Source organism: Hibiscus syriacus, unplaced genomic scaffold (assembly GCF_006381635.1).
Source record: "Hibiscus syriacus cultivar Baekdansim isolate YM2019G1 unplaced genomic scaffold, ASM638163v2 tig00116968_pilon, whole genome shotgun sequence".
Lineage (NCBI taxonomy): Eukaryota > Viridiplantae > Streptophyta > Magnoliopsida > Malvales > Malvaceae > Hibiscus > Hibiscus syriacus.
Window position 1 is genome coordinate 1 of NW_024063492.1, and position 141,991 is coordinate 141,991.

The 141,991-nt window shown below is 34.9% G+C and overlaps 9 protein-coding genes and 1 non-coding gene across 18 annotated transcripts; 6 read left to right on the top strand and 4 right to left on the bottom strand.

The window, feature by feature from the left end:
- The first annotated feature begins 10,067 nt into the window (after nt 1-10,067).
- On the top strand, nt 10,068-12,128 carry LOC120191416. The gene is made up of 4 exons (XM_039194365.1): nt 10,068-10,120; nt 10,358-10,475; nt 10,583-10,655; nt 11,783-12,128. The coding sequence occupies exons 1-4, from the start codon at nt 10,096-10,098 to the stop codon at nt 12,026-12,028; spliced, it is 462 nt and encodes a 153-aa protein (XP_039050296.1). The 5' UTR covers nt 10,068-10,095; the 3' UTR covers nt 12,029-12,128.
- Nucleotides 12,129-16,036: 3,908 nt separating this feature from the next.
- LOC120191414 lies at nt 16,037-18,153 on the bottom strand. The gene has a single exon (XM_039194363.1). It carries the CDS (start codon nt 18,120-18,122, stop codon nt 16,086-16,088), a length of 2,037 nt encoding a protein of 678 aa, XP_039050294.1. The 5' UTR covers nt 18,123-18,153; the 3' UTR covers nt 16,037-16,085.
- Nucleotides 18,154-20,586: 2,433 nt separating this feature from the next.
- Nucleotides 20,587-23,583, top strand: LOC120191374 (cytochrome b5 domain-containing protein RLF-like). Of its 3 annotated transcripts, XM_039194334.1 has the most exons (7): nt 20,594-20,674; nt 21,121-21,149; nt 21,879-21,978; nt 22,127-22,502; nt 22,607-22,741; nt 22,977-23,027; nt 23,294-23,583. In XM_039194334.1, the coding sequence occupies exons 3-7, from the start codon at nt 21,937-21,939 to the stop codon at nt 23,380-23,382; spliced, it is 693 nt and encodes a 230-aa protein (XP_039050265.1). In that variant the 5' UTR covers nt 20,594-20,674; nt 21,121-21,149; nt 21,879-21,936; the 3' UTR covers nt 23,383-23,583. The 3 variants fall into 3 exon arrangements, with proteins under 3 accessions (XP_039050267.1, XP_039050268.1, XP_039050265.1); XM_039194336.1 differs by lacking the exon at nt 21,121-21,149 and having other exon boundaries at nt 20,587-20,674; nt 21,852-21,978; XM_039194337.1 differs by lacking the exon at nt 21,121-21,149 and having other exon boundaries at nt 20,593-20,674; nt 21,936-21,978.
- Nucleotides 23,584-25,792: 2,209 nt separating this feature from the next.
- Nucleotides 25,793-27,407, bottom strand: LOC120191389 (kinesin-like protein KIN-7O). The gene is made up of 4 exons (XM_039194347.1): nt 27,254-27,407; nt 27,046-27,165; nt 26,890-26,961; nt 25,793-26,023 (listed from the first exon to the last, which is right to left on the bottom strand). Exons 3-4 carry the CDS (start codon nt 26,956-26,958, stop codon nt 25,793-25,795), a joined length of 300 nt encoding a protein of 99 aa, XP_039050278.1. The 5' UTR covers nt 26,959-26,961; nt 27,046-27,165; nt 27,254-27,407.
- A 9,428-nt stretch (nt 27,408-36,835) lies between these two features.
- On the bottom strand, nt 36,836-48,137 carry LOC120191390 (kinesin-like protein KIN-7O). The gene is made up of 25 exons (XM_039194348.1): nt 48,077-48,137; nt 47,584-47,702; nt 46,552-46,665; nt 46,393-46,474; nt 46,079-46,146; nt 45,912-45,992; nt 45,624-45,769; nt 45,439-45,541; nt 43,314-43,394; nt 43,109-43,177; nt 42,967-43,026; nt 42,723-42,884; nt 41,358-41,414; nt 40,935-41,180; nt 40,797-40,862; nt 40,523-40,714; nt 40,299-40,403; nt 39,325-39,411; nt 38,990-39,136; nt 38,708-38,821; nt 38,501-38,587; nt 38,207-38,410; nt 37,950-38,126; nt 37,276-37,482; nt 36,836-37,146 (listed from the first exon to the last, which is right to left on the bottom strand). The coding sequence occupies exons 1-25, from the start codon at nt 48,135-48,137 to the stop codon at nt 37,048-37,050; spliced, it is 2,934 nt and encodes a 977-aa protein (XP_039050279.1). The 3' UTR covers nt 36,836-37,047.
- A 4,755-nt stretch (nt 48,138-52,892) lies between these two features.
- Nucleotides 52,893-66,478, top strand: LOC120191417 (nucleolar protein 10). Of its 2 annotated transcripts, none has more exons than XM_039194367.1 (16): nt 52,893-53,111; nt 53,278-53,372; nt 53,466-53,561; nt 53,953-54,053; nt 54,497-54,587; nt 62,151-62,209; nt 62,313-62,433; nt 62,650-62,718; nt 62,819-62,871; nt 62,966-63,074; nt 64,094-64,264; nt 64,377-64,535; nt 64,853-64,945; nt 65,308-65,502; nt 65,692-65,897; nt 66,002-66,478. In XM_039194367.1, exons 1-16 carry the CDS (start codon nt 52,979-52,981, stop codon nt 66,363-66,365), a joined length of 2,115 nt encoding a protein of 704 aa, XP_039050298.1. In that variant the 5' UTR covers nt 52,893-52,978; the 3' UTR covers nt 66,366-66,478. The 2 variants fall into 2 exon arrangements, with proteins under 2 accessions (XP_039050298.1, XP_039050297.1); XM_039194366.1 differs by having other exon boundaries at nt 52,894-53,111; nt 53,278-53,376; nt 53,470-53,561; nt 66,002-66,477.
- A 1,208-nt stretch (nt 66,479-67,686) lies between these two features.
- Nucleotides 67,687-72,915, top strand: LOC120191419. Its single transcript, XM_039194368.1, has 8 exons — nt 67,687-67,744; nt 68,399-68,482; nt 69,033-69,138; nt 69,498-69,680; nt 71,258-71,737; nt 72,036-72,119; nt 72,218-72,298; nt 72,551-72,915. Exons 2-7 carry the CDS (start codon nt 68,435-68,437, stop codon nt 72,280-72,282), a joined length of 966 nt encoding a protein of 321 aa, XP_039050299.1. The 5' UTR covers nt 67,687-67,744; nt 68,399-68,434; the 3' UTR covers nt 72,283-72,298; nt 72,551-72,915.
- A 2,435-nt stretch (nt 72,916-75,350) lies between these two features.
- LOC120191439 (eukaryotic translation initiation factor 2 subunit beta-like) lies at nt 75,351-94,817 on the top strand. 3 transcript variants are annotated; one of them, XM_039194389.1, is made up of 12 exons: nt 75,351-75,436; nt 75,575-75,615; nt 75,723-75,831; nt 76,019-76,068; nt 76,139-76,193; nt 76,288-76,379; nt 78,995-79,140; nt 79,412-79,492; nt 79,551-79,612; nt 79,723-79,808; nt 79,923-80,055; nt 94,806-94,817. In XM_039194389.1, exons 2-11 carry the CDS (start codon nt 75,580-75,582, stop codon nt 80,025-80,027), a joined length of 822 nt encoding a protein of 273 aa, XP_039050320.1. In that variant the 5' UTR covers nt 75,351-75,436; nt 75,575-75,579; the 3' UTR covers nt 80,028-80,055; nt 94,806-94,817. The 3 variants fall into 3 exon arrangements, with proteins under 3 accessions (XP_039050320.1, XP_039050323.1, XP_039050321.1); XM_039194392.1 differs by lacking the exon at nt 94,806-94,817 and having other exon boundaries at nt 79,946-80,033; XM_039194390.1 differs by lacking the exons at nt 79,923-80,055; nt 94,806-94,817 and adding an exon at nt 80,301-80,570 and having other exon boundaries at nt 75,352-75,436.
- On the top strand, nt 79,978-80,054 carry LOC120191443. The gene has a single exon (XR_005522695.1). It is a non-coding gene; the product is annotated as a small nucleolar RNA SNORD34 (small nucleolar RNA).
- On the bottom strand, nt 84,084-89,234 carry LOC120191437 (stomatal closure-related actin-binding protein 3-like). Of its 4 annotated transcripts, none has more exons than XM_039194388.1 (13): nt 89,076-89,234; nt 87,937-88,242; nt 87,622-87,750; nt 87,301-87,393; nt 86,998-87,141; nt 86,610-86,678; nt 86,252-86,335; nt 85,485-85,665; nt 85,238-85,354; nt 85,100-85,152; nt 84,722-84,856; nt 84,481-84,630; nt 84,084-84,359 (listed from the first exon to the last, which is right to left on the bottom strand). In XM_039194388.1, the coding sequence occupies exons 2-13, from the start codon at nt 88,219-88,221 to the stop codon at nt 84,321-84,323; spliced, it is 1,479 nt and encodes a 492-aa protein (XP_039050319.1). In that variant the 5' UTR covers nt 88,222-88,242; nt 89,076-89,234; the 3' UTR covers nt 84,084-84,320. The 4 variants fall into 4 exon arrangements, with proteins under 4 accessions (XP_039050319.1, XP_039050317.1, XP_039050316.1 ...); XM_039194386.1 differs by having other exon boundaries at nt 85,100-85,158; nt 87,937-88,236; nt 89,076-89,233; XM_039194385.1 differs by having other exon boundaries at nt 85,100-85,158; nt 89,076-89,233.
- Nucleotides 94,818-141,991: the final 47,174 nt, after the last annotated feature.

The window sequence follows — 141,991 nt, forward strand, 5'->3', positions numbered from 1 at the left end:
TTCCATATAGCTTACTTTATGCACATAGCAAAAAGAAGCCGACTTAAGGATAGGCTCTGAAGCTTGTATCCTTAAGCCCAAGTCAATAAGTCCATATAGCTTACCCTAAGCACACAGCAAAGGAAAGCCGACCTAATGAAACATCTTGGGGCCCTCAAGAGTCACATTAGGCCCAGTTAGCTTGATCAGAGCTATTCCATCGTAATTCAATTCCAAAATTCAATTGCACGGACACAAATTCCATAAATCCAAAAACTGGTAATCATATACCAGTTCAAAACAAAAATTAGATAGCCATATTCCATAAATTGTCACATTAAATTGGTGCATCAATAAAACAATAACCATGAATTCGGTGTACCACATATTAAAACCAATAAAACAGTTCATAATAAGTAGGAACACACTAGAGAATCCCAGTATTTCCAGAGGCCATTGTAGTTATCATTTTGGATAACATGAAACTTATGAAATTTGATCGAATTCCTGGAACAAGGTTCTATTGAGGAGAATCGATTACTAACCGATCTAGCCAGACATTTAATGTTGATACATTAGAATCCCACTATATTTTCGTGTGCTTTAGGAAAACGTTCAGGAACCTTTATACATAATAATTCTAAATTCAGATTTACTGCGAGTGATTCCATTACCCAAACAATCAGGGGTATTCATGAATATACTTTAAATTCATAGGATTTCAGCCCAATTGAACCCAATGGGATATTCATCTTTTCCATCTGCGTTACTTGTTTTTTTTTTTTTTTCAAACATGACCGAAGTGATTTTAGATGAAATATAGAATCGAAGATTCAAGTCATTTACAATCTACGACTATCGATCATATTATCAAACAACTCGAGTTACACAACTCTCAAACTGATGCATGTCAACAAGTCAATTCATTATCCTTCCAGTGTATTCACTCTTTAATACCATAGTGCAGATCCATAGATCATCCCCATAATCATCACTGAATAATCTTCCAACGGTCTTTATTTCATTTCCACGTTCAACAATATCAGAAATACTGACGTACTTGATCCATGGCTCATAACCCATAATGACAATTCATCATGTAAGTTCAACATGTTTCCAAACTCATCAAATCACCTATTTAATCCTTAGTCATTGATGTTACTTAGTTCGTTTGGTAAGCAAGTCTATCCCGATTACTTTAAAGTTTTCCAGAATAATTCAGACGTTTCTGAATTTCAAATACACGTTGTACTTCATTTCATTTCAACTTATTAATATAATAAGTCATTCTGGTATTCGTGGTTGATTTGACTAACGACTACCCACTTATTAGTACTGTATGCGCTCTAGAGTTGAGCTGCGCCAAGTACTTCCAGAATTATCATCGATCCAAATTTGAGAAGATGAACAAACATTCAAGTGATACTTATATCATTCAGGTAATGATAGTACTAACGTTGGTTAATCACTTAAGTTGCGTTCCACACACTTTACTGGTAGCACAACATCCATGTTTATTTGGATTTCTTAATTAATCCAAGACATTTACTTATTCTAGGTCATAAGGGTATTTTGGTCATTTTGGTGCTTAACATTTTTTTCTATTCATTCAAAGCTTGAGTATATCCATTCATTCCTGAGCTTGGTGACATTCTTGAGTCATTTCCATTCCAGGGTAATTTGGTCATTTTATAATTCTAGAATATTTCAATCATTTCCTTCCATCCGGTCTTATTATTTAATTCAATCTTATCATTTACTTCAGTCCTTTCGAACAATTCTGTCAGCAGAATACCTCCAATAAATTACTCTTCAAGTATTTACTCCTTATTCGAATATTTTCGGGTCAAGTGTCTTCTCAGATTTTACAAAAGGAATATTATAAATTTTTCTGTACAAAGACAGGATCTTAACAATTAAATTCGTACTTAATCGAGTTAAGTACAATCCTCAAAGTACTCTCTCATTCAGGGTCAATTCAGACTATTTTATCTCTCAAGGGCATTTTCGTAATTTCTTAACCAAATAATTTCAATATTAGCACTTAACGAAAATAATTATAATTTAGAGATCCTATGATCAATTGCTTTCCCCGAACATTCTTTGATTTTGAAATGATTCCTTCACAAACTCTCATAGGATTAAAACCGGTTATCCATAATTTCCAAATAAAACTAACATTTCTTATGCACATCAAGTTATATCGGATCAATATGTCTTTTCAGAGTTATTAACCAACTTCCAGGGGCAATTCTTCATTTTCCAATATAAGGTAATGTAAGTTACAAATCGAGTATTTCTTAATCATCCAATCACATTTAACCCTAATTAATTACAAATCAAGCTCTTCTTATCACATTTCATTTGTATTCAATTACAGAATTTCTCTACTTCAATTCATCGAGTGAGTAAATTATTCAACTCACAAAAGTGACCAACATTATCTTCATTTTACCAATATCAACATGTTCCATAAAGCATAAAGAGGTAGTAAAGTATTACCTCGATTTCCGTGCAATACTGATCGACCATAAAAAATTCGAACGCCTTTGATCTTCAATTCAACTTCCAATAATTCCTCATACATATCAACATAAATTATATCAGAAACGGAGCTTAATTGCGATAAACGGATCGAATCGGGTGATAAATTAGTCAAAAATAGCTTACCGGGGTTCGAATTCAAAACCGACTTCGATTCGGCAAAAGTATGACTTTTCGAAAATTTGGAATTTTCGGTCAAAATCAAGGCCCGGTCCGAATTTTGGAAAACGATTACGAAATCGGATTTGGAACGTCGAAAACTATCAAGATAGGTATACTCGGTCGAAGTCAAAGGTCGTTTAATGCCCGGTCAAAGCTGGTCAACGTTTTGGTTAACTGTAGTCAACGTCAGTCTGGTCAACAGTAAACGGCTCGATCCGGCTCGGCTCCGGCTCAGCTCAAACGGCTCGCTTAAACGGCTCGGCTCAGCTCAAGCGGCTCGGCTCAAACGGCTCCTCAGGCTTCCAGACGAAGCCCATTCTCAGGTGGTGGCGCGTGCGGCGCGTGAACAGTAACCCCGTGTCGGAAAATTCCCGAAAAAATTCCTAAAAATTATTTTAAGCGATTTTGAGGCACTTACAAAGATCGGTTCACAATTTTGAACGGCGGAGAGCTCGATTCCAAAACGTCGGAAACTTTGATCGCTTCACCTCCTCACGCGCGCCGTCGACGGAGACCAAGGATGACACCGACAGACTCGGAACGATGTAAGGAACGCGATGGTGCGGGAGGTGTCGTAAACGGATTACCCGATCATCGTGAATCGATGAAAAACCAACTAAAATCGAGTTATTACCGACGATACTTTCGACTGAAATTAATGACGAACGACAATGATTCACGACGAAAGGTTTGAGGGGTTTTGTTCCTCGGTTGACAACGAACACGATGGTGGTTTCGGTTCGTCGATCGGAGGTCGGACGGCGAGTAGATCGGAGTTGAAAAAGAGGTTGAGGGGAAGAGGAAAACTGGAATTTTCCAAAAAAATATGCGTCTGGGGGTTTATAATATCTCAAAAAGAAAAATGGGTAAACCATAAGTTTAGCCACTGAATTTTCTGCCCTTTATAACATGGTCTTCCAACTTTGAAATTTTGCAATTTAATCCTCATTTCTTCCAATATACCAATTAAATTTACCATATTATAATTTCTTAAAATTTAGCCCCTAAATTGGGGTGTTACAATTCTCCCCTCCTTAAAAGAATTTCGCCCTCGAAATTCATTAATGTCACATAATTGTAGAAATGAAACTTTTATCAACTCTTCCATATCTTCGAGTAGCTTTTTATAGAAATACGGATTCTCCACTAATCCTTAACCAGTTGAGTATACATTCTTATCAGAAATCTTCCTCATTTCAATAAAAGAATCTGAACGAAAATTTTCTCGAGTAATCAATCTCTTCAGAATTCTCCCTCAGTCCAAGTAAGTAATCAAAACAACTTTATCCTTGTGAAATCAATTCAGCCTTGGTTACGTGAATAGGCTCATAGAGCAGCAACATATCTCAATTTTATTTCTGGAGTCGAGTCAGAATTTCTCAGATGAATAACTCTCACATGGCTAAGGTACTTTACTGCGTTAAGACAGATGTACTGGTATTCCTTTTTGTACAAGTATAGCCTTAACGGATAGAAACTTCGGTTTATTCGTTACAGATAAGGACTCAGCCCTGGAGTTCCGGCTCAGAGAGGTATGATTGCAGTCTAGGGGCATGTACTGATCAGACATATTTTGACATTCGACCGGCCGATCTAACTTGAAAATTTTAACTCAAACCATAGCTCTGATACCACTAAATGTAACACCCCAACCGATGCGGTTAGCCCGATCCGATTCGGGAAGTCACATTAGGGTCACCGGAGCGACCCACCGTAAAAATAGCGGAAATTTTAAAACTTTTATCAGAACATGTAAACTTATAAAATCATTTATCACTATTTAAAAATAAAACAGATTTCCAAACTCGTATATAATCAAAATACAATTACATGCCCCCTAATCACAAGTACCATACTCTGCAACCACGCCGGAAGAACTCCCTTACTGAAGTCGATAGATGCACTGGTATAATTGTTTTAACCTGAAAATGTGAGTAATAGAGTGAGCTTTGGAAAGCTCAGTAATACAGAACTACCAGATGATGCTACATGACATGTAGATAAATGGAAAGCTATATAATTTCCTTATTGAATCATATGTATACCAGCTTGCAGAATAATTTGGGGTTCCCTTAGAAGTTCATAGAGTAGAAGCCATGAATCTCAGTTCATAAGAAACCTTTCAAAGTATGATATTTTCAGGAGATCGAATAGGATGTCTAGTGTGTTCCAACAGTATAATAAAATCATAATAGGTACAAATCTTAGTCCAGTAAATCTCACAATTTTGTAAAAGAGTTTAACTTTTGAAAATCATAGTTTAAACCCTTTTCTGGTACACCATCAGTAGTTCCCAAAATTATTTTCCATATAGCTTACTTTATGCACATAGCAAAAAGAAAGCCGACTTAAGGATAGGCTCTGAAGCTTGTATCCTTAAGCCCAAGTCAATAAGTCCATATAGCTTACCCTAAGCACACAGCAAAGGAAAGCCGACCTAATGAAACATCTTGGGGCCCTCAAGAGTCACATTAGGCCCAGTTAGCTTGATCAGAGCTATTCCATCGTAATTCAATTCCAAAATTCAATTGCACCGTGACACAAATTCCATAAATCCAAAAACATGGTAATCATATACCAGTTCAAAACAAAAATTAGATAGCAGCCATATTCCATAAATTGTCACATTAAATTGGTGCATCAATAAAACAATAACCAATGAATTCGGTGTACCACATATTAAAACCAATAAAACAGTTCAGTAATAAGTAGGGAACACACTAGAGAATCCCAGTATTTCCAGAGGCCATTGTAGTTATCATTTTGGATAACATGAAACTTATGAAATTTGATCGAATTCCTGGAACAAGGTTCTATTGAGGAGAATCGATTACTAACCGATCTAGCCAGACTTTAATGTTGATACATTAGAATCCCACTATATTTTCGTGTGCTTTAGGAAAACGTTCAGGAACCTTTATACATAAATTCTAAATTCAGATTTACTGCGAGTGATTCCATTACCCAAACAATCAGGGGTATTCATGAATATACTTTAAATTCATAGGATTTCAGCCCAATTGAACCAAATGGGATATTCAGAATCTTTTCCATCTGCGTTACTTGTTTTTTTTTTTCAAACATGACCGAAGTGATTTTAGATGAAATATAGAATCGAAGATTCAAGTCATTTACAATCTACGACTATCGATCATATTATCAAACAACTCGAGTTACACAACTCTCAACTGATGCATGTCAACAAGTCAATTCATTATCCTTCCAGTGTATTCACTCTTTAATACCATAGTGCAGATCCATAGATCATCCCCATAATCATCACTGAATAAATCTTCCAACGGTCTTTATTTCATTTCCACGTTTCAACAATATCAGGAATACTGACGTACTTGATCCATGGCTCATAACCCATAATGACAATTCATCATGTAAGTTCAACAGTGTTTCCAAACTCATCAAATCACCTATTTAATCCTTAGTCATTGATGTTACTTAGTTCGTTTGGTAAGCAAGTCTATCCCGATTACTTTAAAGTTTTCCAGAATAATTCAGACGTTTCTGAATTTCAAATACACGTTGTACTTCATTTCATTTCAACTTATTAATATAATAAAGTCATTCTGGTATTCGTGGTTGATTTGACTAACGACTACCCACTTATTAGTACTGTATGCGCTCTAGAGTTGAGCTGCGCCAAGTACTTCCAGAATTATCATCGATCCAAATTTGAGAAGATGAACAAACATTCAAGTGATACTTATATCATTCAGGTAATGATATAGTACTAACGTTGGTTAATCACTTAAGTTGCGTTCCACAACTTTACTGGTAGCACAACATCCATGTTTATTTGGATTTCTTAATTAATCCAAGACATTTACTTATTCTAGGTCATAAGGGTATTTTGGTCATTTTGGTGCTTAACATTTTTTTCTATTCATTTCAAAGCTTGAGTATATCCATTCATTCCTGAGCTTGGTGACATTCTTGAGTCATTTCCATTCCAGGGGTAATTTGGTCATTTTATAATTCTAGAATATTTCAATCATTTCCTTCCATCCGGTCTTATTATTTAATTCAATCTTATCATTTACTTCAGTCCTTTCGAACAATTCTGTCAGCAGAATACCTCCAATAAATTACTCTTCAAGTATTTACTCCTTATTCGAATATTTTCGGGTCAAGTGTCTTCTCAGATTTTACAAAAGGAATATTATAAATTTTTCTGTACAAAGACAGGATCTTAACAATTAAATTCGTACTTAATCGAGTTAAGTACAAATCCTCAAAGTACTCTCTCATTCAGGGTCAATTCAGACTATTTTATCTCTCAAGGGCATTTTCGTAATTTCTTAACCAAATAATTTCAATATTAGCACTTAACGAAAATAATTATAATTTAGAGATCCTATGATCAATTGCTTTCCCGAACATTCTTTGATTTTGAAATGATTCCTTCACAAACTCTCATAGGATAAACCGGTTATCCATAATTTCCAAATAAAACTAACATTTCTTATGCACATCAGTAGTTATATCGGATCAATATGTCTTTTCAGAGTATTAACCAACTTCCAGGGGCAATCTTATCATTTTCCAATATAAGGGTAATTTCGTAATTTTACCATATCGGAGTATTCTCATAATTTTTCATCCAAGTATCTTTAACATTTAACCCTTGATGATATAAAATATAGTTACAAATCCAGAGCTGATTTCTTTATCACCAATCACAACTTGTAATTTAATTCTAACAATTATCAATCTCTTATCTTAGTCATTCGATCCGTATTCAGTTACAGAATTTCTACCACATTCATATCGAGTGAGTAAATTATTCAACTCCACAAAAGTGACCAACATTATCTTATTCATGCATTTACCAATATCAACATGTTCCATAAAGCATAAAGAGGTAGTAAAGTATTACCTCGATTTCCGTGCAATACTGATCGACCATAAAATTCCATTCGAACGCCTTTGATCTTCAATTCAACTTCCAATAATTCCTCAGATACATATCAACATAAATTATATCAGAAACGGAGCTTAATTGCGATAAACGGATCGAATCGGGTGATAAATTAGTCAAAAATAGCTTACCGGGTTCGAATTTGGCAAAACCGACTTCGGATTCGGATTCAAGACGTCGAAAGCATAAAGTATGACTTTTCGAAAATTTGGAATTTTCGGTCAAAATCAAAGTCAACGGGTTTGACCGGCAATATCGAGGCCTTCGGGTCCGAATTTTGGAAAACGGATTACGAAATCGGATTTGGAACGTCGAAAACTATCAAGATAGGTATACTCGGTCGAAGTCAAAGGTCGTTTAATGCCCGGTCAAAGCTGGTCAACGTTTTGGTTAACTGTAGTCAACGTCAGTCACGGTGGTCAACAGTAAACGGCTCGATCTAGGCGGCTCGGCTTGGCTCAGCTCAAACGGCTCGGCTCAGCTCAAACGGCTCGGCTTAAACGGCTCGGCTCAGCTCAAGCGGCTCGGCTCAAACGGCTCCTCAGGCTTCCAGACGAAGCCCATTCTCAGGTGGTGGCGCGTGCGGCGCGTGAACAGTAACCCCGTGTCGGAAAATTCCCGAAAAAATTCCTAAAAATTATTTTAAGCGATTTTGAGGCACTTACAAAGATCGGTTCACAATTTTGAACGGCGGAGAGCTCGATTCCAAAACGTCGGAAACTTTGATCGCTTCACCTCCTCACGCGCCGCCGTCGACGGAGACCAAGGATGACACCGACAGACTCGGAACGATGTAAGGAACGCGATGGTGCGGGAGGTGTCGTAAACGGATTACCCGATCATCGTGAATCGATGAAAAACCAACTAAAATCGAGTTATTACCGACGATACTTTCGACTGAAATTAATGACGAACGACAATGATTCACGACGAAAGGTTTGAGGGGTTTTGTTCCTCGGTTGACAACGAACACGATGGTGGTTTCGGTTCGTCGATCGGAGGTCGGACGGCGAGTAGATCGGAGTTGAAAAGAGGTTGAGGGGAAGAGGAAAACTGGAATTTTCCAAAAAAATATGCGTCTGATGGGGTTTATAATATCTCAAAAAGAAAAATGGGTAAACCATAAGTTTAGCCACTGAATTTTCTGCCCTTTATAACATGGTCTTCCAACTTTGAAATTTTGCAATTTAATCCTCATTTTCTTCCAATATACCAATTAAATTTACCATATTATAATTTCTTAAAATTTAGCCCCTAAATTGGGGTGTTACAGGTCCACCAACTTTACGTTGTTGGTTTGTTAAGTACTTTAACTATTAAAGTTACAAAAGAATTCTCTGACTATAAGATTTTTTTGGTCAAGTCCCCGACTATTAAAAGTTACAAAATCTCATCGGACTATTCATATGTTTCAAAACGTTATTCTCCGTTAAAATTGATGTATGTTTGAGTTAAACGTTAACCTATTAACTGAGATATGATAAAATCATATTTGAATGGCGTCTATTGGTATTGTCGTTGTTTTCAAACACTGACTTGCCATCATAATGTTTCAAGCACTGGTTCAGAGACATAATGTAAACATAGATTCGATCCACATAGTACAACTAAAATGATTATGTGATAAAATTTTATTATATCCCAATCAAAAAGTTAATGTCCATCTCAGACGACTGTTATTTTTTTAACAGAAAATGATGAGTTTAAAACATATTAATAGTCATGTGATCATTTTGTAGCTTTTAATAGTCAAAGGACTCAACACTATAGTAGTGGGACCATTTTATAACTTTTAATACTTAAGGGACTCAACAAAGCAACTCCCTATAATTGGGGGACCACTTATGTACTTTACCCTTTAAATTACACCTGATAATTATTTGGTCGTTTAAATCACAATCTTTTTACTAGTTAACTCTAATTTTATTTGATTAAACCTTAAATCAAACTCATGAACACTTCCACAAAAAATACACAATCTTATTCGTATGGACGAAGCTATGCTTTATCATGGACCAGTACCGCCTCCCAATTTTTTTTATTATTAAAGAATATATACGGATATATACATACTTAGACCCCTTAATTTTAATTTATTTTGATTTGTTCTTCATTTTTTCGTTAATTACATTCTATCTTCCTTAACTTGATATCCTGGCTTCGTGTGTAACAACTCCTAATAATTTATGGAAAACTAACTAAAACCCACACAAGAAATGAAAAAATCCAAAGGGTTTAGAAAAGCATAACTTTTTTTTGGAAACTATTCTCCACCTAAATAGATTCTTTTCTCCGCATGCATGAAATCTTCAATCTTTCCAAGGGCATTGCTTCATGCCTAGGGTTTTCCAATGCAAGATACTCTCCCTATAGGGCAAGTTTCATTGCTTTTGGGGTTCACATAATTCCTTATAAAACCCTCTGTTTTAGCCTCAATTGCCATACAAAACACAATCTTGTAAAGAAAGAAGAACAATATGGGCCAAAGCACATCATCTTCTGGCAATTCTCTTTAATTTCCTTATGATATTATGAATATATATTTTGATTAGTCCCCGATGAATACAAATTAGCATCTGTTCGAAAACTCTTAATCATTTAATGATAAACACTCATATGTCCCTGCAAAAGATGTGTTCGAACCTATATGATATTTTATATATATATATATATATATATATATTACTTTCATTCTTGCAATTCATACCTATCTGATCATTTTCTTGTCAATGGATGCAGGGAGCACAAAGCGTAAGGATTTTGATTCTGTCATAGAAAAATGTTACAAAACTTATTTTAAAGAAGAGAAAGATTGGACCTTAGCTAAGTTTTATCGAGCAGTGTGCGAAACCGTCGAGTAAGTTTATGAGTTTGAATCCTCTTTAAACGTACAATATCTTTTGATTTATTTAGTTCGACGTTTATATATGTATATAACATTTTTTGCTATGGTGTTTTTGACAGAGAAATCAACAAAAAGCTTGGAAGCACTCAATTGAGTATACCAAAAACCACAACGCTCGAGCTTGCCTACGTGGTTAGTGTTTGAGTTCCTCCTCTTACTCTAATGCATGTGAATCAATTAAGTTTTAACACGGGAGACACCAGGACAGACGCATGATTTTGTATCAGGAGTACGGATCTTTAAGAATTATATTATAAATTTAAGTGGTGCAAAATTATATCATTAAAAGGAAATATAAAGAAATACTAGTTGTGAGCATTTGACCTAGTTTGAGTTAACGAGTTCCATTTTATAACTCAGACTTTATATGATTTTTTTTATTCTAGTCGAGTTCGTGAAATTCGAGTCAAGTCGAGTTGTTCGAGTTTCTATTTAAATTAATTGTAAATATTTAGAGTTAATTGCATCATATGTCCCCAAGCTATGATCCTCATCTTAAATTGGTCTATGAGCTTTTAAATACTCTAATTTCATCCCCAAACCATGGTATCCATGTTAAATTAATCCTTAAACTTTTGGACATTCCAATTTCATCCTTAAACTATGTCTCTCATTCTAAATTGGTCCCCAAACTTCTAAATATTTCAATTTCATCCCCAAATTTATCCAAATATATTAATTTTAACTGTAGTTTAACCTGAAGTTTTATTTTTTTCAAACATATTGGTACAGCATGGTCTAAATATTTTATTAACGGAGAATGTGATTAGTGTATACATATAGTTTGGGATGAAATTGAAATGTTGAAACAAGTTTTGGGACCAATTTAGAACAAAGGATATAGTTTGGGGATGAAAATAAAATGTTCAAAAGTTTAAGGATTATTTATAATGAAAGTCATAGTTTAGAGATGAAATTGAAATATTTAAAATTTGAAGAACCAACTTAAAAAGAGAATCATAGTTTAAAGGCATATGGTGCAATAACTCAAATATGTACAATGTTAAGGTACTAACTAATTTTAATTCAAACATGTTAATTATCCAAAAAAAAATTAATTCAAACAGCTCTTTATAACTAAATACAACATACATATATATTTTTTATCTCTTTCATATGATATAAATATATCATGTAGAGTTGTGAGACGCAACTCTGAACTCATTATTCGATTTGTTCAAGTCCTATTTTATATTTCAAACTTTATTTGAAACATTTTCAAACTGAATCGAGTTATTCGAATGTTGTGTGTGGTACAGAGATACAAGGATGCTGCGGAGGGAGAATTATCAAAGGATGAGTTTCAAGAGATACTGCAGGAAGTGCTTATTGAGAGTGGATTTTCAGGGATTGGAGCCAAAGACATTTTAATGTACCTATTTGGGGTGCCTATCACTGCCTTGATGCTCAAGCGGCAGGCAAACCTCAAAATCCACGACGATATCTTTATCCCCGCCGTCACCTCCGCCACCGTCTTCCTCCTTGCTAAACTCAATAAAATTTGAAACATTTGTATTTCATGAACACAGAAAAACCTCTCCTTTCTGTCTGGTTTATTTGGTCAATGCTTCACTTTAATGGGTAAACTACGCATTTAGTATATAACTATAAGTTTTGGTTCGTTTTCATTTGAACCTACTAATAATATCTCAATAGGAGTCAATTTATGTTAAAGTGATGTGACTGAACCTCAAATATCAACATGGTATAAGAACTAAAACCAAAATTAGACCAAAATAAAACCGGATAAATTACACGTTAAGTATTTAAACTATCAATTGTGGTCCGTTTTAATACCTAAACTTTCAATTTTTTCAAAACCATATATAACGTTTAGTTTTCATTTCACATAAGGTAATTCTTTAGTTAATCGTGAAATAGAAATAAGGAACGTACAACACATTTTTAATGATACAACCAGGACTTAAGGCAAAAGAGCCAGTGTGGGTGACAGACGCTCATTTACCATTAGGAAGGTACACAAACCGAGAATTCAAGCTACAAGGAACATGATCAATCAAATTATGAAAATCAGAACAGATGTGATCAGTGGCACCAGAGTCCAAAATCCAAGTAGAAGAATAATTGACAGACAAACAACAAGAAACAATACCTGTCATATTATTAGCAGCAGCATCCTGAGGGGAGCCTTTGTGTAGAAGTTTCAATATCTGCTGATACTGAGCCTGAGTGAAACTAGGAGTAGCAACAGATCCTTGTGAAGGCAAAGTAGGCTCACTGGCAGAACCTTGTGAGGAAGAATCAATGAAAGCTGCTGAAGAATCATTTCGTTTTGTAAATTTGAAATCATGAGGGAAACCAATGAGGCGATAACATTGATCTTTCTGATGCCCGTTAACTTTGTAGTGATCGCAAACGCCATTGAATCGTCGACAAGATCCAATGGAGGTATTAGAATAGAAAGATGTAGAATCTGCCAATGAAGAAGTCGTGGTGAGATGAATCCGGTGAGACTCTTCTTGCAATATCATCGAATAAGCTTGATTTACTGAGGGCAGAGGTTGAAGAAGTAAGAACTGCTTCGAATAGCGGAGCAAGTATCATTAAGACCCATCAAAAATTGAAACAACCTCTGTTGAAGAATATGCTGTAAATTGCGTTGTGATTCAGGACAAGTACATGTAGAGAAAGGAACTAAAGCGCTGTGTTCGTCCCATAAGAGCTTCAACTTAGTCAAATAAGAAGAAATAGAAAGATCGCCCTGAACAAACGTCTCAATTTCTCGTTGTAGAAAAAAATCCGAGATCCATCAATCTTATCATACCGTTCATGAAGATCTTGCCAAACCAGAGCAGCGCTGGAAGCAAAGACTATACCAGCAGATAACTCCCTACTAACCGTATTAAGAATCCAGGAGAGTACAATGGCGTTGCAACGATCCCATTGTGAGTGCAAAGATTCTTCAAAATCCTCACGTTTACAAGAACCATCAACAAAACCTAATTTGTTTTTTTACTAGAAGCGCAATCTTCAACGAGCGACTCCAAACGCTGAAATTCTCTATACCAGTGAGTTGATGAGAGACAAGAATGGAGACAAGATTCCTTTACCACGAATAAATACTTAAACCAAACCCCCGTCTCAAGCAATAAGAACAATTCCTTTACCACGAATATCAATCCCGTCTCAATAAAAAACAATAATTTTTTTACTACGAATACCACTCAAAGCGAACTTACATCAAACTTCAAATAAAGAACAAATGAACCTTTTCATGTAGACAAGATTCGTTGATGTTTCAATAAGAAATATCGTTTTAAATTAAATTAGTACTTATTTTATAAATATGAGATATATACAAGTTAATATATATTCAAAAATTCTCAATCATTTAACGATAAATATTCATATTTCTAGTGTATGCGAAGCTTAAACCAAAGACCTTAAAGGATAATGAGTCTCTTAACTATTGAAGTCGTTTGATTTATGCAATTTAAATACGTATTAGATGTCGAATAATCCTTTACTATTTCTCTTATAATATAAACTTCCTCTTTATTAAAACGAACTTTCACCTTGATGGCCATTTCATGTAGGCTTGATTTGTTAATGTATAGATAAGAAATATCATTTTTTTTAATAAATTTGATGATCACCAGATCAAAGGAGATTGGATGGGGATAATCGTCCTTTAAAAAATTTAAATTATTACGTATTTTAGGGTAAATTATACATTTAGTATCTAAATTATTAGGTTTGGTTTGTTTTATTACCTAAACTTTTAATTTTTTTTCAGAATTATACCCAACGTTTAGTTTTTATTTCGCTTTAGTACTTCGTCGTTAAAAACTTAACGAACGAGCTAGCGGCGCATATCTCCAGTCAACGAACCATCAATCCGAACGGTGGACCACGCGAGAATGATGATTCGAATAATATAGTCCAATTTCAGGCCCATCAAACGGTTGATGACGAAGATCGAAATATGAAGAAATCGAAGATTCCATCATCGATTTGAAAAGATCGAAGTGTATTCCGGTGAAACGGAGGCCGGAATCATGTTCAAAGGGGTTAAAAAAGTTGCGAGCTAGAAAGTTTAGCCTTCATCGATTGACGGATGATACATACGAGGGTTGTCGTCCGTTAAGTTTTTAATGGCAGAGTATTAAAATGAAATAAAAACAAAGCGTTATGTATGATTTTAAAAGTATTAAAATCTATTAGGTTGACATTGTTTATCCCTTTGTAGCTAAGATTCATCAAAAGAAAAGGTTTCCCTTCCTTTAAATGCTAAAATTGTTAAATATCATTTTTGGGGGGGGGGGGGGTGAACAGTCAAATGATAAGCGGAAATGTAAGTATAGTATCGTATGGATCAAATTGTATACTTATTTAAATAAATAATAATTTAGATTTAAGGTAGAGTATATTTAAAATATAGGGTAAAGTATACCGATGGTCCTTTAGTTATAGGGTATTGTTTTATTAAGTCTCCCAACTATTAAAAGTTTTAGAATAGTCTCCCGACTATAATATGCTACTTTGGTGAGTCAATCGACTATTAAAAGTTACAAAATGGTCACTCGACTAGTCATATATTTCAAACCCGTCGTTTTCTATGTTAACCTGCTGATTGTGATATAATAAAATATGATCCTAGAATCTCAAACGACTATTATATTCATATCTTAATCATCATGTTAATGTCTAGCTCAGACGACCGCCAATTTTTAACGAAAAGTGGCGAGCTTGGAACATATGAATAGTCGAGTGACTATTTTGTTACTTTTAATAGTTGAGTGAGTCAACAAAGCAACACTCTATAGTTGGAGAAACATTTTGTAACTTTTAATAATCGATAGACTTAATAAAGTAATACCCTATAATCAATGACCATTTGTGTACTTTACCCTAAAATATATTGACTAATGTTTGGATATGAATGGTGATGACAAGAGGTCGGGTGGGGTCGAATTTTTGGTCAGTTCTACCCGACCCAAAAACATGTATTCTCCATCCCAACCTGTCCTTGTCTGAAAATTATATATATTTCACCTGACCCAACTCGAATATATATATATATTCTGTTCGACCCGACCCGACTTGATATAAAATAAGAACTTAATTATTATTATTTTAAAGAAACTACATTATATCCTCGGGTCGGGTCAGGGTGAAGTTTTTTCACTCTCCACCTGACCTCAATCCCTTAAAAAATTCGAACCGACCTGACTGGAAGTCGATTTTTTTATAAAAATCAAGTTCAATCAAAACCCGTCCATTTCGGATTAAATTGTCACCCCTATATATGCAGAGTCCAAAGATCCCCTACTATTGATGTCTTTAGAACAACTAATCTAAAAGCATGCCACTAAAAAACAAAGAGCTTACAACGAGTTTGAAATTTATAACCAAAACAACTTTAGCCAAACGATCAGCCTCTGTATTGCATTCCCTAGGGACATGCTCAAACATTACAGCTTGCTAATACCATAAAAAATAATACAAAGACAAGGGAAAATACAAAACAAAACAAAGCAAAACCACTGTTTTCCCATACCAAGTTTGCTAATCAAGTGGTTTAATAAGCTGCTTCATACATCATTCATCATCAGTATCAACATAACCAAGAACCATTTTTATGCAGCTCCAATGAACAATATACTTGCATCTGTCGTCTCGACACTCGAGGGCTAGCTCTTGACACGGCTTCTGACAGATAACGCATCGAGGGTAGGAATAGATCTTCTTGACGAAAGTGAGTGGATGTGGATGATCCTTGTACGTGTACTTGCTTCCAGCCATGATAAATTGGTACTTTCCGATGACGCATTCGAAGTGCATGGCTTTGTCACAAGTTCCGCAATGATAGAACAATTTCTGTGGATCTCTTTCTTCTTCGCAGATGTCGCAGTAGTATCGTAGGGGATAGTCATCGGGATCTCGATAAGTAAGTGTCAAAGAATGTTGATCGCACTTGTGACGAGCGTCGCGTGGTAGCGTGACACATCTCCTATCCAAAGCAAATGTGCAATCCTTACATTGGAACATCCCTTCATTGTACCTTGAATCTTCACAACAACCATTGCACTTGCCTTCATACTTGTCATCAAAGAAGAGGAAATATGGCTTATCCGCTTGATATTCGAAACTGTGAGGTATTTTAGCACATCTGAGGCACATGCGATCGACGTCGTCATCCGATTTGTAAGAGAAACCATTGCACTCGTAACGACAGTGATTGCACCGAAAAACACCATCCGTGACAATGCTGAAGGGCTTTGCATAATGCCACGGTCGACACTTTCTCGGTAATTCGGCACATGCCTTGTCGAGAAAGAAATCACAATGTTCACAATAGTAAAATGATGATAGGATAGGTTGCACACACCCATTGCAAAATGTATTATCCTTGACCTCGTCCGAGAGTATCAAGCTGTGCTGATAATGACTAACGTGTTCTATCTCCGTAGCTATTACTTCGTCCCCGACATTGATTTCCTTGATCTTACGAACGATGCAACTCTTCAGTTCATACAACCAATCAGATGGCTCGACTTCGTCTGGATTTTCTACCTCAATCACACCATACAATGCCCACTTATCATAGACACACTTGACATGGATAACGAAATCGCAGCCTGACCTAGAACAATAGAAACTCCCGTGCTCGGTGTTTATTTTCTTGTAACAGATTCTGCAATCCAGAGTCCGAGAATTATTGTGATCGATACAGAGCGAAAAGTGGTGCGAAATGGGATGGGAATGGAGAGTAAGTCTAATGTGGCGTGACAATGAGATGCAGTCCTTATGAACTTGAATGTTGCAGGTAGAACAAATATAAGACACATGATTCCCCTGGTTGCCACATGCATCGCAATCGAACGGATCGTTCGGTTTTAACAACAAAGAGAACGGGTGATCATGATGAGATTTATCTTCTATAATGGACGGTGGCCAGGCACATCCGGCATGGATGTTGAATCCGCAAGGGATACAACGATAAAAGAATCCCTTCCGAGTGCTTCGGCACAGGCTGCAAACAGAGGCGTCGGCATCGAGATCGAGCACAAGTTGGTGTTTACGGTGGCAAGGGTGGTTGATTTTAGGGGCTAGTTCAAGACATTTTTCATGGACAAACATTCTACAATCGAAACAAGCATAGGAAGGATTCGTTATTGGGGCGAAACAGCCAACGCACTCGAAAGATCCGATGGGATTAATGGGAACCAAAGGATGTTGGTGGGCAACATGGCTGATCTCGACGAAGTCTCCAACATTAGTGTAGTGTGGAAGCAAAGCGCAATTCGAGTCGATATAAAATTCACAAGATGAACAACCATAAACAAATCCCTTAACCTTTTCGTTGCATAAGTCGCAATCGACTTCTCCTTTCCGATACTCCGACGTCGGAAGAAGGAGAAGGGGGTGGTCGCGGTGTGTGGGGTGACGAATCTCCTCCGGTGCCTCCGCGCATCTCTTGTGGAGGTAAAAGCCGCATTCCGCGCAACTATAGCTCGGACTCGACACCACTTCGGCACAGCCAGAGCAGTCGTAACTGGCGTCACTTGGATCGGTGGAGTCTCCGGTGAAGATTAAAGGGTGGTTGTGGTGGCTCATGTGGTGAAGCTCCGCCATGTTCCCTTTCCGATAAATTTTTTTCTGTCAATGCTTGGCTCCAACTATTCTTGTAATGCTACTTCCAGGCAGACTCAAAATATTTTAAAATTAGAGGGCTCACATGGAAATGGAATAATTTATATCATATTATAATATTAAAACTTCAAGTTGATCCTCACAACTTGAACATTGAATATTAAAATCTTCATCAGTTTGTTAGTGATATTAATTTTATTTTTTAAGTCCTAACTTTTAATTATTAGTATTTAATTTATTATTTAACTGAGACCAAAATGATATCTCTTATTAGTACAACATTAACTTATGGACTTACTTATAATATCTCTATTTAACTAAGATTTTAATCCTATAATATCATGTGTTCTCTCAATTCATAGTATGACAATGGCAACAAGAACACATAATAATAGTTAGGGCTGTAAACGAGTCGAGTCGAGTACCGTAATACTCGAGTTTGACTTGATTCGAAAACTCTAAAATGAAGTTGACTCGATTCGACTCAAAAACTCGAGAGTCTAAAATTTTCAAGCTCGACTCGAACTCAAAACCATGAACTGATGCTCGTAAAAGCTCGAAAAAACTCGAAATAAAAAAATCTTAAACTTAATTCGATTGAAACTTCAAACTCAAACTCGAACTTGAACATTAAATACATGAAAATGTTAATATTATTAATAATTTATTTTTTTCGAACTGCTCGCGAGCTTTTCGAGTCGAGTATCAAGTAGCTCATTTTGGCTCGTTATGAGCTCGAGTCGATTCCATTCAAATCGAGTATTTATCGAACTTTGACTGAATCAATCTCGAATAACTCATGATCTATCTCATCTAATTTATGTCTCTAATAATAATAAAACAAAGGTAATATCACACACATGATATAGGTGAACAATATAGTTTGTTTAAAAATATATATTTATAAAAATATTTAATGTATAATCATATATAAATAAACGATGAAGAACTTGTATATAAATTTATTAATTTTGTATTCAATCATTAAATGTTCGTTTGTTTAAAAAAAACAAAATCCAGAAAATGAATTCCGTAAAATGAATTATATTTCCTAAAAATATTTTTTGAAAATCATTTTACGATGTTTGGATGATGTTGTGTAATTTATTTTCCACTGGTTGATAATTTTTTTAAATTCTTTATTATAAACATCAATACAATGAATAATATTATTTATTAACAAAATAATAATATTATTTTTAAAATATTAGAATAATTTATTTAAATATTATTTATATCAATATTATTATTAAAATATTATATCTACAATTTTATAAATAAAAATATTACGAAAATTATATTCTATTAAAATAAAATTATTATAAATTATATTAATTATTTATTAAAATAATATTATTAAAATATTAAAAATTATAATATTAAAATATTAAAATAAGAATATTACATTATATTTTAAAGAGTATATATTAAATAATTTAATAATATTATTTTTACAAAATTAATAAATAATATTAATTTTATTAATAATTATCATATATCATTAAAATAAAAGTATAATATTATATATTATAATAATATGATTATAACAATAAAATATAATATCATATTATTAAAATTATCAATAAATATAATTCAATAATTAATAATTTTATTAAAATGATATTAAATTAGTATATTAACATTACATATAAAGTAATAATGTTTGAATATTTATGCTTTGAAGTGATAAGTTCGTTAAATGACTTACGAAACATCAGATGATAAGTCATTTTTCACCCACTAATTACCCACCATATTAATTTGGATCATTATGAATTTGGTATAATTTTAGATATTATTCTATAAATCTTAAGATTTTATAAGACATAACTTTTAATTTAATCAAATGTTATAATATAATTTTTTTTAGAATTGAAGATCATCACTTGTATAATCTGTGAAGTTGTCATACGAATATAGACAAATACAGGTGAATACGAGATATGTGGTGGATAACCAGTTGAGTAACAAGCGTGACATGAATTTGAGAATATAACATGGACGAGTGAAGATTTAAAAATTTTCTTAATAGATGATGGATAAATGGTGAATACAAAATATTAGATCAATATAAAATGAGGGAAGATATATATGTACTGCCTCGTGGTTTGCCATCCTATTGGTGATTGAGTCCATGGTCGTATAACGGGTTCGATGGTAAGGCTAGAGAAGATGCGGTGTTGGAAATGGACTGGTGGCGTTATGTAGGAGAGAAGGCAGTATTGGTGACAAAATCAATAAGATTTATAGCTTTGTGACCAAAATTGGAATAATCCTATTATTTAGTGACTAATGGGATAGTTTACCCTACATTTAGCCCTTTTAAAAATGATCTTTTCCTGTCCAATCCCAATTCCAGCCGCCGTCTACGCCGCCCCCATCCCCAGAATTGCTCCAATTTTCCATCTATTATTTCCTCGAAACCTCTTCTTCGTATTTTCGATTAGTTTATTTTCCCCTAAAAATCACGTATTTGATTAGTTTATTGTCGGATTTTCGTTACTGTTTCCTAGTCGCCGCAAAAACTCAATTGGGTACGTAAATTCTTCACCTTCTGTTTTCTATATGTTAAATCCGTATTTGAAGAACTTGAAATCTATCCCATTGGGTGGCTTGATTATTTTGTTGATTCTAATTATATAATCTTTGATCGCCTTCTCTCTTTCTTTTGCCTTTTAGATTTTCTTTTAATCTGATTTTAGAATATGAATTAATGAGATGAGATGACAGCATCTCAAAATGCAGTGTCTTTGAATGGATTAGTTTATAGTTGTAAATTAAGAATCGGAATCCAAGTTGCAGCGGCTGAGTTTCTTGAGCCAGTTTCCTTTACTTAGAAACTGGTTTTTGAATGTTTGGAAGAAAAGCTACGTGTATGACTATTCTTCTAATGAAATTTAAGCCTGAAATTTGGGTTTAGCGTAAAGTTTTGTTTTTGTATGCAATTTGTGTTTATTTCTCTCTGATTGTGTAATTGCAGATGGTGTTAAAGAGCTTCTGTAATTGTATCACTTTAGAGAAGCTAAAATTAGAGTGAAATGAGTTTATGAAATCGTCCACGTCATCACTTTCACGACACACAGTTGCCATGTCATTGTCCTGTTAAATCACTAACGACAGTGTTATAATTGGATGTAAAACATAACATTAGTGCTAAAATTAGAAGTTTGATGGTATAAATAAGTCATGGTTCAAAGTTGGATGATATTTGATATAGTTTGCCCTAAAATTAATACATCCCATATCAGCAGCCCCTGAAAGAAGTGGTCGTAAGGTAATCTGAGGCCTTTGCCCCCAACCAGTAACGCCAGCACACACAAGTTAAATGAAAAAATGAAAATGAACCTATGAAATAATCTATGAAAAGTATATCTTATGGGGATTTAGCCAAATATCAATTAATGAGATGTGATGACAGCATCTCAAAATCCAGCTTCTGTGGATCAGATAGTTTGTTGTTTAAATTAAGAATAGGAATCCAAGTTGCATTACAAAGAAACTGGTATTTGAATTTGGAAGCAAAGTTAAGTGTATGGCTATTGTTTTAATGAAATTTAAGCTTGAAATTTGGAGTTCCAAGTAAAGAGTATTGAATCGTTCACTCAACCTTGGTATTAGCGTAAAGTTTTTTTTTTTTTTGTAATTTGAGCTTATTTCCTTGATTGATGGCATTCTTTTATTGTCTCTCTGATTGTGTTTGTGTAATTGCAGATGGTGTAAAGAGCTGCTGTAATTTTATCAGAGAAGTTGTTGCCTGACTTGATTTTGTAAATTTTGAATCTTTTTTCTTCATATCATGGAGAAAAACAACAATGATAATGATTTTACCTTTTGTCAGGTAAGTTAAAGTTCTATAGTTTTCATGACCTTGCATTATATCTTTTCGCTGCGTGTATGAACTTAGTTTATCAAGAAGAAGTATTGCTCTTTGTAATGATGTTTTTATTTTATTGTAAGAATAGTTAAATTTATGGTTTTTGGTTTAGGTTGGGTCACTGACCGATCAAAATGGTGTGGAGGAGAATAATCTAGCAGCTGATGTTGGTAGTATTGCCATTAAAGACGAATCGTCAAACTGCAGTGACGATAATAAGGATGGTGGTTTTCCCTGGAAAGATAAACAGCCACATCAGGTTAATGTTGGTTCTTTGAGTTTCACTGTTACGGATGCTTCACATTTGAAATCATCGGGTGAATCATCAAGAGAAGTAGCATCCGGAGATTCGGGTACTCCAGCCAAGAATGAAGAAAAGCCAAAGAATTCTACTAGAAAGCCTGCACCTCGGACCAAGGTTCCTTTCGAGAAGGGTTATAGTCAAATGGACTGGTTTAAGCTTACTCGAACACATCCTGACCTTGCAGGTATGATGTGAAATCGCCTCTAGGACTCCCTCCCCCCAATGACCTCAAATGGTAACACTAACTGCATTTCTCTTCTATATTTCAATGTAAATCATGTGTTTCAGGATTGAAAGGGCAGTCAAATAAGAGGCTTATTTCAATGAGTGAAGTTAAGCAAAATCAAAAAGATGGTTCCATGTGGACTGTTCTGAAAGGACGTGTGTACAATATATTTCCATACATGAAGTTTCACCCTGGAGGTTTGTTCACGACTTTTCATTTTCCCCTTAACTTTGAATCCGTTACCTCATAGTTTCTAGCCAAGCATAGAATTTGACGACATTATTATTTATGGTGGAATCATTGAGCTTAGATGTAACCAGGCAATTTTTATTTTCCTATATTAGTTTTGTCTATGAATTTTGTAGTGTAATAATATATATATTTTGTCTAGAAAAGTCTATTAAACTATTTTGACCATATTATTTTTCTCAGGTGTTGATATGCTCATGAAGGCAGTGGGAAAAGATTCCACATCTTTATTCAGTATCCTTTAATAAAATCTATGTGTGGTTGAGGTCGAGGTAATGCTGATTTTAACATGTTCTTCAGTTGAAATAATGTTTGCATAACATTAGACTAAGATTAGATACCCTTAGTGGAGATGCTTGAAAGCCTAGCTTAAGATATAGGACAGTCTTATAATCGATGTCAGATATACGTCTATCTTTTTATAAAAATGGTGAAAGTACGTGCTGTTATTCTCCTCGTGTTGTAACTTTTAAAATTATACATCCTTAACCTGTGTCAAGACAAATACCATGCTTGGGTGAACTTTGAATTCTTGCTGGAAAAATGTTTGGTTGGTATTTTGGATGATAGTGAAGGCAAACAGACGTGATAAAACCCGCTTCTTCCAGACTCGGCCTCGTTGTTGGCTGTTGTTATTGTTCTTGGTGCAGGAAGAGGTATGCTTATTATCCGTAGTTGGATCATGTCATTCGATTCTATAGATCTGAATTCATATTAGACGGTAAATGGAATAAGTTGTACTACACATGCATTGCTGCAATGTGATATTTCTAGCATCATATTTAGCCTTTGATTGAATGGTCCATTGATACTAAATTTTTTGGTTGAAGAAAATAATATCGACTAGTGTTTTTATGATCAGTTGTATTTAATACAATGTTGTTTTTGGTTCTATTGATGCACTGATTCTCGATTTGATTTGCATGGCGGGTAGTGATAAATCTTCTCGACGAAAGCGAGAGGATGTGGATGATCTTCGTGTGTGTATGTACTTCCGGCCTTGATAAATTGGTACCCTCCAATAACACATTCGAGATTCATATAATTGTAAATCTTTTTCTTCTTCATATATATCACAATGATGTCGTAGCAGATAGTAATCAGAATCTTGATAAGCAAATGTCAAAAGAATGTTCATCGCATTTATGCCAAGCAACTGCATTTCATATGCAAAGCAAGTGCACAATCCTTCCATGTGTGTGCCAATTCGGTCCTAAAACTTGTACCACAAGCATTGCACTTGCCTTTACGTGTAAATATTAAGGACCAACCCAATAATTATACCTTTGTTTTTAACTGTCACGTCATCCATTCCCTTAAATATCAACAATTAAATTATTGTCAGAGAGAAAGTCATGGATTTCCGACGACCTAAAGGTAGATTCTTTCCCTCCCGATAGTGAGATCCCGAACGACACAAATAGTCGAAGAGACTACCATAGAGGCTAACCTTCTAAGGTAACCATTCTAAGCTCGGTTTCAACGCTTCTTTTTTTTTTTTTTATTGGTATTGATTATCTGTGTAAAACCGAGGAGGGGAAGCCAATGCTTACAACGTTTTTTCCTTCGAAAAGTGGGGACCTCCCTTTCTTGGTACCGTTCACTTGGGTTTTATATTAACCCTTTTTACAATTGATTTTTTTCCACTTGTTTGCTTATGGGTTGCTCATGTGGTGAATGCCATGCATGTTGCTGAAGTTGGCTTTTCGCTTACTTGCTCTTGCATTACCTATGAGGCCACGTGCCTGGCGGATGCCATTCATAGAATGATGATGGAATGGGTAGGAGCACTTATCAAGCAAGTCGATCATGAGTTGAACATTGCTCGACTCGTGCCTGTTAAAAAGTTTTGTTATTCGACTCGACTCGTTGTTCGTTAAAATTCTGCTTGACTCGTACTCGTTAAAAAAAACTTGTTGCTCGACTCGTGCTCGTTAAGCCCATTGCTCAACTAGTTCCTCGTTAAGTTCACTGTAATTTTTATCTTATTTTTTAACTATATGTAAAATCTACTAATACTATAAATTAATAGATTAACCATTTATTATGTTGTTATTATCTACTAGTAAATTAGTAATTTTTTAATGAAATAAATTTTTAAAATAACTAATAAAAAATTATTAAAAAATTAAAGAGCTATTCGTGAATTTTTCTAGTCGAGTTGGACTTTACTCAATTCAGCTCGTTAAGATCTCAAGTCGAGTCAACCCGATTCGAGCTTTTATCGAGTTTTGACCGTGTCGAGTTCGAACTGCTCAACTCATTAAGCACCCCTAGAAATGGGCTTAGAGACTTAGAGGACCAAATTGTAGAAATGATGATATTTTAAGGACCGTTGACGAAGAATGGTCAATTGGAGGCAAAGCGTGCCAGGACGAATTGAACTCGTGCCCCTTAAAAGTGGCATCCAGTTCTATAATTAAAATTTTATTTTTTTATTAATAAAATTAAAATTTTAAGCACAAACTAAGTGATCTCTATAGTAGAGTAATTATTATTATTTCTTGAAAATTCAAATTCAAATATATAAAATATTAAAGGTGTAAGCGTTCAATATCAAAAAATTAAAAATAATCTTTAAATAAATACTAAATTTTACATACCTCAAATTAACTCAAAAAAATAATAACCAGGTACCTCAAAACATTTTTCATCTATTTTATCACTTCAAATTGTACTATATACCATCCAATTCGTTTTTAAGAGTAAACTACACATTTAATCACTCAACTTTTATAGTGTTTCTATTTTGTTTACCTAGCTTTATAATTTTCCAATTTTATCACTCAACTTTTGAAATTCATTTTTAACACAAATTCTTAATAATTAGTTGAGTGATCAAAATAGAAACACATACGAAGTTAATGAAATAATCATAGTTTGCAAATAACTTTGATTTTGATTCAGTTCTCATAAATTACTCGTATTCATAATAATGCAATAGTATTTTACATTTAATAATTACAGATAGTAATAATCATACGGAAGTGATGATTGGATCATTGTCTAGCCCCTACAGCCGCAAGCTGCTTCTTCAGATTGAGCACCTCGATTGCCTTTGATGATAATCGTTCCTTCAAGTTCGCCGAAGCTTCCTCGAAGTTCCGATTCATGATGTCCGACTCATTGATGGCCTTTCTGTATCGATATCGGAAGCCATCTAACTGTGCTTGCGTTCCTCGGAGCCTCATTCTGAGTTTTGCTATGTCTTTGCCATTGTTGACATGATCCTATCATAAACGCAGAATGCATATGCGTAAATGCCAGTTCAATAGAAGCATGAAAGCAATTTTAAACAATACTCGATTCAGTTTACTTGATTGAAAGGATGAGAAGAGCAGTGGATGAATGAAATGTGATGATAGTTGGTGTTTAGAATCATCATTTCAATGTAAATATGAAATCAATGTTCCAACATACTTTAGCTAGCTAACATTCAGATATCAGAAGCATATTTGAGGAATGGGGATGGTTAAAATGCAGAATTGTAATGGAAACATGTCTAAACTTCATGAATTGTAAAATTGAATCCTCAAAAAATTTGAGAAAATCATTTTCTTAGCGGAAAGCTCCCATCCCAGATTCATTTTTACTGTTTCTCCATACTGATCTATTAAAATCGGCACGTGGATTCTTCTGGAACTAGTAGGCATAATGCCTAAATTAGCCTCCACATTTTAATTTTTGGTCAAAATAATCCTTGTTCGATGAAAATCATCAACTGATTAACGGTCAGTGTATATTGCTGACGTGATATTTTCACACGTGTTAAATTGCTAACATGTCACATAATCACTTTGGGTGACATGGCTCATACCACATCATCATCTTGAGTAACGTGGCATGTTACACAACAGTTTAGCACATTTGGAAATGTCACGTCCACAACATGCATTGACTGTCAGTCAATTAATGATTTTCATCCAGCAAGGGTCATTTTGACCAAAAATTAAAACTTTGAGAGTTAAAATGCTCTGGAAAAAAATTAGGGGCCAAAATGACCAGTTGGAAAAATGTTGAGGCTAATTTTGGCATTATGCCCTAGTAAACACACATTTCAAAACAAATTCAGTGTGCAATTTGGCTAGTTACTTACATTGTGCATTTTGACTTCCAGAAAGGATAATCTGCTACTCAGTTCCTCAACCTGAACTTTAGCCTCCATTAACTGCCAAAAGAATTTCACATGATATTAGATAATGCTCAACCTAGCTAGATGCCAACTAAAAAATGACCTTTTTTAGCAACCAACCGCATCGCTGGAGTCTTTTCTATCGTTTTCCACTCCAACCAGACGGCTTTGCAGCTCTTCGATTTGTGTCTTTAGTCTATTCCTTTCTGTTAACACGTCGTCAAGTTGATTTTTAAGATTCTGCGAAGTATAAAATAAACTTCTCAATCTCTAGAAAATAAATGTTAGTGATGATTTTCTTATGGTTGATCTTTTTTCAGTTGAAAACCTGGAGCTCGTCTGAGAGGTGAGTTTCGGGGACCGACTGTTCGATTTTGGCTGATAGATCATCTCGTTCTCTTTTGACAATACTAAGCTCCTCCTGCACATGTTGAAGCTCCAAAGAAAGCTTTTCCACATTTGAATTCAGTGTCCACAGATAAAATTAGTGTTAATATTCCTTAATGATACCATGTTGTGTTCTTGTTATAAGATAAAAGGAAAATTACCTGCTGGATTTGTTTGCTTTCGGCACAAGCATTCTCTATGTCACTTTTAAGCTGGACGATCTCCAAAGACTTCTGAATACTGCAATAGTAGAAAGTGGCTGTTTAATTAACTCCATTACCATAATCTCAAAGCTTGAACCACTCGATAACTCATAAATATAGCAACTAGGGTGATTATCGAGCAAGTCTATCACAAGTTGAGTAGTGTTCCACCTGTGCTCATTAAAAAAAATTGTTGCTTGACCCGTTTCTCATTTAGCTTGATAAAATTTTGCTCGACTCTTGCTCGTTAAAAAACTTGTTGCTCGACTCGTTAAGTTCACCAGAATTTTTACATTTTTTTAACTATATATAAAATCTAGTAAATTAATAATTTAGTATCTTTTGTTTATTGGAAAGATAATAAATTAATAGTAATTATTAATTAGTAATTTAGTATCTTTCTTATTAGCAAATTAGTAGTTATAAACTAGACTTTCTTTTTTTAATTGAATACTTTTTTAGGATAACTACTAAAATATAATGAAATGATCGCAAACTTATCAAGTCGAGTTGGACTTTGTTCGACTCAACTCGTTAAGGTCTCGAGTCGAGCTCGAATTTGAATCAATTTAACCCAAGTCGAGTTCGAACAAAAAGTTCTGGTCAAATTTAAAAGTGGAAATATTGAGGTTTTTCAGTGGCTTTTAAGTGGGAAAAAGATAGGATAAAGGGGTAAACCATTCTTTCATTACCCTTATTCCGAAAAAGACAAGCTCGAAAAGTATTGAGGACTTTAGACTGATCAGCCTTGTCAGAGGGCTTTATAAGATTTGTCGAAGTTGTTATCTAGGAGATTACGGCAATGTATGGATTGGGTTGTTGGCCCTTCCCAATTCGCCTTCATTTCAGGGAGGCATATTATGGATTGTTTGTTTATTGCGAATGAGGGGATTGATTGTTAGAGAAGAAAAGGTCTTGAAGGAACAACGTTCAAAGTTGATTTCAAGAAAGCGTATGACTTAATTGATTGGAATATATTGCTGAAAATCATGGATTGTATGTGGTTTGGGAAGAGATGGAGATCTTGGATGAAAATGTGCTTGTCTACGGCTTCAATTTCGGTTTTAGTGAATGGGTCTCCTTCGGATGAGTTTCGGATTGCGATGGGTCTTCGACAGGGCTGCTCTCTCTCTCCTCTTCTTTTTAATTTGGTCGATGAATTATTGAGCTTGATGTTGTCGAAGGTTGTGTCTTTAGGCTTGTTTAGAGGATTTGAGATTGAAGTATGGGTAATTCCTTTGAGCTCTCTCACCTCCAATTTGCAAACGATCTATTAATCTTTAGCAACGCTTTGATCGGAGAGTTGAAGAATGTGAGTAGGGTGCTTTTGATCTTTGAGATGATGTCTGGTTTGCAAATTAATTTATCCAAGAGCATGTGATACAGAATCAACATGAATGAAGGGGTCTTTAGTGAGTGGGTTGCTATAATAGGGTGCACAGTGGGTTCCTTCCCAACAGATTATTTGGGGTTACCTCTTAGAGCGAAGAAAAATTCAGCATCATTATAGGACTCGGTTATACAAAAGTTTTACAAGAAATTGGCTGGGTCGAAGGAAACTTCTTTGTTTATTGCTAGTCGAGTTGTGTTGATAAAATCTGTTCTTTGCTCCTTGCCAACATATTTCATTTCAATTTTCAGAATGCTAAGTTGTGTGTTGAAGAGGCTTAATTCAATTATGGCGAAATTTATTATGGGGATTCGGTTGCTAAAAGCAGAATTCATTGGGTTAACTGGTCTATCGTTTGCAAGCCTAAGGTTTTGGGAGGGCTTGGGGTTCCAAATTTAGAGCTTATTAACAGAGTGTTATTGGGAAAATGGACGTGGAAATTTGCTAATGAGAAAAACTCTAGTTCAAAAAGGGTTATTTGCTGCAACAACAAAATTGATCCTAATTTAATGGGGTTAGGAAATTCGGCATCTTACAAAGCATCTTCGATATGGAAGGGGTAGTTAAAATTGTTGTTTGAATGATGATTTTGGAGTTTGTTTGCAGAGTAATTTTAAAATGAAGGTAGGCAATGGGGATTCAATTTTGTTTTGGCATGACGTTTGGATTGATGGAGTTCCATTGTGTGTTTTCCAAGATAGTTCACTCTTTCAATTAACAAGGAGAGGAAGATTGATGATTTCAGGAAATCAAACTCCTCAGGCTGTTTTTGGGACATTCCAATGAGAATAAATCTTGCCGATTGGGAGATGCAGCAATGGAATGAACTTATTTCATTATTGTATAATTTTAATCCCTCGCCTTTGATTGATGACAACCTTGTGTGGTCAGGAGAAAGAGATGGTCGTTTTTCAATCAAATCTTATCTTTGAATCCTTCTTGACAATTCAAAGGACAATTTTTTGTGGTTAAGACGTGTGGTCTGGTGTGGCTCTTCCTCGGGTCGAATCTTTTGTCTGGCAGGTAGGGCACAAGAATGTAGCAGTCAAAGTGGATTTAATTAATCGTGGGGTGTAAGGGATTAAATATCCATCTTGTCCATTTTGCGGGATGGTCAAGAAATTGTTTTTCATTTGTTTGTTTCGTTTAAAATATCATGGGGTTTATGGGTGAGCTTTTTGCGGTTTTGGAAGGTTTCTTTTGCTATTCCTGAGTGTCCTACAACATTGATTTCCGATTGGTTTGGCCTTGTGTCTCGATCAACTATTTGGGGTTCATACCAGGAGTCATTTTGTGGTCAATTTGGAAGATGAGGAATTAGATAGTTTTTAACAAAGAGAAGCTAGATTTTGCCCTGTTATCCTTTCTCGCAGCATGGTTTACCTCAAAATTTCCAAACATGTTGATTTCTTTTGATAGTCTAGTGGGGGATCCTTCATTAACTGATCTTGTTTCGAATCTTGATAGGATCCCTTCAAATTTGTTGAGCTGGTCTCTGACTCCAATCGGTTTTGTAAAGTGAACGTGGATGGTGCTATAGATAGAATTGTTCATAAAGAGTAAACAACATAGTGAATAAGAAAATGAACTCTTTTTATTATATATTGTGAATGGTGAAAATACATCTTTTTATAGGAAAAGTTAGGAGTAAGTTTTCTATTAGAAGTAAACTACTAGTAGTTATCCTTATCTATCTAACTTTCTAAGAGCTAGTGTTATATTAAAATACTAACTTATCTATTGCATAACCTACACTCCCCCTCAAGTTGGGGACTAAATGTTGAATAGACCCAACTTGGATATAATCTCATCAAAGGTAATTCTTGGAAGTGCTTTGGTGAGAATATATGCTAACTGATTCTTCGTTGAAACATAATTGAGCTTCACCGTTCCACCATTCACCTTTTCGGAGATGAAATGTCTGTCAATCTCTACATGCTTCTTTCGGTCATGATGAACTGGATTCTTTGCAATACTTATTGCAGATTTACTGTCACTTTGAAGTTCAAACCATTTGTTGGCACATAACCCCAGCTCAATTAACATTCTTTGAAGCCAAATTCCTTTGCAAATTCCAAGTGTCATTGCTCTAAATTCTGCTTCTACACTACTTCGAGACACCACCGCCTGTTTTTTGCTTCTCCAAGTAACCAGATTTCCCCAAACAAATGAACAATAACCAGTTGTAGATCTTCTATTCGTTAATTCACCTGCCCAGCTTGAATCCGAAAAAATTCTTACTGTTCTATCATCACTCTTTCTAAAAATTAATCCATGTCCTGATGTCATTTTCAAGTATCTTAGAATTCTATTCACAACCTGTAAATGTTCTTCTCTTGGATCATTCATATATTGACTCACTATACTGACAGGGAACGCAATATCAGGTCTAGTAAGTGATAAATAAATTAGTTTACCTACTAGCCTTTGATACTGTTCTTTGTTCACAGGACTTCCCAATTCTTCTCTCTTTAGCTTCAGATTTGCTTCCATGGGTGTTTCAGCTGGCTTACATCCCTTCATTCCAGTTTCTGATAGTAGATCAAGGATATATTTCCTTTGGTTGATCACTATTCCTTCTTTTGACCTTGCAACCTCCATGCCTAAAAAATACCGTAAAGTTCCCAAGTCTTTGGTTTCGAACTCCTTCGCCAGTAGATTTTTCAATATTTCTATCTCTATACAATCATCACCTGTTAGAATGATATCATCCACATAGACAATCAAAATTGCCTTTTTGTTGTTTGAAGATGTTTTGACAAATAAAGTATGATCTGATTGACATTGCTTGTAACCATCCTGAATAATCACCTTTGTAAATATGTCAAACCAGGCTCTTGGAGATTGCTTAAATCCATACAAGGACTTTAGTAATCTACATGCTTTTTCTGTATTACTCTTCACACCCAGTGGAATTCGCATATATACTTCTTCCTCCAAGTTTCCGTTTAGAAATGCGTTTTTGATGTCTAACTGATGAAGCACTCGATTCTCATTAACTGCTAATGACAGTAACACTCTCACAGTGTTTAGTTTTGCTACCGGAGCAAACATTTCATGATAATCAAGTCCAAAAGATTGAGTGAATCCTTTCGCCACTAATCTCGCCTTATATCTTTCAATGCTACCATCAGCTTTGTATTTTACCGTGAATACCCATTTGCAGCCGACTGGTTTTTTATCTTTCGGAAGATCAACTATAATCCAAGTATTGTTGTTTTCCACTGCTTTTAATTCCTCTTCTACTGCCTTTTTCCACTTGGGATCTTTCAATGCTTCTTCCACCGTATCTGGAATAGTAATGCTATCTACATTTGCTGTAAAGTTCTTAAAACAAGGCGTTAGCTTTTCATATGCAACAAATCTCTCAATTGGATAATTTCTGCATTTTCTTACTCATTTCCTTTGAGCAATCGGCAAGTCATTATCATCAATTAAAACATTTAATTCAGTGGAAGAACTCTGATTACCTTCTTCATTCTTCAAAGATTTCTCGTTCGGTTCCGGTTCATGACAGTTTTCATGTTGTGTGAGAGACTCGGGATTAGGTTCAGGGATTGATTTAGAAACTAGTTTTTGTCGTCTTTTATAAATCTGCAACTCGGATTGAGGTATTTGAGACGAAGTGATATGTTGATCATGCCGAGGTAAATGTGTTTCGGTGGACTAGTTTGGCAAGGATACGTTTTTTGGGTTCGGTAGTGTTGTTTGGTCTGGCTGTAGCGATTTTGTAGGCTTATTCGACTAGTTTAACTGGTTTGACGGTGTTGGTTGATCAAAAAGAGCTGGCCGCAAATCAAGTGACAATTGTTGTGAGTCAATAAACTGATATTCATTATATGACTCCCCCTGAATAGCAGTTTTAAGGAAAAAAGGTGTTTTTTCAAAGAAAGTAACGTCCATAGTAATAAAGAATTTCTTTGTACGAGGATAATAACACCGAAAGCCCTTTTGAGTCGATGAATAACCTAGAAACACACACCGAAATGCTCGAGGATCTAATTTGGACCTGAAAGGAACATTGTTATGAACGAACACAATACAACCAAAAACTCTAAGGGGTAACAATGAAGTCATCGGTTTAAAATTGGGAAAAACTGAAGAAAAACATCTCTCGGACACTTCAATTATAACGGTTTACTAGGGAGACAGTTAATCAAATAAGTGGCAGTTAAAAGGGCTTCCCCCAAAAATAGTTAGGAACATTTGTGGAAAAAAGTAGAGATCGAGTAACCTAAAGAAGATGACTGTTTTTTCGCTCAGCAATCCCATTTTGTTGAAGAGAATTGACACACGAAGTAAAATGAATAATCCCGGTTTCCTGAAAGAAAGAACCCAAAACATTGGCAAAATACTCACTACCATTGTCAGAATGAAACATTTGGACTGAACACTGAAATTGGGTTTCAACCATCTTATGGAACCGTTTAAATATTTCACAAGCTTCATATTTGGTTTTCATGAGAAAGGTCCAGGTAGTACGAGTGTGATCATCAATAAATGAATAAACCACCGAAACCCATGTAAAGATGCGACCCAAGATGGTCCTCAAATATCACTATGGATCATGGTAAATGGTTTGGACGGTTTATATGGAGAAGGTAGATAAACACTCCTAGTTTGTTTAGTAAGTGGACAAATATCACAAGAAAAAAATTTTGGACTCTTATTGACAAACAAATGTGGAAACAATTTTGCAAGATAAAAGAAACTGGGATGTCCTAAACGAAAATGCAATAACATAACATCGGTTGAAGGTTCAAGTAAAGGAAATTGTTGTATAACATGGTAGGAAGTAGATGGGTGGAAAAATAAAGTTGCTGGAAGTAGGTAAAGACCCCCACAAAGCCTAGCACTGCCAATCACTTTCCCCGAGCTAGAATCCTGAAATTCACAAAAATCATAGTTAAATTTCGTGATACAGCATAAATCGGCAGACAACTTGCTAATGGAAATAAGATTGCAAGTAAGATTGGGAACATAAAGAACATGAGATAACAAAATGTCCTGATTTATTCGAATAGACCCATGATCGACAACACCGGATATAGAACCATCAACTGTTCGAATATGAGAGATAGACGAGTCGGCATGAAAAGTGTGAAAGAGCCGAAGATCACCTGTCATATGATCACTTGCACCATAATCCACAACCCAAGTAGGAGTGATGGATGTATTAGCCAAAGTAGCAGAAGGAATTCTACCTACAGGTACTGATTGGGAATGAGTGTTAACTGACTAAAAAACTGCTACAACTCTTCCATTTGTTTTTTAGTAAATGAACTTCCTTGTAAATCAGTATTCACAACACAGTTTTCTTGAGTATCACGTTGTTGATGTTGTTTTGAAGACTTCCCATCAGTAGGCTTGCCATGTAATTTCCAACAGGAATCCCGTAGATGGCCAACCTTCTAGTCACACCAAGGTCTCCCCTTCTTTGGCCGAGTAGTAGTTTGAGAGTGAGGGATATAATTGTCACCATTCAATCAGTGACAGGTGATAGAGGCTGAAGAAACATCAGAATGGGATGAATTAATGAGGATTTCCGAAGTGACCTCTGATGAAGAAGTGGTGGAATTCATGATCGACGATTAGATTTAGGGTAAAAAAAGAAAAAGAAAAAAAACGGCTAGATTTAGGTGAAGAATCGATCATCTAGCTGATACCATGTTGATAAAGAGTAAACAACATAGTGGAGAAGAAAAGGAACTCTTTTTATTATATGTTGTGAATGGTGAAAATACATCTTTTTATAGGAAAAGTTAGGAGTAAGTTTTCTATTAGAAGTACACTACTTAGTAGTTATCCTTATCTATCTAACTTTCTAAGAGTTAGTGTTATATTAAAATACTAACTTATCTATTGCATAACCTACAAGAATGTGGTTGAAATGTGGTATCGGTGGGTTGCTTAGAGATGAGAAAGGTGTGGTGTTGGGATCGTTCTCTAAGAGAGTTGGTTATGGCCCTCCAATTAAGAGAGGGTTGATGCTTTTCTTGGAGTCGGGAATGTCGGTGAATCGAAGACTTATTTTAGAATCCGATAGTGTTGTGGCTGAGGATTGGATCAAGAATCCTACTGCCACCACCTTTTTTTTCTTGTCCATAATTAAAGATATTGTTTCGATTGTGGTTGATAAAGGTGTTATTGTTAGGCATGTGTTGAGAACAGCGAATTGGGAAGTGGATGAATTTGCTAAGTTGGGGATAGGCTAATTGGTTAGGGTATTTTTGTTGCATTGAGTTTGTTGTATAAGGGGAATTTTGGTCATTTTGATAATTATGCTATGCTTACGTTTGGTTGATTGTTTTTAGGATATAATTTTTTGTGTTGGGCTGGTAATTGTTGTGTTTTTGTAGTTTAGTGTAGCTCATTGTTGAGGTGATAGTCAAGGTTGTTTGGTAGTATTGTATTCTTCTTGTACTTGAATTTATGCAATAAAATTTTGAGGCCCTCTTTTCTCCTTCCAATGTCCGTTGAGCACTCTTGTTGCTTGACGGTTATGAAGGGGGTTTTAATGAGGCCTTCTTTTTTATCAAAAAAAAAACTCACTAGCTATGCAACTATTAAGCCTCCTAATAGCAACAACATAACACGAAAATATTTGATGCAACCTTGAATACAATGATTTCAACCAGAGACTAAGCTGATTATGACTTTCTAAATCCCAAACAACTTCAACATAAAAATCATTTGAATAGAAATCAATGGAACTTTCCAAGTTGCACTTGCGATTAAAAGCGTATGATAAAGAAATCCAGGAGACAAACCTGCATTTTTTCTCCAATTCAGCACTTTCATCGGAGCATGTCAATCTTTCCCTGAGGACAGCGCATTCATTTCTGCACGACTCCAATTCTTCCATCACCTTGTATATATCAAAATTATAATCAGCTTAAGAAATATACATTCTGGATTTTAAAATCCAATACCACGATTTGTTGCAAAGAATACCCACAAAACAAATAGGAAATCAAGGCAGTTATTTGGGCTGAAGGGCACAAAAGTACCTTTAAAATAGGAGTAGAGAGCTAGTAATGGAGAAACTACTACAAAATAAACTATGGCATACTTAAGTATAAAATAAATTAGCAGTAAAAATATAGTTGGCTATATATGACTAATTGACTATAAGCCTTGTTTGGTGGGACAGAAAAATATTATGGAATTAGAACAAATTATCATATCGAGCAAATTAAGTCAGATATGTTGACAAGCTAAACCTAAACCTAATCATCATATCTAGCAAAAGGTGGTAAAAGAAACCTAGTCACATTCAATAAGAACAAAAAATGACACATCTGAGTCCTGTTTAATTGCCAACCAATACACAAGACACTTCGATGAAGCACCAATCGACAATGTCACTAATAAAACCCACCCCTGCAAAACTACACACAAAATACCATGAATGCAAGGGTTAATCAATCCCACACTTGCAATCAGAAGGCCATTCACAGTACATGTCAGTATATGAACGTGATGCAGGTCTAAATGCGGAAGGAAACAATTTTCACTGAGATGTATCTTCAACAGCAAAAGTACTAAGAATTAAACATTACCATAAAATGAAATTGGATCATCAAAGCAAGAGCACTTTATCAATAAGATAGTGAATGAAAGAGATTAAGACCTTTGGTGTCCACCTAACTAATTCTACACAACATAAGGAGATTCCAGTCATGAAGATGCGAAAAGATATCCAAACAGATATTGCAAATCACAAATTCCACGTGCATCATGTTAACTGGAATGCAAAGGGATGGCATGAAGAAAGATCAAATGATATAGGAAAATGGCACATTCTAAAATTAAATGATTGCACATCAATAAGAACTTGGTTACGAAAAAACAAAGTCCCTTTCAGTAATGCATCCAAAGCTCTAAAATCTTCTATGAACTTACCTCAGACAGTTTTTCTGATAAAGACTTTATCTCAGAATTGTATAACTTTTTTTTCTCTTCTATGGCTTCAATTGAAGCATTTTCTTTAGCACACTGTATTGCCCTTTCTTCCTCCATTTCCAATAATGAATTAGTGAGTTGCTGCAAGATCAAACGCACAGTCCAATGAACACAACTAGACTACCAAAGGCAAAATTAACAAGAAAATACTAAGTTTTCTTTGTAACCAACAGTATATTAGACTACCATTGCCAACTCCTCCTTTTCGGCAAGCAAACTCTTAATGGAGGTTTCCATTCCTTGCTGGTTAGAATTTGATTGTTCCAAACAAAGCTTCTGTGAAGTGAGAGAATGCCACATTTGATATTCGAAGAGTAATATCCAATTTTGCTACCATTTAACCTTAAAGAGAGAAAAAAATTGAGAAACCAAAAGGATATAATGAGGGAAGCACAGGAAGCTCACAAGGCCAGAGAATTCTTCTCGCAGAGAATTTAATTCTGAGCTTGATTTATCCAATTTTTTAGTTAGGGCCTCAAATTCTATGGTCAAATCTTCACTTCTGGATATAGCCTCTTCCCTGTCCCTGTGCGCAGCTGCTAATTCCTCTTCCAAGGAAGCTATAGTTGTCTCCATTTCAAAAGCAAGAACCTCCAGCTTTTTATAATCCTCCTAAGAGCATAAAATACATTTTAAGTATTCTTCACACTTAAATGTTTTAGCAACAAACTGCAACTGCAAGCTTTAGAAAGGTATACTTTCTTCATAGTTTTGGAAACTTATCATAATGACTATGAAACACAATCAAGCACATTAAATAATTAAGACACTTTTGTCATCATTCCAAATTATACTATAAAGTTATGACACTACGTGAAAAACCCTGCATGGTAGTGTCATGAAGAGATTGATATATTAAAAGATCACATAGAAGTACTTAAGGATTAGGAAAAAAAACAGAACTGCCAGGTTTCAATGAGTTCTTGTAAATTGGACTCGCCAGAAAAACAAGTTCATTATGAAAAAAATTTAAAGAGAAAAAGATTGTGTTTAATTTCCATTTAGAATTACCACATTTAATTACTTGGTTTTCGCAGTTAGACATTCATTACAGAATTATGAAAAATGCATCATGTCACCTGCATTGTCTGCTCAAGAGCTTTTGCCTTTATTGGATCAAACATCTTTGCATTCCTATCAAAATTAGAATCACGTTTTCTACCAGCTAGTGAATCGCGCTTGTTGATGTCGCGCTCAAGAAGAGTCTTTTGACCAAGCAATCGCTTGATCTCTCGTTCAGCAACTGCTTTCTCCCCCTAGAAATGTGAAAGCAGGTTAATATAAAATGTAAATTAGTTAAGTCAAACTTTAAAATTCAAAACAATTTGCATGGAACCTCAAGTTTTGTCTTCTCCTGGATGGTATTCTTAAGCTTTGATTCAATGTCTTTCAACTTCATTTTTGTTTTTTCAAGATCTTTTCTCAAACTCTGATTTTCTCTTGCCATGGAACCTGATGAAAAATATGATATTTCCTTGTCGAGACTCTGAATATGAGAAAGATACTCCAATTTTTCCATGTCATGCCTTTCAGAGAGTGCCTGAAACAAGATTGACCATGTCGGAGAACAGTATTTTCACTCATAGATGCTGCGTATATTGTAACAAGTTAAATGGCATAAAAATCTCACTGTTAAGGATGCTTCATGATTTTTAGCATTTTCACTTAATTCCTGCACTTGCTTCTGCAGATCGATAGATTGGTTGTGCAAGAGAAGCTGCAAACCAGGCATTAGCTCATATATTATCTTGGAATGCTAACAGCCACAATGATTTTATATAAGGTACTAGCCAATTCAGAGAAAACACAGTTTGCGAATGTGAAAGCAATGTCTCACCTTATCATTTTCGAGCTTCAAAGTCCTTTGCCTCAGAGAACTGTGTAATTCCTTGGTGTTAGCAAAAATTATTTTTTGTTGTGCAGAACTCTGACACATCATATCCTTGAAATCCTGGATATGATGCATAAAACTAAACAGTGAGATGGAAATAGGATGCGGGAACAAATAGTAGAAATATTGACTTCAACGGTTTTCTTTCAAATTTAGAATTATCATTCAAAAAACCACTAACAGTTGAAAGAAAGGGCGGTTCTCCTAAGATGTTGCAGGATTACTCACAACAAATTCCTTAATTATAGCAGAAAAACTCTGAAAAGCCTCGTCCACAAGGGATGAAAGCTTTTGAGCTACGTCTTTCGATTCTTGAGCTTCAGAAATCAGATCTTCTACTTCCTTTGAAAGCTCAATTGCAAAATCACAATCCCCCTACAAAATCAAAATCCACAGAGCTTCTGACATGAGAATATTTACACATGATATAGAAACTATAGATATCGGATGTTATTAAAAAGAGAGAAGGGAAAATGCATGAAAAAAAGAAGACACTCGTGCATATACTAAAGGTTGTGTAGAATCTTATATAAACATACATGAATGATTTCCAGAATACTTACATTCTTTCTTTCCCCAGATTCACTGTAAGCAAGTTTTTCACGAGCCACTCTAGCCTCCTCCCGTGCAGTAAGAAGCTCATCACAAAGCTATAAAAGATCGCACCAAACAAAAACTATATTGAAGCTAGATTTAAGAAAACAAAACCCGAACATAGCTTCATAAAAGTCAAAATGGTTAACATTTAAATGATAAAGGTGATACTAGCATAAACATTTGAAATACATGCACATAGACAAAATCATCAAAATCTAACAATCCATCCAATTAACTACAATCAATGAAAAACTACTTCTTGATACCCTTGATTTAATCACTGAGCAAAAGATGCTAAAGAAGTCTACAGGTAGACATATGTGAAGAACCTCTTTTATCTAAACAAGATGATAAAGATGATCTTTGTCATCATTGGAAGCTTCGTGAAGATACAAAAGTCATTAAACTTCAATGACTAGCCTTTGATCCTGAAAATACTCCAACTAGAAAATGAATTATAAATATGCACACATCGGCTCCATAGAAAAGTAGTCCACAAATTATACAGACAGTTTCCTAATGAAACACGTCAAATCAGTTAATCCTTCAAATCGTGAATACAATGACTAATAAGAGCGCTTTACAGCAGCATCTCATGTTGCTTTTAGAATCTGAAAGCAGCAACCATAAATTTTCACTAAATAACCTGCATCTATAAAAAAAGATGTACAAGGTTTAAAACTAAATTTCAATATTTTTCTTAATAGGTTTCATTATTACTATTACTCGTGAATTCAGGAGCTGCAAAACAGGGGGCTCAGGCAGCATAAATATACTTGAAGCTTCACTACCAATTTTCAACTAGCTCATGAAAAAGTTACAGATTTCCTTAAGACAAGTTCAGCAGATTACAAATCATAAAAATTAAAGATAATATCTTGTTCGCTACCCACAGGATAAGAAGCATGATATGGTCATGAATAATTGGTTAAATTATTACCTCATCAAACTTCTCCCTTGCACATATATTTTGCTCCGTGGCAATTTCGACAAGAGAATTCAGATTTTCTTGGCTTGAAGACTTTTCTGTTTCCAGTATCTTAATCTGAAAGGTATAAAATAGACAAACAAAAAATGAACCAACGATCTAGAAATTTTTGATGATTACAATGCAACACATTTTAAGGAAAGGGAGAAATAATTATGAAAAATAATAAAATAAACCTTCTCTTGGAGTTGTTTGATCACAAGGATAGCTTCAAATTCCCTCAAACCAATATTCTTGTCAGCATAATTTGTTTTGTTCGCATGAAATGAAGAAAGGTCATTAGACTCGCTATGTTTTATATTGTCAAGGGAATCAACCTCAACCATCTTTCTCATTAAGCAATCAATTTGTATATCACTCATTGTTCTCTGCATATAAAAAGGAATCAGAATATAGAATGACAGACTTTTTCAGCTAATTCTTTATGAATTAACAAGAATATTGAGCAACCTGAGTTTCAAATTTTAAAAGCAAATCCTCATATTCTGCTTGCAGTTCCTGTAGTTCACTGTCATCCTGAATGAATAATTTATATGAGGGTTCAAAGTTCAATTCAAGGATATTTACATAGAGGTGCAAAGTACAAACCACAAAGGAGCTTTTCTTTCTTGGTGGTACTTTTCTCCTGTTGGTCACGTGCAGTAAAGCGCACGGCTCAGGAAGAGTACAATCTTCCAGGAAAGTAGCCTTACAATCTTCATCTTGCTTGCATGTCCAGTCATCTTCAGTTCCATTTTCATTCACCAACTCCTCAAAAGCAAGAAGTGGCCCTATAGAACGCTTAGATTGAATCGGTTTAATTGCAGATGAGTTTGATTGAACACTTGGGTAGGCCTAAAGCACAAAAAAATAATGTTAGCATGCACCCAATGCAAAAAGATTGATTAAAGAACATTGAGAATAATTTTTCCAAATCTTATTACATCCAAGTGAGAAAATTAAAAATGCAGTATATTGCGATGCCCTAGTTAAGTATATTACCCAAATAGCAGCAAGAAACATAAAAGTTACCTCCTTAAGAGCCTCCCTAGCAAGATTCCCAGGGCACCATGTATCTCGCCTCTTTCCCTATAACACAAGCAAATGACTCGATCAAGAATTAAGATGACTAGGCAAGATAGGTATGCATGTATATGAGAGAAGACTAGCCATGGTATATACATTATACATCCAACAACTACCCAGCAATGCTAAGGTACTAAACATTGATTTGTGTAAGATATTTGGCAGTTTCAAACTTTATCTGCAAGCCTGTACTTTATGTACTCAAAGTAGCACTCCATTAGAATTGAGATAGTTAATACATAACCCCAAAATTCTCTAGGCAGTGCGGGGGATTTAAGTTTATATTTGGATTTTAATATTTTTACTTATAACTTCGAATATTAAATTCTTCTTTTGGACTTTAGATAAATCTAGAAACTGAAATTCAATCTTTTAAATAATCTTAAGATTAACTGAGAACTGTAATTTTAGTTAAATTTGTAATAATAACGTCAAAAATGAATTGGAATCTTTGATTAGGACCTTTGGACTTAAAAAATCCAGACTAACAACACATATATTGAATCGTCCAAGGCAAACCACTACATAGTTCTCATTTTAGAGGAACACACGCAATCTACTTGATTCATACTAAAAATATGTTATCCTACTGTTTAACTTATAATTGAATCAAGTATAATGTCATACAAGCTTAGTGAAGACATGTGAGCAAGGCATCAACAAAAATCTACATGTTTATCTGTTTATTGAACCATTAATGTAAATAAAGACAAAACAGAAAAAAAATAAAGCTTGGTTTCTAAATCAATTTAAAAAATGACACACTTAAATCAACTTAAGTACATTGGTGTTGACCTTATAATAAGAGGCGGTAGAAGGTATAATAGTATTAGCTTGTTACAGAAGATGGATAACAACCAATACAGGTCCTCAGAACCACCGTCGCCAATTTAAACTTCACTCAATTCAAAAGCCTAGTCAACCATTTTGAAATCTACAAACCAATTTAACAAAAACTTCAAAAGATGGTATTTCATTTCCATTAACTATTATTTGTGTATTTGATTCCCTTTTTAGAGTATCATACTTATCATACAAAACTAATGATTCTTCAATTCAGGTTTTCATTATAGATGGCCACTGGCGAAATCCTTCACATTCCTCATTTTACATGTTAGAACTAATCAGCTAATATAGTCGGAAAGGCCCTACTCCCTAGCATGATTGTTAGAGCTTATGATCACAGTATTAGGTAAACTAGAAAAAGTAGAGAACAACGAGCTTTTATCAAATGCAAATAACATGCAGAATGAAAGAAAGTGGGAGTTACTTATCTATAAAAGAAAAAAAGGTAGAGTTATTTAGACAAACCTTTTTAACCTGATCTCGACTCTCATCTCTACTTGAGTACAAGACCATTGAGCTCAAGTTTTTTATTTTCTTAGCTTGCTCTTGCAACACCCTTTCACGTTCTACTTGTGTTTTCTTTTCCTCCTCTAATTCCAAAGCTATCCGCTCTCTCTCAAGTTCAGACTGTCAAATGAGCTTAGCAACTTCCATAACATGCTCAAATATTCTTTGAAATATAAGTAGAACATCAGGTGAAAACTAATACCTGCAATAATGTGTTTCGCAAATTGAGAATCTCTTCTTCCAAATGTTCTGAACGAGAACCCTAGAACAAACAAAACATTTGAGTCACTATTCCAGAAAGAATTTTTTCATACATCAAGGAGAGCACGGATATAGTGGCAAACCTGCAATTTGGCTCGAAGCTCCTCTATCTCTTTCTTTTGACGCTTTAGCAGAGCAGCATCAGTCAAAATCTAACACAAAGAAAGTTTTTAAGCATACATACATGTTAGCCTTGAATTAGGAACTTGGCCTAACAACACTGAGTTCTAGGAAATACCATCAAAGCCAGCTACAAGAATACATGTGAAAAGGAAACTTAAAATAAACCTCATTCACACGAGCACAATTTGTAACACGCAATGCCCTGCTTGCAAACTGAAGACTGCTTTTAGTCTCGTCTGCATGAATCTGCCATTAAAAGAGATTGACTAAATGGTGGGATTGCAGGTAAACAAAACCCAATAATCATATTGTAAGTACCAAAAAAAGTTGAAACATCCAAATTCATAATAAATAGAACTGGTGATGAACAAGGTATCTCTTGCCCCGCCCCGGTGTTAGATATATATGCACAAATCTACCTACCCCAAATGTTATCTAAAACATTAACCCTCAAGCCTGACTCTGAAAAGACTCTCCAATTCCAACCTGACTCGTCCCAAAATTTTACATAATGTCCTATAAACTAATAAAACTAAACTAAATACACATTAAACAATCGTGTTATATTCAGAAATTGTAATTAAAATATATGAACAAATATTTATAAAATTAAAGCATATGCTACAAATTGTTATAAAATCAAGAAATTATAAAAATAAAAGGCAAAATGTTTTTTAATTTAAACCTGATTTTGAAAAGATGTATAAATAAAAACATCCCTAGAGAGTCAGTGCAATCCAAGACCAGATGTGTTGAACTATATTTTGATATAACAATTAAGGCAAAATGTTTTTTAATTTGAATTAAATTTATTCAAAGTTTTTAAAAATTAATTCAAAATCCTTAAAAGTGGATTCGAGCACAAAATAATTTTCTGGACAAGTAGTACCAATACTGTTCTTACAGTATCGATATCTCATGAACAGTACCGATACTATTCATATGGTATTGATACAAAGTAAGGAAAGTATCGATACTCACTAGGTAGTATTGATACTATCAGCATTACTCAAATTCCATAATGCAAAAATTATACCGATACTACTTTGTATAGTAGTATCGATACTATCAGGCCCTAACGACTAGTTGATTTAAATATAAACAAAGGTAGTACTGATACTCACTTTAAGAGTATCGATACCCTTTGTTTTGGGCAGTTTTATTTTGCAGAGATTTCATCCCAAATGGCTAGAAAACATCCCCAATGGCTAGAAACGGCTACAACTTCATTCCAACATATAAATAAAAGTTCAAGACACTTGAAGAATGGTTAGAACACCTATCCAAGCATTCAAACACAAGAGAAGAATTTTCAATTCTTATCTTTCTATTTTTTTGTAAATATTAGTGTTTTAGTGAGCTAAATTTGTAAATGTTGGGAAATTAAATCGAGTAACGAGTAATTTTCCTATAACCAGATTAGTGAAAATGCGAAATAAAAGCGAAAAAATAATACCCGAAATTGATAACGGAGTTCAGCCAATTTTGCTTACGTCTCCGGACTGCTGCAGATCTTTTACTAAAGGGAGAAAATTTACAAGTGTTTACAAAAAAACTTGAGAGAGAGCTAGAATAATTTAGGAATGATTTTGAAACTAAATGGGCTAAGGTATTTATAGTTGAAGCTTAGGGATTAATCTTGTAAATACCCTAAAAATTGCAATGACTAAAGTTGCAATTACCCCAAAAAATTAATAAATGCACCGAATTCGGTGCCAACCCACCTAATTCGGCGCCCCAAATTTAGACTTCTCCAGCCCCCCCAATTTGACTTTTCTAACAGTAAACACCTTACCTTTGAGAAGTTTATTTGTTTACTTCTTTTTATCTTTCTGTAAAAGGGGTCCATTGAAAAACTAGTGAGTGTAAAGGTTATCTCTTGATCCTTTAAAAATAAAGAACAAATTAGTGAATTTGTTAGAAAATCTTAAATGAAGAGGTAGTGGATGTAGATTTGGTTGATAAGTCAAACCACTATAAATCATTGTACAATTTGTCTATCTTTCTAATCTCCTTACTCCCTAAACACAAAAATAAATTCAACCCCTCTTTACAATTCTTTCGGTTGTCAATTCGAACTTCCGCAAATCTCAACAAGATGGATTCAGCATTTTTTGTCATTCCTAAGAATGGGTTGTTTTGTACGCATATATGAGGCTGATTGACTTTTCCACTTTGTCCGTCTTAGTCTTCGACTCTTCATAATGTATATAACGAAGAATGTACATAGCACTCATGAAACATACACGTAAAGATGATATCAACTACAAACTAATTTAAAGATTACTACCTGTGCAAGTGTTATATTGCATATTATAGCTGTATTTGCATTTCCTCCCAAAGCAGGTTGCAATATACGTGTAAGTTTGCTATCTCGATATGGAACATGACCCCTACAAGATGTTCTTAATGTCATCAATGTTTGAAAAATAATAGAACTTCAAATTAGTTTGAATAAATTTGAGAAGAGCATACCCTTGACTTTCAGCACCTTCACTCAATTTTTTAATAACAGTTCCCAATGTCATCAAACTTTTGTTGATATGGGAACCTTCCTTTAGTCGAACACCTTCTGCACCAGTTTTAGCAGCACGTTCTGATCCTGCAAGATCTACTAAATTCTACAAGCAAAATAGTAAAAAAAAGTTGAAAGAAAATCAGTATAAATAAGACTAAACAGAATATTCATTGAAAAGTATCAAATCATTTTATCAATCTATTTGACATAAAAGAAGAAATGTGTTTTTCATTTTAGTGACATACCAAAACTGATACTCGAACAGCATCACAAGAACTAACTGTATCTCCATCTCCATCTTCAGTTCTATCCCGGCTCTCAATGATCTGCATGGGTAGTCTTGTAAGTAGTAAGGCAAATGTGCGATTTATAATCATATTACAATTAAGATCAAGGAATACTAATAACTTACCATGCGGAAAATAGTATGTGATCGACTACTGTGTAAATTCATATTTGTCTCACCAATATGCCTGTGAGCTGAATTTTGGATCATAAAAAGGAGAAAATCAAATAAATAGAATGTAATGAAAGAAGAGGAATAGATATTTATAAGCTAACTCTTCTTTTTTTACTATTTCACAATTTTATCCTTTTTTATCTTAACGACTACATCATAATTTGACATTATTTATTTTATTTCAACACCAAAGACAATTCAACTAAAAAATTAAAAAATAAAATAAAAAAAGCATGTAAAGTTTATTGGAGTTTATAAAAAAATACATTCTCCAAACTCCATCAAGTCAAGTACTTGTTGAGGAGAGGCAACAATCTCTTCTCGTAAGCCAGCAACATATATTCCCCTCTACATTTATGAAAAGAATTATTCACTGCTAAGAAAACGGAAATTAAGTAGAAAATATTAACGGTGAATTTGAATACCTCTATGCTTTCATGAATCTGTAATTTTCGATGCTCGGGTGCTAACAAATCATTTATTTCTTCATTATATATTTCCATATAAGACATTCGAAGAAGAAACTCTCTATCCACATCCTGAAACAAAAGAAAAGAAAAGAAAACTAGCATACTAACATCATTTATATACTAACAGCTTGCTAGGATACAAGACTAACTTGGCAACATTTATGGATGCCTCAAAGACGTGAATGCCTTATGGATAATATGGACATGGAAACATTTTGAGCTTCAAAAAGTTTAATGGATGAACGAGATAATACATACAAAAAATTTAACTTCATACAACGTCTATAGAAGTACATAACCTAAAATGCAAACCTGATCTACTATTTCTAGATCCTGTAAGGAAACATAGTTTCAAAGTAATTATATTTTATTAAGGCCCAATTATGTAGTCAAACCATCAATACGGACAAAAAACAGCAAATATACAGTATCCACGAAATTTTCTTTTTGTTGCATCATGCCAGTATCTTACAGCCATAGATATTAAATGTTTGTTGAGACGAGGTTTTATTTATGCAACACCTCACAGATTTTTGAAGTCAACATATTTAGGAGTTCTGATAGAAAGAAAATCAATGTTAGAAAAGCTTTAAAAAAGATAAAGGCATATATTTCTCAGTCAAGCATGCATTGCGCACACTCTACCTCGAGAAATATTCACCAAGACACCTTTTATCTTAAGTACACTTCTGAACCCTGGTTTATGATATTCGTGAAAAGAACATCAATCATTGAATAGCTCAACAGACTCGTTAATCTCTAACTAAAATAATATAATCTATGATCATGATCATTAGAAAAGTGGCGCCAACTTGCCCCTCAAACCTATAAGTATCTCTTCTATGCCATGAATTTACTTGTTCTGTAATTATAGTCACACATATAATTCTAATTTCAATGCGCTCATTCAGAATTTTCCAAATAGCTTATTCAATTTCCAAAACATATAAATAACAGAAAATTTTGAAAGCTAGCACGCATGCCTACCTGTTGTATTATGTCAAATAAATCATGCACGGCAAGCGGAATGACCCCTGGTTCAGCAGCCGAACCCCTCATTGTATGGGTTTTTCCACTGTTAGTTTGTCCATATGCAAAAACTGTACCTGCAACACAAGTAGTTAAGTTAATAAACCATAAGATTCACTTATCATTTTTGAAATCAGATGAGCATGCACTGTTTAACAGGCATGCTGACTTCAAATGATTAGACTTATTAAATTACAGGATTAAGGCATGAGCAGCTTTTTTTTCTTTTACCCCTTTTACCTACAATTAGAAAAAAAATCTAACCAACTGAAAATCGGTGGCTCATGCTAAAATGCTCATAATTCTTGGAATGAGTACAGATAAGCATGCAACCTAGCCCACCTAAAGGCACAAGGCCTCAGAAAATTTTAAACCTATATGTGAGGCAAAACCGATTGGGCTAACAAAAAATGACAACCAAAGCAAAATGTTACCGAGTCCTAGAACCAACTGACAATAAGTGAGGGTAATACCACAGCAGCAAACTGTAAGTCTGTAACCTTAGCCAACATGGGATAACATTAACACCACAACTACAAGCAAATCTCTCATCACTAACAAATAAAGAGATCATAGATACCTCGAAGAAAATGCAATAGATACTTGAGCACCGGATTCAAGCTACTTTGTTTAATGCCAAGATTCCAACAAACTTTAGCAAAAAGAAAGCATTTCCGACCCAGAAAGTAATAAATCCTACTAATTGGCGTATACAATACCTCAAAATCCCACATCCATCCCCGGAATAGCCTACCAGCGTGTTCAAAAACCAAATTCAAAGAAAATTTGAAATAGCCTTTCTTTACACTGCTTGTGAGAGCCAATTTTTTAAGCAAAAACAATAGATGAAAAAAATTCCTAATTTTATTAAAACTCATAAAGAAATTCTTTTGATATTCGTGCTTTCATACTCTTGACATACGAAAAATGCAAATGACTAATCAAAACAATTGAACGGTACCATTGAATCCACGAACTGCTGCAGCTACAATCTCTTTGGTACGAGCTTCGTAAACCTCTCCAGTCTTACAATCCTCGCAAAATATCCGATCTAAATTTCGGGAAAATTTGTCAATAAACAATAAATATGAACTAGAAAAAGAATGCAACAAAGGATCATTAAGAAAGAATAACAACCGAATTCGAACTTGGTGGAGTAATTGGGGATGCAAATGGAATTCGAAGAGATTCTCCAAGGGCTTGTCTTTGCATCCTCTGAAGATATCGGTCTCGATCGTACGGCCACATGAATTCTCTCCATTTCCCGATCTCCACTGTTTTCAGTTCAGAGAGCGTCGACGAGAGATCGATGCTAAAGTGTTTTTTTGAAAATTGCGGAATTTACGACTTTGCTTTTATTTTCCCGCTTGTGCAAAATTTTGCCCGGGTGTTGAAATTACAAAAGTGGTCATGATCTTTATATTTTGGGTAAACCACAAATTTAGTATGTAAAAGTTTTAGTATTATTCCGTTTTGGTCACCTAACTATTTTTTGTTTAAAAATCATACTTAATGTTACGTTTTGATTTCATTTTGATCATTTGACATTAAAAGATCAAGAGAAAACTACTTTATATACTACTCAACTTTACTCGTTGACTCGTTTATACCAAAAAAACTTTTACTTTTACCATTTATATTACTAAACTTTAGTTTTACATTCAATTATGTCTCTCTGTCGTTAAGTCATTAACGGGACGATGACATGACTAACGGTTGTTGATGTGTCATGTCCCACCAAAATGACATCATTTTGATTTAATTTTAATAACTTAAAACGACCTTATTTTATACGCTAACTTTTATGGGTGTGTCGATTTTACCACTAAACTTTTAAACTGTTTACATTTTTGGCACTACATTTTCCGCCCATCGTTGGTATCCAATCATCGTCCATTATTGATCATTTTTTGCGATAAATTTTGTATCAAAATGTTCATATTTCACATCTTATTCTCCTCGTATGATTATTTTTCTACGAAACTGTAATACCCCAAACATCGAGTGGAAGATCAAAATGTAAGAAATGTAAAGTTTGGTAGTGTAATTTGAATAAGTGATAAGTTCAAGGATTAATGGTTAAATATTTTGTGTTAGGAGTTTATTGTAAAGAAGGAATAGAATAAGGGCAATATGGTCTTTTTCATTATATAGATTTTATATCAAGTTTATATTAAGATATTAAGTGGATAAGAGATAATAGAGTTATTTGGAACTAGTTATTTTCTCTTTTTATTCTTGGGCTCGTGACCTTTTGGTTTAAGGTAAGTTATAGTAAGTTGATGATTTCTTTAATTTATGGGTTTATATTTAACCTATAAGAGGTAGAGAAGATTAAGGAAGCTTGGAAATAAAGAGAAACTAAGTTAATAAGAAGTTATGAGAAAATGAATAATTTGGGTTTGGAAGTGAAAAATTATAAATTGGTTAATAAATGGATTTTAAAGGTAGAATTGACTTGTCAACATCCTAGTTAGGAGATATGAAGTGTTAGAAATAAATTACATCATGTTTGATAAAAAGCTATGATTTTTAGTTTTAAGAATATTATTGAGAAATTGGGATGTTATAAGAGGATTAGTGAAGATAAGTGATTAGTATGAGTATTAGTGAGTTTAAGGAATTAATTAGAGTTAAAAGTAAAGGATTTAGATGATTTTGGGGTTAAATTCGAAGTGGGAAAAATGAAATATGGGCAAGGGTATCGGTACTACAAGAATAGTACCGATACTTCAAAGCTAATTCGATTAAGAATCAGTATCAGTATTGATTGTTGGGGTACCGATGCTGTAAGGGGAGTATCGATACCAAGAGTAAGGTATCAGTACCATTTTGAAGCTGAAAATTCTAGTATGTAGAAATGATATCGGTACCAAAGAGGGGTATCGATACCAACCAAGGGAAGTATCGGTACTGTTAAGGGAGTATCGATACTACTAAGTATGAAATGAGAAAATTTATTGTTTCTTGCAGATTAAATTATTATGATTTAGGATAAGTAATTCAACTTCCGATATTTATTTTTCGATTGTTTGGTGTAGACGTTGAACAAAATCAACCTTTCGAACAACTCGATATTATAAGTTTCAAACATAAGAGTAAAGGACTTTAGTGAGGCAAATGTGAGTGCAATCAAATTGTTTATATTGGATTTGAGGACGGCTTGCGATAAGCCAACTTTAAAGTTTTCGATCGAAAACTATTTTAAATTCTTTTATGCAATATTTTATGATGTTTTATTCAATTACATGTTAATGTAAGTTTATGGTTAATTGTGTTGAATATGAACATGTGATATGTGAATGTGAAGTGCCTACGTGTAAATTATCTACGAGAATGCTCTATATGCAAATAAGATACACTTTAAATGGTGAAACTTAAAAATAATTATAAGTGAAAGCCAAAGTTTTATATGTGAGAATTAGGGGCATAGTTGAAATGCCAATAGTCGAGGGTTCTACGTGGTCCTTCGGGACAACCTGTGTGATCCTTCAGGATATTTCTACGTGGTCCTTAGGGACAAATTCTACGCAATCCTTCGGGGCAAATTCTACGTGGCATTTCGGTGCAAATTATATGAGTTGTGGTGACAACAATTGTGCACAACCTCATTGTACTCAGATATCCTGAATTCTCAGTGATATACATTGGGCTAAGAGAATAAAGTTGTAAATTGATTATAGTGATTTAATGAAAGTTTAGAAACTAAATTATATTCAAGTATGAAAGTTTTTATATATTAAATTGAGAAATGTTTTATGTTACTTATTGCGTCACTAAGTTAAAGACTTAGCGTGTGGATTGTTTCCCACGTAGGTTCAAAGAGACCATAAGAGTGAAGAGTAGGAGAAGACAACATAGGCAGTGAAGATCAAATCAGAATCATTTGAAATAGTAGGTTATTACGTTTTGTATAATTTGTTGGCATGTATCCCTGCTTTAAATGAAAATGTTATGATTAGTTTTTGTAATTGTAATTTTTATGGTATTTATGTAAATTATGAATTATACTTTTTCAGTTGAATTTAAATGTGTACTCTTTATCTTTAATAAAATGTTATACTGTTCAAAAGAAAATTTTCTTTTCAACTGTTGTTAAAAGTCAAAGTTTTGAAAAGTCAATGCGGCACTTAGAATCCATATTTGAGTTGGATACGGGTTGGGGTGTCATAGAAACTCACTCAAAATTAGCGAAAACAAACAAAAAAATTATATTTTAATATGTTTAGAGACTTTTATTAGATTTATGGGTTTTTGGGTGTTTGTTCGTAAATCTAATTGGTGAACAACATTGTTTTCGAGAAGACAAGCAACACACCTCAAAACTAGTCTCGTTAGACGACTAATAAAAGAGATTAAAGTATTAATACGTTAAACTTTAAATGAATTTTTGTTAATTTTGGGTGGATTTCGTTAAAATTTAAATGGATGTTTTGTTATCGATCTTGTTACAAATATGACCGGCGATGGGCGTTGATTGACTATTGACGATGGTCGAAAATGCAATGTTAAAAAATAATTTGTTTAAAAGTTAAGTGGCAAAATCAATACACCCCTAAAGTTTATTGTCTAAAACAACGTCGTTTTAGATATCAAAACAACTACACCAAAATGATGTTGTTTTGGTGTGATAGGTCATGTTAGCAATTGTTAGCCATGTCATCGTCTCGTTATTGACTTTAACGATGGAGTGATATAATTGAATGTAAAACTAAAGTTCAATGCTATAATTGGCAAAATAGGAAGTTTGGTGGCATAAACAAGTAAATGGAAAACAATTTAGTGGTATTTGCAATAGTTTTCACAAAATTTTACAGTGATACTGATGTATTATCATAAGGTAATGTCATGTAATCATTGAAGCTTTTTTTTAAATGTTTTGTTAGTAGTTTTGTTAATTTTTTTAACAACGAGTGACTAAAATGAAACTAAAACATATCATTAAGTATGATTTTGAAAAACAAATAGTTGAGTGATTAAAAGAAAATAAAAGTGATAGTTGGATACCAAACATGTAATTTACCCTCATATTTTTTCATATGGGCTTCATCTCTCTGTTTATGAAAACCCATAAAAGACCAAGAGATTATCTTTTTGCTATATTGGGTTTTCTTCTCCAAACCCAATTGGCAGAATTTACGAAAGCCCAAATAAATAGTTCACCTTTCTTAAAAACTGAACTCTATAAGTAAATGTAGTTCCAGTTTGTTCTTGCAGCAGCCGCAACAGCCGCAGAAAGGCTTGAAGTCCCTCCCGTTCGTTCCGTGATTTCCTTGTTCCGCTTGAAATTTGCTCTGTCTGTCTCTGTTTCTTCCCATAAAACAACAAAAAGGAGAAGTAGAGAAGGGCAAACATGGCGGCGCATGGCGGAAAGATGAAGTCCGTTTCCATTAACGGTGTGAAGATGTACACAATTTCTTCCCACCAGCGCTCCGTTGCTGCTTGGCTTGGTCCCAAAAAGCAACGCTCCCTCCGCAAAGACAAGAGTAAGCTTTTTATTTAAACTTTCTATTAAAACCCTAAACCCCATTTGTTCTTATTTACTCTTTTACTTTTATGTTACATGTTAGCATCTATCAATTCATTTTCATTATTTTTAGATGAAGAAATTATATTTTATGACATCTACCCCCTGCGTTTACTTAATGCTAGATTATACGGAGAGGTTAGAGTTGATTCAGGATTTGAGATTCGAAATCGCTACCTCGAAAATCAAGATAACACCTGATGGGGAGTACCTAATTGCCTCAGGTTCATTGCAGCTCAGCTTTCACACTTCTACGTCCTTTTTGCTCCTTTTTTTTTTTTAAATTCACTCATGATTGAGTCGTTGTCGTCATTCAGGTATATATCCTCCACAAGTGAAGGTATACGAGCTTAGGCAATTTTCAATGAAGTTTGAGAGGCACTTGGTTTCCGAAATAATTGATTTTCAGGTATTTTCCTCAGCTTTTTGAAAGGATATCACCTTTTTTTTTGCAGCAGTTTGATGTTTCTTTGAAACTATAGCAATCATCTTGTTTCTTTATTGAACAACAACAGTCACTTAAACCTTTTTGAAATAACTGTTTGTTTCTTAAAAGGTAGAGGAAGAAGAGTAGACATCTAATTACAACCTTTGTTGGTGCTTCATTTTAATGCAATACTACACTTCCTCCCCCCTCCCTCTTTCCTAGTTTATGAGTAGCATTAAGTGCTGAAACTCATATAATAAATACCAGAACACCAAATTTACATTATTATCCAAATATCAATATCTCCTTACCCTTGTTCACAATTTTCTCATGCTGTGTGGTACACTGATTTGGTATTTTTCTGTATGTATAGGTGTTGGCTGATGACTATTCAAAACTTGCATTCCTATGTGCTGATCGTTCTGTTAATCTACATGCAAAATACGGGAAGCACTACAGTCTGCGGATTCCAAGGTTTCATAGTGCTTTGCCTTTACTTTATGCTCTTTCCTTTTGATCTTTATTTTTGGCGAAAATGTCAGTGTTGTTTACTTATTTATTTGCTTTGATCAATGTCTTGGTTCCTGAATAAGAATTTGAATATATGCAATTCTTTGCAATTGCGATTCACATCCGTTCTATACTTGTGTCCTCATTTTCCTTACAGAAGAAGTTGTGGGTATTTGCATCTTTGTTTACCATACGCGTGGCCACTGACAAATTATTGGATATATTCAGAAGAGTGTCCCTTGATATGTCTGTTTATAGTTTTCATCCACTCATCCTCGAGAAGAATGTAGTCGTTGGTTTGAGATGTTTGTGTATTTGTTCAGACCTTTACCACATATGGTGTTGATTGACTAAGAAATTATACATGTTCTGAATGATGTTTGTCTTGTCCATCTGATGCTTGACAGGATGGGAAGGGATATGGCATATGATTGCTGGTCTTGTGACTTGCTTTGTGCTGCTTCATCACCAGATCTATACAGAATTAATTTAGAACAGGTAAATTACTAAGAATGTTTAGTGAGTGACAGGTTCTTTATGGTCTCTTTCTGCCTTCATGAACATTTGAGATTTCTCATCTTTGGAGTTGCGAAAGAACATATCTACGACTGTCTTTTTCAATTCTTGTCTGCAATTTTTTTTTAAAAGATGTTAGTAATTTGTTGAATTTTTGCAAGAAGAAACTATAGCTAGTTGACAACAGAACATTGCTTTATTGAATGTCAAATCAAATTTGCAATAAAAAAATCTAACAAAGTTGTTTTGTGTCCTTTAGAAGAACTTATGATCAATTTTTAGAAGTTTTTGAGTTTTTTCTTTATTTTTGTGGACTGGCAATGTTATCAACTACATATTTCTGTGTTCCTGGATAATTTATTTTGGGAGAAAAATTATTATTGTTTACTGATTCTTCTTCAATAACGGTGAAGAGATGGTTAACTTTCCCTTAGGTCATTTTGGTGGGAGATTTATCCAGTATATTTTTTTAGTAGCTTGAGAGAATCATTTTACTGTGATCTGTTTGCTGTATGCTTGGAAAGGAAGTTTGGCTGAGAGAACTTGATTTTGTTTGGGGATTAGTACTGTTGTCTTTGACGCTGCAACTTTTGGATAGAATACTACTATCCCTTTATGTGTTGTAGAGAACTTGGATCTACTCATGCCTCAAAATAATATGAGTGAGAGAGAGAAAGGGAGAGTGAGAGAGAGTGCCATAGGCGGCCAGTCCTCCGGTGAGGAATGGACGGCGTTTGTCAACTTTCTGAGTAAGAGGGTAACTTGGCGAACACTAAAGGAAATCTTTCAACAACATGGTAGTGTTATTAGGGTCTACATTCCGAGTAGCTCCACCAAGCAGAATTATAGGAACTACACGTTTGCTTTCGTTCAGTTTGAGAAGGAAGATGGGTTGATGAAAGCGATAGCAAATTTGAATGGTATTTGGATAGATGGTAAGAAAGTCTCAGTTGGTGTAGCTAAGTACCAGAAGCAGAGGTCCAGGCAAGAGGATAATAGAGATGTCAGAAGGGTAGAAGGTAAATGGAAAATAGGAACGACTTTGAGAAGAAGATCAAGGTCAGTGTCGATCAGCAAATTGAGGGATGAAAGAACATATAAGGATGTGCTGGTCTCTTATGACGAGCAAAGGGAAGTTCAGGGGAACAAAGAGTTTAAGGAGGGTCGTCCAGGAGAGAAAGAAGGACTGAGAAATGTATGGGAGATGCATATCCCATTAGATGAGTATGATTGGGTTAAAAGATCATTGACTGGAATTATAAAATCCCAGTTTGATCTGGAATTAGTGGAGAAGGGGCTGGCTAGTGATGGAATCATAGTCAGGGGAGCTAAATGGGGTTATACATGGAACTCTTGTATCTTAACTTTCGACTCAGTAGAAGAATTAGAAAAAGCAAGGACGAGCAGAGGGGAGGAATTGTTGTTCTGGTTTGATTGGCTTGATCCGCTTATGAGCGAAGAAGGTGTTCCGTTGGCTTTTTGCTCAGTTGAACTGGTTGGAATCCCTTTATTATGTTGGAACGAATCTTTCTTGGAAAAGTTACTTTCAAAGTGGGGGAAGTTGGTCTGTATTCACGAGTCGACAATCAAAAGGGAGGATATGGCGGTGGCAAGAGCTCTACTGAAGGTGGCCAGTCCGTTCGACATACAAGAATTTGTTAATATGGGTTCGTATGGGCGTTCTTTCAAGGTTAAAATTAACTTGGGATCGGTTAGTATTAAACAGGAAAGCTTTGCAGTTAAAAAATCTATGGTGGCCGGAGATGGTGTGTACAGTAACGACGCTCAACCTGAGAAGGAAGATGATAACCATTCAGTTGGAGTTGGTAAGCTGGACTTGATAGCTAAGGATTCTAGGGATACATATGTCAGAGGGTTGGTAGGGGAAAACTATACATCTATGGTAGGCGGCAAAGGTGAAGAGCATTTATTGTCACAGGAACTACAAAGTCAAAATAGTGGTGCTATGATGTCAGAATTACCAGATGGGATTTGAATTTAAAAGGGGATTATCGAGGGCTGGGTTTAAGAGATGATTTTATAGTTGAAAGTGTGGCAGCCCAATCTGTGGATTCGAGTGAGGACCACCCAATTTCTTTTATTGGGCCTGGGGTTAATCAAACCAATTTGGGGTTTGGTAAGGGGAATGAATCCCGGTTGGAAACTTTGGTGGAGCCGCAACAATCTGGTTCGGATAAATCAAATGTGCAAAAAAAGGCTAATGATCCTTCTTATCTATTCCCAAAGCCAATTCCTGGTGGGGTAGTCGTTAGGTTACAGCCAGTACATAGAGAAGATTCTAACAAATCCAATGAGGTTTTGATTAATGAAGGAACATTCCTGAACAAAGAAGCTAGTAGTGAGGAAGGTATAGAAGAGGTTAGGGAAGAAAAGTCGATGCACATGAATCAAGAGAGTGGTTGTTATAAGGAGTCTCATACTATTGGCCTTAGTAGCTGGAGTCCTTTCAATCACCTGCCTAGGAGTCTGCATTTGGGAGGGTGGAAGAGAGGGCCTGTCTCCAGAGTGTATAGAAGATCCAGAGGTAGAAAGGTGTGGTTTAATCCAAGCAGAGAAAATGGTTCAATGTTTCCACTGGAGGTGTCTGATCACAATAGGTCTAGAAATATTCCTACCTCGAGTATTTTACCTATTACCAATATATCGGGGAGAAGCCCGATTGAGACCCAGGATGATGATGGTTCTAGTTAGAAAGCAGATGCAGTTCGGTCACAGCTTCCTCGGGGAGATGGTGAGGGTGTTAAAGGGAATAAGCATGGATCAGAAGCAAGGACTGGTATTAGAAGAAAGAAAAGGATTCTGATTAGGGAAGCACTGGACGTGGCTAGTATCCCTACTGTGTATTCTCCAAATTTTTCCTTATGTTTAGAAGAAGCGCTGGCTACATGGGAAGTCAGTAAATTGCTTGGGATCTCATTCAAAGAGGGGAAGAAAGCCTTTTTGGATAAAATAATTAATATGGAGAAAGGTTTGGCTGATTGTGGGGAAGGGGTGGTTTCGGGGGAGTAGGGATCTCTCGGCTACTTTGCTTTGAGGTTTTGTTTCCATAGATATACATGGTAAAGATGAAGATTTTCTTGGAACATAAGGGGTATCCGAAAAAAGGAAAAATCTAGAGCAGTAGCTACTATGGTCAGGAATTATAAACCAGGCATTCTTCTCATTCAAGAAACAAAGCTGGAAAAATGTTCTCAGGCTATTAGGAGAAGGATAGGTGGAAGTATTCTTAATAGTTGGACTGTTGTTCCAGCTGTGGGGTCTGCAGGAGGTTTAATGGTGTTGTGGAATGATAAGGATTTTGAAGTTACAAATAGTCATTTAAGCAGCAGGTTCATAGCTGTCTTTGGAAGTTTTAAGAATTCATGTGATAAATGTGTGATTATTAATGTATATGGTCCAAGTATTGATGCTGAAAAGGAGGATTTTTTCAGGGAACTGCTGAATTTTGTCACTGCTCAAACAGTATCACTTTGCATTGGGGGTGATTTTAATGTGTATTTTGATCCGACAGAGAAGATAGGAATGTCACAGAATTGGTTTTCTATAGCTATTCTAAGAAATTTCCTGAATCATACTAATTTAATCGATCTACCTATGGTTGGGGGAAGGTTCACTTGGTGTAATAATAGAGAAGCCTCTACTTGGGTCAGATTGGATAGGTTCCTAATTTCTGGGGATTTTCTGATAAGTTTTCCTAATGTTCTGCAAAGCCTGTTACCGAGATCTTTATCTGATCATAATCCCGTTTGTTTGGAGGAAAAAACTGTTGATTGGGGCCCCAAACCATTCAGATTTTTTAACTATCTTCTAGAGGAAAAAGGGTTTGAGGATATAGTTAAATCATCCATGGATGTTTCGAGGGGGAGTAGAAGGAGTAGGGGCATTTTCAGCATTCTTCAAGAAACTAAAATAGCGATCAGAAGTTGGTCGGGCAGAAAGTTCAATGGAATTTCTGAGTCCATAGCAGATCTGGAATTGAAGATAAATAATCTTGAGTTTAAAGCTCAAGCTGGGGACCTCTGCCAACAGGACTGGGGGCATCTGCTGCAGTTCAGATCTGATCTATGGAGGTTGTATAGGATTGAAGAAAGCATCTGGTTTCAGAAATCAAGGGCGAAATGGATTAAAGATGGAGATAGAAACACTAGATTTTTTCATTTAACTGCTCTAAACAGGAGTAGGAGAAATGAAATTACTAGTTTGAAGATCAATGGTTCTGAAGTTGTAGATCCGCAATCTATTAAGTTGCATATTGCGGCCTTTTTTAAGGAATCCTATAGTTCTATGTCAACGCTGGGTGTGGAGGATTTATCCCTGGAGTTTGCTATGCTATCAGAGTTCCAATCTTTAAAACTTGAGGAGCAGTTCACGGAACAAGAAATATGGCAAGCGATAGCTTCTTCGGACAGTTCTAAAGCACCAGGACCGGATGGCTTTACCATGGGCTTCTTCAAGAAATGTTGGTCGGGTTTAAAGGAACATGTATTGAAGTTTTTCCAGGATTTTTTCAGAGGTAGAAATGGGAACACGGAGTTAATCACGCGTTTATTACACTCATTCCGAAGAAGACTAATCCGGAAAGTGTGGAGGATTTTAGACCAATCAGCCTTGTAGGTAGTTTATACAAGATTCTCTCAAAAGTATTATCTAAAAGGTTGAGTGGCTGTGTTGGCGACATAATAAGTCAATCCCAATTTGCATTATTCCGGGGAGACAGTTATTGGATTGCGCCTTCATTGCGAACGAAGGTATTGATTTCTGGAGAAAACAAGGACTGCAAGGGGTAGTTTTTAAAGTTGACTTCCGAAGAGCATACGACACTGTGGAATGGCCTATTTTGTTTAGAGCAATGAAAGAAATGGGATTTGGAACAGATGGTCATCGTGGATTACTCAATGTCTGTCTACAGCCTCTATTTCGATTCTTGTTAACGGGTCTCCTTCTGAGGAGTTTGCAATGGAAAAAGGTCTTAGACAAGGCTGCAGTCTTTCTCCACTTTTGTTCAACATTATAGGCGAGATGTTACATTTGATGCTTTCTAAAGCAATCGAGAGGGGTTTATTCCAGGGTATTATTATGGGGAATTCTGATAATTCTACCAGGCTGTCCCATCTACAATTCGCCGATGATTTAATAATTTTTTGTCAAGCCTCCATTAATCAGATCAAGAATGTAAAAAGGGTGCTGAGGATCTTTAGCATTATGACAGGTTTACACCTCAATTTAGCAAAGAGTAAGCTGTTCGGTATCAATTTGGAAGAGGGAGTGTTATCGGATTGGGCAGAACAAGTGGGCTGTTCGGTTGGTTTTCTACCTACAGAATACTTGGGACTTCCCTTGGGAGCAAGGAAAAACACAGAGGCTCTATGGGATCCGGTCTTTAAGAATTTTAGTTCCAAACTTGCGGGGTGGAAAGCGTCTTGTCTGTCTTTGGCTGGGAGGACAGTCCTGTTGAAGTCGGTGCTAACCTCTTTGCCGATTTCTTTCTATCTCTTTTCAAAATGCCGTGCAATATCGGAAAGAAGCTTAATTCTTTAATGGCTAACTTTCTTTGGGGTGAGAAGGGGGATAAGCGGAGGATTCACTGGGTAAATTGGAACACGGTTTGCAGGCCTTTGAACTGTGGTGGACTAGGTGTCCTTGATTTGAATCTTACTAACCGGGCTTTACTAGGCAAGTGGGTGTGGAAATTTGCCAATGACAAAAACTCTCTCTGGAAATCGGTGTTGTGTAGTAAGCAAAAGATGAGTTGGAACACTATGTCTATTGGAAAGGTTACTTCTCCGAAATCTTCATGGATCTTGAGAGGCATTGCTAATAATTTTTCTAAGAATGATTCGGTAGGGAACTTTCTTAGATTGAATTCGAAGCTGCAAGTGGGTAATGGGAAATCAATTTCTTTTTGGAATGATGTTTGGGCGGATGAGGTCCCTCTAAAAATACTTTTTCCTAGAATCTACGTGCTTTCCATTAATAAAGGGGGGGATTGTTGAGTTTGGCAGCTATGGACCGAGTGGTTGGGAGTGGAATGTCCAAACTAGAAGGAATCTGAGTGATTGGGAATTGGACCAGTGGTTAGCTTTGATGATAAAAATTAAGGATGTCAAACTGTCAGAGTTGGTGGAGGACTCTCTTTCTTGGTCTGCTAGTGGAGATGGACTGTTTTCGGTTAAATCATGCAGGGAAAACATTGGCTCGGAGGTAGGGAGTAATGATGTGTGGCTACAAGGAGTTTGGAAGGGTTTGGCTCCACCGAGAGTGGAAGCTTTTCTGTGGCAACTGGCACATCAGAAATTGGCAGTTAAGGCTGAGTTGGTTAAGAGAGGAGTTTCTTTAGGGGAGGATATACAGTGTCCTTTCTGCAAGATTCACGAGGAAACAGTTCAACACTTATTTATTTCCTGTTTTGTTGCTTGGAAGTTGTGGAATAAATAGCTAGCTTCTGGGATATTTGTTTGTTCTTCCTCAAGACCCTCCTGCTTTGTTTAGTTCCTGGTGTGATTTGAGGGGAAACTCGACGATATGGAAGTTTATTCCAGGTGTTATCTTCTGGTCAATCTGGAAAGCCAGGAATGCTATAGTGTTCGAAGGTTCTAACCTGGACAGCATGTCTTTGTTCTTTACAGTTAGATTCAGGTTATCAAAATGGTTTTTAGCAAAGTTTCCTATGGTTAATATTCAGGAGGATTTGCTGATTGGTAATCCATCTCTAGCAGATGGGTTTTCGTTAACTTTAGACAGAGTTGGTCATAACCTGCGTTGGTTTCCCCCCCTGTTGATTTTCTTAAGATGAACGTTGATGGTGCTGTTAGGCTTGGAGGCTCGGGTGGAGGCATAGGAGGTATATTGAGAGATTCGGAGTGTTGCACGCTTTTGACTTTTTCAGAGAAGGTGGACCAAGTTACTCCTCCGCTAGCTGAATTAAAGGCTATTAAAAGGGGTATTGAAATTTTTCTGGCTTCAGTTTGGGTTTCGGTTGGAAGATTGATTGTTGAGAGTGATTGCAAGTCGGTAGTGGAATGGATTAAATCACCGGCTTTGGCTCCTGTTTTTTTACTTGTCTTTGGTTAATCAGATTTTGACTCTTTCAAATGGCAAGGTTCATTCAGTGAGGTGGATTCCAAGAGCGAGAAATGGGGAGGCTGATAGCTTAGCTAAGAAAGGGATAGGTTGACTGTAAGGACCTGTTACTGGATTTTCTGGTCCAGCGATATGGGCTATTATAAAATTGTTGTTAAGTTTTATGGGATGTATTGTGATGTAGTGTTTAAATCTTATGTAAGATTATATTATCAATAAAGTTCTTAAGGCACTCTTTTCCTCCTTCCGCTGATTAAGGAGCTTATCACTAAGTTCCTTTAATCAAGAAGGGGGTTTTTAGCGAGGCCTTCCATTCTTATCAAAAAAAAAAAAAAGGCTTATGCATGCTTTAAGCTGTGATTTTGTAATATTGGGGTTTTTATTATTTTTTGGGCTAAAAATGTATAACTTATTTTGTTGATGGTGAATATCATTCCTCAACAGGGACGATTCCTATCCTCTCTTAACACACAGTCGCCTGCACTGAATGTGGTTTCTAGAAGGTTCTTGGGCATTTATTCCTATTTCACCCTCTTTTTCTTATGTTCTTGACAATTTGCTCGCAAGATTTTCTCATTCAAGGATGATTTGTTTCTATGGTTTCAGTAAGTTTCATGGATTAGTTGCTTGTGGTGGTGAGGATGGCGCTGTTCAATGTTTTGACATGAGAATGAAAGCTTCAATTGGCAGAATAAATGCTGTTGCTACCGCTGGTGATGCAGATGAGGTAACATTTGCTGCTTGATCTTGATCCTTGGTCCTTGATCTCTGATAATTTTTTCTATAACTTTATAGCAATAATTTGTAATTTATTGTTCCTGAATTTTTTGTCAGTTAGTTGGCTTTTTGATAACTCCCTCAATATCAATGCAGAAGTTTATTATGCAGTTTTTGATATTTTATTTCAATGTTTAGAACTCTTATTAGTTCTGCTTATATATAGGAAGTTACTGCAATATCGTTTGACGAGAGTGGGGGTTTTCTCATGGGTGTTGGAAGCAGTGGAGGAAAGGTATGATGCATAGTTGTGATGAATGATCTCATCATGCTTGCATTTCATTATATTTTTGTTTTATCACCTTAAAATATCTCATGAATTTGATCATGGTCAGGTGCTAATCTATGATTTGCGTTCTTCATCTCCTATCCGAGTCAAGGACCACATGTAAGTGAGGGTGCTTATTAACTTTGTTATTTGTGAGCTCAATTTTCCGTGATTCAGTTATTAATTTTTTTTAAACTACATTACTGTTATACAGGTATGGCTCCCCAATATTGGATATTAAGTGGCATAGTACTCTGAACTTTGACCGACCAAAATTAATTTCTACAGATACACATATTGTTAAAATATGGGATCCTGAGACGGTAATTATCCTCACTGTTATACTGTTCTGGCGATTTTGTTTTTCAAGGGTATCATATGTGAGTAAGATCCAACTTTAACGAATCATTTTCTAGACATACACATTTAAAATGTGTATATGTTGTCATGTGTGCTTGTGCTTTTTTAGCTTTCTATGAGATTTTTATCTTCCCTGTTATACCGTTCTTGCACTTAAGTATGGGGTTTAGAGAGTATGGTGTCATCATCGTTCTTCGGGAATTGTCCATCTCATCTAGGTATATGCACAAATAAGTGCCTTTATCATGTGTGTTGTATTTAAAAAAAATCAATTATCCATGTTTTGTAAGAAATGATGGCATTGTTCGCTTACTTCAACTTTAGATGTTCTGTATTATACTCAATTACGTTACTTTGACCTATGGAGATGTATTGTCATGTCATTGGCTTTTCCATTATCTTGGTAATCAAAATTGCTTTTCATTTATTGAGGAATGTCTTAGTTCACTAAGACTGTTATATGAATGCACTCGTACATGCACACGGGTGTGTAATACCTATACATATGAATTTGTTTTTCTTTTGGGGATATAAGAAGCATATGGATTCATTTTGCCTCACATCGGTGTGCAAAAGCATTTTCATGTACAACATAAATGTAATATGTGTTTTTGGTGTATGTAATATATACCCAGTGAAGCAGGGTATTGGGTAATGTCCGCTGTTTTTTTGTTTGTTTTTGTCTTTTGTTTGGAGTGTTAGTTATCCTTTCAGGGGAAAGGTGTCGGTTTATGAGAAAGGTTGTAATCTAGGGGGTTTTTACCTAGGTTGTACTCTATGTTTCTATTAATAAAATGTAGGCACTCTTTTCCTCCTTCCAATGCCCGTTAAGATACCATGTAGCTTAACGGTTATGAAGGGGTTTTTTAACGAGGCCTCTTTCTTATCAAAAAAATATATATACCCAGTGAAGTTACAAGTCCGTCTTTGCCTCAACGTCAAAACTCGTATCTAACTCTTGAATTATTTTTCTTTTGTAAAGGGAGAAGGAATGACCAGCATTGAGCCAACAGCTGGGGCAATCAATGATATCTGTGTGTTCAATGATAGTGGGCTGATGGTTCTGGCTTTGGATGGCAGCCAGATACCTGCTTATTTCATACCTGCTTTGGGACCTGTTCCCAAGTGGTGTTCTTCGTTAGAATCTCTAACGGTATGTTTTTTAAGCTGTATCTTAATTTCTCTTTGTTGTATTTTTTTGTTGGATGTACCATGTTGGGATCTGCAGACGTGGTACTGAGGTTTACTTTGCGTATATTTTACAGGAAGAGCTTGAGGAGGGTGGACAAACAAGCATATATGACAATTATAAATTTTTAACAAAGGAGGATCTTGAGAAATTGAATTTGACAAATCTAATTGGGACCAATCTTCTGCGAGCCTACATGCATGGGTTCTTTATTGACTATCGTTTGTACAAGAAGGTGAGATTGCTGTTCTTTTTCATTTTTCTTGTCGAGGATATCATGTGGCTTAAAAACTTAGGATAATTGTGTTGTGTCCCCCTGCTGGAAGTTTTTTTGGTTGGGTGTGTGAAACATGAAAATTGAGAAGTAAATAAAAGTTAAGATGCAGAAATCACAAATGAGTTCAGAGTTGCTGCTGGAACAAATTTGGAAAGAGAATTGTATAATTTTTCTGTTTTCTGATCAAATAGTTGTTTTCATGCTCAATGAGGTTATTTTGTACCACATCTTCACTGTTTTTCTGTTTAATCTTTACATTGTACATATATTTGCAGGCAAAAGCATTGGCTGATCCTTTTGCATATGAAACTTACATAGAGCAGCGAAAACAAGAGAAACTGGAGGCTGAGCGTCGCAACCGTATTACGGTCAGTAATTTCATTCCTGTAATAAGTTTTCTTTATTCAGGTACTTTGATATATGCAATAAAGCTTGGAAGGATAACATAAATCAGAAAAGAAGAGGGACGAGGAGGGGAAATGTTCACAGTGCTAGAACATGTGTTATTTGTAGGTGTTATAGTTGTCTAGTAGCAAATTTCACTGTAAACTTCAGTGGAGGCAAATACCAACCCTTGATCCCATTGTTTTTCACCTGACTTATTCCGTTATCTTTTAAATTCAATCTATCAAGATCTTCAGAGATTGAGCTTCCACTTTGATATGGCTGTTATAAATCATTCATTGTTAGAAAATCAAGATTTGGTTGATTAATATTATTTTTCCTGCAGATGAAGAGGAAATTACCCAAGGTTAAGGTTAATCAAGAGCTTGCAGAGCGGATCCTGGAGAATGAAGATGCTGAAATTGAAAAGAACGATACAGGTGATAACGAGATTAAGAAAACTTCGAAGAAGAAAAAGAAAGCTGCACTTAGCACCGAAATATTTAAAGACGATCGGTTTGCTCAAATGTTTGAAAATAAGGTATGTTAATCTGTTTCTTTTGCCATGCCTGCTTGTAGCTTTCAGTTTAATTTCCACCTTTTCCATAAAATTTATCTTATCACATCTGTGATTGTCATGGAACTTCGCTGTTTGACGTGCGCATGCTTACTTGTGGATCTTAATTTCCGGTTTGTCGTTTGACGTTTTTCCTTCCTGATTCTTATCTAGGACTACGAAATCGATGACCAATCACAAGAGTATCTTGCCTTGCATCCTATGGGTGCCAAGAAACAACCCTCACTGGTTGAGGAACATTTTGAACCCGTCATGGAGAGTGATGATCTTGTTTTGAGTGATTCTGATGTTTCAGAAGCATCCCAATCATCGGAAGATTTGAACGTAAATCATAAAAGAAAGAAATCACAAGGTCCAAGGTAAGGTGTTTCTTGTTTGTATGACGCATCCGATACAGCTTCATTTGCCAAGCCATAGCTTTCTGCATGCTAATCTTCCTTTTTTTTCCTTTAAAAATGTACAGAATGTATGAAGTTAAAGATACGCGTCATGCGGAAGCATTTGGGAATAAAGTTTCACTCGCAAAGGAAGATTCACTTCCGATAGGAGAGAGAGTGAAGGCGCTCCGAGATGACCAGTTTTCCGGTTTACCGAGCGATGTGAAGTTGGGTCCAGGAGGGTCACGAGAGATTTCCTTCCGTGCTAAAAGTTCAGCCAAATACATGGAGGACGATGAGGACAAAATGACACGGCACAAAAAGAGGGGAGTTCAATCATTAGGGTTGAAGCCAGATAGATCCTCGTTTGAAGGCCGGGGTCGAGGCGGTGGCAGAGGCCGAGGCCGAGGCAGAGGAGGTCGCGGGAGAGGAAGGAGAGGCAGAAGGTGAACATGTCTTGCGCTTACATTGTTCAATTTTGTGGTCTATCCATGCACACCAAGTATTGAAAGCAAAGCCCCATGCTGATATGATCTATAAGGCCAACGGCAGAGTTTGAAAGTTTTGTTTTCATTTTTTTCTTTCCATTATTGGTTTTAGTTTTTTTGCAGTTTTTTTTCTTTTTTGTGTTTTAAATTATAAAATCGAGTAATTTTATAATGAAAAATAATTTAAATTTTGGTGTGAATTTCTGAATTTCGACAAAGTATAGGATTGCCCAGATACGTATAAATTTAGATATAATATAAAAGGGTATACTACGCAAATGGTCATTAAGTTTTTGTTTTTCCATTGAAGTTTCAAAAGTAATAAATTAATCACTATGTTATCAATTTTTATATCAAATTGATTACTAATGTTATTGAATTGTGTGACTTTATATAAATAGCCGTTAATGTGGGTGATGCAATATTGACGTAGTACGTAATGGTATAATCATATTAGCCACTCTGAGTTGAAAATAATTTAAAGATGATAACTCACCATCCATGTCCTACTACTGTCTCAATCGATCAACACCTTATGTACTGCAAAGTATCACACCAAGATTATGCATGGGTTTTTCATCCTTCTTTATGAGGCAAAACGGAAGAAAAAATGGGCTAAACCATCATCATCACGGAAAAACCAGACCTCGACCAATGAAAATTAGGTAGATAAACTAGATAATCGAAGAATTCATTAAACCGTGAAAGATCTCCAAGTTCAATGATCGTAGCATCGGTAATTGCCTCGACAAGATCCGCACCACTATTGTTGCACCAAATGTTAAATCTTACCATTATTAAGATTCAAGTTCAATGATCAATTACAAACCAAGTGATCTTGGTGGTAAATATATTATTGTTATTCTTTGAGGCTCTGAATTTGAGTACAAAAAATGTCAGTAGTGTGAACGTTCAATGTTAAATGATTGATATTTTAATTTCTTTAAATTATCAAGTAAAACTTCCGTTACAAGGATTATGAGAGTTAACAATTCAGTGACCAAAATATTACTTTTTGAAAATCAATGACTAAAAGAAAATAAGACAAAACATAAGGGATCATCCGTGTTGTTACCCAGAAAGTCAATGACTATTTTGTAATATTTGAAAGTTTACTGACCAAAAAGATTATTTTGAGATGGTTTGTTGACCTATGTTGTATTTTATCCAATTTTATTTTAAATATAGTTAGTTGTATATAAAAACAAAATGTTCTGAACTGGATTCTTTTATTTATTGCAAAATAATAAATAAAAATAAAGCGTTACCTTTTGTGATCTTCATTTCCTTCTTCCGTTTCTCAGATTACCCAAATCTGTACGAATCTGCTCACAACTTCAGGTCAGTTGAAAAATATCTTTATTTTTTTATGATTTTACAAACTTGATTATCTTTGCATGCCTCCACGAATCAAAATGAAAAAAATTCCTCAATTTTTGTGTATTTCTCATGTGCTTTTCCCCTATTTTTTTTTTACGTTTTTAGTTGTATTTTCTTCCATTTTAAACGATAAAAGCGAAAAGGGTGAATAATTGTTGATTTTTTTTATAGTTCTGTTGTTTCATGTTGATCGCTGCTTTGAGCTTGTAGTGTTGGGTGAAATTAGATAGCTTCAAGATAATTTGATCTCTTTTTTTTTTATCGAATCTTGTGTTTGCATGATGAAATAATCAAGTTAATTTTTGAAAATTCTTTAATTATGCTGTTTCATGTTGATCAATGCTTTAAACTTGTAGCTTTAGATGACATTAGTAACTTAATTTTAAGGCAATTTCAACCCCCCCAGTTTTATGAAGTTGCTGTTAAATTAATGATGAAAATTTGAGCAAGAGAGAATAGTATAAGGATATTTAATTATTTATTCTTGAATATACGCCTTTTGTGTTTGGTGTCAAATTGTGTACATTTTCAGGTATTAGCGGCATACAAGGTCGCCTAACTCTGTTTTGGTAATCTTGGGAAGATAATTTATAATTACTGGTATATTTGTGTTAGGTCATATCTTGCTCCATTTGGAAATTTGAACAAAAGATGTCTACCGGACCAAATAGAAGGGTTTCGCGTCAAGACATACAGCTGGTAAGATGTTGACCTTGATCCTTACAGTTAGTGAGCGACCATGGTAATAAATTGTATGCTTATGCATTAATTTGGTCGTGTATAAATTTACATATTATCCTTTTTAGTTTAAGCTTAGATGTCTTGCCAAAGTTATCACTTTATGTCGAGCAGATGGAGTGAGTTTATTATGTGAATTTTTTGCTATATTGTAGATGCATTAGTTCTATTGGTAATTAACATTTTTTTTTTAAATTTTTAATGTTTCCTATAAATTGAAATTTTGAAGCTGTATAAAGGAATGAACTATTTGCTGGATATAATGGGAAGCATAAATATATGTTTGGTAAATTAATTTAGTGTATTTAATAACAAAATCCTTTTATACCATAAAGCGGAATGATTCAAAAGATAAAGGAGCAGATAAAGGAGAAATGGCATAAACTGCATAATATTTGTTCCTGTAGCAAGGTTAAGATGTATATCTAATGTGTTGGTATGTAGGCTCTGAGAGGTAATATGATGTCCACAATGGTTAAAGGTGTTTTTGCTCTTATATGTGTTATTTCAGGTGCAAAACCTTATAGAACGATGTCTTCAACTCTACATGACGCAGAAGGAAGTTGTGGAAACTCTGCTGGTTCAGGCCAAAATTGAGCGTGGTTTTACTGAACTTGGTAACTATCTGTTCAAATATTTTTATCATAACGTCCATGCTCTTTCCTGATTGTCTGTCCTTATGAAATACCCTATCTGATAGCGCTATATATTATAAATCACATACTAACAAATTTATAAGAAAAAATACACTAAGGAGATGCTCTGGCTTTGCCTTTGCAAAAATCTGTTTTAAGTGAAGCTTGTAGACCGGACTGTTGTACACATAGCTTTAACTTATAGTCGGGTAAGGATTGCTGTGTTGGTCAACAGGTATATTGTTTCTGATCATGACTTCATGAGGTTTTTACAATAGTTTATGGTCATTACATAACATTATCCTTCTTATTTCCTTTCACGAGTATTTCATGTTTTTCAGTTTGGCAAAAGCTTGAAGAAGAGAATAGGGAATTCTTCCAGGCTTATTATCTGAGACTGATGGTGAAGCAACAAATAATGGAATTCAACAAGCTGCTTGAGCAACAGGTGCGATTGATAGATCAGATTCATTCAACTGGAGTCTCCTCAATCTCTAATTCTAATGGACCTCAAATGCCGCTGAGTATGTTTGTTTTTTGCCCTGTTTGCTCCATTGGACGTGTTATATACATTTATTTTTAACTGCAAAAGCATGCTCCAAACTTGTTGAATAAACACTTAATATGGTTTTTATTCGGTTGAGATTTGTTTTGTTAAATAATCATTTTACATTTTTCTAGAGGCTAACATTGAGGATAGTTTTTTTATGCCCTTTTTATGTTAGTTTAATTGTGAAGACAACTGAAGAGAGATGACATGTTGCTGAGACCTTCAAAATAAATCCTGCTCAAGATCAAAATTTTGTAGTAGTGGTGAGCAAGGTCGAATCCACAGAGTGTAATGTTAGATAATTTTCCAGAAATAAACAAGAAAATAAAATTGGGGGAGTTTTAATTCAAAATGAAATTAAAAACTTAATATAAAAGAACACAATTGAGAATAAATAGGAATTCAATGATGAGTAGATGTCTAGCCAAGGTAAATCGCATAGATTAATTCATGATTCGGTCATCGATTCTGACATATAAATATCTAAATGTTTTTTTGATAGCTTGGTTATAGTTACTCGGGATGTCTAACCTAATCTCTTCATAGCGTCTCGGTAATCAAAGAGACGTTTGAATGATTACTTCTCTTATGGATTAGACAGTCCCACAACCCACACCGTGGATGATTTAAACTTAGGTCATATACGTTCATAACCCTTGCTAGAGTTGTTTCACTATGTGGATTGAAATCTTCCCACAATTACGGATGAGACGATTTTAATTAGCTATATAAAGATTCAATAAATTGTAGAGTGACCAGTTCATGCAATTCATAAACCAATAATTAATAAATAAAACAGAATATATAAGAATATTAAAAAAGAATATAGAAGACAGCGAACGGAAATCTCATGAATCAATAAATTAAAAACCTTGAAGAATCTTTGATTAGATCATGAAGCTTTAGAAGCTCATATAGAAAACAAACCCAAGATAGAAATTGAGTTTCGATGTAAGTAGGAAACTTGTCCAAATATCTTAAGTGCGCCGTGGGCGCACTTTATTCTCTTGAGTTTTTCTGCGATTCGCCTTTCTTGTTCTTTAATTGTCCAAAAGTCACCCAAATCCTCGGTTTTAGCTTCCAAATGTGTCCAACGCGTATAAAATCTAACAAAAGATAGACTTATAGATAATTTAGGTCACTAAAACATAGGATGAGAATTAATACGAAATAAGTGCGCTTCTTCTTTAACTCTTGAGTGTTGACAATATGCATTAAGAGCTGGAATTTGGATATAGGCAGGACTCTGTGATTACTTATGGACTTATTTCCGAATATCCACTTTGGATAAAAAAGCTGGAAAACTACATATCTTTGCACACATTGTTTTGGTCTATTAACTTCCCCAATCTTCTTGTCTTGCATTTTTTTCATTTATTTTTGTGCATGTTGCAATCTGCTGTTGATAGATTATGGGGGGTGGCGGTTGGTAATAGTTATTACTCTTACAAATTATTGTGTTTTCAATTTAATTGCTGACAATCTGCAAACCAAGCTTTTGTTTTCTCCAGTTTTCAATTTTTTTGCAATTGATTTAGCTTCCTCTTATAGTGCCCCAGAACTCATCCTGCTATGCCCCCGAGAACACAGGGCCAGCTCTGAAGCAGGAGGACATGCACCATCCCATGGGATCTAGTTTGCCTAATGTATTCACTAATGGTAGTTCGTCGTTACATGCCGGGATTCATGGTCCTATTGATCTGCCTATCCATGCCAGCAGGATTGATGCCCCACCGGGCATGCTTTCAACTCAGAATTCAAACATGAGTATAATGCAAAGAATGAATGGGAAAATGATAAAACCGGAAGCTGGTTATTCGACCAGTTCTCCATATATGTTTGGTGTTGAGAGCAATGTTCTGGAGGCACGTCCAACAATTGGGGATACGTCTTTCAGTACCGTAGAATCAAGCACTCAACCACTGAATGAACCACTTCTGGATGCCGACATTTCTTCATTTGGATTTTTAGGCCAGATTCCCCGCAATTTCAGTCTTTCAGATCTCACAGCTGATTTTTCTCAGAGTTCAGGTCTCTTGCTCTTCGAGAGTTTGTGTCAGCACATGCACGTTCCTCATACCACATATTTGTCTGCATGCAAGCTTGTATTTGTGCATCCATATCTTGGTTTCTAGTCTATTTTAAAATTTATTTCCTGTGCACTGGCATTTATTTGGCCTAGTTAGCGCTAGTTAATTTCATTTATTAAAATCATAACATTTTCAGAATAACCTCTTAATGATACCATATATATTTGTTTATTATCTGTGTGCTTCAAAAAGGAAATTTTTGGATACTTTATTTTAGACTAACCTCATTATAATTTCAGATATATTGGAGAGCTACTCCCGATCACCGTTTTTAGCAACTGTGAATGAAACTTTCCTGGATTCTCGTGAAAGAGAGCATCAAGGTGAACCTCATTTCTCCCGTCTCCCCTTTGAAAGATTTATATATCCAGTTTTGTTGGTTCTGATTTATGACAGCATGACATTTGCCTTTGGCTTGTAGGAGACAACAAGAGGTTGGATACCATATCAAAGGGACGGAGTTATGACGGTTTTGGAAACGAATAGCCCTACAGCATCAATGGTATTGCTTCACATATATTTACTTTATGTTCTCATTATCTGCATTTTTAGCCACTATTATAGGATGTACTTGCCCATTCTTTTGAGAATGTCAGTGTTTTGTGTTTTCTTAGATCCATTTTTTTTTATAGATTTTTCGGTTATGTATTGTTTACTTGATCTTTGATTCGAGCCATGAATATTTTCAGTTAAATATTTCTTCCAGTGGAAAATAATCACTTACAGTGCCATATCATGTAATGTTTTACTGCAGATACAACTGGCTCCCCTCCGTAATAAAATGGTTTTCGTGTATAGCATTTTAGAAATCAACAATTCGACTGCTTTGATTGATGGATAGGAAGAAGTTACCTGACATCATCGGTATTAGCATGGTTCGGAGAGGAGAAACAAGTTCAAAAATAAATTTAGACTAAACATAAAGTTTCTGTTTTGGTGCCAATGGACCGTCGAAGCGACTGCTTTTGCCGTTGGCACTCTAGTGTGTCATTGGCCTTGGGATGGTTTTATCGGACAGGTAATCAGTGATTTACATTTTGTTTAGTATATAACTTATGCCGTTTCATTTGGAATGAAGGATTGTGGAATAATATTAATGTTTATGTTCTTGAGGACCTTCCAAAATGGTCTTGTGTGGTGTTTAATGCAAGTTTGTGAACCAATGTTTATGTTCGAGATTTGGTTCGCTGGTATGGTCAAAATATGACGTTAGTCCCTGTACTTTGATCAAGTTTGAGAATCTTGAGATTCAGTCCCTATACTCGATAAAAAAACAAATCATCCTATCGGTTTAAAAGTTCTAATCCAGTCGTTGACACTGCTAATATCTTTTTGTTAAAATTTGCTTGCCACTAGGTATCTTGGGTTCATAATGATTTACTTTCGGAGTTTGTATGATTGCTTAAATACTAGCGGTGTCAACGATTGAAGTACGGTTTTTTAAATCGAAAAAATGGAAGAGAAATAGGATTTGATTTTTAACCTTTTGGATACAATGATTAAATCTCAAACTTCATTCAAGTACACAGATTGACAGTATATTTTGACTTGAATTTTATCATTCTGCCCATAAGTTGCACCTTCTTAATTCTCGAAGATTGAAAGTTGTACCATTACCATCATATGTTATTCAGTCTCTGATTCTGACTCGAAAAGGAGTCGGGTGTCGTGATTTGTTCGATTCGGTATAAATGTATTGAATTGCATTCATTTTTGCTTTCTATATACATGTAGAATCATACTGTATTTATGTTTAGATGTGTCTGATTTGAGTTATAAATACAAATATTTTAAGGAAAATGAAAACAAGTCCTAGTAACGGATAGAGACCAGTTCTAATGGCATAGTACGACTCTGCATCGAGGTTGATTACATCCTCGATTTCGACCGATATACTGACAAAATCTCCGGTTACACCCTGAGCCCCATAGATGCAATGAGGTCATTTATTCGTTTACATCCATTCTGTTCGATATAAGATCTCGAGCCTAACCGGCTGCATTCGGAATGCTTTTGCATGAGACATGATGCTTACGAGTTTTAACCCTAAATGGCATTAGATTAATTACAATCGTAATCAAGATTTGATTTCGATCATCGCCGGAGGATTCGACAAATTCAACATCTAAAAATTCTTTAGCAAATAATCTATCTCTGTGTTTTTTCAACTATCAACTTTTTCATGTTTCAATGAGCTTAACTGCTTAAACGTGTACGTTTTGGTAAAACATTGTGTTTTCGTTGCACTATAGGGATCATATCGTTTGATTGGAGGATTATATTTATTGATTTGAATTAAAATTAGGATAATTAAACGATTGATTTAAATTAAAATTAGGGTTATTAGATGATTATATTTATTGATTTAAATTAAAATTAAGATTAAATTGATATAATGTGTAGGTAATGAAGATTAATTGTGTAATGATATAATTATTTTTAAGTGCCACTTCGACTTATTGATAACAATATAGTTTGTTGGGTTGTCCAATTCATTTTTTTTTTGGATTTAATAATCAAAATAGAATCGATTCTATAATATGGTGCGTATTCAAGTAGTTTACCTAAATATTTATTGGTTAATTTGAATATTCTTAAAGTATTAAAATGATAATAAAATACAATTTAAGGAACGAAAATATTATTTAATTCAAATTGTAAACAGGGCAAAATAACTTAATTTAACAATAATCATAAGCACAATAATTTATTTTATTTTGCAAGTGCTTGATTATATTTTATAGTCATTAATTTTAATTTATTGTTTAGAAGAATATACCTCGACCTAACATCTACTCAAGGGGACCAATCCTTTCAGCGAAAAAATATACAAATTTATTGTATAGAAAATATAATTTATTTTAAGTGAATCATTTTTAAGTATTTTATTTTAGGGTTAAGCACATAAATAGTTCGTGACTATAATGTGTTGCTTTATTGAGTCCCCTAATTATTAAGAGATACAAAATGATCTCCTAACTATAGTATGTTGCTTTGTTGAGAGTATATCGACTATTAAAAGTTATAAAATGATCATCTGACTATTCATTATGTTCTAAACTCGACATTTTTTTGTTAAAAATATGATGACAATTTGAGCTAACTGTTAACCTACTAATTATGATATGATAGTCGTTTGAGATTCTGAGATCATATTATATCATATCACATTCAACAGGTTAACATCTAACTCAAATTGCCATCAAAATTTTAATAGAAAAGGACGAGTTTGGAACACATTGAATAGTCGGGTGACCATTTTATAACTTTTAATAGTCAGAGGACTCAACAAAGCAATGTCCTATAATTAAGGGACTATTTTGTAACTTTAATAGTCAAGATATTTAGTAAAACAATATCATATAGTCGAGAGATCATTTATATACTTTACCCATGTAAATTACTTTTCGGAAAATCAATTATAGTATATAAGATGATCTTAAGATTTAATTGAAAATTTTAAAACTTTAGTGATCATATTAAAGTCATCTCATAATTAAAGTACTTCTTATGAATTAACTTAAGCTTTTTTCCTAAGAACCAAGGCAGCATAATGTTATCTTCCAAACGCGAGCCGACCTCTTGCCCTTTGTTTCACTCTCTTCCCCAAATCAACGATTCATTCGTTCTCTGATTTTAGGTAAAGCAAAGCAAATGAATTCATCTCATGATTTAGGTTTTTTTAACTTTCGAAAAGAATAGTATTTTAAAGCTAATCTATTATATCCCTTTTTTTTCTAAACATTATTTTCTTTGGATTTTCCCTTTTCTTTTGCAGCAATCATGGCGGACGATGATGTGAAGGATGAGATCCCGGAAGTAAGTAATTTTTTCCTGTTATTAATTCGTAATGGTTCAATTTTAGATATTTTCGCATATACTGATTTATATTTATTTATTTATTTTAATGGACGTCTTTGCTTCAGCTTTCATCATTTGACCCTACTAAAAAGAAGAAAAAGAAGAAGGTTGTGATTCAAGACCCTGCTGATGATCCTGTCGATAAGTTAGCCGAGAAAACTGAATCCTTATCGGGTAATTTTCCCCAATTTTTCATACAAATAAAGTTTGTATGTAAAATAGATAGAAGTAAAAATATAATATAATAGATACAAGAGACAAAGGGTAAAAAGCAAATTGTGAAAGTATGAGCCAGTTGGAGTTATAGTAAATGTGCTATGTTTTGTTAGGTTGCTTATTGTTTATTTTTCTCTACTTATAGTTTCTGAAGGGCTTGACTTCAGCAACATGAAAAAGAAGAAGAAAAAACAAGTAAGTGGGGATATGTTATTTCCCCCCGGTTAACTAATATAATCTGATCGTGCCTACTGTGATATTGAAGGTAGAGGCCAACACATTCGAGGAGGAAAGTGGGGATGCTGGAGATGATTTGGATGGTAAGATTTTCTTTCATTAGATTGGTGTGATTGCAGGTCTTGTGTGAAATATGTAATGGGTTTTTTGCTCTGTGTCATTTTACTACTTAACTAGGTCATATCGATGGGGATGAAGAAGGTGAAGGTATTCCCTTGCGACAACGCTATCCCTGGGAAGAAAGTGACCGTGATTACTTGTATGAGGAGGTATAGTGTGTATAATATGTTGTTGATATTGTTTGCTTTAGCTTGTTAATTATTGATTTGATATTCATGGACGTGGTAATGTATATGTTCCTATGAACTGTACTCGCTGGAATGCTAAATTTCAAATGTGGTTTTGGAATTCACCATTCACAACTATCCATTTTGGAGGATGTTTTATGTTTCTGTAAGACTACTGATTGAATGTTTTTTTTTTTTTTTTTGATAGGAAAGGTAGGCCTCTTTAAAAACCCCCTTCATGATTAAAGGATCACACGGTGCTCCTTAATCAGCGGAAGGAGGAAAAGAGTGCCTCAATAATTCATTGATAACCACAAGTTACAAGACTTAAAACAACCATACAATCTATCATACAAATAAGCAACCCAAAACCTAATAGAAACCCAACTAAACAAAACAGAGATCTATCCAATACCAGCCTTAGCTAAACTATCAGCCTCAACATTGGCTGACCTAGCAACCCATCTAATACTACTATTCAGTCCACTAACCTTGCCAACAATAGCTGTCACAATGTCTAAGTAAACATAGGGACAACGGTCGATGTTCTTGACCCAATCCACTGCTAATTTACTGTCTGATTCAACAATTAACCTTTCCTTAAACCGCTGCTGAAACGAGTCAAAGAAAGATAACCCTTCATAATTGCCTTGAGTTCTACACAAACAGGAGGACCTGGACCAGCAGCCTCTTGAAAAGAGCCCACCACCGAACCATCATGAACTCTAAGAATGCCCCCAACACCACTCTTCCTCCAATCTGCAGTCACAGCTGCATCCCCATTCCTTCTGGAGGATTAGACCAGGACACAGTTTGATAATAGGAGAGCTTAATAAGGATCAGCAATCCCCAAGTGAAGGGTCACAAATAAGAGAGTCCTTAGGATAGATACAACCTTGTAGTAAGAAGAACCCAACAGCCAGTCTACACCTTGCCAAAAAGAATAAATCAATTTGATCTACCTTCCCCCCTCGAAAACAATTGCATTCCTACCCTTCCACATTGTCCAAAACTGCCACAAGAAGACCTCCACTCTAGGAGGCACCGATCCCCTCCAAACATACTTCTTCCAAAAGGGATCTGTTATACCAACAGGCCTGCATGACTTAACACTCGAATTAACAGTATAGACACCTTCCCCATTGCCATACCAGACCAACCCATCCGATAACTCCTGAGAAAGAGGGATATTGTGGATTAGAGTCATTAAATCAGAGTACTGAACCAATTCCCATTCACTCAAATTCCTTCTCAAATTAACATGCCAAGACCAAACTGAAGATCGAAATTCCCCAAACTCATAAAGCTTCCCATACTTATTTGTAGACAGCACATACAACCTCGGAAAAATCACTTTAAGAGGGGAATCATGTGCCCAACTATCCAACCAAAATCTAATGCTCCCTCCATCACCCACTCTGACTTTAAAGTTGCTACGAAACTTTACTCCAAACTGATCATTTTTGAAATGGTTGAGGACCACCGATTTCCAAATCCAAGAAGCATGTGTCGGAAGTTTCTCGTTAAACAGCAGTAAACTGGGATCCAAATTGTATTTACAGCAAATAACCCTCTTCCACACTGAGTCTTTATCGTTAGCAAACCTCCAAGACCATCTCCCTAAGAGAGCTCTATTCATAAGACTTATATTCATAGCACCAAGACCTCCAACACTTTTATCGGAGCAAACTTTTGTCCAATTGACCCAATGGATTTTCCTAGCCTCCACTCCTCCCCCCCCATAAGAATCTGGCCATGATGGAATTCAGCTTAACACTCACCGAAGAAGGCATCTTGAAGAGGGACATGAAATAGATAGGAAGGGAACCCAAAACTGCCTTCAGTAATACCAACCTCCCTGCCATTGATAGAGTCTTCGCCTTCCATCCGGCTAGCTTTGAATGAAACTTTTGAACTACCGGATCCCACAACATCATAGAGTTTCTCTTAGCACCAAGAGGCAGCCCCAAATATTCCGCAGGAAAATGTCCTACAGGACATCCAATAGCATTAGCCCACTGAAGAAGCTCTTCCTCATTAATATTAATCCCAAATAATCTGCTCTTAGACAGATTCAGTTCCAGACCAGTCATAATTTCGAACACCCGAAGGATCCTCTTAACATTAACAATCTGAGTCTTCGAAGCACTACAGAAAATGATTAGGTCATCTGCAAATTGCAGATGAGATAAGTTGACTGAGGCCTCATCTTTACCAACCACCAGACCACTGAAGAGGCCCGAAGATACTGCTTTACGAAGCAGCAGGTTAAGCAGTTCTCCAACAAAGTTAAACAACAGAGGGGACAGGGAACAACCCTGCCGAAGGCCTCTAGTCATAGGAAATTCATCAGTAGGAACCCCGTTAACTAAAACTGACACCGAAGCAGTTGACACACACATCCGGATCCAACTACACCATTTAGAACCAAACCCCATCTTCGCCATAACTTTAAATAAAATGTCCCAATCTACCGAATCATAAGCCTTTTTAAAGTCTACCTTAAATACACAACCCTTCAAGCCTCTCTTCCTCCATAAATCAATTCCTTATGGTGTATCATTGATATGACCTTCATTTGATGGGGATGAATGCAGCTTCTTGGTCATGTGTTCAACATTCTCAAGGAGAACAATCCTGAGCTTGCCGGAGATAGGCGTAGAACTGTTATGAGGCCTCCACAAGTTCTTCGTGAAGGAACCAAGAAGACTGTATTTGTGAATTTCATGGATCTATGCAAGACGTATGTTACTGTCCTTTTTTCCTGTATTTTGTACTCTCATTTATATATATATATATATATATATATATATATTCGTATGCAGTATTTGGTGCTGCTTGGGATGACTGAGGATGGGATATCTCCTTTAAAGGCCACTTTTAGATTTTGGATTTTTTGACATATATTCTATAAAACTATATTCCTCGGAGTTCTTTGACCAAGTATGTTGACTTTCGATGATGTCATTGCGCAATAGCCTTTCTAACAAATTCTTGCCTGTGAAATAATTTAGAATGCATCGACAACCAGACCATGTCATGGCCTTCTTGCTTGCTGAGTTGGGGACAAGTGGATCACTTGATGGGCAGCAAAGGTTGGTTGTGAAGGGAAGGTTTGCGCCCAAAAAGTGGATCACTTGATGGGCAGCAAAGGTTGGTTGTGAAGGGAAGGTTTGCGCCCAAAAATTTTGAAGGGATCCTAAGGCGTTACATCAGTAAGTGCCCTTTTTACGTCATTATAACTGATATTGAGATGATAAAAAATGTAAACTTGTAGCTGGGAATATTTTGATGGACTTTGGGAATTTTGCTTTCCTCTTTACAGATGAGTATGTTATATGCCTTGGATGCAAAAGTCCGGATACAATTCTCTCAAAGGAGAATCGTCTTTTCTTTCTCAGATGTGAAAAGGTATCAATGCTACTTTCTTCTCCAACCCCTTCCATCCTTCTTTACCTATCGTCTATTCATTCTCTATTGATTCGATGGTCATGATTATTGGTTAAGACTGACAAACGAACTTAGTCTGTATATAGCTTTGTTTTCAGTGCAGTAACTAGTAATAAATCTGCTTGGTTTTTGAGGCTTATGATGATTCAAATTGCCTACATTGTCAGATCTTCATTCTGAAGATATCAAAAGAAAGCTGAGGCCCAGAGTTTGTTTCTTAAGAATTCTTTTATGGGTTTTCACATCTTTTTCCGAAGGGAGCTTATAATGTTCGACAAGTGGCTACATTGCCTTATCGTTTCGTGAATGAGAAAACGATAGTTGTGAACCCCCTTGGAAGACTTTCTAATTTTATTTAGATTTTTTGATTTTTTCTAATAAAGTTTTGATTTTACCCTTTTTTTTCCTGCTCACGGCCGAGTGGACTAAAAAGTCTCGATCTTTCTTTTGTAGTGTGGGTCTGGACGATCAGTTGCTCCAATTAAAGCTGGTTTCGTTGCCCGTGTCGGCCGCAGAAATGCTGGCACTTAAGTTTCTTGATTCGGCCAAAAACGATATCTAGAGTCGAGGAATTAACATCAAATATCTACTCATATTGTTGATGAGATTTTGGATGGTACTCAAAGAATGAATGTGTTTTGTGAGTTGCTATTTCCTTATGTGATCACTTGCTTATGCTACAATCTATTCTCTGAAAATGACTATTACAAGTTGTATTCTCTCGTCCGATTCAATTATTTATTTTTGGTTGAATTCGATCCTCTTTATTTTTTAATGTATGCATTTAAAAACTACTTTATTCAATCCCCCCCCCCCCAACAAAGAGATTCAAATTTGTATCAATGATGCATGTAATAATAAATGGTCAGCGAAGTTTTTCATATTTTGGGTACCATGTTGATGTTGGTGTGAATGTAAGATGTAAACGCTTGTGACTAGCATTTCCAGTCCAGGCCATATCTTGCTATTCAGCTGAACCCGTGACATTTGGTTTAAGTATGCGACCTGTTTGCACCATTTCCGAATCTCCTCTGCAATATTTTGCACAGTCAAGATTTTCGTATTCGTTTCGGAATGTTCTCTAAATGAGCTTTTCAAACGCAAAAGCACCTTTTTTCTAACTTATCGGTCCAAGTCAATAATCATTTTTAAAACGTGAATTTTTTATTGAAAGTGAAATCTTCGAGATTGGTTTTGCGTTTCAAATGAAATTTTAAGCAAAAAGCACTTCAGTAAACATTCTTAAACCACCTCACTCATTCAAGGCCCTGGAAAAAATATCTCCAGACACAGAACCTTTGGAATCTGGCCTTTGGAGCCTAGTATCTCTGGAAAGCCTTGACCTTTCAATATGATATCTGATAAGTCCTATGTAAACTGTTAGAATCTATTCATAGTTGATCTTACCAATTGAATCTACTTATCAATTTATAAATAGTTATCATCATCTTACGTCTAGCACTAATACTAAAGGTAATAGTAAAACATCTTGATCAAGACCGAGTTGATCAAGACGGAGAGAAGAGAGGATTTTTATATCCGAGATCTTAACTTAAACCTTCCTTCTTCACAAAGAAAAGAATCTCAACATCAAATGTCCGCTAAGCTTTTCTACTTGACAGTGGAAAGTGCAGTGGATTCACCACTGACAAATGTCATTGTGTAGTGCATCTCCTCTGCTAACATAAAAAACTGAACCAAGAGATCTTTTAACAAGATCGGAAGCTAAGGTTTCTGGACCTGCATGAATCATATATACTGTGCCTATTTCTTTATCAGCAGCAGTATACCATATGTTATCTGCAAGTCCCAAACTTGTGATCAAGCTAATTGAGTGATCAAAACAAAATCAAAATTATAGTTGAGTGACTAAATATATAAGCCATCCTATATTTTTCATTGGACCTAGGTTCATGCCATGTAATTTTTATTTAAGCTGGGACTATTTTGATCCAAAACAAAACTTTAAGTGTTAAATTGTTGAATAAAAAGATAAACCCAAGTCTATTCACTTAAACTTAGGGATTTTCCAGCATTTATCAACTTGGTTACTTTCTGTTTCTAGGCTTCTATAAAACCCCACTTTTCTTTCTGCTTCTCAAAGTTGGGATTGGCATAAATTAAAGGCTAAAGCTCATCAATCATTTGATTTGGATATCCAGAGGAAGTGGTATGCTTTATATTTTGATTATTTTAAATTTTATCTCTGATTACCATATTTGTTATGTTAGACATATATTTTGTCTACTTCAATGACTAAGCTTGCACATATATTCCACTGTTTCAAGTTCGTATTTCGTTATTGAATATGTTCTTGTTCTTCTTTTTTTCTTTCTGCAGAGGGTGTTCTTTTACCGAGGATTTGTTTCCTTCTTGTTCTTTAGTTGGTTCAGCTTCATATAAATTTTTATTAATAGTTTTAGGCGTTCAAAGTTTAACATGTTTGACGAAGTATGTGTTTAATTCTTCTGTGGTTAAACACTTTGTGCATCTATAAAGTCAGTGACGTGGTAATATTTTTGTCATATTAATCTTACAAATATCTATATTATTTTATAGATAATTTTGTATATAATTAGAGATGAGCATGGGTCGGGTTTCAGGCCTATTTGTCTCAACCCAAAAAAATATACACTGTTTATCCGAAATCCAATCTGACCTGAGTTTAGAGTGACTTCACTTGACCCGAACTTGACCCATCTTTTGAGATAAACCCGGACTTGATCTGACCCGAAATAAATCTACTTATAAAAATATTAATTTTTTATTCGATGAAAATAGGTATCTAATTAAAAAATAATATATAGGGATATTATTATAATTATCCTAAATATATAATATATAGTGAACTGCCACTAAGCGTGCTCACAGGAAGTCGAAGTGTCACAGACCGATTCGTCCTCCCAATAGTATTTTCAAACCATGTTCGGACCAACATCAACTTTTTGATTCGAAAACATTAAAAATTGTGAACAAGGCCAATTGCCAAGCTCTTTTATCCAAAAAAAACAAAAGAGAACGTATCCCGAAGGGATTTAAGAGCTTTGTTCGATTCTCACTAATAAAATCGATTCATTACTAGATCTTGGCACGAGGAAATTAGCTAAGCATGATATTGATCATCATACTTGGCATGGATTTGTAAAATAAAATAACTTGTAAATGAAAGAAAGCGAAAAGAAAATGGAACTTTAATTAAAATAAAAATGTTGAAAAATAAACAAAGTAAAAACAAGAGATGTTTAAGCCCTTACCCATGAAGGGTATTTATAGGCTTCTTAAATCTAAAAATAACAAGATAATAAAAAGAAGATAAATCAAAATAATTCAAATGTTTTTAAGTTTTAAAATTGAAAACTAAAATCCTAGAAAATTTCCTCGGATAATACTGACTGAGTGGTTTTCAGAATCTTCATGTTGACTGGACCTTCTAGAAACTGCCATGTCAGACCTACGTCATGCCCATGCCTCCAGCCGTTACCAGAAAAACAACAAAAAGTTGCAGAACATGCCCTTTTGCTTCCAATTCCAGTAAACATGTTATCTGCATAGAAAATAAGCCAAATGCAACCAAATCAATAGTGAAAAGTTCATAAAACAAGAGAATTGGCAAGCAAAAAGTGTCGATTGCAAGCACTCGTCAGTTCTTCAACTTCTAACTTTGAATGGCCTAAATCAAGTAAACTTATATATAACATATAAGGCATATGGTTATTGTTAGCTTCAATAAGATAGCTTCTTTGGTAATGCTTTCTTCATCTTAGGTTCGAAGGTGCAGGAATACTTATAATTCTTATTTCGTTAATGTCTCACTTGGTTTACGAGCTTACATATTAATCACTTGATTTTTCCTCTTATGGCCCCATATTGAAACATCTGTTATGATCAATGTAACAGTGTGTGATAGCAGAAAACCAATAGATGCGAATGCTGCCCTTTCAGCTCGGAAGCTTCACCCTCCGTGTCTTCGTTGGGGGAGGCAACGTCTCCTCTGCCTTCCCTTTGTCTGTGGGTTTTTCCACATTTTTGTCGGAGTCGAGTTTCCATGTTTAATCGAGGAAGAAAATAAAAACTCGTGACACCATACTTGGTATGTGGCAGTGGCATGCTACAACATTACAAGGTGATCATTAAGTTGTTATCGAATTTTACGAGCATTTGGGGATGACATTGTTCGGAAAATGAAAGTGACAGTCACGAATCTCGAACATGATAAATCGGACATTAAGCAAATGAAGCACGAATCAAACGATCAAATCAATTGAAAAAGAAAAACAAAAACATGTTACAACTGGTGATTAGGCAAACCTAAAAAACACTGCCTCGTTAGTAGAAACCTAAAGGGTCAAACCCCAATTTTTCATATTCTTCTCCCTCATTACCAAACACACCATACAGACATTTCAAAAAAAAATTACTCACACAATTAAGTAAAACCCTGGCTTCTTATCAGTTAGATATATAAATATACATTTACTTGTGCATTTCATCATCTGCTCCTCCCAGCATCACCTGCATAATCACAACATATTCTTTCACATTTCAGTAACTTCTGTAAGAAAAATGGTGTATCAAGATAAATGCATGTAACTTGGTTTTCTGAGATTCTTCGATAAGATTGTTAGGCCCGTACCTTACAGTCGAGAGCGTGCTTCCGTGCAACCATGATAGCTGCATTTCTTTCTTTATCAGATTCAAATGTTAATACATATGAGAGCCCTTTCCTCGGTTGCCAAAACAATGATTTGGCCGGAGCATTTGCCTGACCTCTAGCTCCACATAACTTAATTAGGAAAAGCAGAAAGAATGTTAGAACCGGTAAAAAAGTGCTTACAAAATAATAAGTATTTGTAAGAGAAGAGTAAAATAATCACCAGCATTGACGTGGAATAATTTTCTCTGGACTTTGTGATCCATCCTCTACAGAGCTTGATCCTCATCTTTCCAATATTGAATGTGTGAGTCGAGCGTGAAGAATGACCTTGTCCATTGATCTGGGAAATGACTACCTAGAAAAGACATCGAATGAATAAACTTCGATTAGAATTGGATGAGACAAATATTCCTACCACGTCGACTGGTTCTAGAATAAAATTTATGATGAGCTAAACTACTTGAGGAAAAATGAGATTCAATGCATATCCATTTTCTTAACTTGTCTTATATCAATACATTCATACACTAGAAAAAGCATCGCATACAGATGATGATCATAATATCACCGAGGACAAACCAGAAGGAATCATACGCACATTAAATTCACTGTTGGATTTCCGCAAAAGCGTCTCTACGTAGCTTCCCAAACCTGCAGCTGTAGAAGTAACTTTATCAGCATTTCTTGCCTTCTTTTCCATTCATCAATACACTAACACATTCGGGTGTAAACTAACCAGAATCAATAGGATTGGCAGTTGTCACAGAGACTTTTTGGCCATTTGAGAGAATCTCGGCCTGCAAAACTCGACCAACATCAAGTGGTTCCGGGGCATACATAGTTTTGTTGGCACCTGATAACGCAGAAAATTGGATCAGTTATTAGAGTAGGATGAAATGTAAATGATACAGGTTAACAAGCAACAATGTGTTTTATAGTCGGTATGATATTGAAAATCCGATCAGGACAACTAGCAAGGATACCTGAAATTATTTCCCTTCCATTTCCATCAGATGATATCCGATACCACTGAATCAAGGATTTTGAAAGCAATGGGGCATTATCAGAACAAGGCTGGAGTTTTAAGCATGAACCAAGAGTTTCAGAACCATGAAAACCAAAAACACGGGATTTGTTCTCCTCGGCCATCTTATTAATTGCCAGCTGTAATTAACCAGCATAGATTAGAATATCAGAAATTATCATAGATCAAATCACATCATCCCACTCGCTAATATCTAAGGAACATGCTAGGAACAAAAATGATAGTCACAAAAGATGATTGCATGATGTTCAAGACTCGGAACAATATCTACCAACACCCAGCAACAACTTTGAACAGAGTGGCAAATGGAATTTACCTTCCAATATGGTAATATTACAAAAATATTCAACTTTCACCGAAACAAACAACTTCCAGTAAGAGTTTTGTGGGCTCTGTTGGCTGGATGCTCTTTGGAAAGTAAATACTAATCTTCGCCAAGGAAAAATACCAGACATGTCACAGCAACATTAGTTCTTTCTTCTTTTCCAAGTATTTGGGTTTCCTTTCCATTTTAAAAGAGTTTTGCAGTTAACTATATATGTGTGGGTGGGTGGGTGGGTGGGTGTCAATGTTATTTTAGCTTTAATTAGGTTTTGGATGATAAATATTTCAATACCATGACATCCATATTTTATTGCAAAAGTACCCACCAGCAGCCTGATGGAATATTGTAAAGATAAAAGAAGAAATGAAAACTCAACCGACCTCTTTCTGAAGCTTTGCTTGGAACAGAGATTTCTCTCGAATTTGAGCTCTGAGAGCACGAAGTTCATGCTCCATATCCATCACCTGAAAACATAAGGTATATTGCAATGATCCGAGGCTGCCATTATATCAAAACCTTATCCAAATACATCATACACATTGAATTTCCAATCAATCCAATGTCTATATCACATCGATCAAGAATACCAAAACAGTGTCATCTTCAATGTTATACAATGAGAAAAGAGGAGGCGAAGCATTTCATACTATGGTGTTCTTGATCGATGTGATGCTTGATTATCTCCATTTTCTACAACCTTTTTTCAAATGAAAAGACTTAAGAGACATGATAACGCACCTTCGTTGGCTGATGCATCAATTTAATTCTCCTACCCTCTTGAACTTCCTCTACTAGCTCCACAACCTCCTGCAAGAAATAACATCACAGATTAATAAAGTGCCTTGCTATTTCCAACATCAAAATATTCAATCATGATGCAAAAATACACATCTTTGACATGCATCTCTATTCCAATCACATCGTTGGCAACAGGATAAATAAGACCTATGTCGGTCGGAATTGGCAGTCTAATATAGCATCTGGCTAGATACATTACAAAGTACTAATTTACCACAACTTACAGTTGTTATGATGTACCTAGTTGGACAATTTACTTGGAAGCAAAAGTTCATCCCGGAAACTGGTGAATTAGGGAGGAAAACTAACGTAAAAAGCTCAATTTAACCTGTGTTTTTTGAGAATTTTCTGGATTCTTTTCTTGCTCATCAAGGGCCTCTCCAAATCGCTGCACTACGGTCCTAGCACTTTCAATTTCAGCACAAGCAAAAGATTTTTCTTGATTTACCAACTTTTTAGCATCTTCAGAAGCCTGGAGATATAAAGGAACGGATTCGATTCAGTAAAAATGAAAATCAGATGACCCTCTTTTATAACAGAAAGAAAAACCAAAACTGCAAGCTCCAGAAAAGGCTGATCTCCATTTGATACATCAAGAACACAATCCAAAACTCGACTTCCATGAACTGACCTGCTTGAGGAAATTGGCCAGTTTTTTCACTTCAAACTTCTCTTGAATCAGTTCTCCTTCTTTTTGGGTCAATTTAACTGCCAATGCCTCAACCTACATTTAGAGAAAACGTTTAACAATTGAAAACATTGACAATTTGGCATGAAAATGAAGAGTGCATCTTGTTTATATGAATGCATGATGTGGCACACTGGTACGTTAAACATTGACCTGGTTCGAATTTGTGAATAGACCACAGCTTCTTATGATAGATACGATGCATTAAGCTTCAAACAAAAACCTTTATCGAAAATATAGAAATGATGAGGCAAAGCAGCTAACCATAGAGATAGCTTTTTCTACATCTTCCTTGTTTCTTCCATCCATACAACATCTCAAAGACTCTAAGGCGTCTCTAAGTTTCTTCAATAGAACATGCCCCTCCAAAGAAGCAACCTTTCTAAGCTTGGCCTATATTACAAGAAAACAAGTGTTATTCACTATATCATCCATTGTCAATGAGACGAATACTGGTATTGTCGTAAGCAAAATGCATGGAAGTTAGAGTTGAAACAAAGAAACTACAGATCAAGTAGGATGGAGAAAAGAGAATAACTGATATGATATAGGGGCAACTGAAAAGAAGATGGTTCCCACCTCATCAGCCAATTTCGCAGCAGAAGCAAGGTTCTTGTCAAATTTACTAGCAATGTCACGAACTGAGAGTCGCTTGTGCTGCTCGGATAATTGTGTCGTTTCCCTTTCAACAACCTCCTTCAGCGACGGACCATTTTCATCCCCTCTTGGCTCCTCCAAAATCTGATTGTCGGGTCCTAATTTATACTTTGGAAAGTGATCGAAAGCAAAGCTCACATCAGCCGAAACAGCCACAATTGATTCTTTCAGCGTTGTTTCATCGATATCAGGACTTATCTTTGTCATCTTTATGTCTATTATCTGCTCCTTAGAGATAAACACAAAGAAAACAACCTTATCAAACCTCAAACTAAACACTAAAAGATCACTTTTGTTAATTATCGATATCGAGCAAACCAAGAACTCAGAAACATGTATATTTCAACTCAAAATTAATTGAATAACAAAAGCAAATCAACTCAACCAAATTGAAGGCTATATAAAAAGAAAATTACAATATTCATCGAATTCAAGGCACAACAGAAAACTGCCTAAATCTAAAGTATTCTTACAGATCCAGAGAAGCAGCTACCAAGTACCAAGGTTCAGTTAGACACTCCAGAATTTCAACTTACTTCCAAATTTGAGTCTGGAATTTCCAGCAGTTAGGAAGAAATATAAATTCAAAAGCTGTGTTCTGAGCTGGAAAGATAAATTATAACTTGTAAATTTCACAAAAAATAAAGCATAAATTCTATTGAAAAAAGGAAAATGATAACAGGACTGATATCATCTTTCTCTTTGCAATAATAAAAGAATACATATAATTTCCCTTTATGGACTGCAATTATCTTCTTCTTCTTTGATTTCTCTCCTACTTACAAAAGCAGCTAACCTAAACATATCAAATTTCCAACCAACATTCTTACTTGTTACCCACAAGTTATTGTTCTCCAAAAAGCCAAACATATGCATCATTATTTAAAAAATGAAAAGAAAGCATAAATCCAGCATTATCCCAGAAAGCAAAACAAAAATGAGAACTAGGGAAAGTGGTCAAAATCCCATGCCGGGAAGGGAATACTATGAACAAAGAAATAGAACAAAAATGCAGAGAAAACCCAAATTAGAAAAATCGGCTGAAAAGTGATATAACATACAGATTTTAGATTAGAATGTTGGTTAAAATGTGTGAAGAGCAGAGCATAGAAGGAGAAGTTGAAGCTTAAGAGATGAACATGTTGAAAGATTCTTTCAATTTGTAGCAGCTGGAAGAAACTGCAAATGGCTTGCTCAAAAACAAAGGGAAGAAGAAGAGCAATAACAACAACAACAAAGAAGTGAAGAATCTGAAGAAGAAAGTAAAGGGGTATACTTTTCCTTATTTTCCAAAAGGGAAGACTCAGAAAAAACAATAATTGAAGATACTATTTTTTATCCATATTATTATTATTATTATTATTATTATTATTATTAATATTATTATTATTATTATTATTAATATTATTATCATTATTAATATTATTATTAATATTAATATTATTATTATTATTATTATTATTATTATTATTATTATTATTTTATTATTAAATATATTAAAATATATATAAATTACAAACCAATTACAATTAAACCGGCCCAGTTACAAACCAACTGAAACCGGTCCGAATCCAACCAGAAACCCTAAATATTTGGGTTTCCAGTTAGGGTTTCCTAACCCTAATCATCCTCAGCCGCCTCATCACAACCGTTGGATCTGGCACGATCCAACGGTCCACATGGTTCCAGAAAGAAACCCTAGGGTTTGATACCCTAGGGCCACGCGGCGCCGCCCCAGCTTCCACGCGGCTGCCGACAGTCTTCTTGCCGCTCCGCCGCTGCCACGTCCCAGCCGAAGACTCCAGAAGCTAGAACACCAGCCGTCCACGCCAAGGCTACGGGGTGAGTCACCACTGGTAGTCCGGTGACTCACCGAAGCCCCCTCTTCGGACCGGTCCGAGACGAACACCGGTGGTGGCTATAAAAGCCACCACCCACCTGAAAAAAAAAGGAGAAAAAACACACAGAGAGACAAAAAGAAGAGACAGAAACAGAAAACGAAAAAAACAGAGAAATAGAAAAAATACTAACCAACGATCTCAGCCAAAAATCCCATAAACAGAAACAAAAAAAAGAAGGAAAAAGGAAGAAGAGAACTTACCGAGGAAGCCCCGACTACCAGATCTCACCGGAATCTTCGAAACAACGAAGGTACTTTTGTAGATTCGCTCCGATTGGGAGCCTTTTAGGAAGAAATAACACCGGAACCGTCCTTAGGACGGTCCGATCTATATATTAGTGTAAAAATCTTTTTTTCCGGCCACCGGATGCGGTGGCCGGCGGTGATGGTCACGGCGGCAGACGGTTGCCGTCCGGTGACCGGCTTCCCTCCGATGAGGGAAGCTAGAGAGAGGGCAGAGAGAAATTTGTTCTCTCTCAGATAGAGAGAGAACAGAAATGATAAAATGAAGCTGGCCCTTCGGGCCAGCCGGTTTTTGGACATATATAGTCCTTCCCGAACGACGTCGTTTCGGGAAGGACTATGCGCGTAATTACAAAATAGTTAAATCCCTTCCGCAGTCCTTCGTATTTGTAAATTTTACATTTTGGTCACTAAACTGAATTTATAATAATTTTAATTCAGTCTTTGAATTTTAATTTTATTCATTTTAGTCCTTTTTATTAAAATAATATATTTAGGATAAATGACAGATTTAATCCCTTAATTTTAATAAATATTTTTTTTATCCTTAGTTCATATTTTTAATTTATTCTATTATAAAATTCTAATTTTAAATAATTTCATTTTTGGTCACTAAATTATTAAATTAGAAAATAAAATATTTAAACCCTATAATTTCAATTAATTATTAATTAGGAATTAGATTTAGTTTTATTTTTATTTATTTTATATGTTTTCATTTTAATGCTTAAAATATATTGTTTTAGTGATATTTTATTTTATATTGTTAAATATTTTATATATTCATAAATATACATATATGAATAGTTTTTTTTTAAATATTTATTTTTAATATCGAAGGAAAGGACAGTCTTAATACAACTGGATGTCTTATTCTGATATTTTAAAATTAAAAAGTAAACAATATTATTTAAATCAATATTTATCAATATCAAAGAAAAGAGCTGTCTTAAGGCACCTAGAAGTTCTTTTCGGATATTTTTAAATAAATAAAATATTTTTTATATAATTTTGAAATAATAGGATTATAAATTAAATATATTTTTGAATTTTTTAAATTTTAATAAAAGAGACAATTTATAATTAAAAAGTACCAATTTTGGGCGTTGTAAGGGTGCTAATCCTTCCTTAAACGTAACCGACCACAGATCCCTTTTTATTATTAAAAAGAATGAATTTTTGGTTATAAAACGCAGATCAGTTCATCTTTTAAATATGGTTTTCTTAAAAACTCTTTTAAAAGATAATTTTTAGGTATTCGACCTACCTGATCCAAAAGGTCGATGGCGACTCACAAATTATTTTCAAAATTATTTATTAACGTTAATTTCTCCGCCAAATTTTAATATTTCGTGCCCGGACGAAAACCGGTTACGACAGCTTGGCGACTCTGCTGGGGACCTGGTCAAACTTTTAAAAAATCAATTATAAATTGTCTCTATTAATTAAAAATTAAAAATTCATATATTTAATTTTTAATTCTTTCTTTTCAAATTTTTTATGTATTTATTATTATAATATCTATACGTTTTATTTTATTTACAAGTACTTTATTTCATTAAAATTTTTCAAATGTTTGAACATTTCTCCTCACACACAACACTTGCATTGCATAACATAAAGCTCTATAATTGAGTTGTCCCTTTTAAGTGGGAGTGAAAGCGACGTCTTCGTGAGAATTTATTCTCCGTGTCAGACCTAGCAAGTAACTTCCGGGGTTCATATGCTCTATGTCTTCGTGAGAATTTATTCTCCGTGTCAGGCATAGAGAAATGTATCCCCTCGAATTGAACTCGATCCACTTTAGTCTGTAATGGACTAGGATTGAGGGTTAGCAACCTAAGGGGGCACTAACAAAGACAATTCGGGTACCTTTATTCCTAGATCTGAAACCTTGCATATAAAAAACCTTAGAAACTCTTCCGATCAAAAGTCATGCCGAAATTTTGTCCAAAATAGGTGTACACACAGGAGAAATGAATTATGTCTTTCCTGTTAATTTATTTTACATGTTTATTTAAATTATTTAAATTTAGAAAAGCATGTTTAAATTAAATAAATGTTATTATTGAATTTTTTATGTAAACTAATTTATTTTCTTTTTTGTGTGTTCTTTATTTTTCTGTTTGCATTGCATCATACAGGATAAAAGACATTGATCCTTGTGTTAATTGTCTCATTGGAAAGCCTTCATCTATGGATAAAAAGTGTTCAAGTCAAGTAATTCTAAACTCAGAAGTAAGACAGTGGGCTGAAGATTTACAAAGACAAGAAGGAGAGACAGTCTGCAGGATGATTATGTATCTGACTTGGTCAGTTATGCTTCAGTTTCACTAAAAAGAAATGATATGCAAGATTTGCGAAGCATTTGGGAAAGTTGGGATTCAAACAAAAAATTGCAGTTTTATCAGACTTACGGAGACATCTCATATTTGCTCTATGTTGAAGTTGATGATGAATTACTCAGAGCCCTAGTTCAATTCTGGAATCCAGGGTACAATTGCTTCACTTTCAATAAGGAGGACTTGGTCCCTACTATTGAAGAATATACAACTTTGTTACATCTTGAAGGTGCTTTGGAGAATCGAATATATTCAAAGTCAATTAAAACTCAACCCTTTCGAGTTAAATTAGCAAAGATTGCCGGGGTACGAGAAGAATGGGTAGCATCCCGTACAAAACAAAAAGGCGAAAGCGAAGGCATTGCTTGGACCAACATCAGAGAACTTATTCAGAGCCATCCAGATAATAAAGTACGATTCGATTTATTTGCTCTGGGTATATATGGTATGGTCATCTTCCCAAAAGTATTGGGATATATTGAAGCTGCAGTGGTAGACTTGTTTGAACAACTACCGAAGAAGATTAATCCTGTTTCTGCCATCCTAGCAGAGACCTTCAGATCATTAAATGCTTGCAGAAGGTTAGGAGGTGGACGATTCTCAGGGTGTACCCAGTTGTTATATGTTTGGATCCGTAGTCATTTCTGGAGAACAGAAAAGGTTTCATACCGACGCTTTAATACGGATTATTCACCATTAAAAGAATTTCTAGAGCAGGAATGGCCGAAAGAAATTACGAAAGATATGTGGATTAATGCCTTTCGAAATCTGCAAAGCAATGACGTTATTTGGCGAGCCCCATGGCAAATACAAAGGGAATTCATTTACAAATGTGGTGATTACAACTGGATAATGCTGCTCGGATTATGGGGAGGAATTGGATATGCACCACTTCTGGTTATAAGACAGTATGAAGGTCGTCAATTTGTACCTGTCACTGCTGGATTACAGTCATCTGAGTTCGCATTTCACAGCAAAAATTATAAAAGAAATATCATGGAAGCCGTTACAGCTTGGAAAACAACTTTTTTGTATTCGAGCTAAAGCAGCAAAGGAAATGCTAACTCCTGATTATGAAAAATGGAGATCTGTCAGAAAAAACGAAAATATTCCTCTACCAGATCAAAATGAGGATATTCCTATGGAAGATCGCATTAAGGTGGTTCCATCAGAGATTGAAATCTTGAGAGCTGAGTTTGAAGCAGAAAGAGATGGTTGGTCGAAAGAGTTAGAGCAAATGAGACAAGATAAAGTTATGTTGGGGGTTGACATTGACTTTCATTCGTCACAATGTGCAATGTTGAGAAAAAATAAAGAAAAAGGTGAGGATGAGTACAGAGCCTTACAGAAAGATTATCAGGAGTTATATAAATCCCGAAAAGTATCAGGACCCAGCCAATCAACGGTACAGATGACCAGAGAATTGAACATTGAGAAAAGACGAGTTGAAGATCTAAAAGGAAAGAATAGCCGTCTACTCAAAAGCCTGGAAAAAGGAAAGCAAAAAATGGAAGATTTCGAGGTTGACAGAAGAGAGCGAATTATAAAACACAAGGCTGAACACCGTGAAATCATGAATGAAATGCAAAGAGAAAGAGATCGAGCCAAAGATTTAGAAGAGATGAAGAATGACATCTTTGTTAAAATTGAAAGCGAGAAAAGTATCATGTTCAAGGGATTTGAATCTGAAATGAACCAGTTGATTGCTGAGCTTGAAGTCAGAGGCCAAAAGATGGAAGAATCCAATGTTGAAAAAGAAAAATGGGAGATAGAAAGAAAAAATTTCAACACCAGACTTGAGGTAGAGCAGGAGGTGGCTAGCAATTGGATGCAGAGATGCAGAAATAAAGATATTCAAATCCAGAAGCTTAATCAAAGAACGCAAGAAGCACGAACAAAACTGGAAGAGGATCTGGATCAGTCTAGAAACAAAAACTCAGAGTTTAATACTTACATTTTACAACTTGAAGAATCATTGTTTCAAGAAAAGGTTCGTCTAGGACCTAATGATCTCAAGGAAAGTAATGAGGAAAATGCTTCACTGCGAAGACGCATTAGAGATCTTGAAAAAATTCTGCACAATTGCCAAGTCAGAATCACTGAGTTAGAGCAAACTCTTGAAGGAACAACTGAACAATGGCAAAAGTCAACTGAGTTCTATGTCGAAAGAAGTGAAGAAAGAAGCAATATGGTGTTCGAGGCCATGGTACAAAATGAGCGAGGTTGCCAGATATGTTGGGGAACTAGCTGTTGAAGCCGAAATAATTGAGCATCAAGTTGATCCAGTTTCTAAGTGCGGAAAGAAGGTGTCATGGTTAATGAAAGAAATTATAGAGCTTAATAGGAAAGCTACGCCTTATCTGTAGTTATGAACTATTATAAAGAAACTTTTGTATGCCGATGAAAGTTGTTCTATGATAGTTAACTTTTTGGGATCAATGTTTTTACATACATGCATTTTGCATACATTCATCATTCATTTCACAATTTTCACTATGAATTATTATTTTTTAAGTTAAAATTCATTAATTAAAATTTGAAAAAATAATATTAAAAGATTTTTCAATCGCAGTTACTCTGGCCAAAAGAGAAATACTACATCACTACGGTACTAGACAAGCCACTAAGAGAATTATGGAGGATAAAATACAGCGTATTGAGGAACAGCATCATAAAGAACAAGAAGAAATGAGAATGAAGTTGGAAAAAATTGAAGCCAGCATTGCAAATTCACAAGACAGTATGATGAAGAAGATAGAGGACATGTTTAAAAGGCAGGCTATCAGTGGAAAAATGCAAGAAAATCCTGTATCTTTTGATCAAGATCCTATGTATCCTTTAGGTTTTCCACCAGAACCAATTTATCATTCTGGTGCTACCCCTATACAAATCAATGCTCGTACATCTGCATTACAAGAAGTCAAATCACATGAAGATCAACAAGTGGATCCTGCATCTTCAAGCAAAAATCCACTTATATCAGATGTGAAAATAGGGGATCTTAATACTGATCAGTTGATCCCAGATTTAAATGAGCTGAATGAGAAACAAAAAGTAAATGAAGAGCTGACCAGACAGATCAAGAGCTTAGAAGAACGAATGAAATCCGTGGAAATAACTGAATCATTCTATGGGTTTGATGCTAGTGAATTGAGTTTGGTTCCAGACCTAATCCTCCCTATCAAGTTCAAAACTCCCGAATTTGATAAATATAATGGTACTACATGCCCTTCATCCCACATCACTATGTTTTGTCGAAGAATGGCAGGATATGTAAAGGACGAGAAATTGTTAATTCACTGCTTTCAGGATAGTCTGACAGGACCGGCTTTAAAATGGTATACTCAATTGACCAAAGCCAACATTAGGTCTTGGAAAGATTTGGCTAAAGCATTTTTAGAGCAGTACCGCCATGTGACAGACATGGTCCCTGATAGATGGACTCTCCAGAATTTGGAGAAAAAGAATAATGAAACATTCAGACAGTATGCCCAGAGATGGCGTGACACTGCAGCCCAAGTTCAACCACCTTTATCAGAAAAAGAGGCCACAGTAATGTTTGTCCATACATTGAAGGCCCCTTATTTAAACCATTTAATGGGGAATGCAACAAGAAATTTTGCAGATTTGGTCATTTCTGGAGAATTAATTGAAAATGTCTTGAAAAGTGGCAAGATTGAATCAAATGATGGATCTAGTTCCAAAAGACCTACATACCGGAAAAAGGAGAATGAGGTCAACAATGCCAATTCTTACAGCAAAGATTCATCGAAAAGTGTTACAATAACCCAACCAAGGGTTAAGAAAGAGGAAACAAACACTAATCGAGCAGAGTCCAGAGGATCTCGAAAAGAAAACGAAAGGTTGTCTTTTACACCTTTACCAGTACCATATGCAGAGATCTATGATTCGCTGTTAAAAGCAGATGTTATAAGGCCCTATCCTTTGGTTCCCATGCAACCACCATTCCCTCCTTGGTATGATACAAAGGCACACTGTGTTTACCATGAAGGAATTACAGGACATTCTATTGAAAACTGTCTAGCATTCAAAAGGGTGGTTCAAAATTTGATTAACACTGGGAAGTTGGAATTCAATACACCATCCGCATCAAGTCATCCATTGCCAAATCATGGAGATAAAAACGTGAATGCAATTCAGGAAGAGAACAGAAAGAAAGCAAAGACTGACATTTCTGAAATTAAATCTCCGTTTGTTTGGATTTTCCAACAGCTTTCTTTAGCCGGTATAATTCCACAACAATTCAGGCCAAAGCAGAATGAAGGCAAGAATTATTGTGAATATCATCAGGAGAAAGGGCATAAAATTCAACTATGTCCTGAGTTTAGAAACTTGGTGCAAAAATTGATGAACAATAGAGAAATAGAATTCTTTGAAGAAGAACCCGGGAAAAAAGAAGGTGATGTTTGCTTATCAGAGGATTCTAAACCAAATCAAAGAATAAATAATCCTGTGATCATTAATGTGAAATCATCTACGGTGATTCCTGCACCAATAAGGCCAAAAGTAGTTATTACCACTCCTCTACCATTTCCATACAAAGATACCCGCAGGGTACCTTGGAATTATACTACCAATGTTTCAATGGTAGGAGGATCTGATTCTCTAGATAAAACAGAAGAGAAAATACAGAATTTGAGTACTACATCGACGTCTGAAGCAGTGAGCGAGGTCGGTTTCTTTACAAGAAGTGGGAGATGTTACTCTCCCGAAACATCCAATGCTTCAGAACAAGTGAAAGCAAAAGGAAAAGCCATGGCAATACCTCAGAAGGTATTTGAAGATGAATCCCTTCCAGCATTCAATGAACCTGTGACAGAAAAGCAAGCTCAAGAATTTTTGAAATTCTTGAAACATAGTGAGTATAGTGTGGTTGAACAACTACACAAACAACAGGCGAGAATTTCTATTCTTGATCTTTTGGTGAATTCAGAAGCGCATAGGAATGCTTTGATGAAAATCCTCAATCAAACATTTATCCCCGAAGATATATCCCTCAATAAACTTGACAGGATTGTGGGACATATAGCCGCTGACAATTACATAACCTTCACAGATGATGAAATACCAGAAGGCGGAATGGGATCAGTAAGAGCTTTGAACATCAAGACACATTGTCATGGTCATGTGTTGCCAGGAGTATTGATTGACAACGGATCTGCTCTCAACTTAATGCCCCTAGTTACACTTCAAAGAATGCCTTTGGATCAATCACACATGAAGAGTTATCAGAATGTGGTACGAGCATTTGATGGTACTAAAAAAGAAGTGCTTGGGAAAATGGAAATACCTTTGTTAATCGGCCCAGTCGTGTACAATATTGATTTTGTGGTGATGGACATCCACCCCACATATAATTGTCTCTTAGGGAGGCCATGGATTCACTCAGCAGGAGCCGTTCCTTCTTCATTACATCAGAAATTGAAATTTGTTGTTGATGGACAACTAATATGCGTCAATGCTGAAGAAGAAATCATTGCGTCTGTAACAAGCGATGTTCCATATATCGACACCAATGATGAGGCTCTTGAATGCTCTTTTCGAGCTCTTGAATTTGTAAATACAACCTTTGTTGCAGAAGGAAGGAAAATTCCATATCCCAGATTGTCTGATTGCACCAAGATGACAGTACAACAAACTTTAGGCATCGGAGCTAAAACTGGGAGAGGTCTAGGAAAGAATCTTCAAGGGATTTCAGTTCCTGTCAGTATAAAGATGAAAAAATACCGTTTTGGGCTAGGGTTTAAACCCAATTTTCAGCAAAGGAACAAAGAGATGAAAAGAAGATGTGAAGACAGAAAGGCAAAATTGAAAGGAGGAGAAATCCTTTGGAAACACATGTCTTTCCCACAGTTGAAGACAACATTCAGATCAGGGGGAACAATTAATGTGGAACAGCAGCTTGTTGAAGCCTTTAAAAAAGAAAAGTTGACGAAAGATCAAAACATAGTTGAAGAAGCTATGAATGGATTATTTATCAACATGATCACGAAGGACAACAAAAATGGCAAATACTTGGATAGGATTCGACCATGCCTTCCTGGAGAAACACTCACCAATTGGACCACTGAAGATCTTCCTATAGTTTTTAATATTAATGCAGAGTAATATTCAGAACTAATCTTTATGTTTAGCTCAAAATTATGAAAACTTTTTGTTATCTTGTAAAAGAAATTATGTTAAATATAAGGAACTTTCTTTAAAATTTTCAGATGGCAATCATTCTTTACATTTTATTACATTTTTACAATTCATAAATTTACTATATTCTTTCGGAAATGTTCCGACTTAAATTTGCAGGTGTCACCGTGTTAATAGCATGTTTATTCCTAGATTTAATCCAGTGATAAATTTAGAGCAGCCTATATGTCTGGAAGAAATCAATGGTTGTGAAGATGAACTGGAATGTGATATTCCTACTGAACTATTAAGATTGGTAGAAAAAGAAGACAAACAAATTCTACCCCACAAGGAAAGGGTTGAGACTGTGAATTTGGGAACAGATAAAGACAGAAAAGAGGTGAAAATTGGTACCACTCTGACAATCCAGATAAAACAAGAATTGATAAATCTCCTTCAAGAGTTTAAAGATATCTTTGCATGGTCCTATCAAGATATGCCTGGTTTGAGCACAGATATAGTGATACACAAGCTTCCAATCAATCCAGAATATAAACCAGTCCAACAAAAGCTCAGAAGAATGAGGCCAGAAATGTTGTTGCAAATCAAAGAAGAAGTGATGAAACAAATCAATGCAGGTTTCCTACAGGCATCTAAATACCCAGAATGGGTAGCCAACATTGTTCCCGTACCAAAGAAAAATGGAAAAGTTCGAATGTGCGTGGATTACAGAGATCTCAACATAGCTAGTCCGAAAGATAGTTTTCCATTACCCCACATAGACACATTGGTGGACAATACTGCAGGGCATGCATGGTTTTCATTTATGGATGGCTTTTCAGGATATAATCAGATAAAAATGAATCCTGAAGACATGGAAAAGACAACATTTATAACCATGTGGGGCACATTCTGTTATAAAGTGATGCCATTTGGATTGAAAAATGCAGGGGCAACATATCAAAGAGCTATGGTAACTTTGTTTCATGACATGATGCACAAAGAGATTGAAGTATATGTAGATGACATGATTGCCAAATCCAGAACGGAAAAAGAACATATTCAAAATCTGAGGAAGCTTTTCCAGAGATTGAGGAAGTATCAATTAAAGCTTAACCCTGCTAAATGCACTTTTGGGGTAACTTATGGGAAACTTTTGGGATTTGTAGTCAGCAAAAAAGGAATTGAGATTGATCCAGATAAAGTAAAAGCAATTCAAGATCTTCCACCACCCAACACAAAAAAAGAAGTTCGAGGCTTTTGGGGAGATTAAATTATATATCTCGGTTCATTTCTCAATTGACTGACAAATGTGATCCAGTGTTCAAATTACTTCGAAAGAATAATCCTGAAGTCTGGAATGAAGAATGTCAGGAAACTTTGGATATTATTAAGAAATATTTATCCAATGCCCCTATTTTAGTATCACCAATACCTGATAGACCATTAATTCTCTACTTGACGGTCTTTGAAAATTCGATGGGATGTGTACTAGGACAGCATGATGAATCAGGAAGGAAAGAAAAAGCTATTTATTATCTGAGCAAGAAATTTACTGATTGTGAAGTTCGATATCCACCAATACAAAAATTATGTTGTGCTTTGGTGTGGACTACTCGAAGACTCAGACAATATATGTTATACCATACTACTTGGTTGATATCCAAACTTGATCCTTTAAAGTTCTTAATGGAATCACCAGCTTTGACAGGCAGAATGGCTAGATGGCAGATGTTATTATCTGAGTTTGATATTGTATATGTCAACCAAAAAGCGATAAAAGGAAGTGTCATAGCTGATTTTTTGGCCAGTCGTGTATCAAATGATTATCAGCCTTTGAACTTTAATTTTCCCGATGAAGATCTGTTATACATATCCATGAATGAAGAAGTCAAAACAAATGATGCATTTGCAACTTGGAAGCTTTACTTTGACGGAGCATCTAATGCTTTGGGACGAGGAATCGGGGCAGTGTTAATTTCTCCTGAAAATGTTTATTATCCCTTTACAAGTAGACTGGAGTTCTTTTGCACCAATAACATGGCGGAATATGAAGCTTGTGTCATGGGATTGAAAGCAGCTATAGAAAGAAAAATCAAATGTCTCAAGATATATGGAGATTCATCGTTAGTGGTGTATCAATTGCGAGGAGAGTGGGAAACAAAAGATCCCAAATTATTGGAATACCGAAATTTTACACTCGAATTAGTGAAAGAATTTGAGAAAGTTACATTCAATTATCTCCCTCGGGAAGAAAATCAAATGGCAGATGCTTTGGCTACATTAGCTGCTATGTTTCAGGCAACTAAGAAAGTTGATATGATGCCAATCAAAATGCAAGTATATGAAATTCCTGCACATTGTTATAGTGTGGAAGAAGAGGTAGATGGTAAACCATGGTATCATGATATCCTGCAATATATCAAAAATCAAAGTTATCCACCAAATGCATCGGAAATTGATAAAAGAACCTTGAGAAGAATGGCTGCTGGATATTTTCTTGATGGAGAGATTATGTATAGAAGAAGCAATGATCAAATGCTGTTGAGATGTTTAAATACCAGTGAAGCTCGAAACTTCATTGAAGAAGTACACAGTGGAATATGTGGAACACATGCAAATGGTCTTTCTATGGCCAGAAAAATAATGAGATATGGATACTATTGGGCTACTATGTACACAGATTGCATTGATTATGCAAGGAAATGTCATAAATGCCAGATATATGCAGACAAGATTCATGTACCCCCATCTCCTTTACATGTAATGACAGCACCCTGGCCATTTTCTATGTGGGGAATAGATGTCATTGGGGCAATCACACCAAAAGCATCGAATGGACATTGCTTCATCCTTGTGGCAATTGATTATTTTACCAAATGGGTTGAAGCTGCTTCATACACCAATATTAAGAGGTCCACAGTCTGCAAATTCATAAAGAAATAGATAATTTGCCGATATGGCCTACCAGAGAGGATCATTACAGATAATGCTCTGAACCTGAACAACAAAATGATGACCGAACTTTGTGCACAGTTCAAGATCAAACATGCAAACTCAGTGGCATATCGTCCAAAGATGAATGGGGCAGTTGAAGCAGCAAATAAGAACATCAAGAAAATCATTACAAAGACTACTGAAACTTACAAAGATTGGCACGAGAAGTTACCTTTTGCTCTATATGCATACCGAACTACTGTTCGAACATCTACTGGGGCAACGCCTTTTTCTTTAGTCTACGGGATGGAAGCAGTCTTACCAATTGAAGTTGAGATTCCATCGCTCCGAATATTGAGAGAAACAAAATTGGATGAATCTGAATGGATCCAAGCTAGATTTGATCAATTGAACCTTATTGAAGAGAAAAGATTGAAAGCTATTTGCCATGGACAGATGTATCAAAAACGGATGATGAAGTCTCATAATAAGAAAGTACATCCAAGAGAATTCCAAGAGGGTGATCTAGTATTAAAAAAGATCTTGCCTATACATAAGGATTTCCGTGGGAAATGGATGCCTAATTGGGAAGGGCCATACGTTGTGAAAAAGGCTTTTTCCGGAGGAGCGTTGATCTTGGCAGAAATGGATGGAAAAATTCTGAAAAATCCAATAAACTCGGATTCTGTCAAGAAATATTATGCTTAAAAAAAAAAAAAAAAAAAAAAAAAAAGAGGGTCAAGGTGAAAACCCGCAAAGGGCATCTTGTAACCAAAGGAAGGATTTGAGTTGAAAACCTGAAAAGGCGGCTCAAACGCAGTTTGATATTAGGCATCTGGCAATTGAATCCTCTTAAGATTTTGACAGTTTGGGAGAAACTTCACATCTACAAGCATTTTGACAACGTTTGAAATCTTCCAGACAAAAGTTTACATCACTACTCTAAATTGTGTCAACTTGATTAATTTAGAAATACTTACGCTTGTAATTTGTTGAGACATTTGAATTTTTATTCTTATGCTTGCCATAACTTTGAATACAATTATATCTATTTCAAGTTCAATTTATTTGAGATTCAATTATTTTTGGAAATTCAATTTATTCTTTTCTATCGAATTAACATAATTTTGAAATAATTTAAAGATTTCTGAATCACTTTATGTTAATATTTTTAAATACATGGAATACAAAGTAAGCAACTCATCACTAGCTTAAAGCCATGAACATCAAGATTGTTACAAGTGGTGCTACCGACAACGAGGTCGAATCCGCTAATTCTACTCATCAATTGCTCCAACCGATCACCATTCAGTTCTTGCACATCTGTTTTCAAAGATATACTAAAACAGTAGAAGATGATCTTTGCAGTACTGATTCCAGCAAAAAGAAACAAGACATTGATATCACTAGGAAACATGTTTCTATACAGATCCTTGTATATGGTTTTTAAGGAAACCTAGAAGCATTTCCACCTCATCAGGTTCAAGTGGAGTAATTTTATTCCTTCCAACCCATACTAGATTCCATTTTCAGCACTCATCAAGAACATACTTTTGAACACTCGAAGGTGACTCATTGTCATAAGCTTCAAGAGCCTTACAGATCCTTTCTGTCAATTTGGCACTTCATATACATGTTTATAAACAGTTCAACTTTGTTCTTGGATTCCATGAAGGCCATCACTTCTTTGTCAATGGAAAAGCATCAGCACATGGAGGAAGCAGAATAAGAGAAAATCTGTTCTCAATTGGCAGAATTATGAATATAGCCCTTTTCAGTATAATAGCATGGAAATGCTTCGAATCTACAAAATTTTGGCTCTACATCAAATGAGCATGGTGATATCCTATTCCAAACATTAACTGGAACAAATGAATATGCTCAAGCATCTTCTGGAAGTGTTCTTTGAGTTATCTGATCTGGTTGGACAGAACATAGCATCTTCTGGAAGTGTTCTTTGAGTTATCTGATCTGGTTGGACAGAACATAGCATCTTCTGGAAGTGTTCTTTGAGTTATCTGATCTGGTTGGACAGAACATAACATCTTCTGGAAGTGTTCTTTGAGTTATCTGATCTGGTTGGACAGAACATAGCATCTTCTGGAAGTGTTCTTTGAGTTATCTGATCTAATTGGATAGAATCAAGCATTGAATTTGGAAGATGAATTTGCCAATAGCATCTTCTGGAAGCGTTCTTTGAGTTATTTGATCCGAAGAAGTGCATCAGCAGCCTTAGTCATTTGAGCAGCACATATAAAATTTATCAATTTTACAATTGATGAATCTGGACCACATTTCTACATGGATATTGAAGCTTCAGCATCTGAGAATCCCATTTTTGTCAAGTATAACAGTTTATTCTCCTCATCAGAATCAGAATTCAAGATTTCTCTGTATTAGAAGAACTATCGATATCTGTGAAATCATCTTGAAAGGTCATTTCATAATCAGATGAGTTGTTATCAGAATCAACATATTGCCAGAATGCAAGCTTTTCAAGAGTTTATACTATTGAGTTTTATTCTCAAGAGGTTTTATGACATTATATCTACATCTACATTTATCAAAAATGATAGATTCTTTGATTTGAAGAAGACAGATATATTGGGTTTTTACAATTGAAGAAATATTCAATTCACTCATCTGAAATCAAATAACTTAACATTCATGCATCACATTTTAGGTATTTACAAAAATAGGTGCATTTTCATTCATTTTCATCTATGTTGAATTTTTAACAGGAATTTCAAAGATTTTAGCAAAGATTTGAATTCATCAAATTGATGGATCATCATTTCCAGAGGAAGAGTTCATAATGAGAAGAACTCGTCATCTGAAGAAGGAAGAAGAAGTTCATAATGAGAAGAATTTGTTCAACCTTTTGTTTAAATTCATCACTTGATGGATCATTCTTTTCCAGAGAAGGTTCATAATGAGAAGAACTCATCTGAAGAAGGAAGAAGAAGTTCATAATGAGAAGAACTTGTTCAACCTTTTGCTTGAATTCATCAAATTGATGGATCATCATTTCCAGAGGAAGAGTTCATCATGAGAAGAACTCGTCATCTGAAGAAGGAAGAAGAAGTTCATAATGAGAAGAATTTGTTCAACCTTTTGTTTAAATTCATCATTTGATGGATCATTCTTTTCCAGAGAAGGTTCATAATGAGAAGAACTCATCTGAAGAAGGAAGAAGAAGTTCATAATGAGAAGAACTTCTTCAACCTTTTGCTTGAATTCATCAAATTGATGGATCATCATTTTCAGAGGAAGAGTTCATAATGAGAAGAACTCGTCATCTGAAGAAGGAAGAAGAAGTTCATAATGAGAAGAACTTGTTCAACCTTTTGTTTAAATTCATCAAACTGATGGATCATCATTTCCAGAGGTAAAGTTCATAATGAGAAGAACTCATCTGAAGAAGGAAGAAGAAGTTCATAATGAGAAGAATTTGTTCAACCTTTTGCTTGAATTCATCATTTGATGGATCAACATTACCAGGTAAAGTTCATAATGAGAAGAACTCATCTGAAGAAGGAAGAAAAAGTTCATAATGAGAAGAACTCATCAAGAGCTTATTCAACCTTTTGAATGACTCTATCACAAAAAGGAGGTCATCATCATCCCCAGCAGAAAGTTCATAATAAGAAGAACTTATTTGGAGAAAAAGAAGAATTTATTCAATATCTCCATAATGATTAAAGTAAAGTCAAATGGATAAAAAATTTTATTATCTTTTCATCTTTGCCCTATTCTTGTTAACACAAGAATGAGCAAAGAGGGGCAGCTGAAGATACTATTTTTTATCCATATTATTATTATTATTATTATTATTATTATTAATATTATTATTATTATTATTATTAATATTATTATCATTATTAATATTATTATTAATATTATTATTATTATTATTATTTTTATTATTATTATTATTATTATTTTTTATTAAATATATTAAATATATATAAATTACAAACCAATTACAATTAAACCGGCCCAGTTACAAACCAACTGAAACCGGTCTGAATCCAACCAGAAACCCTAAATATTTGGGTTTCCAGTTAGGGTTTCCTAACCCTAATCATCCTCAGCCGCCTCATCACAACCGTTGGATCTGGCACGATCCAACGGTCCACATGGTTCCAGAAAGAAACCCTAGGGTTTGATACCCTAGGGCCACGCGGCGCCGCCCCAGCTTCCACGCGGCTGCCGACAGTCTTCTTGCCGCTCCGCCGCTGCCACGTCCCAGCCGAAGACTCCAGAAGCTAGAACACCAGCCGTCCACGCCAAGGCTACGGGGTGAGTCACCACTGGTAGTCCGGTGACTCACCGAAGCCCCCTCTTCGGACCGGTCCGAGACGAACACCGGTGGTGGCTATAAAAGCCACCACCCACCTGAAAAAAAAAAGGAGAAAAAACACACAGAGAGACAAAAAGAAGAGACAGAAACAGAAAACGAAAAAAACAGAGAAATAGAAAAAATACTAACCAACGATCTCAGCCAAAAATCCCATAAACAGAAACAAAAAAAAGAAGGAAAAAGGAAGAAGAGAACTTACCGAGGAAGCCCCGACTACCAGATCTCACCGGAATCTTCGAAACAACGAAGGTACTTTTGTAGATTCGCTCCGATTGGGAGCCTTTTAGGAAGAAATAACACCGGAACCGTCCTTAGGACGGTCCGATCTATATATTAGTGTAAAAATCTTTTTTTCCGGCCACCGGATGCGGTGGCCGGCGGTGATGGTCACGGCGGCAGACGGTTGCCGTCCGGTGACCGGCTTCCCTCCGATGAGGGAAGCTAGAGAGAGGGCAGAGAGAAATTTGTTCTCTCTCAGATAGAGAGAGAACAGAAATGATAAAATGAAGCTGGCCCTTCGGGCCAGCCGGTTTTTGGACATATAGTCCTTCCCGAACGACGTCGTTTCGGGAAGGACTATGCGCGTAATTACAAAATAGTTAAATCCCTTCCGCAGTCCTTCGTATTTGTAAATTTTACATTTTGGTCACTAAACTGAATTTATAATAATTTTAATTCAGTCTTTGAATTTTAATTTTATTCATTTTAGTCCTTTTTATTAAAATAATATATTTAGGATAAATGACAGATTTAATCCCTTAATTTTAATAAATATTTTTTTTTATCCTTAGTTCATATTTTTAATTTATTCTATTATAAAATTCTAATTTTAAATAATTTCATTTTTGGTCACTAAATTATTAAATTAGAAAATAAAATATTTAAACCCTATAATTTCAATTAATTATTAATTAGGAATTAGATTTAGTTTTATTTTTATTTATTTTATATGTTTTCATTTTAATGCTTAAAATATATTGTTTTAGTGATATTTTTATTTTATTATATTGTTAAATATTTTTATTATATATTCATAAATATACATATAATGAATAGTTTTTTTTTAAAATATTTATTTTTAATATCGAAGGAAAGGACAGTCTTAATACAACTGGATGTCTTATTCTGATATTTTAAAATTAAAAAGTAAACAATATTATTTAAATCAATATTTATCAATATCAAAGAAAAGAGCTGTCTTAAGGCACCTAGAAGTTCTTTTCGGATATTTTTAAATAAATAAATATTTTTTATATAATTTTGAAATAATAGGATTATAAATTAAATATATTTTTGAATTTTTTAAATTTTAATAAAAGAGACAATTTATAATTAAAAAGTACCAATTTTGGGCGTTGTAAGGGTGCTAATCCTTCTTTAAACGTAACCGACCACGGATCCCTTTTTATTATTAAAAAGAATGAATTTTTGGTTATAAAACGCAGATCAATTCATCTTTTAAATATGGTTTTCTTAAAAACTCTTTTAAAAGATAATTTTTAGGTATTCGACCTACCTGATCCAAAAGGTCGATGGCGACTCACAAATTATTTTCAAAATTATTTATTAACGTTAATTTCTCCGCCAAATTTTAATATTTCGTGCCCGGACGAAAACCGGTTACGACAATAATAATAAAGAAAAGAAAGGGAAAAAGAGATGGCACCCAACTGTAAATGAGTATGGATATTGAAAACTCATTGTTTCTGTGGAATATTACCATTTAAGCTCGATTCGGATAATTACATGATTTAAATATTTTATATTGAGGCAGAGTTTGATCAAATTAAACATTAAGATTCTTAAACTTTTCTCCAGTCGAATAAGTTATATATATATATATATATGCTAGGGATGATCACGGGTCAAGTTGGATTTTTTTTACGGTTAGAATCTGATTTAAGTATTATATTATTTTATTTGTCATTCGATATGATATGAGTTTAAAAAAATTTTACTCGATCCAAAATCCGACCTGATTTTTTAAATAAAATATTAAAATATAGGGTAAATTACATATTTAGTACTTACACTATTATTTTTAGCTCGTTTTAATATCTAAACTTTTATTTTTTTCAAATTTATACTTAAATATTAGTTTTTGTTTCATTTTAGTACCCCCACCGTTAAAAACTTCATGTGTTTAGTCCCTAAACTATCAATTTTTACAATTTAGTTCGTAAACTTTTATTTTTTCAAACATTAACGTTAATTTTTGAATAGGATACTAAATGAAACAAAAACTAAACCTTAAGTATACTTTTAAAAAAATTAAAAGTTTAGGTACTAAAATATAATAAAACTAATAGTTTAGATATTAAATATGCAATTTACCCTAAAATATATACCTCTAAAAAAATTGTTTAAAAGTAAGGATGAGTTGAAAGGGATGGACGACTAATGTTTAAGGTTTGGGTGTATTTATTTTTATATTTTTGGTCACATAATATTTTATGTAAAGTTCATCAGATACATAAAAATCAAGGGTAAAGTACACAAATGGTCCCCCAATTATATGTATTATTTTATTAAGTCCTTCAACTGCTAAAAGTTATAAAATGATTCTCTAACTATAGAATGTTGTTTTATTAAGTTCATCGACTATTAAAATTTATAAAATTATCATTTAACTATAGAACATTGTTTTATGAAGTCTCAACTATTAAAAGTTAAAAAATTATTTTACATAATGAATAGTTGAGTGACCATTTTGTAACTTTTATTAGTCGAGTTAATTAATAAAACAATACTCTATAATCGAAAAACCATTTGTGCACTTTGCCCAAAAATCAGTCAATAATTAATTAGTTAGGTGGTGTTGTTGTCACATTATTAAGAACCTAATTACTTTATGTTTCAAACAAATTTATTTCATTTGTTTCTCCTCTCTTTCGTTACAAGTAACTAAAATGAAACTATCATACTATCAAATCATAGTACTAAAGCCAACTAACATTTTAATTCTTGGTGGTTACCGGTAACCAACCGTTTGTTCTTTGCCATAATTCTTTGGGTTTAGCACAATCAGTCCTTCAAATTTTCTAAAAAGAAAATTAATTCAGTTTTTAAAGTTTTTATATTCAATTAAGTTTTTTGATTGAAAATTGAATTAATTAAATTTTTGGATTGAAAAATTAAATCAATATTTTTTATCAATCTTAATCGTTAATTATTAAATTTAGTAACTAAGTATGAACTTGTATTTTAGTGAGCACATTTGATCAATTGATCAAACTGCTCATCTTTGTTACCTCATATTTTCTTAGGTCATGGATTCTTACGCCTACCGAGCATTCCCTTTTCATTCCCCTAAAGTCCATTTTCTCGTCTTCTCTAGTAAGAATATGATTAGATTTAGAGTTTGTCAAAAAATAAGAACTTGTATTTATAAAAATAATGTTCATAATGGAAATCCTCATGTATATTATGAATGAAATAGTTAGATTAGAAAAATCATCCTTATAATAAATAGAAAATTATATAAAAATATGGGAAATACACAAATGGTTCATAACTATAGGATGTTATTTTGTTGAGTGCTCTAACTATTGAAAGTTACAAAATATTCCCCCTACTATAAGGCACACTGCTTTATTGAGTCCCTTGAAAAATAGTCACCCGACTATTCATATGCTCCAAACTCGTCATTTTTTGTTAAAAAATTAACAATCGTATGAGCCAGACGTTATAATCGATAGACTATTTATACACTTTATCCAGGAATAAAATAAAAAATCATTTCATTATTACTATTATTATGGGTAAATTACGCGTTTAGTACCTAAACTATCAGTTTTGGTCTGTTTTAGTACATAATTTTCAATTTTTCAAATCATACATAAAGTTTAGTTTTTGTTTCAATTTAGTACCCGTTGTTAAAAACTTTTGTTTTTGTTTCATTTTAGTACCCTCTTTTAAAATTTAATGTTAAATTTTGGGGGAAATGAAAGTTTAGGAACTAAAATAGACCAAAACGTATAGTTTAGGTATTACAATCATTAAATTTTTAATGACAGGTACTAAAATAAAATGAAAATTAAACGTTAGATGTGATTTTGAAAAAATTTAGGTATTAAAACAGGTTAATATCGATAGTTTAGGTACAAAATAAGTAGTTTACCTTATTATCATTAAAAATAGGAAGCCCAAGAGGTTAAAGTAAGATTAAATTATCCGGTAGAAATAAGGGGGTCATATTAAAGTCGATCGATAGAAAAACTTTTAGTTAAGCTTTGGTAGGGTCTGTTTGGCAGGACAGAATATACTTTAATTCAACATACCTAATTGTTCCCTTAAGTTAATCATTATTAAACAGCGGTAAAGCATAATTATCGCCAACCAAACATGGTCCACTCTTCATGAGTTCTTTCCTAATCCTATGCCCCCGAACCTTTCCCCACCAAGTTCCATTCCTTTGGCCCTCTCCCTTTCCCTCTCATGTTTTGGAGTTTCCTTAACTAAATTAATCAACTTTAAATTTGACACAATACTATTAGATTGATTTTAATATGGGATGGTTTCAACGACTCGATTCAAAAAAATTAATTTATAGATGATAAATCTATTAATTGAGGGTTTGAGGGTCACATTTATTTCTGTAGTAGAACAAATTTATTATTTTCGTTCATATCGTATTTTTACTACTAATTTAGCCCTTAAAGTTGTTTAATTATATTATTTTATATTATATTTCTATTTTAAAACCTTAAATTATAAACACTGAGTTACGATTTAGGATTTATGGTTTAGAAGTTATGATGCTATCATTTAGAGTTTTAAGTTAGAAATAGGGTATTGTAGATGCTCGATTTATCCGGGCCTAAGTCGGAGCAGACCCGAAGCAAAGTAGTTGGAGTCCCAATTCAATGACCAAGCCCAGTCCACGTGAAATCCTAAAAAACTAAAAAAAATGGTTATTGGGAGTTAAAAAGCAAAGTGGAGGTGAGGGTCGGTTTTTTTGAGGCATTAACCACTCATCATAGCAAAAGGGGGAGATGGTCAGTTGGAGAACGGGGGGAACCACTCATCAACTTGTGAAAGGAAAAAAGATTTCACACCAGGGAGAGGGAGTCAACCAGAACGAGAGAAAAGGCAGAGACCATTTTCTGGAAAAAATCAGAAAAGCACAAGAACAAATGCCCAGAAATTCATTCATTCATTTTTTTTTCTATAACAAAGCAAATATAAAAAGAGTGTGTAAGTATTATTCCTGGCCGGAGCTGTTCAAAGAGTACGCAATATAACAGGGGTACCTTACCTTTTTCGAAAGCAATACAAAGCAAACTCAAAATTCAATTCCTGTAAGATTTTATTTCTATGATTATTTTCATTTGCAAATTTTTTATATATTTGTTTTAATAGCTTTCCATATAAATTCAAAACTCAAAACAAAGGAAATAGAGTGAGTCTAGTTTACTGTCGAAGTAGAGAAGTAGACAATCGTTGAGGTCCCTTCGTTGGAGTTGTAACGTCGCTGGAGTCGAGAGAATCCCAGATTCAAACTTAGATTTAGAGCATTTAAGGTTTAGTTTCATTCTTAGGCTACGGATCTGAAATTTGGAAGAAAATGGGTGTTAAACGAAAATCAAATGTTAGCTTAGTTCGAGTTAGGATTAGGGTCTTACCTGGTAGAGTTCTATAGCGGTTGGATTGAGAGGCCAAATGACCAGCCATGGGGCCTGTGGAGAGCGGCGCTGTGCGTGGCCGAGAAATAGATGGGCAGTGTGCGAAGAAGGAGAGAAGAGAGGGGAGCTATGCAACACATGTTCTGCGTGAAGTTAAATTAGTTTAGGTTTTAGCTTATTTAGGTTTTAGTTATTTAGGTTTATATTATTTCTTTGGGTAAATTAGTTTTTAGTCACTGAAGATGAAGATTAAATTATGATCTAGTCCCCCATTTAAGTGTCTTATTGTAAATTAGTCACCTGAGGGTTAATTTTTGAATTTGGCCTGTTGTGTTTGTCCTAATTTAGTTATTTTCCGGTTTTTAGTTTTAGTTATAATTTTGTTAGATTATTCGGGTGTAGATCCCTCATTTATACGCATGTTTCATTTAGATCCCTACTTAGTTTTAATTTGTATGTAGAATTTTACATTTATTTAAATATAGTCCTAATTCTAATATGTATATATCATTTTTTTGAAAATTCATAGTCTGGCATGTTATGATTTTGTTTTTATATTTAGGTCACATTTGTATACATAATACGTTAATATGCATGATTTATGATTTTTAATTAAAATATGTATTACGTATTTATAATTTTTTGTATACTACATTGTATGTTTTTTTTTGTTTAATTAATTTTAGCTTGATATTTTTTTCACAATTTGCATGATAGCCTTATTTGCATGACTCGACCTATTACATAATCGGACTAAGGGTAATACCCTTTTAATTTAAAGTTGTTGAAGTGGGCCGTCATAACTGATTTGAGGTCCGCTTTTAATGATTTTAAAGTAAAAATGTATCCCGAAAGTGAAACAAAAAAATTGATTCGTCACCTAAAATTTGGGAACGAGAGAAAAAGAAATGTTCATTTATTTAAATATATCGAGAAAAGGTTGTTATATCTTTAAGATCTGGTCTCGATATTTGTAAATAATCGAACATCCTTTATCTTTCTAAAATGACTTGGTAATTTTAATTTAATTTGTTTGAGTGTTTTTGAATGTTTTAAATTTACATTTTTACTTTATGGGATCAAGAATCAAAATAAACTCGAATTTGTAAAGTTCATTGCAAAGATGTTAATTAATCGACTAGGTACCGATTTAGGGCGTTGTGGGGGTGCTAATCCTTCCCCACACGTAACCGACTCCCGAACTCGGATTTTGGTAACGCAGACCTCAATTTGTTGTTTTAATTAAAGTTAATTTTTATTTAAAATGACATCATTTTTGGGTGCCTAATCACACCCTAATCAAAGATTGGTGGCGACTCTTTGAATTGTATTTTTTCGATCATAAAAGAAATTTGAATTTTTTTTCGAAACGAAAGGTTTTTTAAATCGCATTTGTTTTTAAATTAAAAATCAATTGAAAAATATAAATTAAAAATTAATGTGGTTTTTTAAAATCTCACCTTTTCACCTTTAAGAAAAAATCGTTTCGGCAGCTTGGCGACTCCGCTGGGGACCTTTTTTTAGAGAGTCAAGCCGATAGTCGATTAATTAATTGTCTTTGCAATTGAAAATTACAAATTCGTTTTAATTTGATTTTTGATCCCTTGTTTGGTTTTTAATAAGTTTTGTTTGTATTTTGATTTCTTTAATTTAATTTGATTGACAATTAAATAGTTGTACTAATCTATTTGCTAATGGTTTCAGATTAATTGTGTGAATTTAGGAAATTTTGAGTGTTTTTATTGTGTTTTTCGCTTTTCCTCACACACTGCACAGCTGCATTGTCATAACATGAGCTAAAACCCCGCTCCGTCCTATTTAAGTAGGAGTGAGAGACTATGCCCTCGTGTGGTTTTCACCTCCGCATGGGATAGTGGATCGCTCCTGGAGCTCACGCCTTATGGTCCTCGTGATGGTATTCACCTCCGCATGGACATAAGGAGGTGTGTTCCCTCGAAATTGAACTCGATCCCCTAAAGCCTGTGATGGGCCAGGATTGAGGGTTCGGCAGCCCAAAGGGGCACCGGCAAGGACAATTCGAGAACCTATTGCTTTAGAACCTAACCCGGCATATAGTGAATATAGAGCCCGAACTTAGGTTGAGCCAAACCCGAGCCTTAAGAATCCCGTGAGGAGGGTACACAAGGAAAAGCTTTGTTGAGTCATTTATTTTCGTTTTTTCGAATAAATGCATGCGAACTAGATATCATGCGGTTAGGTGTATTTTTTGAACAAGCATGCAAATTAGATATCATGCGGTTAGGATTTCTTTTTGTGGATAACAAAGCATGGGGGTAGATATCATGTTGGGTAGGATCTGATAAAGCATGATTGGGTAGCCAGCATGTGGGTAGGATTTTTGAACAAATTATTATCCTGAATTAATTGTTTCATGTTTACTAATCGATCTTTTGTTGTTTTTGCCTTGTTTCTTTTCTGTTTTGCATTGCATTGTCCATTACATGGTGTTGATTTGGGGTCGATGTCTATATAGAAGGCCAGTAATATGGAACGAACGGTTCAGAAAGAGGTTGAGGACAATGCAGATGTTCTGAGGTGGTCGGAACAGTCCCAATTGACCAATGGGGACAGCGTGATGCCTGGATATGTGTCAGAGTTATTTGGTTACACTCACATCAACGTGCGTCAGAATGATCTAAGTGAGCTAAAGGAGATATGGGGAAGATGGATAGTAGCCGATAAGGAGATGTTTTATCAGTTGTACGGCGATATTCCTTATCTTCTGGATGTTTCTATTGACCGAAATCTGTTTAGAGCATTGGCACAGTTCTGGAACCCGGCTTATAGCTGTTTCACATTTGGTAGAGTAGATCTGACACCAACAATAGAGGAGTATCAAGCATTGGTCCGTTGTCCGAGGTCCCAGATAGATAGAATATATACCAAGTTGCCAGTCACTCCTTCATTTAAGAAAAAATTACTATTGATGACCGGAATGAGTGAAGATTGGGTAGTCAGAAACATTAAGAAGAAAGGAGACAGTGAGTGCATCTCTTGGGCTGCTCTGAAAGAAGTAATTGCTCATCATCCTGATAAAAGAAAGAAGCTTGACTTGTTTGCTTTAGGGATTTATGGGCTTGTTATTTTTCCAAAAGTGCTAGGATATGTAGACGTATCAGTTGTTGACCTGTTTGAAAGATTAGACAAGCACGTGGATCCTGTTCCAGCTATTCTAGCTGAGACGTTTCGGTCTTTGAGTTCTTGTAGGCGCGAGGGAGAATGACGCTTTATAGGATGTGCGCCTTTGCTGCTAGTGTGGATTCTGAGTCATTTCAAACATGTTGAAAGAGCACCAGGACGAGTATTTCTAGACGGTTTCTCACCTTTGAAGGATTTTCTTTCTAAAGAGTGGCCTGGGGGTTTCACTGAAGAAAAATGGATGGTCATCTTCAAGGATATCAGAGATGGAGATATTTTGTGGCGAGCTTCGTGGAATACTTCTTCGGATATACTTTACCGATGTGGAGAGCGAGATTGGGTTCCTTTGCCAGGTATATGGGGTTCTGTTGGGTATGCACCGCTACTAGTTTCCAGACAGTATGGGTCAAGGCAGTTTATTCCAGCCACATGGGACTTGGTAGGGTCGGATTTTGCATTCAAAGGAGATCAGTATAAGGGTAAAGTTAAAGGGGTTGCTGAGGCCTGGAAGCAAACTCGTCGCGTGAAATTGTTTACATATGATCTCGAGTTGTCTCAAGAGTACGAGCAGTGGAGAAGCGGTCGAGTAAATGACAATATCCCGATGGTGAATCCTGAAAATATTCAGCCGGTGGAGGAACAGTTGAGAGTGGTGCCATCTCCATTAGAGTTAGCCAAGCGCGATTTTGAAGCAGAACGGAGACAATGGAGAATGACTTTGCAGAAGCTAGAAGATGAAGTGTATCAAAAGGGATTGGAGATTGACATTCAGAAGAGTAGAGCAGATCGAATTGAAAAAGTAGAGAAACAACTTCGGCAAGACTTTGACGATCTTCGGTCAACTTATCAGCGAATGGTAAAAGCTCAGGCAGGTTCTAGCTCGAGTAAGTCTGTCGAATTGAGGCAAGAGGTGGCGAGCCTCAAAAGTATCCGGAGAGAGTCAAGAAGAGCTCAAGCAAAGCATGCACCAAGTGAAAATTTTATCGAAAGAAAAGGATTCTTTAGAGCAGCGGTTACAAAAGAGTCAAGCCCAGAATGAGAAGTTGAAGGAGAAAATTTCAAGTTTAGAGACTGCATTACGACGATACCGAAACAGGGAAGGTAGCTCGAGCCAAGGGGAGGTTGAAAGTTTGAAGAGACAAGTGAGCGAGCTTGAAGCCATGGTTCAAGAGTTTCAGAGGCAAGCAAGTGAGCTATCGATAGTTCCCTATGAGGGGGATATACAGTGGCGTTTTCGATGGGAGCGAGCTCAGGCGAGAGTCAAGCAAAGAGAGGACTTTATTGCTTGTTACCTAGAACACGCGCAGGGAATAGCTCAATATTTGGTCATTCTATCTGAGGAAGCCGCTGATGTGACTGAAGAACTGGATCCTGAGGCTGAAGAAAACCAGAAGATTGTAGAGTTACTAGCACACATACAAGAAATAGGAGAGATGGTGCAGATTTATTTGTGATATGTTTCAACTTTGTAATTGAACGTCGTTCTAATATAAAGAGTTGTTCTAAGGAGTCGTTCCAGGATCAATTCCCTGTATTTTGCATATGCATTTTTTAATGCATTTAATTTTTGCACCGCATTTTATTCATTCATAATCATATATCTCATATTCAATAATAAATATCAGTGATAACAAAATGACTCTGTGACAGAGTAATACTGGAAAATCCCAAGCATATCTACAGAACCAGGAAGAAAGTTATGGAAGAAAAACTTGCCTAAATTGAGAAGGCTCAGTCGGAGTTACAAGATAATATCAAGAAAATGCAAGAAGATATGATGAATGCCCAAAAGGAGATGTTTTCCAAGTTTGCGAGTATGTTGGAAGGAAGAAATCCAGAACATGGGAAAAGCCCTATGCCAGAAGGTGTAACTGAAGACCCACTTCATCATCCAGGGTTAACCCCAGAACAATCTCAGAACGTTCAAGTGACCCCTGTTCATGTTGGGAAGGTACACATTAATCCAGTCGGTGCTTCTGTTAACGTACAGCCTGGATCTAGTTCGTATCAGGAAGAACATCAATATCATCAAGTTCCGGACCTTGATGAAGAAGCCAAGAAGGACCAAAACAATCTGTTGGAAGAGAAATGGAAACAGTTAGAAAGAGAGGTCAGAGCCATGAAGGAAGATACCAGTGTCTATGGATTTGACGCAAAGGAGTTAAGTCTAGTTCCCGATCTGGTCTTGCCTCTAAAGTTTAAAGTTCCTGACTTTGAGAAGTTTGATGGTACTAGGTGTCCCTCTGCGCATATCACGATGTTTTGTAGGAAGATGACCGGATACATAGGGGACGATCAATTGTTGATACACTGCTTTCAGGAAAGCTTAACTGGCTCGGCAATCCGATGGTATAACCAGCTGAGTAGAGCTAATATTAAATCGTGGAAAGACTTGGCTAAGTCCTTTCTTGAGCAATACAAACATGTGAAGGATGTTAGGCCCAACAGGATGATGTTGCAAGGAATGGAAAAGAGTCTAACGAGAGTTTTAGACAATATGCTCAAGATGGAGAGATGTAGCAGTGCAAGTCCACCCGCCATTGGAAGAGGAAGAAACAATATGCTTTTTGTCAACACCTTAAAGGCTCCTTTTTTCTCGTATCTTATCGGTAATCCTTATCGAAGTTTTGCTGATGTATTACGGCGGGAGAAATGATTGAAATGGTTGTTAAGAGTGGGAAGCTCGAGGAGAGAGTCTAGTAAGAGGCCACCAACGAGGAAAAAAGAAAACGAAGTCAGTAATGTGAGGCAGTACGATTCTATAACATCACTGTTTCCCGTCCTCAAGGAGCAGGGTCATCGACACAAAATGACAATAGACAAGGGGCAAGGGACCAGAGGAGAGAGAGGCCTCAATTTGACCCCATCCCGATGACTTATAAGGAATTATTTCAGATTTTGTATGATCGGCATGTGGTTTCGCCGTATCACGTGACACCAATGCAACCTCCTTTTCCCAAATGGTATGATGCTAGTGCTCAGTGTGAGTACCATGCAGGGAACCCTGGGCATTCCATTGAGAATTGTACTGCTTTTAAGAAGGTTGTCCAAGCTTTGAGAACGAGGAATGTCATCAACTTTGGTGACAGTGAGCAGCCAAATATAGCTCAGAATCCGTTGCCAAGCCATGCAGGGGCAGGAGTTAATGCGATTATTGAAGAGAAAGGAAAGAGAATTGTAAGGAATGTTGGTGAGGTGGTATCACCCATGAGTTGGGTGTGGTGCCAGATGGTCAAGGTAGGATTGTTGAAGCCCAGTTTGATGGGTGAACAGTTTAACAGTGGAGAGGTGTGTCAGTATCATAACAGTGAAGGACACAGTATTCAACATGTCCTGACTTCCTATCTTTGGTACAAGACATGATGACAGTAAAGAAATTGAGTTCTTTAGAGAGATTGCTGAAAAAGAGGAAGCGGAAGTTTGCGCTTCAGAAGGATCGTCTAAAGGAGTATACAATGCCAGTTGTCCCCTAATTATTACTCCCAAAAATCGAGTTGCTGAGAAGATAGCCCCGAAAGTGGTTATTACACCTCCATCTCCATTCCCATATCGGGATAATAAACAAGTGCCTTGGAGATATGATTGCCAGATGGGAGATGTAACAAAAGAGAATGAGGAAATAGATGAGTGGGACGCTTTACTAGAAGTGGTAGGTGTTATTCTTAATCCACCTAAAGAGTCTGAGAAGAAGGTTGTAGTTGATAAGGGGAAAAAAGTTGATGTGCAGATAGAAGAGGATAAGCATGTTATCAATGAACCAGTAACCGAGAGTGAAGCGGTAGAATTTTTGAAGTTTCTGAAACACAGTGAATACAGTGTTGTGGAACAGTTACACAAGTTGCCTGCCCGTATTTCTGTTTTATCATTACTTTTGAGTTCAGAGGCCCATAGGAATGCTCTGTTAAAGGTTTTGAACCAGACTTTTGTTCCGAAAGAGTTGCCCATTGAAAAGTTGGATCGTTTAGTTCCAATGTACAAGCTGATAATTTTTTATCTTTTTCTGAAGATGAAATCCCTTCTGGGATGATGGGTAGTCAGAAGTCTTTGCACATTACAGTTAAATGTAAAGGGCATGTGTTGTCCCGGGTCTTAGTTGATAATGGTTCAGCTTTGAATGTGATGCCTTTAGTGACTCTAAAGAAGCTTCCATTAGATAGTACACTTATGAGAACCTGTCAAAGTGTGGTTCGAGCTTTCGATGGGACTAAAAGAGAAGTGTTAAGCAAGATTGATGTTCCTCTGAATATTGGTCCAGCAACTTATGAAGTGGAATTTCTCGTAATGGACATTATGCCTACGTACAATTGTTTGTTGGGAAGGCCTTGGATTCATCAGGCCGGTGCAGTTCCATCCACATTGCACCAGAGACTGAAATTTGTGATTGATGGAAGGTTGGTATGTATTCATGCTGAAGAGGACATTATTGCTTCTGTTTCTACTACTGCTCCGTACATTGAAGTGGATGAGCAAGCGATCGAGTGTTCTTTCAGATCGTTGGAGTTTGTCAATGCTACGTTTTGTGGCCGAAGGCAAGAAGATACCAAAGCCTCGATTGTCAAACTGTACCAAGATGAGGCTCAAATTGACTCTTGAAAGAGGAGCGAAAGTTGGAAAGGGGTTAGGTCGACAGTTGCAAGGACCGGTGAATCCAATATGCCCTGTTACTAAAAGAGATCGATTTGGTTTGGGGTATCAGCCAACGCCGATGGATAAGCTGAGGAGAATTAAAAAGGGTCAGGAAATGAGAAAGGCCAGATTGGCTGGTGAAGACCTTAGCTGGGAACCCATGATCTTCCCGCCGTTGAGTAGCATTTTCATATCTGGGGGACATATGTTTCAAGGGAATTCAAGGAATACTGAGGTGATGGTTGAGAATGCCTTGGGAGATTTAGGCATTAATGTTATAACTGATGATGAATCCGAGGAAATGAGAGCTATGGGCATTTATCCTGCACCACCGGGCTTCGTGTTGAACAATTGGACCGCAAAAGAACTGCCTGTAGTTTACAAATCTGTTACAAAGTAATGCACTGGAACTTTCTCCCTGTTGTTCATACCATGGGGCAATAGGTGATTTTATGTAAAGGGTTAAGCTGTTTGTTTTTTCTTGCTTTCAATAAAGGATGCATTCTGTTAATTCCAAATGGCAAACATTCTCCCATGCATTTCATTCATTCATTCTTTGTTGTATATATGTATGTATTTATTTCTTTCTATTTATTTATATGGGAAAAGATTCTCCCATATTTATATGTAATATATCTTCTCTTTCATTATTTTTTCAGGAGCTCAGATATCAATAATATGAATGCCAATGACTCTGACCCGGAGATTGATTTTGAGAAGTCTATATGTCAAGGGGAAATCGAAGATTGTGATGATGATGAGGGATGTGAATTACTTTCTGAATTGCTGAAAATGGTGGAGAATGAAGATAAGCAGATTCTACCTCATAAAGAGTCTACTGAAAGTTTGAATTTGGGGACAGATGAGGATAAGAGAGAAATAAAGATTGGTACCACTCTGTCAGTTGGAGGTCGACATGATTTGATAGAATTGCTTCAATAATACAAGGATGTGTTTGCTTGGTCATACGAAGATATGTCGGGTTTAGATACAGAGTTGGGTTGTTCACAAACTGCCAATAAAGCCTGAATGTAAACCGGTACAACAAAAACTGAGAAGAATGAGACCCGAGATGCTGCTCAAATTAAAGAAGAAGTGAAGAAACAATTTGATGCCGGTTTTCTTAAAGTGTCCAAATATCCTGAATGGGTGGCTAATATTGTCCCAGTACCGAAGAAGGATGGGAAAGTTCGAATGTGTGTTGACTACAAGGATCTCAACCGAGCTATTCCAAAGGATAATTTTCCTTTGCCACATATAGACACTCTAGTGGATAATACTGCTGGAAATTCTTTGTTCTCTTTTATGGATGGTTTCTCTGGCTACAATCAATTAAGATGAACCCTGAGGATATGGAAAAACGACATTCGTTACCATGTGGGGAACGTTTTGCTATAAAGTAATGCCGTTTGGACTGAAGAATGCAGGGGCAACATATCAAAGGGCCATGGTGACGTTATTTCACGACATGATGCATAAAGAGATAGAAGTTTATGTCGATGATATGATAGTCAAAGCCAAGACAGAGGGAGAACATATTGTGAATTTGAGAAAGCTTTTTAAAAGACTAAGAAGATGCCAACTAAAACTCAACCCAAATAAGTGTACTTTTGGGGTGACATCTGGAAAGTTGTTGGGATTCGTAGTAAGCCGAAAAGGAATTGAAATAGACCCAGATAAAGTAAAAGCTATTCAAGACTTGCCAGCCCCACGAACACAAAAAGAAGTCAGAGGACTTTTGGGGAGATTGAATTATATAGCTCGGTTTATTTCACAGCTGACTGAAAAGTGTGATCCCATATTCCGCCTTCTTCGCAAGAATAACTCAGGGGAATGGAGTGAGGATTGTCAAAGAGCTTTTGAAGTAGTGAAAAGATATTTGTCGAGCACTCCAATTTTAGCGCCACCCATCTCAGGCAAACCCTTGATTCTGTATTTGTCAGTTTATGAAAAATCAATGGGGGTGTGTGCTGGGGCAACGTGACCAAACTGAAAGTTGTGTTGCGCTTTAGTATGGGCTACCCGAAGGCTTAGGCAATATGTTGTATCATACTACTGGCTTATATCCAAGCTTGATCCCTTGAAATATCTAATGGGTGTGCCTGCATTATCTGGAAGATGAGCTCGTTGGCAGATCTTATTGTCCGAATTTGACATCCAGTATGTAAACCAGACGGCAATTAAAGGAAGTGCTATAGCGGAATTCATTGCAAGCAGGGCTTCGGAAGAATATGAGTCGTTGAGCTTTGATTTCCCAGATGAAGATTTAATGGCTATTTCGGTAGAAGAAACAGTTGCATCCACTAGCAAATATTGGAAATTGAACTTCGATGGTGCTTCAAATGCCTTGGGACATGGAATCGGGGCAATTTTGGTATCACCAGAGGGAGAGCATTATCCTTTCACCAGTCGGCTTAATTTTGATTGTACAAACAATATGGCCGAGTATGAAGCTTGTGTTCTGGGTCTTAGAGCTGCTGTTGATCGCAAAGTAAAAATGCTCAAGGTGTATGGAGATTCAGCTTTGGTAATATACCAGCTCAGAGGAGAATGGGAGACAAAAGATCCCAAGCTTGTAGAATACCGTAAGTTAGTTATGGAACTTGTTGAAGAATTTGAAGAAGTAACTTTCAATTACCTCCCCAGAGAAGAGAATCAAATGACAGATGCCTTAGCCACACTGGCAGCAGCGTTTAAGATGAACGAGCATTCAAATATGATGCCCATTGAAATAAAGGCTTATGAGTATCCAGCCCATTGTTTTAATATTGAAGAAGAAGAAGATGGAAACCCTTGGTATTATGATATCTTGCAATATATAAGGTATCAGAGTTATCCAGAACAAGCCACTGAGAATGATAAGAGAACCATTAGAAGAATGGCATCAAGGTATGTGCTTGATGGTGAGACTCTATACAAGAAAAGTCTGGATCAGGTCTTGTTAAGATGTGTGGACGCGAAAGAGGCCAAATTTATTCTTGAAGAAGTGAATGAGGGAATATGTGGTACCCATGCTAATGGGCATGTTATGGCTAGGCAGATTATGAGATTTGGGTATTATTGGTCAACTATGGAAACAGACTGTATCAATTATGCCCGAAAATGTCACAAATGTCAGATTTATGGAGATAGGATACATACTCCTCCTCATCCGTTGCATGTAATGACAACTCCGTGGCCATTCTCAATGTGGGGCATGGATGTTATTGGACAAATTTCGCCCAAAGCTTCAAATGGTCATCGCTTTATTCTGGTAGCCATAGATTATTTCACCAAGTGGGTAGAAGCAGCTTCTTACGCAAATGTTACCCAGTCTACAATATGTAAATTCTTGAAGAAGGAGATCATTTGTAGATATGGTTTGCCCGAGAGGATTATCTCCGATAATGCGTTGAATTTAAATAATAAGATGATGGACTCGGTCTGTAAACAGTTCAAAATAAAGCATCATAATTCCACCACTTATCGCCCAAAGATGAATGGGGCAGTAGAGGCGGCCAATAAGAACATCAAAAGGCTCATAGAGAAAATGACTGAGACCTATAAGGACTGGCATGAGAAGTTGCCCTTTGCTCAGTTTGCTTATCGAACTTCAGTACGGACTTCAACTGGAGCAACTCCGTTTTCTCTGGTATATGGGATGGAGGCTGTCTTACCTATTAAGGTGGAAATTCCCTCACTTCGGATTTTGTCAGAGGTAAAGCTTGATGAGGCAGAATGGGTCCAAGCTAGGTATGACCAATTGAATTTGATTGAAGAAAAGAGATTGAAAGCTATTTGTCATGGTCAGATGTACCAGAAACGTATGATACGGGCACATGGTAAGAAAGTTCGCCTTCGAGAATTCCATGAGGGAGATTTGGTGCTTAAAAGGATTTTGCCTATTCAGAAGGATTTCAGAGGAAAATGGATGCCCAATTGGGAAGGACCTTATGTTGTCAAGAAGGCCTTTTCAGGGGGAGCTCTAGTCCTAACTGAAATGGACGGATCAAAATTACCATATCCAGTGAATTCCGACGCTGTTAAGAGATATTTCGCTTGAAGAAGAAATAAAAGGAAAAAAAAACAAAAAAACGAAAAATGAAAAAAAAAATAATAAAATGAGAAAAAGAAAAAGAAGAAAAGAAGAAAAGAAAAAATGAGAAAAAATAAAAATGAAAAAAAAGAAAAAATAAAAGAGAAAAATGAAAAAAAAGAAATAAAAGGGGTTCAAGACGAAAACCCGAAAAGGGCGTCTTGGAACCAAATGAGGTCTCAAGTTGAAAACCCGCAAAGGGCGACTTGAGTTGAATTTGAAATTCAGAATTCGTGCATGGTGGAAGGTTCTGAATCAATTTTGGAAGTGGAAAGAGCTCCTGATATGGATAGTAACAATGACAGTTGGTGATCAGGGATGAGATTAAAGATTAATGAGTCTCGATTGAAATAACCTCGAGACATTCTAACGGCGTGCCAGTTCAAAAGCATTGCATTATTGATATTTGAAGACGCCTACTCTTTTGTTCTTTTACTGTTTCCAGTTTAAAAGTTTGCCATTTTGTTGCCTAAAATTCTCTGTATTTATAAAATAAAGAGATGTCTTTCTTGATTTTCCTTTGCAACATCTTATTTTGAAAGGTTAAAACATATGGCTTAACTTGAAGTACATGAGATCATTTTGTATTATTGTGCAAAAGATTTTGGAAATGCAGGTATTCTGAAGTTGACAATGGTTAAACATGTAAGCTTGTGTGGCCATGGGAAACTAAAATCCTCAAATTCAAAGAAAACTCAGCCATTAAAAGATGACCCAAGGAGGTTATCATTGGTCGAGAAGTTGGTCATGGATACTGGAGGGTTTTAAGAAAGAAATGAGCCAAGGTCATGTTAAGGTGAGAGATATGGAATTGAGATTGTTAACTGGGGTGAACTGGTCAAATGTTCTATACCAAATATGAAACCGAGTTCCATCGAGATCAAAAAGAGATAGAGTTCCTTCAAAGAAGAAAACACATTGAATTGCATAATTGCATACATTTTAGGCATGAGTAGGATCATGGCATTCATAATCGCATGATGGCTTAAATATCTACAGGTTTCCCAGGGATAGTTCAAGATTTAAGATATGAAAGCATCGAGATGAAGATAACTGGTCTTGAGATTTTGACAAGAATGACGTTTATACGAAAATTGAGTCAAAGCAGATTTAAATATCCAATGGTTCCAGACAAGTTTTCACGATGGAGATGGATTTTCAAAAAATTTCTCAACTTCTAAATTTTTTAGTATAATATTTTTCAAATATACATTCATGATGAATAATGTTTGATTTTCAGGTTTGACCTTTGAAGCAAATCATCTATAAGCCTTCACGAAAGAGTAATGAAGCAAATTAGTTCGTTGAAGATTGAGTCCTATACTCTCTGAATGAATAGGGAGCGGACAAGTTCGTTGAAGATTGAGTCCTATACTCTCTGAATGAATAGAGAGCGGACAAGTTCATTGAAGATTGAGTCCTATACTCTCTGAATGAATAGGGAGCGGACAAGTTCGTTGAAGATTGAGTCCTATACTCTCTGAATGAATAGGGAGCGGACAAGTTCGTTGAAGATTGAGTCCTATACTCTCTGAATGAATAGGGAGCGGACAAGTTCATTGAAGATTGAGTCCTATACTCTCTGAATGAATAGGGAGCGGACAAGTTCGTTGAAGATTGAGTCCTATACTCTCTGAATGAATAGGGAGCGGACAAGTTCATTGAAGATTGAGTCCTATACTCTCTGAATGAATAGGGAGCGGACAAGTTCGTTGAAGATTGAGTCCTATACTCCCTGAAAGAATAGGGAGCGGACCTGTTTATTGAAGATTTTTTGAGTTCTATACTCTCTGAAGGAATAGAGAGCGGACCCGTTTTATTAAAGATTGTTCAAGTCTTGTACTCTCTGAATGAATAGAGAGCAGTTTTTTATGAAGATGTTCGAGTCTTATACTTCCTGAAGGAATAGGGAGCAGGCTCGTCATTTGAAGATTTTTCAAGTATTTATCCTGACGTAACATTCTTAGGACCAGACAAATTCGGTCATCTTTTGATCTTTGCTCTATTCTCGTTACACGACAATGGGCAAAGAGGGGCAGCTGTAGATGCTCGATTTATCCGGGCCTAAGTCGGAGCAGACCCGAAGCAAAGTAGTTGGAGTCCCAATTCAATGACCAAGCCCAGTCCACGTGAAATCCTAAAAAACTAAAAAAAATGGTTATTGGGAGTTAAAAAGCAAAGTGGAGGTGAGGGTCGGTTTTTTTGAGGCATTAACCACTCATCATAGCAAAAGGGGGAGATGATCAGTTGGAGAACGGGGGGAACCACTCATCAACTTGTGAAAGGAAAAAAGATTTCACACCAGGGAGAGGGAGTCAACCAGAACGAGAGAAAAGGCAGAGACCATTTTCTGGAAAAAATCAGAAAAGCACAAGAACAAATGCCCATAAAATCATTCATTCATTTTTTTTCTATAACAAAGCAAATATAAAAAGAGTGTGTAAGTATTATTCCTGGCCGGAGCTGTTCAAAGAGTACGCAATATAACAGGGGTACCTTACCTTTTTCGAAAGCAATACAAAGCAAACTCAAAATTCAATTCCTGTAAGATTTTATTTCTATGATTATTTTCATTTGCAAATTTTTTATATATTTGTTTTAATAGCTTTCCATATAAATTCAAAACTCAAAACAAAGGAAATAGAGTGAGTCTAGTTTACTGTCGAAGTAGAGAAGTAGACAATCGTTGAGGTCCCTTCGTTGGAGTTGTAACGTCGCTGGAGTCGAGAGAATCCCGGATTCAAACTTAGATTTAGAGCATTTAAGGTTTAGTTTCATTCTTAGGCTACGGATCTGAAATTTGGAAGAAAATGGGTGTTAAACGAAAATCAAATGTTAGCTTAGTTCGAGTTAGGATTAGGGTCTTACCTGGTAGAGTTCTATAGCGGTTGGATTGAGAGGCCAAATGACCAGCCATGGGGCCTGTGGAGAGCGGCGCTGTGCGTGGCCGAGAAATAGATGTGCAGTGTGCGAAGAAGGAGAGAAGAGAGGGGAGCTATGCAACACATGTTCTGCGTGAAGTTAAATTAGTTTAGGTTTTAGCTTATTTAGGTTTTAGTTTATTTAGGTTTTATATTATTTCTTTTGGGTAAATTAGTTTTTAGTCACTGAAGATGAAGATTAAATTATGATCTAGTCCCCCATTTAAGTGTCTTATTGTAAATTAGTCACCTGAGGGTTAATTTTTGAATTTGGCCTGTTGTGTTTGTCCTAATTTAGTTATTTTCCGGTTTTTAGTTTTAGTTTTTTTTGAAATTCATAGTCCCTCATTTATACGCATGTTTCATACTTATATTTGTATGTATTTTACATTTATTTAGTCCTAATTCTAATATGTATATCGTTAATTCATGTCTGGCATGTTATGATTTTGTTTTTATATTTAGGTCACATTTGTATACATAATACGTTAATATGCATGATTTATGATTTTTAATTAAAATATGTATTACGTATTTATAATTTTTTGTATACTACATTGTATGTTTTTTTTTGTTTAATTAATTTTAGCTTGATATTTTTTTCACAATTTGCATGATAGCCTTATTTGCATGACTCGACCTATTACATAATCGGACTAAGGGTAATACCCTTTTAATTTAAAGTTGTTGAAGTGGGCCGTCATAACTGATTTGAGGTCCGCTTTTAATGATTTTAAAGTAAAAATGTATCCCGAAAGTGAAACAAAAAAATTGATTCGTCACCTAAAATTTGGGAACGAGAGAAAAAGAAATGTTCATTTATTTAAATATATCGAGAAAAAGTTGTTATATCTTTAAGATCTGGTCTCGATATTTGTAAATAATCGAACATCCTTTATCTTTCTAAAATGACTTGGTAATTTTAATTTAATTTGTTTGAGTGTTTTTGAATGTTTTAAATTTACATTTTTACTTTATGTGATCAAGAATCAAAATAAACTCGAATTTGTAAAGTTCATTGCAAAGATGTTAATTAATCGACTAGGTACCGATTTAGGGCGTTGTGGGGGTGCTAATCCTTCCCCACAAGTAACCGACTCCCGAACTCGGATTTTGGTAACGCATACCTCAATTTGTTGTTTTAATTAAAGTTAATTTTTATTTAAAATGACATCATTTTTGGGTGCCCAATCACACCCTAATCAAAGATTGGTGGCGACTCTTTGAATTGTATTTTTTCGATCATAAAAGAAATTTGAATTTTTTCGAAACGAAAGGTTTTTTAAATCGCATTTGTTTTTAAATTAAAAATCAATTGAAAAATATAAATTAAAAATTAATGTGGTTTTTTAAAATCTCACCTTTTCACCTTTAAGAAAAAATCGTTTCGACAGGTATAAAATGATATAATTGAACAACTTTGACAGTTAAATTGATATGAAAATACGATATGAGAAAATATGATAAATTGAATATGGGTAAAAATTACCCTTTTATCATTAATTGAGTGGGTTTGATTAATTTCGACACGATTAGTTAGATTGAATAGGACTTGTACTAGGGTTGAAGTCACAATCTACTGCTATTGTAAATAGGTACACATGCTATCAATTGTTTCGTGTAAAATATGGAAAAGGTTGGGATAGCGAGTCGCATTGAAAACAATGGGCAAACGTCTAGCAAATTTAAGGATGTAGGTGGTAAATAAGATGAGATAGATTGTGAATTATTTAAGATTGTTTCGATTAAAGTTTGATAAATATAAAATTTGAATGGACTTAACTCGAGCTCTTAACTAACCGAAACAAGTTACTTGAAACTCAACTTGAGAAGCTCGAGAGAAACTTGAAAATACAATATATTAAAATTTTATTTAAAAAAATAAATTATTAATAATATTAATGTTTATGTGTTGGTTTTAAAAAAAAATATATATATAATATAAAGTTTTCATGTATTTAAGGTTCATGTGTCGAGTTTTGAACTTCAATTGAGTTAAGTTTTTTTTTTCATTTCGAGCTTTTTCGAGCTTCAATTCAATATTTTGAGTTCGAGTCAAACTTAAAAATTTAGATTATCGAGCTTTCAAGTTGAATCGAACTCCATTTCAAAAATTTTGAATCGAGTTGAACTCTACACTACTAGAACTCGACTTAGCTCATTCACAACCCTAGAAGGAGGTTATGACATTAGTAAGGGTCCCATGGACCATGGATATTAACTTGATGAAGGAGATCAGAGGCGATTGACATAAAAATAACGAAATTAGTTTAAGATAGATCGATAAATTTAATGATAATTTAAATTTAAGTAAGTTTAAATTTTAGTTAAATTAAACTTTTCTCTCTTTTCTTGAGTAATTTACGGTGATTATAATGTAGTATATGCTCATAATCTTTCTTAGTCATTAACAATGCACGCAAATCCCACATGCATAGATACTCGAATTGAAATCTTTAAATATAACAATACTCTTTTTAATAACTAAAATCGCTTAATCGGTTCTTTATTTTGGCTTTGAATGAAGAAAAACTGAAGTGTTTAAATATTTTCTTCATAAATATTGATAATTTATAAAAATAAAGGCAAAAGGGTAATTTTTGTCCTTGTAGTAGACCTAATTTATCATTTTCTCTCCTATCGTATTTTTGCATCAATTTAGCCCTCAAAGTTGCATAATTACATCATTCTATACCTACCCTAACATAAACCCTAAATTATAAATATTAAACCTTAAATCATAACTCCATAATATCTAAATCATAAATCCTAATCCTAAACCCTATCTCAGAGTTTTAAGTTAAGGATAAGATATATAATGATACAATTAAACAACTTTAAGGACTCAATTGATGTGAAAATATAATAGAGACGAAAATAATAAATTAAATCTCTACGTGACCTAAAAAAATAAACAAAAGTGAATGATTTATTATATTTATTGACTTCAAGTTCACAAGCCAACGGTATAATGACTCTATTCATAGTATTAATAAATTGATTATGACTTATCTTAAAATTTTCATTTTTATAATTAAAAAAGTTTATTATTATGATATTTATTATTTTAAGAAGCACTAAGAGTAAACAAATAAAAAGTATACATTAAAAAATATAAGATATTAAGTAATCTTAGCCCGTGGCTCACCGGGCACATGGTAGGGTCTAAAACCAGAGCTTTCATTGTTGTGCCCTCAACGTAATAAACATGCCGGAAGTTGACGGACCTCTCAACGTGACTGATGTTATACTGCAGGATAAAGTACACAAATGGTACTTATTTTAGGGTTTTATTTTATTGAGTCCTCTAATTTTAAGATATTGCTTTATTAAGATACGAAATAATATCTATTTAAAGATAATTTTCAAACATTTGACATTGAATGTTCACACCTATGATATTCAAGGTGTTCAAACTTAGGACTTAAAAGAATAACAATAATTCTTTTATCACCGATGTTGCTTGGTTCGTGTGACTTATATTATATATATGGCTTAAGGTCACATTTGTCTCTGTAGTAGACTCAATTTATTATTTTTGTCCTTATCGTATTTTCGCATCAATTTAACCCTTGAATTTACTCAATTGCATCATTCTATACCCTACCCCTAAATTGAAACCCAAAATTATAAACTTGAGTTAGGATTTATAATTTAGGGTTTATGGTTTAAAGGTTATAGGATTATGGTTTAGGGTTTGTAATTTAGGGTTTTAAGTTAGGGCTAGAGTATAGAATGATGTTGTAACATCCCAAAATACGGGTTAGTGACCAAAATTGTAAAATTTCAGAATATGGTGATTAAAGTATAATAGTTTAATAGTTTAATGATTTGTTCGGAAATATTTCCTAAAAGTTTATAGTAATAATCCAAAGAATTAAAGGGCAAAATGGTCATTAGACTTGAAAATTATAATTAAATGATATATATATATGGATAAGGATGGGAGATTTTCCAGAAATCTCTTCTCTCTTTTCTTCTTCATTTTCTCTTCTCCACGTGTGAAGCCAAGCAAAGGTGAGTTTTCTCTTGAGCTGATTATGTGCTGAAATTTAAGTTTAGTTTTGATTATTAGATGCTAAGTAAGATTAAGGAAGGATTAATTTGCTTTAAAACAACAAAATGAAGAGTTTATGAGGATTTAAAGATTTGGAGTTTTTGAATGAAATATCGAAATAAAGTTTATATTGAGAATTGAAAGTTGAATTTGACTTGTCATCAAGTTAATTAAGGGATAGGAAGTGTTAGAATAGGAATTTGAACATGTTGCAAAACTAGTATAATTTTTGCAATTACATAGGAATGACTACATTTGAAGTTAAAGAAGTGATTATGGAATAGAAATAAGTTTAAGTATGTGTATTAAAGTTAGGAGTATTAAAGGAAGTGAAATAGGAAGGTTTGAGTTGAAAATTGATGATTTTCGAGCTTAGAATACAATTTCTGGGTAGAGGGAACCGATACCCTATGAATGGGAATCGATTCCCCCTCTTGAACGAAAAATTCCAGTATGTTCAGGGGGTATCGATTCCCCTGGGGGGGTATCGATTCCCCCCTAAATGAAAATATAGAATTTGATTCATTAAACCGGTTTAAGTTATTAACATCAAGTTTAAAGTTTAGGCTTCTGATAGTTGTTTTGAAATGATATATTTATGTAGATATTGAGCCTAAACAAGTTCCGAAATAATCAAAGGATTATAATCGAATCAAAGCAAGGCTAAGGTGAGTGCAATTTAAATTGTACTTATGTGATTGATCAAACATTGGCTTGCGATGAGTCAATGATAGAGTTACTATGGTAAGAAGTAACTTATATAATGTTATGTGATTACTCTGTGTGCATTAGTACATAGAAATGGATGTATGTTTATATGTTACATGATTTACATGCTTACATGAAAATGCAACATATGATATTAGATATGTGCTTACACATACATTTGGTATGTGATAGAAAAGAAGGAACATATGATTATGAGATCAAGGATTACACGTACATGTGATACGTGACTGAAAAGAAAAGATATGTGCTTATAAGAGAAAGAATATGAATAAGTAATGTGAACGGTCATAAATGATAATGCCCATGTTATGTGATATGAGAGCTAGGGGTATAGTTGGCATGCCAAGGGTCGAGGGTTACCTATGTTCTTCGGGACATATGGATTGTTTACCTATGTTCTTCGGGACATATGGACTGTTTACCTATGTTCTTCGGGACATATGGACTGTTTACCTATGTTCTTCGGGACATATGGACTGATTACCTAGGTTCTTCGGAATCTATGGACTGGTCCTTCGGGACATTGATCGAGCTGTGGTGACAGCATATGTGTGCACAACCTCAATGTACTCACATACCTTAAGTTCTCAAAAGTATACATGGGCTAATACATGGTCCTTACAGAGAGTAAATAAATAAATTGATTTGCTACTATGTATGTTTAGTTGTGAAGTAGTATATGTGTTCCATGGTATGTAGAGAAATGTTCGATATATGTATTTATACGATAAAAAGGTACTAAAAGTACTTGTATTATCTCATGTTATCATGTATACTGAATTATATGCGACTCGATTGAATTCATAGATTGAATGTTTATATTTATGAGAAATGCATTATTATTATGTTTTTGCTTCACTAAGTCTATGACTTAGCGTGTAAGTGATTTACACGTAGGTACTGAGAAGCAGAAGGATCAAAGCTAAGTTCATAGTAACAACATATCTCTGCTCAAAGACCAGATCAGAAGTAAATTACACAGTATGTATTATTATGTGATAAATAGGTTGGCATGTAAATAAAGTAGATAAATTAGGTATTTATGCTCTGATCGAGTTTTGTAATATTTTAAACATATTTATATAAGTGCAAATGCAAAGAAATGAACTGTTAAATTTTTACGAGTGTTATGTACAATTTACGAAAATCACTGTAGCAGGTTACTGTATTACTGTTCATATCGTATTTCACCGTTCATAAACACGTTTTTATCTCAAAATTTTATACCAAACATAATTGAATAATACATGATTGTATTTTCTTAATATAAATTCAAATGTTCAGTTATTTTACAAGAATAAAGGTTTTGAAAATGTCAATGTGACATCTCGAACTTGTATCCAGGTCGGGTACGGGTTGGGGTGTAACATTTAATGGTATCAGAGCTACGGTTTAGCCGATTCTCGGCATAAACAAGAGTCTAGGGTGTCTTATAATGTATATATGCCAACAAAATAGTGAAAACTTCTGATCTGGTATAGTAATGAGTATGTTGTTTTGCTAATAGAACGATATGTTTATTCTTAATAGATGTCCGGACATGATAGTTATAGAAGTCAAGCGGGAGATGATCGGCCCACTGAGAGCAGTAATTCACCTGCCCTGGCCAGGCAAGGTGAAGAACAGACACCTTCTGGAGTGCCTGTAACTGATCAAGATGTGTTCTTTAGAACATTAGATGCGGTATTGACGCGTTTTCAACCTCCTGTTACTTTAATTCCAAGAATGAATGTTGCAAAGGAGTTGAAGGGTTTAGGAGCTACAGAGTTTAAAGGTGAAGCCGAAGAAGGTCCTGTTGCTGCGGACCTTTGGCTTAATGATGTAAAAATTATGTTAGATGGACTTCACTGTTCTAATGTAGAGAAGTTAGATGGAGTGGTCTCCTTGCTTCGTGGGCAAGCGAGAGTTTGGTGGACAAATATCACTTTGAGAATGACCAATGATCAAGTGACATGGTCTTTGTTCTTAGAAGAGTTTAAGCATAAGTATATAGGAGACCAATTTATCAGGCAAATGAAGCAAGAATTTTTGAATCTGAAACAGATGAATCGCACAGTGTATGAGTACGAGTGCGAGTTTAATAAGTTAAGTCGTTTTGCGGCTGAGTTGATCCCAATAGAGAAGGATGCGTGTGGATGGTTTGTAGAGGGCTTGCGCCCAAGGTTGAAAGAAATGTTAATAGTATTGAACTTGTCCTCGTTTCAAGAAATAGTAAATCGTGCTAAAGCTCTAGAGAGAGCTCAGAATGAAAGGTTTGGGGATCAAAGAACCCAATCATCTAAAAGAACCGGGGCTTTATCGAGTTCTGCACCACCCAAGAGGGGTAGAGATTCTGGTACTCAGTCTCAGGCAAGGTCTGGATTGATAGTATCCTCCGTTAGAGAATCAAATCAGATGAAAGCTAGACAGACCCAATCAGTAGGGTTTGGTGAGGACAGAAACCAACAGAGACATTGTCAGACTTGTGGAAAATATCATGGTGGAATATGTAGGGTAGAATCCGGAGCTTGTTTCCGATGTGGTGAAATGGGACATTTTGTGAGAGATTGCCCATTGGGGAAAGGAGAACCAGTACAGTCGGAACGATCTGCTTCGATACCTTGGAGAGGAAGAGGTAGGAGCCAACCTGAATCTTCTACTCAACAAGAAATACGCTCCACTGCTCGAATGTATAATATTAATACCAATGAAGATTTTGATGATCCGGAGATAATAGCAGGTATCTTTCAAGTGTGAAATAAATATATTATGATAATGATTGATTTAGGCTTGTTTGTTCATATATTAGTAGTAAATGGGTGAAAGAATTGAGAATTCAATTAGAAATTATTCATAGTAATATGACAGTGACAAATTTATTAGGGTACAGTGTGTGGATAAGTAAGATATATTGAAAGTGTCCCATTATAATGTTAGAGGATTTATATCGTTCTGAAATAGAATAGTTTCTTTGCTGCATTGATAAGATAAGGTATAGGGGATGATTCTTATAAGGATAATATTAAAAGATCAAATGATGCAGAATATTGTTATAGAAAAGTTTAAGAATATGTACATCAGTGATCAGTTTATAAGACAAAGGAAAATGGAATGGTTGAATCTGAACCATAAAAAAATATATATGGTAATTAGAGATTAAAAAAAATAATAAATATAGATGGATTATTGGTATGGAGTGATGAAAATAGAGGTTACTGTCTATATAATGAGTTACATTATATGGATTTTAGAAAGGTTAAAGTAAAATGCATTGGAGATGTGTAGACAATATCTTATCTCCTGGTGCAATGAAAATTCGAGGACGAATTTTCTTAAGGGGGGAAGATTTGTAACATCCCAAAATACGGGTTAGTGACCAAAATTGTAAAATTTTAGAATATGGTGATTAAAGTATAATAGTTTAATAGTTTAATGATTTGTTCGGAAATATTTCCTAAAAGTTTATAGTAATAATCCAAAGAATTAAAGGGCAAAATGGTCATTAGACTTGAAAATTATAATTAAATGATATATATATATGGATAAGGATGGGAGATTTTCCAGAAATCTCTTCTCTCTTTTCTTCTTCATTTTCTCTTCTCCACGTGTGAAGCCAAGCAAAGGTGAGTTTTCTCTTGAGCTGATTATGTGCTGAAATTTAAGTTTAGTTTTGATTATTAGATGCTAAGTAAGATTAAGGAAGGATTAATTTGCTTTGAAACAACAAAATGAAGAGTTTATGAGGATTTAAAGATTTGGAGTTTTTGAATGAAATATCGAAATAAAGTTTATATTGAGAATTGAAAGTTGAATTTGACTTGTCATCAAGTTAATTAAGGGATATGAAGTGTTAGAATAGGAATTTGAACATGTTGCAAAACTAGTATAATTTTTGCAATTACATAGGAATGACTAGATTTGAAGTTAAAGAAGTGATTATGGAATAGAAATAAGTTTAAGTATGTGTATTAAAGTTAGGAGTATTAAAGGAAATGAAATAGGAAGGTTTGAGTTGAAAATTGATGATTTTCGAGCTTAGAATACAATTTCTGGGTAGAGGGAACCGATACCCTATGAATGGGAATCGATTCCCCCTCTTGAACGAAAAATTCCAGTATGTTCAGGGGGTATCGATTCCCCTGGAGGGGTATCGATTCCCCCCTAAATGAAAATATAGAATTTGATTCATTAAACCGGTTTAAGTTATTAACATCAAGTTTAAAGTTTAGGCTTCTGATAGTTGTTTTGAAATGATATATTTATGTAGATATTGAGCCTAAACAAGTTCCGGAATAATCAAAGGATTATAATCGAATCAAAGCAAGGCTAAGGTGAGTGCAATTTAAATTGTACTTATGTGATTGATCAAACATTGCCTTGCGATGAGTCAATGATAGAGTTACTATGGTAAGAAGTAACTTATATAATGTTATGTGATTACTCTGTGTGCATTAGTACATAGAAATGGATGTATGTTTATATGTTACATGATTTACATGCTTACATGAAAATGCAACATATGATATTAGATATGTGCTTACACATACATTTGGTATGTGATAGAAAAGAAGGAACATATGATTATGAGATCAAGGATTACACGTACATGTGATACGTGACTGAAAAGAAAAGATATGTGCTTATAAGAGAAAGAATATGAATAAGTAATGTGAACGGTCATAAATGATAATGCCCATGTTATGTGATATGAGAGCTAGGGGTATAGTTGGCATGCCAAGGGTCGAGGGTTACCTATGTTCTTCGGGACATATGGATTGTTTACCTATGTTCTTCGGGACATATGGACTGTTTACCTATGTTCTTCGGGACATATGGACTGTTTACCTATGTTCTTCGGGACATATGGATTGTTTACCTATGTTCTTCGGGACATATGGACTGTTTACCTATGTTCTTCGGGACATATGGACTGATTACCTAGGTTCTTCGGAATCTATGGACTGGTCCTTCGGGACATTGATCGAGCTGTGGTGACAGCATATGTGTGCACAACCTCAATGTACTCACATACCTTAAGTTCTCAAAAGTATACATGGGCTAATACATGGTCCTTACAGAGAGTAAATAAATAAATTGATTTGCTACTATGTATGTTTTGTTGTGAAGTAGTATATGTGTTCCATGGTATGTAGAGAAATGTTTGATATATGTATTTATACGATAAAAAGGTACTAAAAGTACTTGTATTATCTCATGTTATCATGTATACTGAATTATATGCGACTCAATTGAATTCATAGATTGAATGTTTATATTTATGAGAAATGCATTATTATTATGTTTTTGCTTCACTAAGTCTATGACTTAGCGTGTAAGTGATTTACACGTAGGTACTGAGAAGCAGAAGGATCAAAGATAAGTTCATAGTAACAACATATCTCTGCTCAAAGACCAGATCAGAAGTAAATTACACAGTATGTATTATTATGTGATAAATAGGTTGGCATGTAAATAAAGTAGGTAAATTAGATATTTATGCTCTGATCGAGTTTTGTAATATTTTAAACATATTTATATAAGTACAAATGCAAAGAAATGAACTGTTAAATTTTTACGAGTGTTATGTACAATTTACGAAAATCACTGTAGCAGGTTACTGTATTACTGTTCATATCGTATTTCATCGTTCATAAACACGTTTTTATCTCAAAATTTTATACCAAACATAATTGAATAATACATGATTGTATTTTCTTAATATAAATTCAAATGTTCAGTTATTTTACAAGAATAAAGGTTTTGAAAATGTCAATGTGACATCTCGGACTCGTATCCAGGTCAGGTACGGGTTGGGGTGTTACAGATGTAATTGAGCAACTTCGAGAGCTAAGTTCATGTAAAAATACGATAGGGACGAAAGTGATAAATTGAGTCCACTACATGAGCAAAAGTTATCTTTTTACCTATATGTGTGTGTATGTATGTTTATTTAATTAAAATTTATAGAAATATAATTATGATATGAAAATTAATATGAATGTGATAAAATGCAGCAAGCTTGGTTTAATTCATACTTTTGACAGTTTGTGCAAGGTTTGGCAATTATTCTTTAAAAATTAAATTTAAAATTATTGAAATAAATAAAATAATTTTTATTAAGCTTAAGTCTTGAAATTCTCTACCTAAAATTTGTCATTGGTCAATTGCACAAGCTGGCGGGTGGTCTAGCACAACGTGCGAAAACTGCTAATCAAAACCCCAACAAAATGAATGAATGAATGAATAAATAAATAAATAACTCTATTTTTAATTATTAAAATTGTTGAATTTATTTTCCAGTTAACTCATAACACTAAATAAATAAATCAAAGTTGACATTATATAATTGTTATAATTTAAAATAAGTAAAAATATTGTTCTAAGTAGATCATATTTCATTATAGAACCAGAGGATTGAATTTGAAAAACATAGTTGATATTATTTTACTAGTAATTAATAAATATATGTATATGAATGGTTATATATGTATTAAAAATGGTTTGTTACTTTATATTAGTGATTAAAAATTTAATATTTATTACATGTATACATTTCATTATAATAAAAAATATACGTAAGGAGCAAACTTTTAATAAATTTTATCAAAAATTTAAGAATACAAAATTATAAATTATTATAGATGTAAAATTAAATAATCGTTATAAAATACAAAAAATATTAAATTTTAAAATTTTGAATAAAATATTAGGCTTAAGTGTTATCTTTGCCCCTGTAGTAGACTCAATTTATCATTTTTATCCCTATCGTATATTCACATCAATTTAACCCTCAAAGTTGTTTAATTACATCATTTTATACCATATCCCTAAATTATAAACCGTATATTTGGGTTTAAGTTTTATGATTTAGAGTTTATGAGATTATAGTTTAAGGTTTAGTGTTTATAATTTAGGGTTTTACGTTAGGAGTGGATATAAAATGATGCAATTGAATAATTTCAAGGGCTAAATTGATGTTAAAGTACGATAAAGGCAAAAGTGATAAATTTGATCCAGGGACAAAAATTATCCTTTTAAGAAAAAATTATTATTCCAACGTTACTCGATTCATCCCTGTTTATAGAAGTAGGGCACATCTAAGGCTTTTTTGAAGCCCAAAAAACTTTGTCATACTATCAATAACTTGTAAGGGGTTCTTTCTTGGGCTATTGAAGCCTAGTTTCAAAAGAAACTCAAGTTCGGGCCACCAAAATTATTTAATTTTAATATAAAACATTTAAAATAAAACATTAAATTATCTCTATAGTAAAAATAAAGTGTTGAGTTATTTAAAGATTTTGCAATTATTTATGTAGTTTTTGTCTGCGTTATTAATGGCTAGAACAAATTTTGGACAAATAATAACTTATCATCACTTCATATTAATAAAATAAATAAATTATATTCGAATCCAATTTGATTCAAATATAATAAACTTAAATCTGATAGAGTCGAATTTGGGTTTAAGGTGAACATTTTTCGACATGAGTTGGCCTAGGATAATGATATAATTGTGTTCTATATATTTAGAAATAATTGTTATAATGCATTTATCTATAATTTTCAGTTAGGTCCTTATTCTACTGGATAAAAATAAGAAATATATATATTTGTGCAGGGGCGTTTTTCAATAAACACCACTATAGATGGACCTATTGCGGCGTTTTTGAAAAAAAGTGTCACTATTGTTGCGGTCTTATTGAAAAAATGCCACTATATATGGACCTATTGCAGCGTTTGTCAAAAAATGCTACTATTATTACCCCGAAATCGAATATATCTAGAAAATAGGGGCCCTTTATAAGAATTTATACAGAACCTCGAAAACCTAGTCACGACCTTGTATTTGTGCTAGATTGTGTCAAATTCAAACTTTTAATCTAAAATCTAAATAAATTTCAGGTCAAATGAAATTTCCATAAACTTAAGTTGACCGATATGCTTAGGTAAGTAAGATTGGTCACAATGGTTATCATCTTTAAAGAAAAATACTTATATTGGTTACCGACTGTTAGTGATTATTATTTTTCTTATTTTTTTCAACTGTTATTTGTTTTCTTTTAAGTTTTTCAATTTTAAATTAGAATATTTGCCCTTATAACATTTTTATGCTATTATAACATATTTTTTTATGCTTTTGAGGTAAGTTTCTTATGGCTTTTAGTATGTTATTCACATACCTCTTAGGTTGTGTTTGTGCTCGCTCAAAGATCCTCACGGTCAGTTGCAGATGCGTGGAATCTGACTTCCTTTATTAATTTTTTATTTTACTAAATGTGCCTATCTTGAAATTTTATTTGTGTCCACCTCATACGAATTTTTTTATTATTAATACTTATAGGTTCACCTTGAAAAATATTTATGGATCTGCCACTGTTCGTAATATTTGTTTACTGATTGGTTCGATTGTCATGTATTGACAAATCACCTCTTCTATATCACTTCATAAAGTGTTTTGTTCGACAAAGACAATGAATATTATTGAATTATTTTAATATTAGACGAAAAGTTTCATTTTCTTCGTATATTTAGATTTAATATTTTTATTTTATGTGTAATTTTTTATAATTATTATCCCTTTTACCCAATAAAATAGAGATAGAATAGCAAATCTAGATGGTAGTATTTTTAACTTAAGCAAGCAGCAAGAGGCAAAAAGAGCATCAAGTAAGAAGAAAAGGCTTAATCAGTTGTTAATCTAACCCAGCGCTATAGGCTCGCATTGGGTGCCAATAATGGTTGTTCACATGTCCTTCTCTCACCACTCACCCTCCCATCCTTTTTTCTTAAATCACTCCCTTTCGTCCGTTTATCCACCTCACGCGCCTCCCTAAACGGCGGGATCTGTCATTTTTCTTGTCCGTGTCTTTCACGCGCTTCGTGCATGATGCTTTTAAATGCGAAGCTGGTATAATTAAAAATAGCAACTAAATATCATCTCCAAAATTTAAGAAAATGCCCTTTTTAATGACCATTTAACCCTTTGTTTTATGTTGCCCCTGGTATTGTCCGTTTGTACGGAAATACACCAAGTTATTGTTATTTTAGGTAAAATAGCAAATTTAATCCTTAATATTTACATTTTTGTTTAATAAGATCTTAATTCTTGTTTGAGCCAAATTTGGTAATAGAGTTATCCTTTTTTTTCACTCAAACTGGTGTGATTTTAATGACATTGATGATTAGACCATTAAATTTTATCAGCGCAATGATACATGTCATCTTATATTATTTTATAATAAATTAATATTAAAATTTATATTTTTATAATTTAAAATTATTTATTAAGATGTCAATGCATCATATCAGTAATAAAATACATGTTATATGTCATATGAGGCGATAGATTAATCTCAATGAAAATTATATTATTCAGTAGAGGGGCATAATTAAAAAATCATTTATTTAAGTGTTAGAGATAACTAAATTGAATCGTTTACATTTAAAAGAGGCTAAAATTGCAATTCCATCATTTAATAAAGTTGGGTCAAGGCCTTTGCCTGCAAAAATTTGTAAATATAGCCGGTTGAAGTTTAGTGTTCCAAAACTAGATTTTAGAATGTAAATTAATTAAGTCTAGCAAATTAATTGCCAAACCTATAAAAAGGTTAAAATATGTTGAGGGTTTTATACCATATCAAGAAATGCATTTAAGTCCCTAATGAATTGATAAATTAATTAATAGTATTTAATGTCTAAATCTTGGAGGGTAAATCAATTAGGCATACCCAATTAATTATCAAACCCAAATCCATAAAACGGTAAAAATAAGTTAGGGTTCTTATACTATATCAAGAAATGCATTCAAGTCCTATAGATTTGATAAAAATAATTAATATTATTTTGTGAATTGAGTGATTACTATATGAGCTTTAAGTTTTAGAGTGTTCTTATGCTATATCAAGAAATACATTCAAGTCCAGCCAATTAATTGCCAAACCCTTTTTTGTTATAAAAAACTTAAAATATGTTAGATATCAAGAAATATGTTAGGTGTTCTTATTCTAGATATCAAGAAATTAATTTAAGTCCCTATAAGATGGAATGAAATCAGAGACAGAAATTTGAACCTTCTTATTTTGTGAAATTTAATATATTTACTCTAATATGATATATTTTTGATGTATTTTATTTTTTAAATAGTTTGAGTGATTATAAAAATAATATTTGTTTATAATTTTGTAATCGATTGATAAAGTACACACTTTGCATACGCATCTAGGGATGATAGATGAATACAATTTCATGGATTTCGCACCATACATGCTGTAATTGGAGGCAAGGATGGTAGTGGAAGGGTGCAAATATAAAAAGTCATACCTGTCGTGGATAGTGGTTAAGTGATTGGGTTGAGACCTTACCCCGTCTCGCATCCACCTCGCATGTTTGCCCGCCCACTAACTTCCTACCATATAAATTTTGGAAAGTCATGAATTTAGGTATAATTTTATAGACTATTATGTAAATCTTAAGATTTTATAGGACATGACTTGTAATTTAATCAAATGTTAGGGTACAAACATTTTTAGAATTGAATATCTTCCTATCTCAAATTGGTGAGTTTGAGCGGGTACATACGATTACGAGATGAGTGGTGGGTATTCAGTTAGGTATTGGATGTAGGAGTGGATTTGAGAATATACCTGCGTAGACGGGTGTTGATTTAAAAATTCAAAATTTCATTAATATTATAATAATAACTATATCAATAAAAATTAAGATTATTTTATATTTTATTTTAGTATCAATTATATTTCATGTGATAATAATTAAACATTGTAACGGGGACAAGAGTCAAACATACGAGGGTAGGTGAGATATTTCCCCGTTTTCTGAAAGAGGAAACACTAAAAATCAAAGGATAATCTAATCATTTCATTA

Coding starts and splice junctions, on each gene's coding strand:
- LOC120191416 (XM_039194365.1), top strand. CDS start 10,096: ATGGGCCAAAGCACATCATCTTCTG. Junction 10,476..10,582: donor GCAGTGTGCGAAACCGTCGA/GTAAGTTTATGA, acceptor TGTTTTTGACAG/AGAAATCAACAAAAAGCTTG. Junction 10,656..11,782: donor CGCTCGAGCTTGCCTACGTG/GTTAGTGTTTGA, acceptor TGTGTGGTACAG/AGATACAAGGATGCTGCGGA.
- LOC120191414 (XM_039194363.1), bottom strand. CDS start 18,122: ATGGCGGAGCTTCACCACATGAGCCACCACAACCACCCTTTAATCTTC.
- LOC120191374 (XM_039194336.1), top strand. CDS start 21,937: ATGGAGAAAAACAACAATGATAATGATTTTACCTTTTGTCAG. Junction 22,742..22,976: donor CATGAAGTTTCACCCTGGAG/GTTTGTTCACGA, acceptor TATTTTTCTCAG/GTGTTGATATGCTCATGAAG. Junction 23,028..23,293: donor AGATTCCACATCTTTATTCA/GTATCCTTTAAT, acceptor ACCTGTGTCAAG/ACAAATACCATGCTTGGGTG.
- LOC120191389 (XM_039194347.1), bottom strand. CDS start 26,958: ATGGAGGCTAAAGTTCAGGTTGAGGAACTGAGTAGCAGATTATCCTTT. Junction 26,024..26,889: donor TGGAAGTCAAAATGCACAAT/GTAAGTAACTAG, acceptor CGTTTATGATAG/GATCATGTCAACAATGGCAA.
- LOC120191390 (XM_039194348.1), bottom strand. CDS start 48,137: ATGTTGGCTAAGGTTACAGACTTACAGTTTGCTGCTGTGGTATTACCC. Junction 45,542..45,623: donor GAAGGTGCTGAAAGTCAAGG/GTATGCTCTTCT, acceptor AACATCTTGTAG/GGGTCATGTTCCATATCGAG. Junction 38,822..38,989: donor CTATAATTAAGGAATTTGTT/GTGAGTAATCCT, acceptor CATCATATCCAG/GATTTCAAGGATATGATGTG.
- LOC120191417 (XM_039194367.1), top strand. CDS start 52,979: ATGGCGGCGCATGGCGGAAAGATGAAGTCCGTTTCCATTAACGGTGTG. Junction 62,210..62,312: donor CTGAATGTGGTTTCTAGAAG/GTTCTTGGGCAT, acceptor CTATGGTTTCAG/TAAGTTTCATGGATTAGTTG. Junction 65,503..65,691: donor CTCAAATGTTTGAAAATAAG/GTATGTTAATCT, acceptor ATTCTTATCTAG/GACTACGAAATCGATGACCA.
- LOC120191419 (XM_039194368.1), top strand. CDS start 68,435: ATGTCTACCGGACCAAATAGAAGGGTTTCGCGTCAAGACATACAGCTG. Junction 68,483..69,032: donor CGCGTCAAGACATACAGCTG/GTAAGATGTTGA, acceptor GTGTTATTTCAG/GTGCAAAACCTTATAGAACG. Junction 71,738..72,035: donor TGATTTTTCTCAGAGTTCAG/GTCTCTTGCTCT, acceptor TTATAATTTCAG/ATATATTGGAGAGCTACTCC.
- LOC120191439 (XM_039194389.1), top strand. CDS start 75,580: ATGGCGGACGATGATGTGAAGGATGAGATCCCGGAA. Junction 76,194..76,287: donor TGCTGGAGATGATTTGGATG/GTAAGATTTTCT, acceptor CTACTTAACTAG/GTCATATCGATGGGGATGAA. Junction 79,493..79,550: donor TCACTTGATGGGCAGCAAAG/GTTGGTTGTGAA, acceptor TGGGCAGCAAAG/GTTGGTTGTGAAGGGAAGGT.
- LOC120191437 (XM_039194386.1), bottom strand. CDS start 88,221: ATGACAAAGATAAGTCCTGATATCGATGAAACAACGCTGAAAGAATCA. Junction 87,394..87,621: donor TAGAAAAAGCTATCTCTATG/GTTAGCTGCTTT, acceptor CTCTAAATGTAG/GTTGAGGCATTGGCAGTTAA. Junction 85,355..85,484: donor TGGAAGGGAAATAATTTCAG/GTATCCTTGCTA, acceptor CTGCGTTATCAG/GTGCCAACAAAACTATGTAT.